The sequence below is a fragment of the Camarhynchus parvulus genome, chromosome 2 (assembly GCF_901933205.1).
Source record: "Camarhynchus parvulus chromosome 2, STF_HiC, whole genome shotgun sequence".
In the NCBI taxonomy this organism is placed as follows: Eukaryota; Metazoa; Chordata; class Aves; order Passeriformes; family Thraupidae; genus Camarhynchus; species Camarhynchus parvulus.
Genome location: NC_044572.1, coordinates 114,096,065 through 114,217,955, shown reverse-complemented (window position 1 = coordinate 114,217,955; position 121,891 = coordinate 114,096,065). Strand labels below are relative to the sequence as shown.

Sequence of the window (121,891 nt, the reverse complement as noted above, 5' to 3'; positions counted from 1 at the left end):
AAGGTAAAACATGTTCTTACCACCTTCTGTAGCCTTTTGAGACATCACCCCACCCTGAACTACCATCTCCAAGCCTGTTTCTCCCCCAGTCCTGTAAACTTGGCAGATCCACAGAGATATTTTTCTGTGCTCTGGGAAAATGGAGTAGGTAAAAATCTGTATTTTGCACAGACTGTGAGAATTAGCTAAGAGATGTTATGTAGTCCACAGAGGAGTTACTTCCCTAGACTCCCATTGATAGGTGAGTATAGAGGTACAGATACAGTCAAAAAGACCAGATAGATAGGCAGGCAGACAGATAAACAACCATTACCCTGTTAATTTTTTTTTCTGGTGTTTTCAAGCCCTTTTACATTGAAATAAAATATTATTTCGTGGGTATAGCAGCATGCTGGCAGTGCTGCAGGAGGTGCTGAGCACCTTGGAGAACAGGAGGTGCTTTGTGTCAGGTCTCACAGACACCATTTGCTTTCCTTTGCAAACCCATGTATTTTATTATTACCCAGCAGCACATTAAATCACATCTCAAATGTAGCTCTTACTTCACCAACAAGAGGACAAGTGAGAACAATGACTTGTAACATTTCAGAGTCTGTCACAGTTACTGCCTAATTAGAGAAACCCACTAGCAAATGTGCATCTGCATGGATCCTGTGACTGTCATCATTTCACATTCTATTAAGGACTTGCTGTGATAGACGCTTTACAAAGAAATTTTGTTCAGGCTAATACCAAGCTGGCAATCATATAATCGGCCTGAAAATAAAATGAAAGAGGGGGGAAAAAAGGAAAAAAAAAAAAAGAGAGAGGAAGAGGAAAAGGAAACCTACCTATTTGGAAAACAATCTGTGTGCAAAAATCCACAGTATACTGCAGAGAAGATCTTTACCCTCTGACAATTGTGTGTTTACAACGAGTCTGAGTATAATTGCTCTGATGGGCTGTCAAGGAAAAGATTAATTTGGCAAAGATTAGTATTGACTTGCTGTTTACTAAGGCTTTTAAACAGCTGTATCTGGCAACATTCCTATAAGTGCTTGTCATGTCTGAAAATCAGGCTCACACCCGGGTGCTTGCCAGCTGTTGCTAAACAATCTTACCACTTAGAGTATCTTTCTCCCGGCCAAACAGCAAGAGCAGAGTATTGCCAAATCAGTGTCTTTCATCCTGACACTTTTCAGGGGATCTGAGAGCTCAGCTATCAGTTGATGGCTGAACGGCTGAGCTGATAGCAGCTGCCAGGAGAAGCAGGGTAGTTGGAGAGGTGTTACACCATGCCTAGGGGAGGGGTGCTGCTCTGAGTCACCTCACCGACATGGAAAAGCACAGCTTGCGACCCGCGCGATGAGAAGGGGCTTTCAACCCCTTAACGTCTGGGATCCAAATTGGGTAAGAGGCAGAACTTCACAGCACGTGGTTCATCCCCTCAGGCTCTGATGGATAAAGCCAACAGGATAGGAGGGTATAGTAGCCACCATTAATCTGTATAAAATGAACCAACTTTTTCTTCTATGACTTTTTTACCCAGACTGCTGATAAATAAAAGTCCTAAAAGCCATGCACACAAAATACCCTGGGTCAGTGGAAACCTGTAAAAAGAAAAGATGTCAGCTGTTATTTTTGTTACATTACTTAAAATATTTCAGCTGGCATTGTAGGCTTTAGTAGCAAGCTCAGAAACAAGTAATACCAGTGGAAAGAAGGATAAACGGCTGCAGCTAAATGCCAATACAAATAGCCATGTGTTACAATTAAAGTTGATTTGGCCTTTCAAATAGAAGTCTGATTTTCTGGGATTAATCTCGACCTTTTCAAGTTGCATCAGGCTGAAATAAGTTGTCAGAACAGATGTGAATTTTGTTTGCAGAGAACAATTGTAATCCAGTAACCCTTGGAACATCAGCATTTTCCAGACTGCCGGCCAGCTGAGCAGTGAGGATGCGGACGGCAGACACTGAGCGCACACAGCAGGCAGAACCACAGAACTCAGAGCCATGTCCAGAGGCTGGATGTTTAGTTCAAACTCAAACCAAAATACTTTTCCTTTTAACTCTGCATTTGCCAAACATCAGGGTGTATACACAACTGCCTGGGGAAAAAAAAATAAAGTCAGATCAAGGATGGATATCTTTATTATCTTTATAAACTGTGTTCTTTAGCTAAATCAAACATACAAGTAGGTGATTCCATGCACCACTATTTCACAGAAGGTTGGGCACACATTTTGCAATGCAGAAGTCTCTGAAGGCTCCAAGAATCACACATTTCAGATGCTGCTCTAAACTGCTTTCTAAGAAGTTCTGCCTTACAATCTGCCCGGCTCCAATACCTTCAAAAAAATAGAAAGGAAGATGAAGAAAACCTCCACTGAACATTCAAGTTTCTCATACTTTGATACATGGAGTGAAAAATTTCCCAGCTTTATGCACAGCATATATGGTGACCTTGGTGCTCCCATAGTACCAAGTTTCAGTGGAAAGTAAAAAAAGCCCAAAACCTTTGCAATATGGGCTGGGGATGGGGGCACACAGGGTGCTAGCACGATACCTGTGGCAGCATCAGCCCCCTGCAGACACAAAGCCTGCAAGCTGCTTTTGTGATTCCAACTTTCTTCAGTGAAACACCTAGATCCATATTTGTGCCATCAGTACAGTCATATTTTTAAATACTGAAGATGCAGGAAAGATTTTTTTCCTGCTGTCTATGTAGCACTGCTTAGATAGCAACATGAAGATCCAAAGTTCATTCAAAAACATGTCACCACTTGAATAAATAAGGCTGACACCCTAATTAGCAGAGGAAGCCTTCATGTTTTGCTCAGAGTTCAAAATAATGAGCCTCTCCTCTCCTCTCCTCTCCTCTGGCATACAAGCACGTGCTACATGGTTTTGTTAAAGAAATGAAAATGAAAGGATGTAAGTGATGTGCCCAAGGACACAGAGTAATTTAGAGGAAAGGTAGCTGAGATCTGAGAGTTTTGAAAAACAGTCTTTTGCTTTAGTCGTAACTAAAGTTCAAAATCTGTGAAGTGATGCTCAGATCCACAGGGGCAGTTTTAACTTAAGTGAGATTTTACAAATAATAAATAGGGGAAACTTGCCAGGTTTTACTTGTCTTCAGCAGTTTTCCACTTTTAAGTCATATGTGGACAGCTGAGCATTATTTTCAAACTTAACTCCTCTAAATTAATTTTTAAAAAGTGAAATAAAAAGAGACAGACATCTGAGTAATCGCTGGTTCGAGGTTCTGGAATCTTTGATTAAAATATCAAAGCTTGTGAGACTGGAATTTTGACTATATCATTCATATCCCTGAAACTGGTTTATTTCTGTGTATTTTTTTTTCAGAATTTCTGCCTATTAATCAATGAAGCTTTTTACCTACCTTTCTACCTCAGACCTAACAGAGCCCAGTACACAAACGTATATCTGCCACCAAGTTGATTGGCCTCACCAGGAGAGAGCCATGCCAGCTGAATGGGGCTGTCCTGCATCTGAGCCCGCAGCAGAAGCTGCCCTCTGCCAGCAGGCTGGAAGCAGCCACAGTGTGTGAGCTCCTGGCAGGAATGTTGTGCCTCTGCAGTACATGGCTGATAGATTTTCAAGACTGAGTATTTGTAAACTCTCAAGGCAGAATCTTTTGAGGACAATTTGAACAGCTATTCTATCTTTTTGTTGTCACCTTCAGCCTAAGGAACATGACTCCAGAAGTGGGAACCTTTCCAGAAGTGACCCCAGTACAAGGAAAACATTGACATACTGGAGTGAATCCAGAGGAGGCCAGCATGATGGTCAGGAACTGGAAGACAGGGCTGAGGTGGAGGGCTGAGAATGCTGAATCTGGTTAGTCTCAAGGAGAGGAATTCCTTCTGCAGTCTCTATCTGCACAGTGGGTCTTTATAGAAAAGACAAAGACCAAATCTTTCTGGAGGCATACACGAAGGGCAAGAGACAACAGACACAAGCTGAAATAAGGGAAGTCCTGATTGCATATTATGGTAAAAATAACCTCTGGAGGAAGGTTGAAAACACTGAAACAGGAGCCCAAAGAGACTGTGGGATTTCCATACTTTAAAACATTCAAAAGTCAACAGGATAGCCCTGAAGAGCCCTTTCTAAGTTGTACCAGCTTTGCCTCTGGGCATAGGATAAATCAGAAAACCTGCAGATATCCCTTCCATTTCTAGTCTGTGATTCAGTTTCACACAAAATCCCCTACACATGGGACAGAAAGCCAGCAGAACATGGTTGTTTGGCCTCAGATTGTGGAATGGAGTGAGACTTGGTTGCTTCCAGTTACACATCTCATGCTACAGTAAATTGTGCTATTTTTAACTGGTTTTACATGTACAGAAAAAACAAAAGTGAATGTCATTTGTATCTGAGTTTCCTGTAGAGGTTTATTTAGAAAAACCTCCCAAGCAAACCATAAATTCTAGTCCACTAATCACTTTTCTGAAATGAATTTAGATTACATTATTGGGAGCACAACTTTCCAGCAAAGACCAGAAGGAGTGTATTGGTTTTGCCCAAGCTAAACTAACTGGTTAAAGCTTGGACTCTGAAGAGCAAGGCCTCAGATAAATGAAGAAAAATACTGTTTTCCTTTTTTATATTTTTTGAACATATAGCATTCAGAATAAATCTCTGTGGGCTTCAATATGTAACTTTACATTTTAATGTTTTCCTCCACCAGATGGTTTAGATAAAAACCTATTAGTTTCATTTGTGCAAATAGTTTCATACAAGAAATATCTATTTTTAACATTTTTGCCTCAAGGCTTAGATATAACTTTTGTTTTTTTAGAAGTGGAGACATTTTCACCAGTGTCTAATATTTTAATCCTCATCCTTACATAAGATTCATATCAGAAAGTGGTTGATGAGTCCTCTAAAAGAATTTATGTCCAAAAAAGTGCATTAAAATTACTTCACAATCTGATTTATGCATCTGTTCATACAACCTTTATGTATTTGCTATTTTCCCTGAGCTTAGTTATGATTATTTCAATCTCTGCAAAAGCAGTGTATAAGTTCTGTCAAACATAATGATGAAAACTCTTAATCTTCCTTTTTTTTTTGTCTTGGTGTCATTACTTTGGAGAATGCATTCAGTGTGTGAAAACCAGAGAGGTTTCACTACTGGAAACTCTAATTGCCATTTCACACAAAACCCTCTCCAGTTTCTGGGGATAGGAAATTCTCCCAGCATTGAAATTAATGTAGCTCTGCTTTACACATGCTGGGGGGCAGGTTAGGAGGGCATACCTGAGCAACTTTGTGTGAGGTCTTCCTATTTCATTCTAAGAAATCTTTTGGGACTGGATGAAACAGAACATGGGAAACATCAGAATCTCTTCACGGTCATCATGGTTGGTCCCCATGAGACATGCTGTGTTGTTTTCTCTCATTTCAGCAGGGCTCTCCAGGTGCTCAGGAGTGTCCAGCACCCAGCCCATTTGTCCTGCAGAGCAACAGAACCTGATGGAGGCACACTCAGGAATCTGGCCTCCTTTTGTAGCCTGAGACGGATCAGTCCCTCCATGGGCCATATTATGTAGGAAAAAAAATCCTCTCTCCTCTGCTTAATTCTCTAATACACATGGAGATCTTAAATACCTGTGTCTACACTGGGAAATAATTCTGCTGAGTAGAAGTTGATCAGCTGGTTGGAGAAATGTAGGAGACCAAAGCTCTGACAGCTCCTCTGCATGAAGTCCAGGCATTTCACATAAGACTAAATTTGCTGTCTCACCCTACACTGCACCTCATCACTTGTAACTCAGCAATCCACACTCCAGCAATTAGGTGGATGAACACACATTTAGACCCTGACAGGTATTTACCTGACAGGTATTTAGATATTTAACAAGCTAAATGCTTTAACTGTTAACACAGAGATTTAAAACAAACAAATAAACCTTCCATGTGTTTTTCTGGACTGGGCACTTCAGGTACTATGCTAGAAAAAATGTTGACAAGTAGCTGTGGGAAGATGATGGTAAGGGAGTCAAAAACAATTAAAGAAAAGGGGTAAAAGAAAGGAAATAAAATCCCCATCTGTCTTCAAGATGTGGATTGGTGAAGTATCACATTCTGTTGGACATTGAGAGAACCTGAGCATATGTAAATAGAAACCACTCAGAAGAACAAAACTCTCCATGCAATAAAGGGATTTCCAGCCATGAGTATATTGCTTGCAGGGTTTACACCACAGGGGCAATGCATTGACAGGCCATGACTTCATATACACATCACTGTATTATTACAGCTCTTTGGATGCTCAGGAGGTTGTAATTAGTGAGCACCAGGGTGTGTAAGCCCCCTGCATGGTGTTGCCAAGGTTAATCCATGTCAGTGCCTACAGGCAACAGTAGAAAATAAAACATTTCAATGAACAGCACCAGGAAAATCTAAGCCAGGCCAAGACAGCCACAAGCCCCTGCGATATGAAACAAAAGCAAATGAAAAAATCCATGGGTCAGAAATAGCTGCTGATCCAAGACTTATTTTATGGTGTGCCTCCTGAATCAAGATAAAAAGCTAGATAGGAAAATGGCAAATGGGGATGTTTTGGTGTTTATTTCCTCACTAAATAATCCAAACAGATATAAGCACATCTCTTATACTGAGGTCTGGATGAGACACCTCCACTCCACAGGGATTTTTACACCAGGAATAGGTTACTGTCCCATCTGATGCTCCTCAATAGACTGTGAGATGTGGATCCATTTGCCAAGGTTAAAAGTTAGTGAATTCCTTTTGTCATTTATGACCCTCAGCTTTCCACTTGACAGCAGGTAAAGGTTTCATGGTTTTATTTTCTTTTGGGTCAGTCTCTCCCTTCCTTGGCATCCCTGCTCCACCATAATGCCTTGGCCCTACTGCCTGCCCACCTGAAAGAGTTGGCAAAGTTGTGTGCCATGTAAGACTGAGGTGGTCTAAGAACCATCCCCATGGCTGGTATTTTATGGAATTGTATTCCAACTATACGGAAAATTTTCAGCACATTCTTTTGGGTGAGCAGAACTTCCCTTTCTCCCTGTTCTCTAAGGGAAATCTCATCACAGCAGCAAATAATCATTACAGTGAGTCTGTGATGATGAATGTTTATGCCAGGGAAAGAGATTCCAAAAGAATAATGTGTATCCAGTCAGAGAAAACAGACCTAAACCTGCACACCCTCAAAAGAGCCATGAGTTGAATTATAATGAACCATTTAGGAATGGGCTGCATATCCAGAAAGAGCCAGCTCATCTCTTTAAGCACCAGCTCATGGTACATATTTGAAAGAGAAAAACAATGTAACTCATCTTACGAACAATCTGTTGCAACTGGTTTGCCTGCATTGGTTACCTTCCAAATGGTTCCTCTTATCTTGTTTGGAAAAGAAATTGATCTTGAAATTTTCATGCCCTTTCCAAAATAAATCAGAAGGCGTCCTCCTGAGAGACTCATGCAAGTGAAGAAGCCTCAGAAGGTGTTCCTCAAGTAAGATCTCATTCTCTACCATCAAAATTAAAGGGACTTTTGCCATTGTTTTGAATGCAACTGAATAAAAAGGTAGAAAACCAATATAGCCTGCAGAAATATATGAGTGAAACAAAGAAGTAAATGGTGTTGAATGGATGCCTTAATTCCATGGGATGCTGGTTTCCAAAAAGGAAACAGATAAAATAGGTAAAGGCACAGAAGCAAGCACTCAAAATGAATGAAACTGTGTTTAAAGAGAGAGAAAAACTTCCCCATTGTCATCAAAATAGAGTCTTCCTTCCTTGTCCTCAGACAAGCCAGAGATTTAATTTGCCTCGCACAAAGGAAGAGCTCCCAAAGGAATAAGCATCCAATTTGCAACATGACATATGAATGCTTCACCTGCTTTGGGCACCTGCTTTCACCTGTTTTCACCTGCTTCTCTTTGCCATGCAGAGAACCTTCCTCTTTCCAGAGGACACTGCTGCAGCAAGATCTCCATGGGGATTTAAAAATTTACAGCCTGTGATGATTTTTGGATATGAGCAAGTTTGGTCTGAACAGTGATTAAAAAAACACAAGTAAAAAAAATCTGTATTACACTTCAGCACATCTTTGGGATTTAAAAGGTGTAGCAGCACTGCCAAATAACTTATTTCACCAGCTCAGTCTTGGACTCTGATATTTGTGTTTCTTAAGTTAAGTTTCTCCTTAATCCTCTCACTTAAGGGTCTTTCTTGAGTCATAGAATCTTTGAATAGCTTGTATTTTAAATGTCATCTAGTCCAACTCCTCTGCAGTGGGCAGGGACAAGTTTTCAGCCCATCCCAACCTAACTCCTTCTCAGGGCCCCATCAAGCCTGACCTTGAATGTTTCAGGGGTGTCCAACAAATTCATCATCCATCAAGCAGTCCACCCATCAAATCCACCCATCAAATCCACATATCTCCAATTTAGGAAGTAGGATGTTGTGGGGACTCTGTCAAAGGCCTTACAGAAGTCCAGGTAGATGACATCTGTAGGCCTTCCCTTGTCCACTGCTGTGGTCACTCCATTATAGAAGACCACTGGGCTGGTCAGGAGGGACATGTTCTCGGTGAAGTCCAGAAGTTTCTCTTCACTCCAGGCTTGATATGGTTATAAGCCCATTTCCCTACAGAAACCTCTTGGTTTTGTCATTGAGGATGGACAAAACTGCACCAACACAGCACTATCTGCACAATGACCATCACCCTAAGGAGCCTGTTCCCTTCCCACACACAGCCTATCTTTCCTGCTGTATATTCCAACAGGCTACAAAATCCTCTTCTTTTCATGCAAACTGGTCTGTGTGTTGTGGCACTGGGATAGAATGGAGCACTGGTGTCCCGGGCACCACGGAGAAAAGAGACTGCTAAAATTATTCTTTCTCACAAAGCTATGCTATGGTCCCTGCCTCTTCTGGAGTTATATGCAGACATAAGGGCAAAGGAGTTTTAGTTTCAATTTTGAGTTTGAAAGCTATCTCTCTGAGATGGTAAAAATAATTTTGTATATGCAATATCATTTTTTAATGTAGGTTGTGACAAACATAGCATGCAAACTGAAGGAAACTCCAGATGGAATAAAATAAAACAGCTAATGGGAGAACAAAATATACAATAGTAAGGGTATTTGATAGTTTCTCTCTACTAAGAGTTATTTCCAGTAGCACTATATTCAGCCATGTGAATTATTATCCTGAGTCATGCTTCATCTTATAATATGAAAAAGGCCATGTCTGAAAACTCTGGTCAACATAAATTATGCAGTTTATAAGTAATTTCAAATTTATGTTTTGTTTCATTTAGTGATTTGTGGCTGTAATGATACCTCAAACCCAAAACACTGAAGGGTCTGCTATATGCCAACCAGAAATGCATCAATTCTGCAAGCAGCAAATGGAGTGAGGTGGGGAGGATGCACAGCTAGATCTGGAGCTGACTGGGAGGTGTAGAGGTTTGTTACTAAGTGAGATTCCTGACATTATCATAGATGTTTGAATAAAAGCAGGACAGCTCCTATCTTTGGAGAAGGAGAAAGATATCTGCCTAGGTAGGCATGGATGGAATTCTCTGAGAAGATGATCACTTGTGAGCAGTGGCTGTCGCTCAGTTTGGGGGTAAACCCAGGCGTGTAGTTGTTGCTTCCAGTTGAGTACCACAGGACATACAATCCTGAGTGATACTGTCCAGATGGTGGGGTTCTTTTCAGCCTCTATACCTGGGTCAGGTGGCATTACTACAGGCCTTTTCTATCTCCAAGCCATGGAGTTTTAGCCCACAGCCTAAGAGCAGTCTTTTCCAATACTGAATGAGACAGAGAAGCAGCTGCACAGATTGTCCCACTGTCACAGAGCAACACATTACCATAATAGCAGCCAGATGGCCAGGCTTTGCCTTTATTATTGGAATTACCATTCATATCACAGGAGTGCTGAGATATCCCAGCCAAAATTGGCACTTGAGAGACACATGATAAAATGCATCCTTCACCTACAGAGGTTCCCATCTAAAACATCAGGACAGACAAAAAGGAATAAAGAAGCAGGTGCACAGAGAAGTTAATGGTTGACCAGGGATCTAAGCAGAGCAGCGGCAGACAGGAGAGCTGGCAGTGCTGTGCTGCTCTCCTGGCCACAATGACCACCCCACACCTGCAGGGGCTCACAGCTTCCCAGCCTGCTTGAGACCTGCACAGGGCCCAGTGCAAAAGCTCCCAATCACTTCCTAGGCATGTGCTGGGATTACTCCTGCTGTGCCATGGTAAATGCTAGTGTGGCAATATCAGAGGGCAAAGTGAAGTTTTAACATGTTAAAGACAGATTGTTCCTGGAAACCATCCTATCCTGGCCACCCCTGGATTGAAAATGATGACAAATAAGTTTTTCCAAATAAGTTTTTCAAATAAGTTTTCTCCTTGCTGTGTTACTGATACAAACTGATAGATTTTATCTTTGTCCACTCCCATTAGGAGAAAAATCTCTCAAGAGTGGTTGGTAAGAGTGCAGAGAAGATCCACCATCAGATAGTACATGTGCACTGGCTTTGTCTATTGTAAACCCACAAGGAATCACATGCATTTTTGTATTTAATTTTGCTGAGATCAGAAAAATCAGTTTAACAGAAGCAATAAAAACTTACTCAGAAAGGTAAAAAAGCACTGGGGTGAAAGATAACCATATGGGGGATTATTGAGGTAGGTCACATTTTTCTCTCAAGTTGAGTAAACACCATGTATTGATAAAATCTTGCAGCCACACTTCATTTGATATGAAAAAACATCTGTGGGAGGGAAGCATCTGTTCATTATCACTCATGGGTTTAATTGTAGGGCTCTTATCACTCAGTGGTGTTTTCATACTTACCACAGGCACTACTGTATGTCCAACTTCAACGAGAGAGAGCATTGCAGTGATGGGTGTCTTGTTTCAACATGGAAGATAGTTCCAAAAAACCCATTTTTCTCCTGAGAAAAGGGAAAGGAGCAAAATTTGGGCCATGGTGTCTCCTATAGCAGTTAAACTGATACCTTGGAGAATAACAGACTGTTTTGAAAGACCATTCAGCTCCAATGAGTTAGCTATTACTCTGTCTACATCACACTGGAACTAGTGTGATTCCTTTATCTCCAGAGTGGAAGACTTACCCTTTCCCCTAACTTTAAAATAAATGAATGGACCAAAACGATTTTCTTTTTTTTTTTGGAAAAAGCAACTTGGTGCTCAAAAAAAGGAATTCAGGGTGAGGCAAAAAGCAGTAGGAATATAGAAAAGAAATATGAAAGGGGAACAAATTGATACGAGGGGTGATGTAATTAGACAGATTTTGTCCACATTTTCTTGCAGTGATGGCCCTCAATGCTTGTCACCTCTCCTCTCATGCTCGGCTCCCAGACTCAGGTCTGTGCTTCCAGTTCTAGTTTTCACTCAAAGCCTCCAACATCAGAAAATGAAAAAAAAGGTCACCAAACTATTTTCAAATCACTTTTCCTACTTTCCCATGAAAAAAGAAATAATCATTGCAGGGCTGAAATAGTCCTCTCAGTGTGAGTTTAATTAATTGAAGCAAGATAGTCCCCAGGAATTGAGTCATAATGCCCATCAAAAACACTGTAGTAAGTAACCCCATAGCTATAGATGAGGGATTTTTTTCATTACTGTTTCAATCTCAACCCTTCAGAAATCCTTTCTGTATTTCAGCCATGACTCAGCTGATTTAGGTACTTTAATTCCTCCTTTCTTCCTTCTTGCTCTCCATATTGTTCTGTACTCTCTAGCAATAGGAACATGAAATTCACACTGTGAAAGACGAGAGGTAATCTCTGATAGCTACTTGAAAGCTCAAGTTCAAAATAATCTTGTGACACAAAGGGCTGCCTTTCCTTGTTCTGTAGATTTATACTCAATACTGGTCACATGCCAAGGAATTTACCAAGATGTTTATTTCCCCACAAATGGCCATCTCAGCATGCCAGTCTATTGAAGTACATTCAAGAGTAGCCACACACTGCAATTACATGATACATTATATTAAAAATTTAAAAAGAGCAAACATATTATGATGAAATCTGAGGATTTCTTCCCCCTAATGCTCTAAGCTAAAGTTCTCAAAACTGTTTGTTTATCCAAAATCTTGTTATCACAGACACTGAGATTTAGGTGGTTCAACCTCTCTTTTTATTTCCCTTTCTTTATTTTTTTCCTTTTTTTTTTTTAACTGGAAATCCCTAGATTTGGCTGGGGTCAAGGCAGTAAAACAGAGAGTTTTGAATGTTCAGCTCCTTCTGGCTTGCACCCCCTCTGGTGCTCTTGCTGTGCTCAGAGTCCTGTTGCTCCTGTCTGGTCCCAGGGGTGTTTTTTGTGCTGCCCTGCAGGAAGGCACTGCCTCTGGCTCCCCACATCCCTTTCAGCTCCTGACACAGACAGTGAGCTGGGCACAGCACACTCAGGCTGGTCTTGGAAAACTTTTCTCCTCTTTCCAGGATTGGTCCCACACCCAGCCTTGCTCTGTTGATCACTTTTTAAACTGCCCTGACTGAAATTACTGCAAGTCCTTTAGACTTTGAACCTGAGGAAGAAATTCTCTAAAATCTACTGAGCATCCATGGAACTCAACGCTGTCTTGTTGAGGTACTGCCTTTCTTTTTTCTCTGTCCTTTGAGTAAAGCAGTATTAAATGTCCTGCATATGTTGACACTGGCTCTACCATAGAGCCCCATGACTGCAACTGTGCTCCCTCCCGTCCCAGGCCTTGCTGCTGCCAAACAAAATTACTTGCTGCTGGAACTAGCAGAGTTAAGTATCCTTTAGGATAGAGCAAACCCTTCATTCAGCTGGTGGCCCTGACCCCAGTGGCACTTTTGAGCTCAAAATTAATCTAAGTTCCCCAAATTAGGATTTTCAGATCTTGTGCTCCTCAACTTCTTCACATTTCCTCTGTCTGTAAACTAGATCAGCACCACTCAGAAAGCTTTGTGACCATTCTGTGTCATTTCAGATCTTTATTAAATCCAAGCAATTTTAGCAATATTGTGCTAGCTTTCCACCATTCATATTCAAATATACTTATGTTTCCTATAGCTGTTGACCACAAAAAAGCAGTACAGCGTATCAAGATACCACTGGAAAAACAGCACACAGAAGAGTTCATATATGTCTTCTTCTATGAGAAATGTAATTTTCACTCCTTTTAAGTTTTTCCTATGCAGATTTTGTATTTTATGTCCTGGTTTGGGTTGTATTTTTTAAAATTAAAAAAAAAAGTAGAGTAATTTGATTTGAGAAAATTATTGATTCTTCGGACATGAACTCCTAAGATAAGGGGCATTTTTATGGTGCCCATACTTTCCTTACCTCATTAAAACACTGCCCTTGAAAAATAGAAAGCACCTTCTTCCAAGTTTTTTTATGTGTGGTCTGACATTTTCAGTCATAAACCCAGAATTTAAACTTAGAATGCATTTTTCAGAGTGCTTTTTCTACCTTCTACTTTTCCTTGAACAGTGACTAATGCGGTCCCTTGCTTACAGTTCTCAGTTCTCAAAGAAAGAGGGCAAAAATTATGCTTGGGAAACTTTTCCTGTGCTTCCCTTCAAAGGGTAAATTCCCATTATCACCAACTGCTGGTCAGCTAAATGATGGATGTCATGTATATCAGGGACCGTGCAGTCTGGTGGGCAGTGCCTTCACTCCCTCTGAAAACTTGTCTCCTGGCAGAGCAAAGACTTTCACTCCCCATTGCTAATGCTTTGGAGGATAAATCCACAGATCTACCACACAAATAAGTTTCTTTACTTCCTCCCAAAATGTACTGCAAGTGAAAAACCAGTCCCCGTCCTCAACAGCCACTTATAAACACTGGAAGCACAGGGAAGCCGTTTTCCTACTGACATTTGGAGCCCCTTTCAGCACTAGGAAAGCACAACAGGGGTTTAGCTATTTACACCACTGTTACCCAGTCAAGGTACCAATCCCCTCTCTCCCAATATATTAATAATTATATTCCTCTATATTAAAATAATTGTAAGAATTATCAAATCAAATTATAAAGGTAAACATGGAGATAATCAGAAAAGAGATTTAGGAGTTACAGTATAATTCCCCCAAAGCCCCCAGCCTAATTAGTGAAGAAGATAAACTGGTTGACAGATTGCACAGCCAGAAAAAACATAAAGCAAAGAAGGTTATAATATTTATTATTACTATATAAGACAGTGATTAGACCCCCAACGTATGTACAGATCTAATCACCATCCTCTGGAAAGGATAATAGCAGCCCTGCGAGTCTAGTTTGACAAATTAATCCAAGCCTGATCCAAATAAAGAGATTTGTAGTTTTCAATGAAAAATTAACTCCCTGGCTGTGCAGTGGGAACATCACCACATGCACTAATGGCTTTGTTACTGAGAGACAGTGCTGCACCATGTCTGTGCTCAAGGGTCTGTCACACAGCACATGGTTTGGTGCTGCAGCAAGGGTAAAGAATTAATGTAAAAATTGTGTGTTTGTGAGTCATTAGTCATCATAGAACATAAAACCTAATCTTAGGAGGTAGACAGTAGTCTAAAAAGTGTGGGCTGGCAAAGCTGGTCATTATCTATTCCATGGCCTTCTTGAAGGACATTTATATTGTCCTGAAAGGCTACAGTAAGGAAATTTCTCACACTGAGTATCCCACCCACAGTGTAGGAAAAAAATCACACAAAACAGATTTCAGTACATATTTGTACTATGATGTGGCAATTTGATTGCAACATGAGGAAGAAGGAACATGAGTAGCAGGTGAGATGTCATGTGGACACCTAAGTTTTGTCCATAAAAAGGAAGAGAGCATGGAGGTTGAAGAACTTAGAAAGCTTCAGAAAATTGTTGGAACAAAAAAGCAGAATTGGAGCAAAGAATTCACCCAGCTGAAAAACAGTGGGGAAAGGGAAGGCCTGGATTTTTTTTTCCATGTACTGATGTAGGTTTGTTGGTTTGTGTTCTACAGGAGCTCTAAGGATTTTACACACTTCCATATATTTGAGGAAATGTCATGGCCATTTATTTTAATGATGTGGTCATTCCCTTGCAGAGTATGAACAAATGTTGTCCAGATTATAAGCTTTACTTTATCCACCTGAACAGTACAAAAACTACATACTGATATATCAAGCAAGCGCAATTTCTGCTACAGTGCTTTTAATGAGACGAAGAGGAAGACTGAGACTACAAAGCTCAGCAGTTTGCAAAAGAAGGTTCCTACTTTTTATGTGTCTAGACTCCTGAAATGAAAGCCTACACTTGGAGTTAGCAGTAAGCACTCAGTGTGATCACAGGACGAGCTTTGTGTCTCAGAACAGCTCCCACAGCAGTCAGCAACCTGAGAGAGTTCAGGCAGTTACTGGGAGAAGCTGAGGACAGAGGTACATCTTCTCATCTTCTGCCCCATAGCAAATGGTTCTGTGCTGCCAGGAGACACTCACTGATTTCCCTGGGTTTTCTCCAAACATCCAAGAGGGACCAATTCCTCTTCTCAGGTGACAGCAGCAGCAACAACCTTCTGTCCAAAGAGCAGAAAACCTGAGTTCATTTCCTGCTGTTTCCAAAGAGGACACCAACCCCATTGTTGCACAATGTCCCAAACACAGGACTGAAAGATTTCCTTCAGTAGAGATGATGACTCTAAAGGAAAGTTCTAAGAAATATTTGTGGTAAGGTGTACAGGTACCTTTGGGATTAGACAGCATTTTAACAAGAACTGACTGCTGAGTTTTACTTGGAAATTAGGCTGGACTGTGAGTCTAACATAATTTTCTACCTACCTCTAATCTTACGTCCCAAATTGTGCAAAATTCAGTGTAATCTCCCTTTTTGATTTTCAGTCTGAATGCTTTTTATAGCTTTGGCCAAAGAGCAGAACTTTTCAAGAGATCCCTTTCCAACTTTCTGAGGTTAAAGCCTTTACTAAAGCAATGAGGTGTGTTTGCCATCCTTTGTGGCTGTATCTGAGTGATTTAGAGAAGCAACATTATGTTATTTTCTAGTGTCTTTTGAACAGCTGGGCTTTACAACAGTACAGACAAATAGTTGAGGAGAATTCAGGCTTTTGTAATACCATGAACTCAATATTCAGAGAACAGGAATTTTTTAAAAATCTCCTTTTATTCCAACAGCTAAGTGTTTCCCTGAAATTTGTATTTGATGGGACTAGATAACTAGCAGCAATTCTTAATCTGGATGCCCAAAGCACTATTCTGCATGTGCTGTACAAAGATCATATGTGGTGACAACTGGACCCAGACACTGAGAGAGGAAAACTCACATAAAACACTTTCTGGAACTAGTAAATGAAAAAAAAATACAATGGAAGTATAAAGATAAAAGTGAAAAGATTTAAAAGCAGGGGTTATTTTTTTCCCAGAAGTGGTTTGCCCACTGACTCAATCATGTCCCAAGATATGGTCAGGTTACGGAAAAATTATCAGGAAAAATGTTTTCGAGTCACTAAGTCTAGCAAGGGCACCTAAGACTCACTGGTGCACTCAGATAAATATGAAGTCTTTTTGTTGTATGTAAGGTTATTTTGCAGTTAGACTGTCTAAATAAGGTTGCCTCTGGTGCTACTGACCTAATGAACCTTAACTCACTATCCACAGTCCTGCTAAAGAGTTATACTAAAGAAAACCACACAGTCTCCTTTAACTAGACTGAAAGATTATGTAAGGAGAAGAGAGCACTATGATCACTTAACCTGTTTTCCTGCCTGTGTGGTACAAGCCTGTTTGATCTATGCTCCAATGCAGGCACAGTGTTCCTGAGTGCTGAGCCATCAGCAGATGGCACAGGAGATGACTCCAGTACTAATTGCTTATCCCATGCAAATATAACAGCTCCTGGCTCTGAGAGGCTCTCTGTGTGCAGGAGAAGGTACTGAAATGGCCGGTGTTCCTCTCCTGCCAAGCAGTGAACTAAATATGCTTGATTGGAAGAGTCTTAGGGTAGGATTTGACTCAGAGATCAGCATTCAGATATTGACCATTGGGCTTCACACAGCTGGTTCCTGCCTGTAATGAAAAACACTGTAAGAGCATGAGATCTCAGCTTAGATATTTCCAAATTACTTCATCATGGATTTTGGTAAACAATTAAAGTCTTCAACTACCATGGGGTGTTTGTGTCCTCAACTTCTCAAAGCTGGATATTTTCATGCATCTACATCCAAACCAAAGAACCCTCTATTCTAACCTATTTTCCTCCTGCAGTCAGCTGTACACTGTGACCAAAGGCATCCTCCTAGCTGCTCCTTGTTGAACTAAACAGACAGAGCTCTTGCATGCCCTCTCTCTCTCTCTAAGGTATGTTTACTTGTCCTTCTGTATCTGTCATGACTCTTCCCAGAATGCTCGCCAAATTGCAAACATTTTCCTCAGGCTGCAGAGAAAACATTAACACAGGGTTGCAGAAACAGTCAGATTCATGCCAAATGAAGAGGGAATATATTTTTCCAGCTCTTAAGATCACTCTGTTTACAGTCCAAGGATCACATCAGCACTGCAGCCCACTGCCATACAACAAGCACTTCTATTGAGCTGACCTATTTCTTCACTACTTGGTGATTTCATTTGCACAAAGAGGGCTAACTTGAGAGACATTATATGTGACTGTCTGAAAAATAAAATTTGTTTACAGTGAGCAGCTCACCCCTTTCTCTTCATCACTCACCTTTTCCCACAGTGTCCCTTACTTCTGCAAACCCAATAAGCAATGAGAGACGCAATAAAAGTTCCAGATCTCCCAGTGGGAAGAAGTAACTCTGCCCAGCGTGTTCCCCACATTTGCAAGGACTAGTTAGGAAATTTTCAGTTCAGTTATATATGCCATGTTACTTTCTATCATTTCAGCTTTCACCCCTAAGGTTGCTCTGAACTCTGTCAAAAACTTCTAAAAGTCAAGCACCACTATACTTATCACCCAGCTTCCCTGAAAAAACCTATCAGGCTGATCAAACCAGATCTGTTTTCCATGTGTGCATGTGAATTGATGTTAACTTCATTAGTACCATATTAACACTTTAAAGGAACTATAGCACAGAGTTGTATTAGCACTCAGGTTTACTTATTCTGTGCTTATTATTTGATCAGGAAGGGGTTGATAGGTCCATAATTGCCTAGACTGTTACCTCTTGCCTATTAAAATACAATGGGAACTGTTATAAAGGTCTAATGGAATTTTTTTAGTGCTTCAATGGTGACTAAATTTCAGCATTTGTGTTCATTGACTACCTTTGCCAGCTCTTTTAAACTCATGTGTACAGGATGACCAAACTGCTGATTTGAAACCACCTTCTTCCCCCTTCTTCCATAGCTGTTCTCAGACATATTCTTCAGTTAAAATTGGAGAGTACATATTAGACATTGATACATTCTACACAATATACAGTATACTGTACATACATATAAATAGAAATGTTTCTCTTTGTTTACAGTGCTATAGTACTATCATAACTTGACATTTTTGCATTAGAAAGTTTCAGAAGGAAACACTTCTTTAATTTTTGATCATTTCAGAAATCAATATTTATGAATAATATTTATTACTAGCAATATCTCCTTTTTCACAAAATATAGAGGCATAATTTTAATATTTTCTTTAATTAAGTTTAACTGATTTAGGCTTTTCTTTTTCAGTTGGAAAATATGGTTTCCAGACTACTGGATACAATATTCATAACCATTTGCAATTAATAATGCACATCAATTACTTACTACCAGCTCTTTTACAAATATTTGGAAATTACTTAGTTCTGTATGTCTGGCTTCCTCAAACTGTACATTTACACAGTTGCATAATATAATAAAGAGGAAATGTGCAATATAATAAAGTATTTGTATCAGTTTATTATTGATGGCCTAAAAATCCAAGAGAATTTGGAGAGTCATGAAGGCAAATACAAGTATCTTATGTTCAACATAATAAACAAAAGTGGAGCCAGTGCAGCTATGTGAGAGATGAATATCTTTGAAAGAATATAAATCTGAAAGCAGTTTTTGCATTCTGACTAGATATTTCTTAATCAAAATTAGCTTCAGGGACATAACTTCTGAATAAAGCTGAATGATTCTTCAGAACTGAAAATGATCTTCAGCAAAACTTACAACTCAGTACCAAGATTTTCTCTGGGAAGAGGTCACAGCCAATACATGATCACACTATTAACGTCAAAAATTTGCTCACTGTGGAGAAGGTATTAAGATTATCAACATTTGCAGTGATCAACCAAGGGAATATAGAAAAGCAAAAGGAAGTACTTATGAGTGAGACAATATTGACATTGTATGAACAACATGTTTAATAGCCCTTCTCATGTTGTTTATGTGATTTTGTTTAGTCCCATTTTAACCACATAACCTGCATTTTTAGCCTACATACCTCTTCTGCAATCTCCTTGACATCAGAAGAAGGTTACTTTTTTCTTTGTGCAATTCAAAGCACAGAAATGAAATTTATTTGAATTTTTATCTGGTTCAACATTTGCAGCTTGGGCCGATGTTTGTGGTTTTTTCTGTGATTTTGTGTACAGGGCAACAATTTTAATTTTTTTCTGATGAAAGGGAGAAAGCAGTAAAATTGGTTTTGACCATATTTTTCACATGTGCACAAAGCAAACCCCTTTTATATTAATATATGTGTGTATATATACAAATGCACATGTGGATATGGGTATGTGTATACACATATAAACACATTATTATATAATGTGTTTATTAACACATTCCTTATTCTTCTGTTACAACTCTACATGAAAACAAAGAAAAAAATAAGCAAATTCTTCCTCAAACAGAATCTTCAAGATCTACAGCTGACACCATGGATTCCACAACAATTTACAAACATTTTATCATATTAAAAAACAACAATAAACCATCATAAATGAAGTCTGTGAAAACATATTTTGTCTATTGCATTAATGTTTAGATTTTGCATCCATATGCCTCATAGACTATCAGCTTCTGAATGGGATCTCTCTTTCTAGAAGATAGGAGAACAGAGAAGAGAGAAGACATTTAAAACCCACCTAGGCATGGTCTTAGGCAGTCTGTTCTAATCAACACTACTTGAACATGGGAGTTTAGCCTTGACAGTCTTCAGAAGTGCCTTCTGAGAACCCTGCTTCACTGAAGGATGAGATGACAAGGAGTCTGCCTGCTGACATGTACAAATGCAGGAAAGAGGAGGCGAGGTGATGTAGTTATTATGAGTGTAGAGCAGGGATGGCATTCACAGGCTGCAGAAACAATGATCTCAGGACAGCATGCAGACTTCCCTGCTCTGCTTGGTGCAGGCCCCTGTACTGCTAGTTAAAGAAAAGAGACCCTATAGTGGGCTTTAAGGTAAGGGTCAGATTTCTGAAGTAAAAAAATATCATGATTTCAATGAACTGTGAGGATGAACCAGATTTGTGTGATGACAGCAGTTGTGTCATGGAGCCATGGCGGAGAAGGAAGGGCAACACTGTTATCTGCAATGGTGCAAGAGGAGGACTGTCCAGAACTTAGACAGTAAAATGAAGGAGTGAGTAAAAATGTCCTAACTATCAGCTTGTGATTATGATGGTCTGGGGTCTTGGGGTCTGTGGGGCCTGGTAGTTTCAGACTATGCAGGACCTCTCTATAGTGTCTTTTGCAGAACAAGCTTGTCATACACTCCTAAAGTCTGGACTCATCTCTTCAGTATTCACCTACACACTTCAACTTCGGGCTGACTGCAGGCCTGACATATTTTTGAACAGGAATGCTTGTATGATGATTTAAGGTAGCGGTTGTAACAGAGCTCATAAAGTTTGTTATTTTCTGTTATTGTCATCATCTCATTCACTAGGTTTTTATGTATTCTTTTATGGTTTTAACTTATAAAACAAGCACTGAAATGTAGTGTTATTAATATAAAACTATGATAAACACCCAGTCTTTCTGTATTACAAAATATGAGAAGATGTTATATGATGTAATTAATGGCAGTTAAATGAAGAATGAATTAAGGGAAATATTATTTCATGCAAAGCATGGGATTTACAGCCCCAAGAGACTTTTCGAGTGAAATAGTGAGCTGATTGGATTTTAAAAAGATCTAGATAATTATGTGACCATTAGAATTTATAATTATGCTAAGATAATTAAGTGTAATGAAACATCATGCTTCTTGATATAAACACATTACTTATATAAGTCAGAAAGCAATATGTTTTAGGAAATCAGCATTTCACAACTGACCAGGTGTATTTTGGTTTGTTGTGCAGACCTTTTATTTACACTTTTAGAATCAGACAATAAACACATGTGTAGGCAGGATGATAGATTGAATGGGGTAGCCATCTATTATACTGTAAAATATTATCTCCTCACCAGTTGAAGATAATGAAGTTTCACTGTGTATTTGTGAAACTCCTTATAAATGTTCAAAATTGACTATTCAGAATTGCTGCAGAAGAAATCCTATTTGGAGATATGTCAGTAACCTTACCTGCTATATCACCTCCTTGTTGCTTTTTCACAACCAGGAATTTCATTGATGGACGCTGTAGTCTCAGAAGCCAGATGCTTTTCAAAGGAAGTATCATTGATCTAATAGAGGTCAGGCTTTTGGCAGAAGACAAAAAGTTACTGCATGTATAGTTTTAACATTGGCAAGATTTTAAAGGGTTTTTTTTTCTTTATAAAAAAGTGCAAATCAGAGGTATGTCACTGCTGGTTTTGAGGTTGAAAATCTGTGTTATTTTATTGTCCAGTCTGGTTCTTTTTTATTCATTCATTTTAAATATGACACTTGCTACATTTTGCTGGTGAATATCTTTGCTTTTAAGTTGCATGCCTGATTTATATAACCCTGCACATTGCATAGATATTCAAAGTACACAAGGTAAATGTGGTTTGACTGAAATACCATCCTATTTTGGCTGTGTTTGGCGTTTGCTTTCACATCGTATCATCACAAAGAACAAATCTGATATACAGCCTTGATATTTCTTGCCCATTTTGTTCGTTAGGTGATGAGCAGTACTGTTTTGCTCAGGCTGAAGTACAAATCTATAGTGGCTTGTTGCTCTGAAAGAAGTTGTACTTAAAAAACTGATGAAAGGTTTAAAAATTAGCTGGTAGTCAACAGACATGTCATATACACCTGGTTCAAACAAGACTTTCTGTGGTGGCAAGTTATGCAATACTTCAGTATGTTGCTTTCCCTGGCTGTAATGTGATAACAGCACTTAACCACTCTGAAGCTGCAAAGATTTACAAAGTTCCTTGAGATCCACTTGTCAAGTGTTCAAAGTATAATGGTTAGACACTGAGAACTGTGAATACTTCTTGAATTTATTTTACAAAAACAAAAAACCAAAACAGCAACAACAAAAAACCAAACCAAACAAACAAAAAACCAAAGAAACCCCCTCCCATGGCACACCTAGTGCACTTCGGTCACTGACAGGCATTCAGCCTATGTGACCAGAATAAAATAAGCCCAAAGTAACACCTTCTGAAATGTGTATAATTAAAATATCTGCAGAGCTACTCCTGGATTCATCTGCATATTTGCTAAGGTAGGCATAGTCGAAGAGCTTTTCAAGTTAAATGACAATTTCAAAAACTAAGTGAATGGAAGAACCCTTTCGCACAAACAAGGTACACAAAACTTGGTAGTTGGAGTTTCTGCTTAGACTTTTTTGCCAAGCCGAGGCTGACACGGAACACATTGCTATGTATTGTGTATATGTATATATGTGTATATAAAGATATGGTCCTGTGCAGGGCCAGGAGCTGGACTAGATGGTCCTTGTGGGTACCTTTCAACTCAGCTTGTTCTGTGATTCTGTGATTCTGTGATTCTGTGATTCTGTGATTCTGTGTATGAGCAAAATGAGCTGTTCTAAGAGCTGAATGGAAAAATTACACTCCCATGCCAATGGACCACCGTAGCAGTTTATTGCTGTAACCAGAGCTGAGGTACCAGCAACTGGACAAAATTCCCTCCTCACCTGCAATAGCTATAGAAATACATGAATTCTGATTTCACCTCTATTGTGTCCTTCAGGAATTGCTCTTATCTAGTGAACAACCTGCATCTCTGATAGTCAAGCCTCATCCAAGCAATCCCTTACCCAGACTGCAGCCTGAGGAGAGGTTCACCTACATCTAATTGATGTCACACACATACTGATGGCATCAACTTTTGAGAATATTTCCATGTTTTTCTGCCTGCCTATCGACCTATCAATCTTACACAGTGCATAGCACTGTAATGTCTCTAACTTGTAATACATGAGCAAACATTCAACTCTAGTTTCTATGTACTCATGAAGAAAGAGGAATCTGAAGACATTTTAATAGGTCCAATGATTATTCCTGTCAAAGCAGCTGATGAGGCATAATTGATTGAGATGGACATCCCTTGTTTGTAAGGAAAAAAACCTGTTACTCTGCAGCTATGAAATAACATTTTCTAGTCCTCATAAAGCCCCTTGGAAGTTTCAGAAAAAGTAACATACTCCTGAAGTATCAACACACAGGATCTTTAAAGACTCATTTCTCGTTAAGCTGTCTCAGCTTCAGCCTGCCAACCGAGTCAGCCCAGCTTGGGTTATATTTCACTCACTTTTCCAAAATCCACTGCTGCTGAGTCCTGGATTATCCCTGTCTAAAAATTCAGTCTCCCTGTGTCTGAAGGTGAAATTTGGTTTAACAGCAGGAAGGTGTTAACACAACCGCACTGTGGAGATTAACGTTGCAGCAAATCCTCAAAAGAACCAGAAATATCCAAGACACTTGAGATATCTATTTTTGATGAAATCTTCAATAAAGTAATAAAAGAATAGCATTTTATAGTAGGTCAGTTATTAATTTTCTTGGAACACCAACAAGAGCTTGGCAGGAAGCAACATGTCTGCGATACAATTTTTTGCTTTTTATGTAATAAGTAGTTCTGTGTACCATTTAACTTTCTCTGTTCAAACTACATATTTATTGTTTCACCTGCTTTGAACTAGCAACTGTGATCTCATTAATGAAAGGTTAGAAACAGTGCTCAGTTTCATTGCAGTTGCTTTAGTATATACTCCTGCCATTGGTGAGATGTGTGTGTGAAGTCTTACTTTCCTTATGGTAGATCTGGAAATTTTTGAGAAGGAATCTGAAAATCTTTTAAAGAGCCAGTTACTCCATCATCACTCCAGTCATTTGAAATAATCCCAGTAATTTAAAACAAAATCACCTGAAGTATATACTAGATGTGATAGATATAATGCTGAGAAAAGCAGCTGAATGAAAAGACATGCTTTCTTAGGGGATTGCCATCTATGATGTCTGCTACACTAACCTTTGATCCATATGGTTAAATGAGAACAAAGTGAAGTGGACTTGCTCACCCAATGTTTCATGCACATATTTCACAGGTATCTAAACTTCATCAGTCTGTGATGAAGTTTACAGTCATTTGGTTTAAGAATTATCCCATCTGAGCTCAAATGTTTCTAATACTTCTGTTATTGTAAGAAATAAAAACAGCAAAGGAAAAGAAAAAAAAAACCTCTTCCCTAAAGCCTCTCACAGAAAGCAGTTTTTTAATGATAGCAGAGATATCATTACTGCTTTAGACACAACAACCAAACAAACTAAGATGTGTTTGGAACCACTGACTTAAAATCTGCAGTGTGTGCACTCGAGTATGTGTGCTAGTCATGCATGTGCATAATCATGTTAAAGCCGCGACCCCATGAGCCTAAGCTCAGGCTCAAATCACAGCTCTCTGAAATGACTTGGACAAAACAGGGAAAGTTTTTCCTGAGTAGCTTCTAGCTCTTCTACATCATATCCTCATATACTGTGTTGGGTAATGAAGAGAAATATGATTAAGGTATTTCAAGCCTGACATGAATATTTTTCCAGGGGAGAGAGTTTTGATAATGTAGCCTCGTGGACTGAATTTTGAATTTGCTTTGCTTCTGTAATTGGACTTCTAATGCCAGCAGAATCAAGGCCTGAGAAGCAAACTAAAAATACATTTCAAGGGAATGACACATCTGTGGTACACTAAAACCATTAGGCCTGTTTTGAACTACATCAAATCACCTGAAGACCATATGGCAAATGGAAATTATTTAAGTTAACATTTACTGCCTTATATACAGGATTAAGAAAGATTTTTTGTTGTTGTTGTTATTTTAGCTAAACCTATATATGTAAACTTGCTTGCTTTCATGCTTTTGTAATCGATAACTGAAGGCCAAATGCAATCTGCTAGGAATGCACAATCTGCTATGAATACTTAATCTGCAAAACAGTGAGCCATCTTGCAGTGGAGAAGCATGTCTGCATTTTTAAAAATCCAGTAAATAAAGGACCAGTCACCTAATCCTTAAACAGCATCACTGATTCTTCTCAAATTCACTGGGGGGACCAGGACTAAGAATCTTAAAAGTAGACGACTCAGGTGCCTAAATTTAGGAGCTAATATTTTTAAAAAATTGACCTATTTATCTATCCCTGAGAGGAAAAAGTGTATCAGGAAGTTTAATTTCCCTATGCACTTTTCTGTGTGCATTCCATGCTGCTGTTTGCAGGTTGCAGATGGAGAAAGTAGACAGAAGTACTAAGAAAGTTTTTGTGCAATGTGGCAGAAGATCTTAAATAAAATGTCAAACAGAATTTTGTCATTTTCTAAGCACATTTGCTCGTATACATGTAGCAAGTAGCCAAACTATTGCCCAAACCAGTCATCCAATAGATTTAGTGAGCCTTTGCTTTGATCCTTACACTGACAAAATGTGACTTTCACTCTGTATTGATGTCAACACCACTTCATCTAAATTGTCCCATGAGGATCAGGCCCATAGTCAGATTGATTCCAAATTCCTAAGAAAATCTGACCCTTTTTGTGAAAGTCCATCACAATGGAAACTAATTTAAGGGCCATTCTGAATACAGATTTCTTATTGCTGGGATGTTTTCTGTCTCTCCAGGCCCAGGATTTGTAATGTTTTTCCAGCTATGCTTGAAGTGAATTTTCTACAGTGGGTCTTGAGCTTTCTGTCTCAAGAATATTTACTCCCAATTAGTGAACATGAATATTTAGAAGTTGTAGTGCGCAGATCAGCGCTAAATACAGATTTAAGGCAATAAGAATTGTGTGAACATAGCTGAGTAATGACTACCTGGACTTAAATATGCTCCTACCTAATGTTTTCAAAAATAGCCATCTCTCAGTTAGTAGATGCTTTTCCTGGTTTATTTGTTTGGGGGTTCTTTCTGCCTTTCTAACTTATATAAGAAAGAAAGAACACTGGTCTCTTACAGATACTGCCTAGTTTATTATTCATATACTTACTTCATCCCAGTGAGAAAAAAAGGAACCTCTCTAGGTGGAAAAGTTTGCATTATGCATTCTGTCCAATAAAACATTGGGTTTTATTACTGTTGGGTTCTGGTTTGCTAGGCATAATACAGCATATCAATGAGATGTGCTTGTTAAATATTTAGGATTTTATTTTAAAAGGGATATTTTTTTTAAGAATTACTCTAATGAAAAGTGCATGCCAGATTTATACTTTGATATCATGGCTTATTTTTATGTCTTTACATTACATGGTTACCTAAACCATGTGTAGGATAAAGGCCTTTCCTATGTTTGTACCTTCTGTGTTCTATCAGGTGGCATTTTGGTTCACAGAGATGTTACTTGGCAACACCAACATCCATTATTTGTCCCTGATACTGCAGTGGTTGTGACTGTGGCTGAGCTGCCAAACAACACCTGTTCAGGGACCAGTCTCTAGCTCTGAAGTCAGGTGGCCTGCTCTGATCCTGTCTACACAAGGTATCTCCTGGCCTGATCTTGTGTACACCAGGTATCTCTTGTCCTTCAGGTCTCCTTCAGGCCAGTGTGGTACCTCTGAGGCAGTAACATATGATTATCATCCTATTTGTGAGTGCTCACACTGTTCACTGTAATACAGAAGGCACTGCAATTTACCAAAACAGTGCTTTTGCTGCATAAAAATAAAATAACACAATTTGGGTTTGATATGCTAATATGTTTGAAATTTAAAAGCTGCTAGCTGCTAGCACAGTTTGGAAAACTGTGGAGGGAGGAGGGTGAGGGTGGAGGGAGCCAAGTTGCGTCACTTGTGTTGACACTGCCCTTTTGGGGCAGTGTGGTCTTTAATGACTCCAAACCCCAAATCTGACTCTGTTCTTATGGCAGAGCATGCCAGTTGGCACAGGAAAAAATCATGCCAGCAGGCTACTGAGTAATCATGCAGATAACAGGCTGAGCAGAGTGTGAGTTTCTCCATGACTCCTGCTACGTAGCTGGGTAGGTGTGTGTCACACACTTCCCTGGCTTCCAGTGGTTCAAGAGTGCAGCATTCGGGTGTGTGCATTTATTTGGGTGAGGACATCCTCTGGTCAGCTTTCCAAATGAGGCCATTAATTTTGATTTTTTATTTTGATCTAATTACTTCTGATTTCCACTGGTGACTGAAAGTCAAAACTTCCATTTTGCCAAGTTTAACCCACGATAATTGGAAAGCCGCACCTATTTTCAGCTCTGAATTCTGGGGCTCTACTTGGTCTCATAAACATGGCCAATCATGTGATTAATGATCTGGGAAGTCAGTTCTCTTTCTCTGTATAACATTTGCTAGAATATACTTGAGTTTCCATCCCTGGAGTTATTTGAAAGACTTGTAGGTAGATAGGACACTCAAGGTAGGACTCAAGGACATGGTTTAGTGGTGGTGGGTTTGGCAGAAGTAAGCTTGGCAGAGTACATGATTGCACTCAGCAATCTGAAGAATCCATTCCAATCGAAATGATTCTATCATTCCAAAACCTTTAGAGAGGCTTTGTGCCTGTCTGCCCTCTGCCATGGGACCCCACAGCCTCCCAGGCATCTTGTAGGAGGAGCTGCGGGGCACAGGGGTTCTCAACAGGCACAGAAGCTGCAAAGGTTTCCTTTGGAGACAGGGTGGACATCATCAAGGTACTGCACCAGCAATGCACCCAACTATAATTGCAGTTCTTTGTTAAAGACTAAGTCTTTCCAAAATTTTACACGTTATTCAGGACTGGAATTGAGAGATTAAGAGGAGCATGAGCAGTTACCAATGAGGGGAAAGAAAATCTTTGCTCCTTTTACCACACTTAAGTGCTAAGGGAAGCCAAATAAATTAAGTCTGATTTCTTGAGCAGATCTTCATGCACACAGCTATTAATTTGGGTTGAAGGAATGTGATTCATTTGAACTCCACAGGCTTCTTTATTTTAATGACTTTTTAAAATTCTATTAATTTTTCTTTTGAATTCACAACATATTTCTGTTTCTTTCAGTGAACAATATTAGCATTTCCCAGTGCCCAAAAATAATATGTCTTAATCCCAGTGGATTTTAACCAAGGACTGCACAGACCTGTGGATAAAAACTCTGCTTTATATTTCAAAGTACAAAAGTCAAATTTAGTAGGTACTTGTATATTTATTTTTATATTTTAATGGGCCAGATTCTCATTTAGTGTAAATCAGAAGAGCTCTATTGATGTTAAGGCAACTATGTCAAGCTGCATTAGCTTAGTATCTGGCTTCCCAACATTTTTTTCTCTTTGTATTCAACTCAGCCTTCAGTATTCATGAACTAATAATTTGTCTGTAGTCCATAACTCAATGCCTTTTTTAAAATAATTATAATTTAAAATATAACTTGTGAAGTTTTGAAAATTAGTAGGCTCAGTGAAGGGAAGGTTCATCTTTTCATTTGCACATTGTCCAAACAGGATGGCCTATACCTAAAGAGTTAGTCAGGCTATAGATCTGTCAGATGCATGCATCTTAGTGTATCTATGTGTACATAATTATAAGATAAAACTGAATGCAGCAGAGCTGTGGGCCTGCCCTGTTAGGTAGCTAATGGCTGATCAGGGCTAAAAAGGATAAGCAGTGGAATGAGTGGACATGGGAAGTCTTCCTAGGAGCTTCCAGGAATGTTTCTGGTTGAGTCACAGTCATTTCTGCATTTTATCCCTTTTTATCCAGGTAGAAATGGTAAACAAATTGTTTGAATAAGGATCAGAAGGTTCCATGAAGACACAGAGAGGCAAGGCAGCAGTGCCCATGCCATTCAGGCAGCACACTCACCCCTCCACCAGGCAGAGCTACTCAGTTTCCTTGTTTCTGTCCTCCTGAAAGTCCCTCTAGCAGCTCTTCTATTGAATGCTACATTTTTGATTACAATTTTTACAGACTGATTAAGTTTGCAATGTTTTAAAAACCCTTTAGAAATTTATAGAAGTAGAACTAACTATATGCTGCACGAACAAAAGGTGATTTGAAAACAACATAAGGACAGGGCAGTTTCCAAGCTGCAGACTTACAGCTATAATCAAACCTTCACATGCAATTAAAATGATGATGATTTTTTACCAGGCCTATAAAAAATTTGGATTTGTGCTATGTGATTCCAGCAGATGTATATGAAGCACAAGAGACTAAGAAATGCAACAATGAAAAACTTACATGACAGTGTGTGATATTGAAAGGACATTTTCTTGAGCTTTTCCTCATTTCTCTTTGCTTCTCTGGCAGCAAACTTGCAAATTCAAATTTGAGATCTTATGATTTTATTTATCATGTAAAAATAGACATGCATCTAAAAACTACACTTTCATCTACTATTTTTGAGAATATTTTAATGCATATTTCTATACTTTTATATGAAGTTCAAATACTATTTGACTGATACTGCATAGGACTGGGTGACTTTTCACATGGCTTATATATTAGCTTAGCTCACATTTATCCAACTTTGTGAACAGATTCATTTGTTGTAGTTGGATTAAATTTAGTGCAGATAGCCATGAAAACAAGGTATTTTTTAAACCAAGATAGCCAAATTTGTCCTCATTTACCTCCTGTGGAAAGCCATTAACTTTCATGAGTAGAAAGGAGAGCTGAAATTGGTTTTGCATACTGTGGAAATCGCTTCAATGCTTTGCAACTCCTTTCCTTAAGCTTATCATGGTTAAGACCATATGAGATGACAAATGCAACCAAAATTTTGACAATGGATTTGTTGGCTAGAAAGCTGAAAATCTTCCATTTAATTGAACTCTTTGTAAGGTAAAAAAATTTCCAGAAAATACCATACTTATTTAGCTCAGTTGGTTAGAGCTGGGGGGTAATAACACAAAGGTTGTTGGTCCCCTTCACAGTTAGACTTGATCCCTGTGGGTCCCCATTCAACTCAGAATATTCTGAGATTTGTGATCTATTTCTCAGTAGTCGCAGAATAATTGAAGATAGGAGCTTATGAGTACATGAGAAAGTGAAGCTCATCATGGCCTTATCTCTTCGTCAGCTAAACCACAACACAGTGAAAAAAACCGTGCAGATAAATGCTTCACTGTTCCAGAAGTGGTGAAATCATGGATATTTTCCCTTTCAGGATGAGTACCACCCAAGTGTCCCATACTGCACATAGATGAAAATGTAATAGGTAATAAGAATGGAAACGCATAGCACAGATTTTGATTGTCTAGAACTCAATGATGGTGCTGATCGGGTTGGGTGTTTGAGGGTAAGAACCAGAGGGAAGGCCAGCAAGGCAGATATCCTCGTGGGACTCTGTTACAGACAAGCCAATCAGGTTGAAGAGGCAGAATAAATATTTCATAAGCAGCTGGGAGAAGTCTCACAGTTGCTAGGCCTTGTTCTCATAGGGAAATTCAACTTACCAGATATCTGCTGGAAATACAACACAGCAGAGATTAAACACTCCAGAGTGTCCTGGAGTGTGTGGAAGAAAAGTTCCTAGCAGAGTTGATGAGGGAGCCAACTAGAGAACGCACTCACTGGACCTATGGTTTGTGAACACAGAAGGACTGTTGGGTGATGTGATGGTTGGAGGCCATCTGGGGCACAGCTATCACAAAATTATTAAGTTTTCAGTTCTCAGAATAAAGAAAGTGGCCAGCAGAACTGCCACCTTGGACTTCCAGCAGGCAGACTTTGGCTGGTATAAGAGACTGGTTGAAGGGCAGTCCTGATGAAGAAGCTCAGGAAGGCTGGACATTCTTCAAGAAGGAAATCTTAAAGGCTCAGGAGCAAGCTGTCCCCACAGGACAAAAAGACAAGATGGTGGGGAAGAAGACCAGCCTTACTGGACAGAGAGCTTTGGCTGGAACTGAGGAAAAATTTAGACTTTATGATCTTTGGGAGAAGGGAAGGAAACTCAGGAGGACTACAAGGATGTTATGAGGTTCTGCAGGGAGAAAATTAGAAGGGCCAAAGTCCAGGTAGGACTGAAGTTAGATTTTGAAATGCAAGTAACTTTGTATTGAAAAAGAAGTTAAAAACATCCAGAGAAAAAGCATTATGAGGAGGAAATATGTTCCTTGAGCCAAAAAAAGCATTTCTGGTTGCTGATCTGTGAAGATTGTTAAAAAATGTGGTTTTGTTTCCTTTGTAGAAGAGGAAAATATGTTGAAAGAGCAAAACTTCCAACAATTAAATAAAAACGCTCTCTTGCTACTCTATTAAACACTGAAAAGTCCACCCAAAAGTATCCATCTAACTGAGGATTTCTCAGATTTCAGTACAAATAAATACAATACAGACAGTTTGCTGGACAGTCTGTGAGGGCATGCCTTTGTTAGGAGACACAGTGGTCCTGCAATCCCTTCTTCACACATGTATCACAGCAGAGGCATCCTGTTACATGACTGTGGCCATCCAAGCAAAGTTCTCTCTGCTTCACTTCCAATTCACACAATAAACCCAAGATTTAGCCCTGAAATATTTGCAATTTCACCAAAGACACTGAGATATGAAAAAGTCCAGAGTGTCCACATGTTCTGTCTCGTGTGGGTGGTCACCTGATGGCCACAGACATAGGTGTAAATGTCACTGTCCAAAGTTTGCAGATACTTCTGTCAGATTTTACATTGGAAGGCTTGGTTTGGTCTTTGGTGTATTACACTGAAAAACTGACTTTTTTTTTTTTCTTAGAAATGCTACATATTCCATTCCATCATGGTATTTGTAGTATGTCATGAACTTTAACAAGACAGACGGAACACAGTCAGCCAGATTTCACTGCTGCTTCTTGGGTTTATGTTTGTTTATCTTAATCTTCATTGTGTCTGAAATCTGTCCTCAACCAAACAAAGCACTTTGATCGGGCCAAGTCTTAAAAAAAGAAAACAAAACACTGGCACAGAAATATTCTTATGCTATTGGTGATTAATATGTATACAGTGTTAGTTTAGTGCCATCAAGTGACCAAAAATATGAAACAGCACTCCTATTTTTTCCAGTTTTTTTGTTTGTTTTGTTTTATTTTTAATCTAAAGAAAGCTAACATGTTATCCTTTTGATATAAACACAGGCAAATAGCTTCACAAGCAGTTTATCACCTACATTTAGGGCATTTCAAGAATGAAATTTTCAAGTGAAAATTCTAACGTTAGTTTCAAAATTTCCTCCACACATTGATACTTCGAGGTCTCCTCTGTTTTCACAGTTTATGAGGTTTGAAGCACTTCACTCACCTCTGGCTGAAATCTTTGCTGTGTAGAACTAAATAGGAGATCTCTCCAAGGAGAAAACTCATAACAGGTTTTTATTGTATGGTGGTATCCAAAGGCTTGGATAGAGGGTTTTTTAATGAAGGACATCATAAACTGTGTATCAATCTTTATTCTGTTTTCTGAAATGCAGTAGCTATCTCTGTCCGAAACAAAAATCTTAAATGGATTGAAATGGATGGACCAAGGAAAATGTTTAGGTTTTAATATGTCCACTTATTGTACAATCAAACTTTGCACAATCAAGTACAGGTAATGTATACTTCTAAGAAAATATTTCTGGGAATTATTTTTCCCAATTTTGTCTGTCTAAAATAAATGTAAATAAATTTCAAACACTCATCAATGTAGAAGATGAATACATAGTACATTTCTGATTTATTAGGATGGAAACAACCTTAGAAGCATCAATTTAAGGTGGAATGAGTTTGTTTTGTCTTGTCTCTATCACACTGATTTCCCAGCAGAAGACAGAGATGTGTATCAGCCCCAAGTTAAACTTAAGGCCTAGAACTGGAAGAAAAGAAATGCAAACACTTTACTAAACACACTAGAGAGTGAAGGGAGAAGTTGGCAGAGTTTCCACAGACAGGACAGTAAATAGAAATGTTTTAAAAGCCCCAGCTCATGCCTTGGTGTGCAATAAACAAGCTTCAAGGTTACTGGCCTGTCAGGGCTTGCTGTGGTTGAGAGCAGAGCAAAATATCTCTACAAATCATATTTTTTACCTGGTAGTCCCAATAGCAGAAATAGCACCACAGGTGATTTGTAAAAGTATTTTCTTGATAGTTTGTTGTGTCTCCTCCTTTACAAATTAATTCCTGTATCATCTGTAGACAGTTGGCACTTGTGGTTACAGCTTCTGGTGAAATATAAGCAAGAACAAACCTTTGTGGTGTTGCTGCTTCACAAGAGCTTGTGGTTTACAGTTAGAAAAACCCTGCAAAAATTGAAAGCTCTGCACATATCTCCTAGTTTTTAGAGTTCTTTCATGTGTTGCGTGGCAGTGTCCTAAGTGCAGGAGAGCTGTGTAATCAGTATTGATATATTTAGATGCTGACGCATATTTAAATGTGTGATAACTTCCTATGTATTCATTGTACTTCCTCATGGTTTGTTTCTTTCCTATGAAATTATAAAAATTTATAAGCTAAGTTATAACTAAACTAAAAGCTAAGTTATAACTAAACTAATTTATAAGTTAAGACTTTCTAAATATCTAGAGAAAAAGGTGGTGGAGAAAAAAGTTGTCCAATATCTGGAGACACACAACAGTGACAAGAGCACAAATAACAGCACAGACTGAAGAAACACGTGCTGTAAAGATATATGCATTTTCTGGCAAAAAATTGAAATATATTTTTTTTAATACAATTCCCTTATACATCACTCCTAAATGATAGACTTTCAAATTGTGGAAAGGTTTTGGTACTGTGATTGATTGAGAAACACTGGTCAGAGTAGAGGAAAACTTGAATGTCAATCAAATTCTGTCAGTAATTGACTAGTAGAATCTTACCCTGTCCATCATAACATTTCCTTTTAGTAATAGCATTTGCTTATGCTCTCATCACTTAATTTAGACTTCTGGAGTCTTGCTGGTTTCCTTGACTTTCTTATCATTCAGGTGCCATCACCAGTGACTAATGTAGCTCTACTGCTCTAATTGGTTTAATGTCATGGGCCACAATATCTTGTCACATATTATACAAATACAACCAAGAGATGATCCTTCTCCCAAAGAAATAACTTTTTTCTTACATAAAGAGTTAACAAATCCTTACAGTCAGATGACAGAAAATAACCACATTCAAAACCATCCAACACACAGGTACAACTGGCTAAAAGAATGCAGCCATGTGTAGGACATAGATATGGTGATTCATATAGTGAGGAAAACCATACTCCTGTCTTTTTTCTTCTGTTCCTCTCTTCCCAAACCACCAAGCTCATTGCTTAAGTTGTCAACCAGAGTGCTGTATCTTTTAATGCCTGATCATTATAGATGCTGAGCATACATGCTTCCTTTGAAGCATGCATTTCAGGTTCAAAATCTCAGAGGAAGAGTAAGTGCCTTTTGCTTTAGATTTCTAAAGATTCTTGGGTACTTGAAGTATGTCTTTGCAGCAGGTGAACTCTTTAATGTTTACCATCCAAGAGTGACAAGTCAAATACTCCTTCATTGTCTAAACCATCTTTCCAATATCCTTTTAAAAGAAGAGATAGGTAATTTGGACTTCATCCATTAATGGTCTTTTGCTTTAGGAGTTTCAAAAAAATGTAAGTATCAGAAGGCATACAGCATGAGGAGCTGTTCAATTTATTTTCTGCATATTGCTGAGTGATGCAGTCCTAAGTAGTTTCTCACACCCTATTCTGTTCCAATTCTTTGAACAGAAGGCTATTGAAGTCAAGCTATTATAATGAGGCAGCAATATCAAATACTGAATTTTTCTCTTTCATATCATACCAAGTAGGAATTCTAAATGTGATCCTGTAAAAACTACCATATGCTTATGAGTACTGAACAGAAGCTCTAGCTTAGTTTTGGAAATTTTTCAGAACACACAAAACCCCAGAATTTCACCTCTGCTCCTCTTAAAATGCAAAAGACTGCTTTTCCTCTCTCCTTTGAACCAATCAGCTGATAGCAGATAAGTTTCCACCACAATTAAAAGCACAACTTACAAAACAGCTATATGAGCAGTGTGCTTCATGTCCAGGGAACTTTCCCTCCACAATGCTGCCTGGGTCCAACCTGTCCAAGCATGTCTGGACACATGAGATCAACATGGTCACAGAGATTTTGAAATGCTGAAAATGTGCTAAAGTTGCTCCTGCATATGTGTGAATATGGCAATGGGTAAGTTTAATCTTCAGGGCAAATTTGGGGTTGCTGTTAACAAATAATGCAGACATGGCTCATTTCACTCAGCTGTAGTACCTTATGTGCCTAAATGTCTAATCTAAGACAGTCATCTGGACTCTCCCCAGAGTGAGCAGAGATCCTATAGGAAGCAATCCTTTCAAACCCTTAGGTGTGATGTCCAAGGTAAGAACAGTGAATCACTCATCTCTCTCCGTGATACACAGTAGAAGCATGGGAGACTACCTTCGACTAAAGGCTTAACTTGCATATTGGCTAAATTTAGATGAGAAAAATTCATCCTTAGAGCTTTTAGAACAATTATTTCCTGAAGTTCTGTTCTAAACAGCTGCTTTGAAAAGAAGGGTTGTTTGTATTCATTTGTCACTTATCCAGCTGCTATAAATATATATATATATATAACTCTATTGACTGGTGATGGAGGAGAAAGCATTTTCCACTCCAGAAAAAAATCTAGTCTTATATTCAGAAATATAGTCATAGGACTTCTCTATTATACATCATACAAAGCTTGCCAAGTTTTCTAGATGGGAAAGAAGAAGGAAAGGCCTTTATATATTTGTTGTATGTTCTCCAATATATGAAAAACAGTCTAATTTGTTTATGCAGGCCTTAGCTGTGCTGATCTTGTATATCCCCAGTTGATCACAAGTCTTAGCTTTTAGACAGGATTTATAATAACATAGGTTTGCTCTTTATCTTTTCAGGTTTAGGGAAAGTGGGATAAAGTCAACCAATACACAAGAATATATGTCAAAAAAATAATTCATTCTTATGCATGTCTGAAAATTAATCTAAATTATGCAGTTGTTTTACTGATTTAAAATGGAAGCATGAATATTATTCTTTAGTTCTTCTTTGCAGCAAGAATGCTGTTGGACATGGAGTTGAAGCAGCTACTACATAAATGTCCTAACACATCTGGGACTATTACCTATGCAAAAAGTATAGGCATTTAAAATATTCTTAGCTGAAACATTTTTAGAGTTTTAAAGGCCAACTACGTAAGCAAATTAAACAGTTTAGTTCTGCATTTCAATTCTTCTGCTTTATTTTCCTTCCCTTATATCCAAGAAAAACACTCTCTGCCAGAACACTGAACCCGTAGACAAAAAAAGCGAGACTTGTGGTTTTACCATTCACCAAGTAGGATTTAAACATCCCTTTGAGTTTTATACACATATACTCTTCGACATCTAGTCACATGCCCTTGCTCATGAGCAAAGGAATGAAACAATGCATTCATCAGCTAACTAATGTTCTGCCAACAACTTAACTGTGCCCATTCAAAGTGAGGGAAAACCCAATGACATTACAAGTCACTTTTTAAATTTACATTTAAGTGACATGTTGTAGTGGCAGATAAAATAGAAACTGCTGTTTAGTCTGTAAGGTTTTTTGAATAATTCTTTTGCAGAGAATATCTATCCTTAATATATGCTTCCTCCTTCCCTAAGACATTTCAGGTTTTCTCTCACCACCACTATCCATGTTTATTCTCATTACTATGATATAAATTACAGCTCCGTTGTCCTGTGGACTATATGTAACAAGTTTACTAAAAGGCCTTTCCTTAAAACACCACCTATACTGAAATATGACTCAAGGGCTCATCCATTTTTCAAATGAACATTTGTGGGACCACATTTAGCAGCTCTACAGCAGAGCAGAGTGACTCATGCATCTAATGACTTGAAGTATGTATGGGTGTTGGAGGGAAGCCAAGTCATCAGTTCCATAAAGTAGCTGGAACACTGAAGGGGTGTGGGAGTATTTTACTTGATGAACACATTCGGCTGTTTTTTCCATATCGTTCACATGTGTTCCAAATCTGTTTTAATAAAGTAAATATATTCTTTTCTGTTACAAATTTGTCTCTGATCTTTAAAATTTACATGCCTTTAAAGAGACTAAATTAGTATTACTTTCTTTCTCAGCAGTGCAGATATATAAGAGTGTACCAGATTATTTCTGTATTATCATGCTCTCTGCCTTATTTTATGAGTCCTCTTCAGGATGCTTCCAAAATGAAGTGCAGGGATCTGTATACGCAGTGTGTACCAAACCAGTGGATGAAAATCCAGCCCTCAAATTCTAGAGAGATTAACCTATGAAATTGAGCTTAGTAATGTTAGCAAAGGAGTACAGATACCTAAAGGAGATGTAATCCTTCAAGGAGTACTAAAACCAAACCAATTTATAATCAAGTACTCTATTTCAGAATGGATGTGGTTTAGAAGGATTTCACTAGAAACATTTATTTTACATAAAATTTTCAATTTAAATTGACATGTAAAATAATTGTACAAGTTTCTGTCATCCTTGCCTTTATAATTTGACTTATACAACATCTTTAAATGTTGACACTTTAAATCTGCCTCTAGGATTATTTTTTTTCTCTGTGGAAAATGGTGAATTACACATTTGTTTATTGATAAAAATTGGTTTAATTAAAATTGATTTTAAATCCAACACACATTGTGTACACATATAAATTGACTTACAACTTGCTCAAAAAATCTCAGCAGAACTTAGTACAAGAAAGATGATTACAAACTAGTTTAAATGTGTTCAGAATTGAGCTGGCAATTCCATCATGAGGGTAAACTTTACATGATTGTTTTTATCTAGTGAAGTTTCTGCGTGTACCTCCAGGATGTCACTCAGATCAGGGCAACAAGTAAACCAGGACACGTCTAATTGTTGTTGATTTTATTATCGTTGCTGTGGTAGAAGCAAGATGTACCAGATAAGGATCTGTTTATTATTCTAGGTTCTGAGTGCACACACAGAGAAAAGACTTCGCATGCCACAGAAAACTAGGGCCAGTGTTTCTTTTGCAGAAGTTATTCTGCCCTAAACTTCTCTTGAAAGCAAAACTATTCATTCATATCTTTCAAAAAATGCTTTATTCTGTCCTAAACTTCTCCTGAAAGCAAAACTGTTCATTCATATCTTTCAAAAAATGCTTTCTTTACAAAAGTGCAGACTTATATTAAATAGTTTAAATGTCATTGCAATGAGAGATAACAAGGCTGGTTTTTTTTCTCCCTGAAAAAAATGTGTTTCTGTTTTCTGACTAGTTCTACTAATAATAACCTAAAGTACTCTTTAATAGTTTTGCCTTTGGTTAATGTTTCATAGGTTGGCTACTGACATATCTTTCAGAATAAATATATTACTGGATGAATCCTTGAACTACACTCAGGAGTCTTTTATACTCCCAACAGGAACTTCACGACTGACTTCAACAGCTGAGGCTAAGCCTACTCTGAACATGTTTAAAAAAGCCCAATAGAATGGAATGGATTGACAAGAAACACTTGAAGACTGTATTTAATGAAGCTTTTTAGATACCTGACAGACAAAGCTTTAGTGGTTAAATACCATGGGAAATATCTGCCAGAAACCAAAAATGAAAAAAAAAAATTAAAACCAACTTGGAAATTTTGAAGTCAAATGCCAGGGATCCAGTGAGACTATGGAAAAAGTACAGGTTTAGTATTACCCCTGAGATATGGTAGCATATCATGAGTGATAGCTGTATATAAGAATGCTAGGGAAAATGGGCACAGTAAATTAGGGGATGATGATTCAATGTGTATTGAATTCAGGAAGAGACAAAAGATACCATTCCTGCTAAAAATTAAAAGGAAGAAGGAAAATTACATTATGATTCAGGTCTATTTTTCATAATAGACTACAGCTGTACTCAAAAGGAGGAAGTTGGTGTTTTTTTCTGATGTATTCTGAGCAACTAATGAAAGTATTCAAGAAGCTTGCCCATGAGATAACAATGGATTTCAATCACTTGAATATCAGTTTAAAGAACAATATGGCAGGACACAAAATGTTCATCAAGTTCTCGTAGTATTTTAGGGATGAACTTTTGCTTCACAGTACAGAGGAAGTTACAAGAGGCATTACCAACTGGAACTGCATGACAAGTAGAGAGGAGCTCATTTTGATTTTAAAGGCAGAAAGTAAACTGAGTGAAAGTGATCATGACACATTTGACCAAAACAGACTTCCCTGCTCTGCGAAAAAGAGGAAGAAAAAGCGTGTCAGCACTGCCAACTATGGATTGCATTGTTATGTAGAAATAGTTAAGCTAGCTTTAATCAAGCTAGTCTAGGTACTAAAAGCAGGCTCATCATAACAGCATGCCATTCTATATGAGTTAATTAACCTCCTTTCTGTACAGTCTAGGCCTGAGCTCAGTCATTTAAAGCTAACCTAGATTTTCTACAGAGAACAATAGAACTCATTTTTAATTAAACATACAATAGCAAGCTATCTTGATGTGAACAAAAGGAAGGAAAGGAAGCTTAAGTAGACTGTATTAACATCACATTAAAAGCTCTTCAAAGATTTGAAGAAAGAAGTCACAATACGGGGACATAACTGAAGGGTAACATAAAAGAATATGAATAAAAGAGTAAAATTACAAAGCCTACAGTACAAAATGAGTGACAGGTAAAAAGGAGTATAAAATGCAACAAAAAATGTTCTGAAAATACATTAGAAGTGCCCAGATACTTATTTAAATTTATCTTACCATAGAGCTTAAAGAAGGAATCAGCTAAAAACTATGTAAATTTTATGTAATCAAGTTAATAGGGCCTAAAGAAATTTACTTAACAATATACAAAAAACAATCTCTGAATTGATAAAAGACTATAAAAGAGACAAGAAAATGATCAAATTCATCTATCTAAGGAAAGCTGGTCTAAAGCAATCCAGATTTATTTTGATGTCAAGGGATAATCTAGAATAAAGTTCATGATTAAGAAGTTACCATAAGGTTGTCAGGAACAGTTGCTCTCACATTGCTCTAATGCCCTTTTTTACAGTCAATTTCACTGATTCAGTAGAAAAAGAGAAACAGTAACTATCACAGGTCTTGAGTTTAGTATCATTTAGACACTGTCCCATGACAGTTTCATTACACCAAAAAGCAAAAGAAACATAATTTTCATGAAAGCACCAAGCAATCAGCATGCTGCTTACAAAAATCAAACTTGGAGAGAACCTGCAATGAGAACTCATAAGGACCTGTTGTCATTTCAGTTCTATTTAGCATTTTCATTTGTGATTTGCAAGATGAAACAGAATATAGATATATTAAAAAAACCTCATTCTCACCACTGTGAGAGCTAGAAGACTATCAAATTTCAAAACTATTTTCTTAACAAGGATAAATGTCTAAATTTAGCAGGATTAAATCCTCACAGCAAAATATTACACCTGAGAAGAATTTACATATGTAGGAAAAAACGTGGAGAACTAGATGGTATTATGTTAGAATCATTTCTGAGCAGAAATTTCCGTCACAATAAGACAAGCAAGTTCTTACTGGGATGTACTTATGAATGTTCTTCTCATGTGTAACACATGGGGCATAATTACTGCACTCTAGTTGGTGTTGATGCCTTATATCTTAAGATAAAGGCAAAAGTCATACTGGAATGTGACTTTTTGGCAGAATAAAGCTGGAATAATAAATCATTTATGAGTGTAGTCTATAAGAAAAGTGAAAAAATGTTTAGTCTATGAAAAGATGATATACATATCCTCATGTATAAACAATTATATGAAAAAGTATATATTTATATAAAAATATTTATTAAAACATATGTGAGGCACATAAATACCTTCCACCTTCAAGTACTGCATTCAGCTCTGGGGTCCTCAACACAGGAAGGATATCAGCCTCTGGAACTAGTCCAAAGGAGGCCACCAAGATTATTGTAGGAATGGAGCACCTCTGCTCTGAAGAAAGGCTGAGAGAACTGGGATTCTTCAGCCTGGAAAAGAGAAGGCTTCAGGGTGACCTAATTGTGTCCTTCTAGTACCTGAATGAAGTCTACAAGAAAGACAGAGACTGTTTACAAGAGTATGTAGTGACAAGGACAAGGGGTAATGGCGTCAAACTGAAAGAGAAAACGTTTAGATTAGATGTGAAGAAGAGATTCTTTACTGTGAGGGTGGTGAGGCATTGGAACAGGTTTCCCAGAGAAGTGGTGGATACCTCATCCCTGGAAGTATTCATGGCCAGATTGGATGGGGCCCTGAGCCATCTGGTCTAGCGGAAGGTGTCCATGCCCATGGCAGGGGGAGGTGGAACTAGATGATTTTTAAGGTCCCGTTCAACCCAAGCCCCTCCATGATTCTGTGATTCCACAATTTCCACTGGAAATATGACAAGGAATGCATCAAAGAAAAATCAGGTTGGCTATTGCACAAATGTATATCCACAGATGCTGTTAGAAGTTTGTACAGGCTACACGCAAATGTTGCAGATTTTCTTCAAACAGATGCTTTTACTAATTGATAAGAGAAATAGTTCATGCAGATGACAAAAGTGGTTTTCAAACTGTGATCTGTTGCCTCCTTAGATTCTGTGAAGTACTCCTGAAGAGAACCCTGAAAGACAATTAGCCAAAGTAAACCTGCCTTCTGTAAATACAACAATTCTCATATTTATGCCCACAAATTGAAAATATTTGAGTAACACTGATCAACATATACCTGAATCTATCTGAGTGCAGAGAGTACATCAGACAATCTCTTGAGGTCTAGAAGCCAGTAATTCTTTTAATTCCTATGTGAAAAATTATATCCTCTCCACGAATCCATTTTTTCTAACTTATGCAAAAAGCAAGATTTTTCTACTGCACAAGATATCGTGTCTGAAAATGCATAATAAATTGTTCAGATACAGTGGCAGGTTTATCAGCTGAAGGGGTTTTACATGAACTAAGAGATTTTACTTAACTCTTTGTGAAAAATGCATATTTTATGATTGGCTGTTCGCAAATATTGAAATTAACATTATATGTGTTATGTTAGAAAGTAATGCTGTATTAATTCTCTTTAGCAATGTGTTAAATATAGTTTTAGGTTATAAGAAATGTTAAAATAGAAACTATGCTATGCACAATACATTTTTTTAAGAAAGGACTTGCAGGGAGATAGCCACAGGACACCTAATTCTTTCAGAGAAAAAGAATTTATTGCCCTCTTATCAGAAGAAACAACTTCCCGCCTCGAAGGCGCTGTTAGGATTCAGAGGAAGAAGTTGACGATGACCAGACAGAATCCAGTACTTGAATGGAATTTATGCATCATGTATGAGGTGTATGAATATGCAACAGGCTATTGTTTTTAAGGGTTAATCCTTTGTCAATGGATTTTTTTTTCGGGCTTGTGCTGCCCAGAAAAAGGTATCCGGACGTCAGTAACTCTTTCTTTCTATTGTCTTATATTGTCCTAATTCAAATTGTCCAAATTATTATTACACTGTTTTTATAACCATTTTATTACTATTAAATTTTTAAATTTTTTAAAAACAAGTGATCGGCGTTTTTCACACTCCTCTTTCCATAGAGGTCTTTCTAGGCAATGATAGGACTTGAACAAACGGCATGAAGCTGAGTCAGGGGAGGTTTAGGTTGAGTATGAGGAAAAGGTTTTTCAGCCAGGGGGTGGTTGGGCACTGGAACAGGCTCCCCAAGGAAGCGGTCACAGCCCCAAGCCTGACAGAATTCCAGAGGCGTTCGGACAATGCTTTCAGTGCATGGTGTGACTCCTGGGGATGCCCCGTGCAGGGCAGGGAGTTGGATCCCTTCCAGCTCCGCACATTCTGCGATTCCAGGCTTCGAACACACCTCCGGCCTGGACAGCTTCTGTCACACGCATTACGGGCACAATGATCTCACTGCAGTGGCACTACATTCAAAACTTTTATTTTAGTCCACGTAAGGAAGCTGTTTCACAATGTAATACAGCGTGCGCTTCCCTCCGTGTGCGCCGCGGAGGCCCCGAAGGCCCCCAGAGACACCGCAGCCCGGGCGAGGGCGCAGAGCCCTCGGCGCCGACTGACTGCGCTACCCCGGCCTTTTCCCTGTGCCGCCTTCCCCCGCCTCTCCGGCGGCACAATCGGGGCGGGCCGGGCTCCCCAGCCCGGCTGCGGCCGCGGCCGGCCCGCTCTCCCCGCCTCCCTGAGGCGCGGCCTGGCCCGGCCCGGCCTGCTGTGGCGGCGGCACCGGCGGCTCGGCTCCATGGCGTTCATCCGCAGGCGGCGGCTGGAGCGGGAGCTGTACTCCAAGGAGAGGTGAGCGGCACTGCCCCACCGGCCCCGGCCGCCCCCGCTCGGTCCCGGCCCCTCGGAGGGCCCGGCGGAGCTGCGGGCGGCGGGGCCTCCGGAGAGGCCGCGGCGCCGGGAGGAGAGCCCGGGCGCTGTGCTCCCCTCGCTCTTGTCACTGTTGAGGTCAGGTGGCTGATGGGTCCCCTGAGTTAAGGCTGAAAAGGATGTAGAACGGACCTGGAGAAACAGGAATGCTGCTTGCCTTGCATAAATTGCATGAAAAATAGTGTCTTGTAAATTTTTGATTATTAGTTTGTTCTCAGTTGTGCTTGTGGTATGGAGCCGTGCTTCGCTGTAGTTTGTTGTGATATTTTTTCCTTGTTTTTTCCTGAACACTATAGTCAGTGTACTGTCAGCCCTTGAATTACAGACTCTGTGTTGTCTCTTTAAAGCGTTAAATTCAATTTGCGCGCTCCTGTTTGCTGACTGTAATCTTTGTTTCGTTTCTGAACGTACAACAAAGGCTTATCACACATGCTTGAGTGTATCCTGAATTTACTCTCTTATTTTTAGGTAGTGTCCCACTTCCTTTTGCCTGGCTTAGCCGTTTCTGTCTTGTCAAAAAGTTTCAAAGTCTTTTGCAAGCCTTACATTTCCACATAGGACATCTCTGTGAGAGCAGTGGGTCGCCATGGGTCGCACGGCAGAAGGACACCACCTTCTCTGGGGGGATCAGGGATCCCCAGGTGTCTCCTGCTGCAGGAACCAGGGAAACAGCAGGCTGGTCCCGTGTGAGCTCTGTGCAAATTCCTGCTGCAGGGCTCTGCTGGTTACGCAGCACTGTTTATTGTTGATGAGAAAACCACATGATGGAGAGCTGGACTCACTCTGTCCATATAAATTCTGATTCATAGCTGTACAGCCCATGAAGCTACCACATCCTCTGAAGTGTTTTTTTTTTTGTTGTTTTTTTTTTTTTTTTTTTTTTAAGTACAGATGTGTTCTGGATCACGTTTTGTCTTCTTGTATATCTTGTTGCTTTGAGGGGGCTGCTGTGGTTTCAGATGTGTGTAAAGGACTGCAGGCAGAAAGGACAAACTTCCAGTATGGAAGGAAAAGATAAACATTTTTAATTGTAAAGAAACCATCTTAATTGTAGGAAAAGTAAGTAAAATGACTGTGTTAGCTGTTTCATGGATTTAATGTAAATAGCTTTTTTTTTTTTTTTTTGGAAAGCTAAAAAAAAGGCCAAAAATCAGACTTGTCCCGAAGAACCTAAAGAGGGTCTAAATCTCTTCTAAAAAGCCCTGGGAACAAACTCATCATATCAATGTCAGTATTACTGATCTACAGTTGTTGATGAGAACTTTTTTCTTTGCTCCTGCTTGAAAGCATATCAGGATCTTATTATTTGAGCTTGTAATTTGAGCACTTTATGAAAGGTCAGTCTTATTCTCATTTGCACTGGCAGCTTTTCCTGTATGTGCAAACTCACTTCTCTGTTTCTTCCCCTTACCTAACAACTGATATTAGTATAAAATCTAAGTAAATTTATATATTTTGTACCCTATATCAGGTCCCTCCCTCTCCCTCATTTCCTCTGATTTTCTCAATTAGGAACTCTTAAAAGCATTTAAGTGATTTAAAATATTTTGAGCTTAGAATTCTCAGATCAGAAACACTGTCTTTGTGTTCCATGTTGTCCTTATAGTTCTATCTTGCTTCTATCATCAAGCAAAAAAAACAGCCTGCTATGACTTAATTGAAGGGACAGGTTCTGAGAATTTTTTTACCTAGGTGCTGGGTAGCTGTTAGAGACACCAACTTCTGCTTGGAAGCTTTACTTGATCTTTGTATCTTTGGGGAAGATATTTCCTAGTGAAATGAACAGGACTTCTTAAAGTTTTGTGGCAACTACATTTAATGTGTGTTTTGGTTTGGGGTTTGTTGGGGTTTTTTTTGGTTTTTTGTTACTTGTACGTTGCTTTCTACAAAACTTTAAGCTGTAAAAGTTCCAGTAAAGAGTAGTGTGAAACTTGGTAAGTAAGAAGTTAATCTTCCTATGCAGTTGTTTTGGAGGGAAGGAAAATCAGATTAGTTTTAAGTGATCTGAAAAAAAATATTCCGTCTTAACTAATTAGTCCACTTTAATATTAGTTACATAAACCTTCTTTTCTGACTATATGCCATTTTCTAGAAGAAAACAAGAAAATGCTGGAATGTCCTGTGTCCAGGACAGTTTATTTAAGTCCCAAAATCCTTCATGAACAGCAATCCTTTTTTTCAAGCAATTTTAGTTACTAAACATCAAATTAGATGATGTGGTGTTTGGCTCAGGTCGTTGCTTCTTTATAAATTGATTTCTCACTTCTGCTGGCAGTATGCCCAAGTGCAGACAAGTGTAAATGCTTGGTATGGGGTCTCTCTATACAGTGCTGATGGTTTGTCTTGCACCGTGCTTGGCTTCCTATGTGAGGGGTTCATCTCTCTGCTGGAAACATCACTCACATGAAGCAACCTACTGGCAGCATGTAGGTGCTGCAGATGGATCTTTGGTGTGATGGTTGCTTGGGCATTGGATTTTTATATATATATTTTTTTTTTTTAGTCAGTAGCCTTATCTTACTCTCTTGAGGCAAAATATGCGTAATGAAGGCTTTTATCCAAAGATCAGCAAATGAGTCCTACAGCTGGCCTGCAGATAATTTGTTCTTGTTGGGAGGAGGTTTAATTTTAGAGTTGGTTTTGCATAGCTGTGTGCTGCTGCTAGATTGGGCTGCCCTGCTTTTTCATCCCTGACAATTTCCTTCTGTTATCAGGACTTACTTCTAGTTTCAAGTTAAGTGATTGTGCAAGGTGTGTTGGATCAGCCACTTGAAACCCTTGAGTCCAAGTAGATTTCCAGCATGTGCTTTTCTGATGAAAGGACAAAAATAGTAAGGGTTCAATCACAGGTTATGAATTTAAAGCAGGATCAATGGGTACCTTTCCTGGGTGGTATAAACAGGATTTTGCCAAGGCACTGGTCCCTGCATGGTCATTCCTGTGTCCAGTTTGAATAAGTCCAGTGCTTCAGTTGGTAGGTGACATTGGTATATAAAATAAACTGTGGACTTGTTTTGTTTTCTTTTTTATTCCCCCAGATGTTGTCAAATGTCTGAGTCTTTTGCTGACTGAAGTATAGAGGGACATGGGCATCAAGCAGAGGAACAGTAAAATTCTCAAGTAGACTAAGCCTGATGCAGCACACTTTTGTTTGGAGGATATTTTGTAGCATCTTGGCAGGAGTTACAAAGCCCAGGTTGTAGTTTGTAAAGGGTGATTGGCTTCTTGGCTGCATACTCAGAACAATGCTAGGAATGTTTGGGTGCCTTTGGGTTCCCAAACCTTGTGTATTGGGAATGACATCATACAAGCTGAAGCCTTGCAAGTGTTTTCTTGCTACTTAGTGCCGAGTTTTCTTCTGCATCTTGGGTGTGTTCTTGACTCATATTCCTCAGACCTTTTCTGAGTGGCAATTATATGCCAGCTCTTTGAAAAAGGAAGTGTGTTCTGTTTTTCTTAGTAAGATGGTTACCTTTTTCTTTTTTTTTACCTGGAGCTGCTTCTCAAAGGAATACTGATTCCCTTCATAAGAAAATACCTTCCCACTGACTGGCATGATTTTTTCAGTTAATATAATCTTTCTGGGCTTATGCAAAGACAGGAATTTGAAATAGGTCTTCAAGCTAAATTATGTTGGCATGCTTTAATTTGCCTCTCCCCTTAAGTATACGTGCTTACCTTTTAAGCCCAAACAGCTCCTTATAGACTGTTAAAAGATTAACTTTTTACTCTACCAGATTCTGTGTACTTTTAACACTGTGTGGGGATTGAAGGTGTTCCAGCACAAAAGCTCTTAAAGCCTTCATTAAAGTTATCTGGGGGGATGTAGAGAAAGATAATTTGTTCTTGTTGGGAGAAGGTTTAATTTTACAGTGTCTACACTGTACTGATCATCCCTTGCTGTAGCTCCCACCCCCTCAACATACACCCTTGGACAGACAGGCACAACTATGGCTGAAAATCTTTTTCCATTTTGGATCTGGGAGACTCCTTGTGTTGTTTAAGATGGTGGTGTTGGTTTTTCCAGCTGTGTGAGTTGTTATAATAAAAGATATTCCCTTATCTAGCATGTTCTTCTTTCTTCCCTCTCCAAGATGCTGCTGCTGTTGATTTTTGGATGCAGAACTTACACTGTTACACCTCAGGTTTAATGCAAGTGCCTTTCTACCCACTCTAAAACTCAAGGCTTTGCCATAGTGTAGTGGTGGCTACCGATTTATTTTACACTGGAAAGTGAAACTGCCTCTTGCCTAGCATCTCTTGATAGCAAGAAGATAGGCTGTGTGGGTTTGCTGCATTCCAAAGGGTAAAGTCTTCTTCACCACTTTGTTCTTGTGCCTGACCCATTCTCATGGTACTGTTTAGGGTGTTTCATGTACCCTTCCATGTATAAAACTATTCTGGGAAAACTCCACAGCTCTGAATAGAAGCTTGCATTATGGCCTGTCTGTTAATGTGGTAACCTTTTAAGTCAAAATTGGCTGGTCTCCACAATTGGAAGTAGTTTTTAAAGCATTACAAGTGTGTGGGACCAGCAAAGCTACTGAAGCTGCCTTTTTTTTTCCTTCAATTTCCATTTTTTAAATATTACACATAGTAAGAAAATACAGTCATCTTGGAAGTTCTCTGAAAGTTTGTTTGCTGTTGGTGAGACATTGAGGATAAAGGCTGTACTGTTAAGAGGCTGTAGCATAAGGCATTGAACATCTTGCAGACTCTCAACCCTTACAGATACTTCCGTGGGATTTGAACTTTTTTGAAAATCTTGTCTAATTTGTCTCTGTGTCATTTTCAGAACGTGTTGGCTTTTTTTTTTTTTTTGATAGCGTAGTATGTTGAGTTCATTGTAGAAGAAAACAATTGGTCAATAATCCCTGAAGACATGCCTGTGGCTTACTAACTTAATCGGTGTGTTGCAAACCATTGAATAGCATAGTGGCCACAACATTTGTGGGCATAAACCTGTCTTTATTAGGGCGTAAGCATAAAAACTTCCTGTAATAAACTTTAAGGTGTGAGTTTTATTGCTGGATTTCAAAGGATTTTGTGTCAACAGATATTTGAGTTGCTTTCCAAGCTGTAGCATTGCCTTTCTCTAAGTAGATTTTTAATAAAAACTCATTAATGATTTATACTTGGGAAGTTTCAATTAACAATTGGGTTATTAATTTTGAAAATGGATCAAAATTACCACTTGCTGGTAATAAGAAAAATGTCTCAAACTTGATCCTTTTCTGTTTGTGATATTTGTTTATTACTGTATTACAGGAATACAAAGTTTTAGAGCAAAGGTGTTTAGTAGAAACTGAAGGTATCTTCTACAAATATGTAAGAACCAGAACTGGGCTTTGGTTGTTAATTGGTTTATTAGGTTGGGTTTTTTTACATGCTGGTTCTTGTGGGCAATTTAAAAGTAGAAAAAAAATCAAAACCTTTTTTCATTTTAGATACCAAAGCATTTTTGTACCTTACTCAGTTAAAATTTTTGATTTGCCTGACTAACTGCTTAGATTGAGGGGTTTTTAGGTCTTGGGATCAGATTGAAGGCAAGGAAGGGTAGACTGAGGACAGACTTACTTATTGTTACTTGTGTTGGCATTGATTTTTTTGATCCAGGTTGCTATTCCAGGTCAGTGTGATAAAGTCATAGGCTTACAGTGTGTGCTGTTAATTACACAGCACTGGGAACAGTACAGCTGCTCAGTGGCTGAAAACCAAAATATAATTTTCAACTCTTACAGGTTTAACCAGTTTCTTATACAGGGTACCTCATGCATTCTCTGCCTACTGTTACTTGCTGATTTTTTTTTGTCTTCCTGTCATGTGCAGGATTAAGTTACTATTTTAAATGTATGCATACAAATTCTTGTTGTAGGACCACACAGCAGTTGATAGTATACAAATTTGGTCTGCCAGTCATCTTGATATCACAAGTGTCTTTGGAATACTTCCTTTAGCCCTTTGGAAGGCAGTCAGCCCAAAGCCCAGCTGCTTAGTTGCACGTTGAAGATCCCCATTGCTGTAATTTTATAGCTATTATGATTGAGCTCCTATTTTTTTCAGGCCTTCACAGCACTGTTTGCCTACTTATGCAACATGCTAGAGACTGATCTGTGCCCTTGCTATCTGTAGATGCTTGTTAAACCTCCTGGCAAGCCTGAAGCATCATTATGTGCAGTGATGGTTCTTCAGAGGGACCCTGTTGATACAGTAACTATCAGTGCCTCTGTTTATTTATGTGAAAGATACTACTTCTGTGAAGATAAAAACCTGACTGTACTCTAGTAACATGTGATGAAACTTGACTTTTCTTTGACAACTCTATGGATCATTAACATAGGCAAATTAAATTTAAATACTGGAGCAGTAAAGACTTAAGATGAGTTGAGAAATTCCAGAAGGTTATTCCAGAGATCACGCATCATAATCTTCAGAGTTCATTATTAGCAGTAACTTGAACTGGTCTAGATTTGTTAGCCAGTAGTGAGTCTGAATTTTCAAGTCTGAAAATTTTGCTTACACTTACGGTATTGTATTAATTTTAAAAGGGGCAGTTTTGTGGAGATTTGATCTGGGCTCTGTCTGCCTGCAGAAGTGACTTGTTGCAGCCTGAAAATATAGGAAAATGCAGTTGGAGTAAGTGGACTTGCAAGTAGAGTAGCAGCAAGCATAGAGATGTTAGGAAGAGGCTTCAGAACTACATGGAAGGCTCTGTGGAGAGTGGGAGGGGAAGATAAATATGCAAAATGCACTTAGCCTATATGATGAACAGTATTTGAGGAAAAATGCTTTAACAGCTTCCAGCACAGCAATACAATCCATTTTCCAGACAGCAAAGCTGAGGTCAGTAAGCAGGAGATCATTGCACAGGGGGTCACTGGTCTCCAGCAAGAAGCACTACAGCAATGCTGTCTCTGTAAGCCTGGAGAATGAGTACTCATGTGGAAGAGATACAGAGAGAATAGCAGAAGGAAAACCTGGATGCTGCTAGCAAACATGGTATTTAAAAAGGAGTAAACCTACAGTTTCCCCACAGTACCTATTTAGCCTATATAAAGAGTTCATCTTGAGGTTTTGTGTATATCTTTACTTTTTTTTTTTTTCTCATGACACCATCTGATTGAGCAGCAGTAAGTGTTATGCTGGGGAAGGAATACCTCAAATTCTTGCCTGCAGCTTCTGGTTTTGGGAAGTGAATTGATTTATAAAGTGACAAGTATACAAAGACACAATAGTTTCATAGAGGTGGTTATAATGAAAAATTTCAAAGAGAACTCTCTTGTTTTATGTATTTTGGCTTATGTTGAGCATATTATAGTTACTGTGAATAACAGCCAATATTTTGACATAAAAACATAGCTTGTCTTGAACACATGAGGGATGCCTGCATTTCCTAAAAGCTTAAAAATCTAGTAAATACCAGTGCTATCAACAGGTGAATTTGGAAAGAATATGAAAATATGAGGAGTTTGTTAAAAGAATAGGTGGAGATAAAAGAAAGAGCCCAAGCATGAATAACTTCAGAAATTAATTCTATTGAACAGGCATTATAGTTTTCTTGGAAAAAAAAAGAAATTGTGTGATCATAAATGCCATTTCTCTGAAGCTCATGTTCTCTATGTCAATAGTGGCTGTTTCCTGATGAAAGAGAATAGATTTTTTCCAACCAACCTGGGTGCTTTGTTCTTGACTTTTGTATTTTTATTACTTAAATAATAATAATAATAATAATAATAATAATAATAATAATAATAATAATAATAATAATAATAATAAGTATAAGTATAAGTATAAGTATAAGTATAAGTATAAGTATAATATATGTAGTGCGCTTATACATACTAGAGAGAAGAGCATTTTACTGGTGAATTGCTCTTTATACATCCTAATATAGCTTTATTAAAAAGCTTTAAAAATGTGATAGAACTTGCAAGATCTGAACTTGCAAAATCGGAAATTCTGAGTTTGTCCTGGATGATTTCAACGGGATGGAAAATGGGATATTATAGGATATGAAACATAGTAGCTTCCCCACAGTTACTGAGTATAATTTCATATGGCGCAGAATAACCCATGCTGAGTTGGGGTCAGCTGCCCTGGCTGTGGCCCCTCCCAAATCCTTGTGCACCTCCAGCCTCCTCACTGGAAGGGTGGGGTGATGCAGAAAAGGCCTTGATTCTGTTTAAACACACTCAGTGCTTAAATCTTTGATTTGTGTTTTCAGCACAAATCCAAAACAAAGCCCCGCAGTAGATACTGCAAAGAAAATGAAGCCAAGACCAGCCAAATGGGATCATAAAAAACCTGTTTTCAAGAAAGGAAAGTTAAGATAAGGCCATTTTAAAAAAAGCAGCAGAGCAGTAAGACTAAGTATCTTGGAAACACAATTTTGAGTATCTAGAGCCACTGTTACTTGTAGTTACAGTAAAACCTGTATTGTTATGATCTGTTTAAGATAACAACCACAACACAATCTTTAAGTGCACAAGATATATTTTTCAAGAATGTTATTTTTTCCATTATGAAATATACTTTTTTAATGAACAGGCTGTTCAATTCACTCAGTTCATTTTGTGAACTCCTGACATATTTACTGCTGTTTGAATACTGCTCTGGGGACACTTGGTGTTTATTAGTGTTTTCACAGGCATTTCTAGTGAAGCGCATCATGAACGAAGCACAAAAAGCTCAAAATGTGGGTGTAAATAAATACTAAGTACTTGTGCAGATCAGATCAGCACTGCACACAAACAAGTTGTACTTCCAACTGAGGTTGTTTTTGCTTCTCCTGCTGTGCCAGTATCCACTGGCATTCTCTACAGCTGAAACACTCAGTGACCGTATGTTCACCCTGTTAGAAAGTTGTTGAGTTTTGATCACTTGCAGCGGTTTTACTTAAGTTGGTAGAGAAAGCATTTCCATGTTCCCCCTACTGTGGCCTACTTGCATTTACTCGGTACCAGCACTGGCATTACTATGATCCTGCAATTAAATACTTTCGAAGACTTCAGTTTCCTGTTTTTGTTCTTTTGTTGTTAATCACATTAGTCCTCAAAAAGGCTTCCTGGGGGCTTAACAGAGGTGTGGAGGAAGTACAAAATGTGGTTGGTGAGGAAGGTAATGCTTCCTCAGAGGTCATCCATTGAGTGATTCACTCATGTTGTAAAATCTGTGCCAGTGTTTTCACTTAACATTTTAGATCAGTTTAATTTGGCTTTGCTTCAAAACAATCTAATTCCATCAATTCTAGGTGATTAGTTCCTGCCCTTCCTTTTTATGTCATTGCATATTTTACCTGGCATACATTGATCAGGGCTAAAGCAGAAAGCCTGGTTATATAGAATAGTTTCCATCTAAGACATCAGAATCAACTATCTAACCTTATGTGTGTTGGAAGAGAATTTGTTGATCTTCTTCACATTTACACAAATTTCCATATAGGTTGTTATTTTAAAAAGTTGAATTAATTCATTATTGGGGTGTGGGGTGCAGCAAAAAGATCAGAGAAAACTTTCCAAACACCCAAAATGTTTTATTAAGAGTACTAACTGTTATGGTATTTTCTCTTAGAATAAAAGATTTTTATTTTTAATTTGTAGGTTTTCACTGCTTCTTCTGAACCTGGAAGAATATTACTTTGAACAGCACACAGCTAATCATATTATAAATAAAGATGGCAAAGATGAAAGGTACAAAACTCTTACATACGTTCACTTTTTGGAGTCATTCTAGGCTCATGTATCTTGAACATATGCACAACTTTTTTTTGTTTTTGTTGTTCCTTTTAGAAAATTCAGAGGCTCCCTAAAAATCTGTTCAAAGTCAATTATTTTTGAACCAGATGACAGTATCCAGCCTATTATCAAGGTAAGCAGTGCAAACTTCAATTTCTTGGTAACTAAAGATTCTCTTTTAAAAGCTTTTAAGAAAGACCATGTATGTTTATAACTTGCTGCAGATACCATTGCGGGATTGCAGTAGCATAAAAGCCCCAGAAGATAATGAAGCAAGTAACCCTTTCACAAGGTAGGTAAATCTGGAATACTGGAATATGTATTTAACTTCCTTTAAAGACCAGATTCCCATCATTTCAAATATCTTCATTACATTTTAGGAATACACCTGGAGGGATTTCTGTAGTATCTAGCCAGGTAAGACATGCATATAATAGATTCTTGATGTATAAATGGGTGAGGTTACATAAATGACCAAGCTTATGTTCCTTAATGGTATTCTTCCTCAAAGCTGTAATCCAAGAGTGGGAAGTTAACTGAAAACAAAACTAGTTAGTGTCAAAAACTTAGCATTAATGTGAAACTGTTGATACTGGAAATTGCAAACTGTTAATGACTCTGTTAAGTCATTAATTCAATAAACTGAATGTTTTTGCCCTGTGCATTTTATAATGGAACTTAGGGAAACCTTAGAATTGAATGAAAGGAGAATAGACTATAATAAAACTTGTTATTGATCATCTTTAGTTGGCTTTTGTTGCACTGGTTTCATCTACTTTCTGCAGCATTTTGGGGTAATGGTAAAGCCATCTCAGTCCCTGCGGTTCAGCTTTGTGAAAAGTCTGGACTGTGCTGTGTGTCCACCAAGTAGTTTTCAGAAGGTGTCCTGAAATACTGTCTTAAAGTTTCAGTTAAGGGTTGTGGTTGTGGATGTATTCATTCTTAGAGTTAATCAAGGGGATGCACTTTAAATTTTGGTAAATTGCAGTTGATAGGTGTTCCAAAGCTGTAAAAGTTAAAAGAAAAAAAAATTAAAAAAAAAAAAGTTCATGTGTTCCTTTCAGGATAGAACAGAGTTGAGGCAGGAAATAAAATTTTAAATAATCTTGTTTATTTCTAAAATCTGTCTTCACCAGCATCCAAAATTGATAGCCTTGCTAAGTTATGTGCTGTTGCAGTCAAAAACAAACTCAGGCTTTTAATATTGTCTACGCCAGAGAAGTTTGTGGTTTGTATTGTAGTTACCAGTATATTTAATTTCATTTTGAAACTGCTTCTGTGAAAAATACTGTGTAATCTCTTTCTTGAGTCGGCAGGTTTTCTGTGTACTGAGTGATTTTTAAAAACGTATTTCTAACTCCTCCAGGCAAAGCTTCTGCTGTACATCATTACTCTATGTTGTGAAGAACAAGGGATTATAAGAAGCATCTTGTAGGAAAGAGGAATTAAGTTTTAAGATGGCAAGTGTGGTTAGCAACCCCCACTCATCCATTTGTAGCTTGCCAGTCATCTTCCTATCTCTGAGGAAACGTTCTGAAATACTTGGATGGCATCATAAATGCTGGTATTTTGTATAAAAGGCATATGGACTTCCAAGTGTCAAGTAGTCACTAGTTGTAATTATGACAGATCATGATGTAATTAAAAATATGGGGTTTTTAAGTAGAATTTTGGCCTTGCAGGAAACCACACATAGGGAATACTTGGAACATCTTCAACATCTTTGCCTTTTAGAATCAGAGAAAGCTGTTAGTGCATAGCTGGATAAGCAGCTTTTCCTTATGTAACAGACAACTTAGAACTAATGGCTTCAAAATATAGTAAATGGGAATAATAATTTGATATTATTTTAGTCTTTTTTCTTGAAATACGAGATTAATACAGCATGCGTAGCTTTGCTCAGCTTACAAGTAAAGAAAACCAAACCTTTCTGTCTACTTATGTAATGTAGAGTACTCAGTATAGTTATCCTGCAGAAGAACAATGAATGTGAAGCAGATTTCTCATTCTGATTCTCCCATGTCTTGATTCAGGTCTGTACATGATGATGTCAGATAAAAGGCACTAATTACCATTGTTTTTTAATGTAGCACTTAGAGAGGCACAGTGAGCTTATGGGCTTCCAAGCCTGCCACTTGCTTTGTTCTAGCTGGATGTTTCTTGGAGCGGTCATGGGGTAAAGGTTGGCTCTGCTGTCAGCTGGTGGGAATGGGGAAGACTGTATGTAGCAGCCAGAAGGATTCTGAATTAATCTGGGAGTGTAGAACCACAGGTATGCTACCTATGGGAAGAAAACTGAGGCGCTGGGAAGGGACCTGTGATCATCCAAGTTTCTTGGGTAAGGAGTAGAACACAGTAGGTTATGCAGTTGTCACCCCAGGACAGCAGTCCAGTGTATTTTGTTTAGTTCAGAACCAGTCCTGAGCTTAGGCCTGAGATTTAGCAGATTTGAGCCTTCTCTACAGACAGCAAAACCATAACTTATTTCTGGCTTGCTGCCTTTTAGATGGTGAATAGTAAGGCACAGTGTACAAATTAGTGTGTTACCAGGCAGGTCTTTTTATAGGAATTGTGAGAATGTTCTGAAGAAGGAGGGTAGTTTTATGTGGGTTTTGGAGAGGAAAGACGTTCTCAGAGATGAGGCTAGCACCAGAGAAATAAAACTGTTCGAAAGCATGGTATTGGATGAGGGACGAAAACTGGCATTCGTTGTGGTTGGAGCTGGAAGTGAAATGTTTAGCAGCAGAAGAAAGGCATTCATTTGAGAAAGTTTGCACAGGGTGTGTTGAGTGTTGCCAGTCTGGAGTAATTCCTGTTTGGGCAGAACCTTGAGCCACTAAAAGAGGGGAAGGATCTGCCCCTCTGAATGTAGCTCCTTGAAGATCATATGATTAGGATAAAAGCCCACTAATCAACTGTATGAGTAAGCCTCTGAACAAAATTGGACTCTAGCCCTCCTTGCAGTTAGCTGATGTAAAAGCTCATTGTTTTTCTGAAGTTTATCTGGGGTAGTTAAAGCAGGATATTACAACTCAGTGTTTTGCTTGCTTAAACAGTGTTCTTAGCTTTGTATTTACCAGTACTTCTGATTAGTTATATTATTTTTTAAGATGTGAATCTGTAATGTCTGTTATTCTTTCAGGTTTTTCTCATTAAAGAAAGAAATGTTATTGCACCCTATAAAACAGTAAGAGTAAGTATATATTTTTTCACTGCTCTTAGCAAACCGGAGTTTTGTAAGGATTTATGTTTATTTCTGAAAGAGTAAGATAATTATCATTTGAGAAATATGACAGTGAAGCTTTTAAAAAAAGTATTTTTAAAAAAATATTGAAAAAGCATGTCTGAATTCTTCTGTGATGGCTTTCTGATACTTCTTGGAGGACATGCTGCAGACTTGACACTTGCTGTTTATCTTGATGTGCAGCTCTATGGGCTCAACAGTCAGAGCTATCAGCTGACTGCATCCTGGCTAAGTGGCTTCTCCTCAGTTCTGCTCAGACTGAGATTGCTGAGATTCTGCTCAGATGAGAGATTGTTAATTGGTATTTCCCAGCTGAGTGTTTCTCAGTTCAAAGAAATGGTGGATAAGGCTGCTCACAGCAGAAATTGGAGCTTGCTCCTGACTGCTTTCTGCTGATGGGATTGGTCTGCTCCGATTCTGAGCATGGAGGATTCAAGGCATACAAGTAAGGGTTCTTTGCTTAATTGTGAGATTAGTTAAGACACAAATGCAAAACTTTTATTTTTCACAGTTAATTCACTTTTTGCCCAAGTGAATTAGAAAAAGATAGAATTATATTTCTCAATGTTTTTGTTTAAGTAGGAAACTTCAAGAATGATGGAGTCTATAAATCCGTATTACTGTAGTGGACAGCAAAGAGACAAGAGAGGATCTCTGTTCTCTCAACAAGTACTTTGGGTTGGTTTTGTGATTAGATCTGCCTCTGAAATAGGACTTAAAAGGTTTTTTTCTGTGGTTTTTTTATTCTGATAATTCTTCATGTGTTGAACCTATTTTGTCTTCTAGTCCTTCTATGAGCTGTTTTGCAGACATGTGCAAGATTTATTAAGTATCAGACAAATACCTTATCTCATTGCCAACACAGTGGAAAAGGAAAGAATCAGAAGGGTTGTTTGGAAAGCTCTTCATTTCATTTTCTTCTAAGTTATGATTCATCCACAGCTAAAACATTTCTGACAGTTAACCATTACAATTTACTTTGCTGAAGTGCAGCTTTTTCTCTGCATTTTAAAACAAGAAATTTAATTCACCTTCAATCTTTTCTGATTTTTTTTCTGTTGCTGCTAGATATCTTCTACTTGAATTGTTGCCAGTTCCATATGTCACTGAGTGCTGGAATTGAGTAATACTTTTTATCTTCCATGTCTTTCTTTGATTGTTTCAGATCAATTACAAAATACTGAGCTCTTGTCTTTGAATATGGCTGGAGAGCTAGAGAGACAACTGCTCACATAAACTGTCACATTGTTGGCTGTAAGCAATACTTGTAGACCATTCACTAGGATTTCTGAGAGCTGTGTTTTTTTCCTGTTGAAGAAAAACAATGGTCTGGGTGAAATGTTGCAGTGCTTTTATCTAAATTGCTACTGAATTTAATATCTCCCTGTAATGCAGTTCCATTTGCTTTTTGAAGCATGCTTTCCTCTTGCATTGCTGTCAGTTCAGCTCAGATCACATACATTACACTGAAGATCATCTAGATTTTCATGTCTTCCTTCCTTCAGTTTAAAATTAATCCAGTTGTATCTACTGACCGATGTCTTGCTTTAGTCTTACTGATCACTTTGTTGCTTTTTTTAAAGTCTGGCCTGAGAAATCACAAAACGCTACAGAAACATGTTGATATACTGCATTCAGGGGTCATGAAAGTATTCAACAGCCTTTGCTAAATATGAGTTGTGAGTAAAGCTAGTGCCAGTCGATCCATACACATACTTTTAATATACTTAAGTAAAAGCAGGACTGTCTCCTATAAAATTACTCTTAAGAAAGCTGGGAAAACTTCGTAGGAGAAAAATTAGTATGCCACATAAGCTGGTTGATATGTTAGTGAGGCTTTTGTGAATGACTAGTCAAAATAGACTGTGACTGGATTTGGGATCTTTTCAGCTCAAAAGTACTTATGTAGATGAGGGTGACTAACTTTTTTAGCCTAGTCTTCAAAGATTTGATGGGCTGGTGTCTTTCATCTATAAGAAATACAGTAGCTGTTTAAAATGTAACATGTCATTTGCTAGTTCTATATGTGCACATGTTTAAAATAGATGTTAAAATAGGCAGAACAGGTACGACTTTTCATTTATTGATGTTTGCACTGCATTAACTTATTCACTTCAGAGCTGTTGTGCTGTATTGTATTAAACAACACTGCACAGAGAGTTTTCCCCAGGGAAGATATATTTCTAAAGAAAAAAGATCAACATCTGCTTTTGCAATCTTTGACATATAGCACAATCTTTAATAGCATTGTTTTGCTGGGTTTTAGAGTTTTATTATTTAGGGGTCTTTAGTTTTGTTTACTTTAATTTTATTTTTTTTCCACTGAGTTCTATTTGAAATTAATTCGTAGTAAATGTACTTTTAATTTTAGGGTAGAACAGAACACTTATTCCAACTGGATGTTGTTTGGAAAGTAGGGGATGTTGTGCAAACTCTACATCAGGTATGTGGCTGTTTGATATCCTTGCATAGTTCATCACAGCATCTTTTGATTTTTAATGTAGAGTTTTATTTGTACTCAAGGTGAAAACCTTGGATTATCTATTTTTAAAATGTGGACTTGAACACAGCAGCTAGTTCTGACAGCTGTTGTAAGTGACCCATATTAGCTCTCTGTATGCAGGGTAGTGCTAAGCAAAGTAGTAACATGGCAGTAGAAGTGAATAAATATTTCCTACTTTAGAAAGAAATCGTAATAGATCTTTTAGTATGCCATCACCAAGAGTGCTAAAGCCCCTCCTGTTTTGTTGACTTCTGAGCTGTGTGGGACATCTCTGTGCAATTTCACTTAAAGCTCATTGTTTAGCTTTACAGGGCTTCTTGTTTAGATAAGATGGGAGATCAAGCTGCCATGGTGAGTATCTGATTATTTCTAATATCCGTGCTTAATAATGAAATTGTGATATCGCTGTTTAATAATTAACTTCTCATTGCATTTGAATCAGATACCATATTAACTTTTCTTTCCTTCCACATTAGATAACTGCTATATTACAATCACGCTTGGCTAGAACTTCATTTGATAAATTCAGGTACTTTTCTAATCACTTTCTACTGGGAAATCGTTTTCATCTTGTTGGTTGATTAGTCTACTGCACTGATAGTTAGATGGCTGGTTGAGTTAGTGTAAGTTCTCAAATTCAGACAGTTCTCTTCTTAGTATTTTGAAGCACCTGGAATGTAGAGTGGGAAATTCTGTGTTGAGAAGATGAATGTGTTACTTTGTATCCAAAATGTTTCCTTTCTCTGTGAATTTGTTGCAATTGGGCATCAGTATATGCCAAATAAAACTATAGTTCTAGAGAAGTCAACTGCCTTACTGCCCTGAGACTGGAGCAGAATGTAGCAGTGTTCCTTTCTGGAGTGCCTCTCAAAGTGGTGGTCCCAAAAAAGAACTTTATTCCTGTGTAAAATAGGCTTAGTGAAGTCCCCATTCTGATGTCCCAAAGCTATAAGCTAACTAAAACCTTTCTAACTAATTTAAGGGTACCTCTACCAAAGTAAGAACTGGAGGTAAACTTACTCCTTTTCTTCACTTGTAGATTTCAAAGCATTTCTGAAACGCTGCATATGGAATGTAAAGCAGAAATGGTGACGCCACTGGTGACTAATCCAGGGCATGTGTGCGTTAGTGATGCTAACTTGTACTTCCAGCCTCTTAATGGATATCCTGTAAGTGCCTCATAGATGGTCTTGCTTACAATGTGAGCACGCTGCCCTGCTAGTGGACAGTTTTAATTCTCTGTACTTTTTCTCTGAAATGCACATAGAGCACATCTCCAAGGCGACTCTTTTCAGTTCTTTTTAGAAGGTCATTAGTTTTCCTTTGATCTCTGCTGCATTCAGCGTATCTCTCTGAGGCTTCATTCTGTGCTAACTTGCTTAAAGTTTACCTCCTACTGAAAAAGCACAAAATGTCCTTTGCTCATTCTCTATTAATATTTGAAGATCACTATTTGTTACATTTCATTTAAGATAAATTTCTCAACCTTAGTCTGATACCGTTCCAATTTAGTGAGAGCTTTATATACAAGTAGTTTACTTTGGGAGCTCTTAGCTAGGTTTTCTATTAAACTGACCATTTCTTTCTCTGGAGGAAAACTGAGTGTGTGTTGCAGATGGATTATTGCTTCAGAACTTTGTCACAGAAACAGAAGTGATCGTCTCAGCAGGCCACTGACTTTGCTATGATTCTGTGAAATACCTTTAGTATGGACATGGCAGTAGCACAATCACCAGAAAACTTTAATTCTCAGATTTTTTTTTTTTCCAATTTGCTTGTCAGCATGTGAGATTACATCAGCAGCCCTGGTGCTGCTCCAGCTGAGTTTGACTGGTCCTGCAGGCTGGTGGAGTGCAGTCTGGCCAGGGATGAGGTACCAAGATAGACCCATCCTCTAATCCTAATGCTGAACTGCCAGTTCCCTCCTCAGGGCTGAGGACTGGAGCATTCCTCTTGTGCTCTCATCTGATGGTACCCTGTGGGGAAAGAAGGGAATCTGCCTGATTTGAGTGCCTTAAGGACAAGGAAAAGACAAGCAGAAGATTCAGTGGAGTCTGGGGACTCAGACACAGGGAAAATAAAGGGAAAGCTCTGAGTGCTCTGAAAGGAACATTGAATTAGAGAGATCATGTCTGACAAGAGGAAGGAATGTTTGAAACTAGTACAGAGAATGGAAAAGGGAATTTTGACATGGAGGAATTTGGGGAACAGACTTTATAGCAGGGCCTTTTGCCATAGGCCAAGGTTAATAGTGGCGCAGGTTGTCCAGAGAGGTGGTAGATGCCCCATCCCTGGAAATATTCAAGGTTAGGTAGGACCACACTCAGAGTAACTTGGTCTAGTTAAAGATGTCCCTGCTCACTGCAGTGGAGTTGGACTAGATAGCCTTTAAAGGTCCCTTCCTACCTGAATTATTCTGTGATTCGGAGGTGCTGGAAGTAAGTCCAAGCAAGGAAAGGGAGTTTCAGGGGGATAGCGGTGCCATTCTGGTTCCACCCGCCAGGTGGCACCGTTGGCACGGTTTGTCCGGCAGCCCAGTGGGTTCCCTTTGATAGAGTTCGTCGTGTTCTGCTTCTCTGGTGCATGAGCACTGCTGCTGGTGACAGACCAGGGGTAATGCACTGCTGCTTACTTATTCCTAAACTGCTCTGCTGCTCAGGCAAAAACCAACAGCAAAGACAAGCTTCCTCTTTCTAACATAACTGCTTAGCATCACTATTCCACTGCTACAATAACATGGATGGGTATTATTTTCATATTGCTAATATCTGTAGTCAAGAAAAACTTCAAATTTTCTGAGGAGGGTTAGATAGAAGAACATAAACCTACTAGAATGTCTCCATTTTTTCTTCCCCCTCCCACAGAAACCAGTAGTACAAATAACACTGCAAAATGTGTGTCGCATCTATAAAAGAAGACATGGGCTGATGCCACTGGTAAGCTCAAGTATTTATTTTATTTCATTGTCTTGCTGTATATATGGTTTCTTAAAGAGACCAGCTGTAACAGTCTGCATCATTAGGTAAAAGCCATGTGTTCTTAAACTCTGTATTAAATAGTGAACAGTACTCAATGATGCTTTCTGGTTTTTTAAGTGTTTCCTTTTCCTGTGCTGTCAAAAAAGATGAAAACAGAGTAAATTCTGACAAGGATGAAAAACTTCTTTCATAAGCAGTCAGCATAGGAGAAGGGAGTACCATTAGGGAGCAATTAATTCCATTTATCTCAAGCACCTATCATGGGACAGAATGAATTTCTCTCTCTTGGTGTATTTTCTCTGGATTGATTCATGGAGGAAGTTTTGTCACTGCTTCATATTGAGACTAATGTGGAGTGATGATTCCTGCTGTACATGACTGAGGAATGTCAAGAGCTCTGCAGTGAAACCTCAATTGTGTGCTTTCAGTGTTAGCACTGAAATTTCAATCTTGTAGAATTTTTTGTCTCAAAACAAATTTAAACCAAATAACTTTTTTTTGCCTAATTGAATGGAGTAATGCAAAGAATTAAATGTCTATTACCTAGGCTTCATCAATCCAGACAGAGACAACCTATTGGCTCACTCTAAACTGAATACTCTTGTGACTGGAAATAGAAAATTTAGTATGTTAGATTTTGTGGGCAAAGCTGCTACCTAGTATAGAGTCATAAGACTTATTAGTAACTGGAACATTCTGTTAAAAACCACAAGTACTACAGCTTGTTAATAAGTGCACTCATTTGTTCCCCCCTCCCTTTAACATTTCAGGGACTTGAAGTATTTTGCACAGAAAACGATCTATGTTCTGACATCTACTTGAAATTCTACAACTGTCAGGATCGAGATGAGGTCTATCGCCTTATTGCAAAATATATAGGTTTGGAGTATTTATTTATTTATGTAGTGTGTAGTACCTTGGGAAGGGAAATTTGTCTGGATTTTGCTCTGTTGGTGTGTGGGAAGAATGAGAAAAATAAACAGATATATAGTCTGTAACAATTTTTAATAGAAATGAGTGAAGATCAGAATGAATGTTGTGAAATGGCACCAGTTTGGTTGTGTTTGAAGAGCTGAGTGTGAAAGCTGAGGAGGCATTATTGAGGCAAAACTAATTGTTTTTAATTTGCAACTTGATATACACTGTCATTTAACAGCCCCCTTTCCCCCTTTCAAAAAAAAAACAAAACAAAAATCAAACAAATGAAACAAACAAACCCATAAAACACTATCTTCAAAGTAAGGGATGAATAAGATCCACTCAGTTAAATTGTGTTTTGCTGAAAAAATGTAGACTAGCTTGTGTGTGGATCCCCCAAGGAGTCAATTAAGACCCTATTGAGAAACTTCCTGTAATAGGTGGATTTCTAGTGTACACAAAAGTACCTAGAATTTTCTCAGTCTTAGGAGTGGTTGATGAAAATTACAGTTCTGAAACAGTTGAATTCTCATTTCTATTAAATCTTGTATACATTAATTCCTAGAAAGTGATGGTTGTTTTTTTGCAGACTGTAAACAGAAACTTCCTAAAAAGCGTGTGTCCTGGAAAAAAAAGGGAGAAAAAGACTGAGTTTTTCTGTAATTTGAAACATTTAAATACATATTTACTGCCAATATTGAAAATGTTTATGTAAATTTTGTGCTATTTTATTGTTGTACCAGTACTCTGCTTCTGTTTCAATGAATTCACCTAAATATCAGTTGAAATTTCCCTCCTGCTTCATAAAGAAAAATGGAAAGGCCTCAAAGGAATGATAACTTTGTTTTAGAACTGTTTTAGTATTTTATATTTTTATTTGAAAAGGAGATAGATTCTGATATAATTTTCTCTGTTGTTAAAATACCTGCATGCTGTTCCCCTGCTTCAGACTTTTTCTGGATAATATTCTAAGGTGCAATTTCAAGGTGTAGATGAAAATGCTGATGATGTTGGAACTTAGAAATAAAAAATGGTGAGCCCTTTCCCTAAAAGTGTTTGTAGCACCTCGGTATCTCTCTGGCAGCAGAAGAGCCCCTCTTTGAATGTGCTAACACTTTTTACTTGTAGAATTTAAAGTCCTAAAGTGAAGGAAAGATTGGACTATGTCTTTCCAGTGAAGGAAAGATGGGAAAATGTCTTTCCATCCTATGCCGAAATAGAGGCTAAAATAAAGGCTTGCCATAATCTAATCCAAGTTTCTTTCTTTCCATCATGCCATGGTTGCAGTCCTTCAGTTCTATTTCAGGCACGTGCCCAGGTGCTGTATACAGAATCAATGGAAGAAAGTTTAAAAGTAAATAAATAACTCAGTTTTCTAGCTGCATACCTTGACATTGCTAATAAGCTGATAAGCAGGGTAGTGCAGTTTGAGTGTACTGAGCTCCTGCCAATCCTTCAAAGAGAACTCCAGGTGCATAATTCTTAGTTTTTTGAGTTTGGGCCAGTTTTCTTTTCCTTTACTCTGTTTCAGTGGATGTGAAATTAAATCCTGTTCATGTACATACATGACTTCTTTCCACAAGTTACTGATAGTGGACGTCCTTGGTTACAGTAGGAAAATATATTTAATTTTTTTCTTGACTCAAGCAGAACTGCTTCTAGAAATTTGAAATCCTAAAGGTTACCAGATTGCTGAGAGATGTTCATGGTCTGCAAATATTTTTCCATTCCTATGTAAATATTCATCCATTCTTACTGTGTTTGGCTTCAGCACTCCTTCTTTATGATTTTTTTTTGGCCAAATGCAATTGAGACTCATGTGCAGAGATATTAAAAAATGTGTGAAGTATGGTAGCTATGGCAACATGAAGTTGGCAGTTAATTCTGACTTTTTCTATTAAGAAACTGTGCCCTTAATTATTTTACAGTATCTTGCATAATGTTAATCACAATATAACTTGGGGACTAAACTCCGAACCTCCCAACTCTTAATGTTTTATTTTATTTTATTTCAGAAAATCATATTGCAGAGCACACAGCTGAAAGTTATGTGTTGCAGTGGCAGCGAGGACATATATCAAATTACCAGTATCTTCTCCATCTCAACAATCTGGCTGATAGAAGCTGCAACGATCTCTCCCAGTATCCTGTGTTTCCTTGGATCATAGCAGACTACTCTAGTTCAGTGTTAGGTATGTGTTTATGAAAAAGCACATTAGTGCCTCATGACCAACCTGAAATGGGGGGGGGGCGGAGGTGGCTTTTACACTGCATAAACGTCATGTTACATCAAAGTGAACCTGGCATTAGTGGTCTTGGGTGTTTTCCTGTGGCCTTACCCCTCCCCTTTAGCTTAGGGGACAAAATACCTCACCTTTTTCTGTTAAGTATTGCACTCCTCAGATGCAGAGTATGTAGCAAACATCTGCTTGGTTGCTTTGCAGATCAGCAGTACTGAGCATTCAAAGATGCTGTGATTCTTATAAATGGAAAAGAAGCAGTAAAATTACTTTTTTTTTTAACAAGTTAGATGCACTGAAATGTGTAGAATCCAGGTGTTCTTTTATGATTCTTAGCATTGCAGATTGAATGCAAGAGGCTGACAAGGCTTGTGTCTGAATAGGCTCCTTGATTAAGGGTCTTAGTGCACTTTGTGTTGGGATTTTGTCCTTTTGAGGATTGTGTCCCTCTGCAAGGAGTAGGGGAATCTTGTGGTACTCATCAGCACCTGCTCAAACACTTCAATCCGATTGTATGGTGGGACTTAACTGTAGCCTGACAGAGTGGTTAATGAGTAGGAAGAAGATTATACCAGCTGCTTTTGTGCCTTTGGTAGCAGTACCTTGATTAGATGATGCTACTTGTAATAACTGCCCCATAGATTAGCTATTAGTTCTTAAGCAAGAGGTTTGAGACTATACGTACTTGGAAGGAAGATGAGTAGCTATTTACAGTAAGACTTCATGGGATTGTAGTTAGTAGGGAGGGAAAAAATTACTGGAGGGGTTCTGTGTTGGCTTTTGTTTGCTTTGTTGCTGCTTGGATAGGTAGGGAGGTTTTCTGGTTTATTTTTAAATATTGATTGGAGTACATTAAAGTCTAGTAGAATGCTTGGAGTCTATAACCAGGCATTTGATTTGTTTGTTTTTTTTAAGATCTGACAAAGCCTGAAACATTTCGTGACCTTAGTAAACCAGTTGGTGCCCTGAATAAGGAAAGGCTGGATAGACTTGTGGTATGTATATCTTGGTATTTATATGCTGAACATTTTGTGCCTTGTACATATTGGCAATAAAAGGAGCTTTGTCCAGCAAGCTTTGGGAATTATGTCTTAGGAATTATTCTATCAAAAGTTAGCTATAAACTTTATCAGAAGCAAACATACCTATAACCATTATGCATTTATTTTCCAGTTTAATTTCATCAGAACTGGTTTTGTCAGTACTAATTTAAAATTATTTGAATCAATTTCCTCTCTCTTACTACCTTTTCATACATATATACTTTTGAAAGTTTTGCCTTACTTTTAAAATAATATCCTGAAATACAGTTAATATATATATGGTGACACTGAGATGCTATAAACAGACATGAATTTATGAAACTTCAAAACCCATGGATTTAAGTGTGTAATGTAAAACACGTGTTTGAAAGAAATAAGAAAAAGTAGTAGAAATCTTAAGTATTTCCATTTAAGAAAAATACTGAATTTGAGGGAGAGTACTTTAAAGGGAGGAAATTTGGATCTGGAGGTCAGAGCACTAACTTGAAAATTCTATATACTTATAATAGTGCACCAAGTTTTTCTGTTTCTCAGTGTAAGCAGGCTTTCCTTTCATAAGCTGTCAAACACATACTTAGAGACTTAGAAGGTCCTCAGTTACTTGGGTTTTAATTATGTGTTTAAAGTTGTTGTCTTCTATGGAAAGTTAATTATTCCAAAATAATATACAGAACATTGGAAAAAATATTGCCAGAATAACTCCATTATATTAATAAAAAAGATGGAAATATTCAAAATCATATAGCTTCCTAAGATTGTGGAAGGCAAGAGAATATGAGCAATATTGTGTTTACAGTAACAGTAAATAAAGTCTTCTGAGATCTGACTTTCCTCAAACTGTTATTGGCTTCATGCTTACTGCAGTAAAAGTCATTCTGTTTGTATTATGATACATTTTAGAGTAATGCATAGGAGCTTCAGACAGGAAGGAATCTCCCAGGTTGATGGAAGTCACTATGTTCTTCCATACTCTCATGAACCTTTATGTGAAAGACAAAAAGGAAGCACTTCTTTGTTTGCACTTCTTTGATTGTGAGTCACTGCAGTTATGTGCTAAAGTGAGAGAGGAAAAAACCACTGAAACCCTGATAGTTCTGGATGATCAGTTATGACAACCATTTTGCCATATTGATTTACTGCTCTGATTAAAGCTGCATAGATATGAGAAATTAAGAGTTTATCATTAGAAGAAAAATTGAGGGTGGATGGTCCTAATCTGTGCCTTTATAAAGAAATAGTGTGTATGTGTTCAGAATTGAGGCAAAGCAGCAGTGCTGATTTGAAACAGACGTTTCTTTCTTCTTCCTATGCTGCAGAAACGTTACCAGGAAATGCCAGAGCCCAAGTTCATGTATGGAAGCCATTATTCTTCGCCGGGTTATGTTTTGTTTTATCTCGTTAGAGTTGGTAAGACACCTTTTATATGCTCTCTGAGCAGACACTTACCTCCAAAGCAGACAAGGTTTGGAGCAAGCTGATGCTGTTTTTCCTTCTCCTTAGCTCCAGAATACATGCTCTGTCTGCAGAATGGAAAGTTTGATCATGCTGACAGAATGTTCAACAGGTTTGTTTACACTTTGTCTATAACTAGGCTGGTTTTGTTTTCAAATATGCATCAATGGGGAGTGCAAAGCCTTAAATTTTTTTTTTAGCAAATGTGTGATTGATCTGTCTTATCTAGCATTGCAGAAACCTGGAAAAACTGTTTGGATGGTGCAACAGATTTCAAAGAGGTAAATAAATGGCTGGAAAGTTATTCAAATCTTCTCATCTGTGCTTAGCTTTCTCATCTACTGTTGATTTGAGAATGTTTGGTTGGAGTGTGTTAGGTTGGTTTTTGTTGTTGTTTCTGCTTTTCAGTTGTGTGGGTTTGGTTTTTGAGTTTTTCGTTTTTTTTGTAAGGCTGGTGACTGCATTTTATGAATCCTTTATTAACTGTATATTAATCCCATATCAACTCCATGTTTGCTCATCTGTGCCTGATTTCTGGCTTTTAGTTTAACAGAAGTATCAATGTAAATGTTAATGGAAATACATGGGAATTACCAGAGTGTGGATTAAGGCTGAAAAGACAGTTTTATGTATTGTCTGCTGGAATATTGTAAGGACTGGTTGTATTGCAACGCTTCATCCAGAGAGTTAAACTGTAGAAGTACTGTCTTGGGTTTTTGAGCCCTGAGAAACCCTTACTTGTAGAATGTGTTGAGAAGAATAAACTGTCACATAGTAAATACTATTAAACTCCTTTATCAAAGAAACATTATTTAATACAGTGATGCTTTTAAAAAAATTGTCTTGAGTTAATGGTTAAATATGGTGGTATTTAAATAATTGATTTAACCTCTGAAACTTGTCATTTTAGTTTTATTCTAGATTTTAGTCTTGACTCTTACTTGATGTCTTAAAAATGAGAAAGTAGCTATGCAATGAGAGTTCTGAAGATACTCGTAGATGTTATGGATTCATGTGTCACACATTACTTGTTAAAAATGTGTGCCACTCTGAATTTAGCAGTTTGGCTCAGAGAACTGTCTTGTAGGGAAAACCTGGAAAGCCTGCCCAACTTTAGGGCTTGACATATGAACTTTGATAACTTTCTTTCCACTGAATTATATGTTTACGTGATGAAAGCTAAACTATATCAAAACTTGGTTGTTTTTTTTTTTTTGTTGTTTGTGTGTTTTTTAAAATTCCAGTTGATTCCAGAATTTTATGAAAATGATTCCAGTTTTCTAGTAAATAGTTTGAAGTTGGACTTGGGAAAAAGGCAAGGTGGAAAAATGGTTGAAGATGTAGAGCTTCCACCTTGGGCATCAGGTAATAATAGTCAAACTTCTTGTATTATTAATTAATTAATGATTGCTGGAATCATTGTTCTTCCTCAAAAATGTCCATTCCGATTTCTTCAAAATGAACTCTTTTCTTTAAAGCACTGACATAATTAATAGGTGCTTTTAATTTTTATTAAAAAATTGACATTTGGTGTGGGGTGTTTTGTTGGCTTTTTAAGAATGAAGAGGAAGAGAGATGCTTACCAATAATGAAAGGGATATTTTCTCCTTTAATTAACCTTTATTTTGTCAGGTCCTGATGACTTTCTCCAGAAGTGCCAAGAGGCTTTAGAAAGTCCATATGTATCAGAACATCTTCATGAATGGATTGACATCATATTTGGCTACAAGCAGAAAGGAAGTGAAGCAGTTGCAGCTCACAATGGTAAATACACATTTATAGAACTAGCAAAAAAAAGGGGATGCCTTGATTAGGATGGGAAATCACAACATATCTGTAATGCTTGTTTTGTTTTGAATGTTCATGACTGTGCTTTGAATGCTTGATCCTTATTGGAAATAGTGACTTATCTGGCAGTATTGCCTTCATGGTGATTTGCATCTTTGAAGATGTGCTTCAGAGGGTGGACAAGATGATTCTATAGCATTGCTGAGAATTGCTTGCACATCATAGTGTGGCAATATAGTATGGAATTAGTTTTTCCCAATTAAAAATGGAAGCCTGCAGGGTCTCCAGATAAATAGGTATTTAGCCTTCCTCCACTGTAATTTCAGTGAGAGAATTTCAATACAATTTCCCCCTCCTCCTGAGAGAATTGGCAAGGGAAAGAATGGGCTAATAGGCTGCAGATCTTTGGAGGAAGAATGAAGGAAAAAGTGTGTGTTGGTTTGTCCTTGTATACATACACATAACTGCATGTGAGACATTTCACTGTTTGCAGCCTTGCTCTGAACATGTATCTAGCCACTATGGGCCCTTACAAAGGGGGGTGTTGTTATGTTACTGCTGTGTAAATGTGTTTATTTACACCTAATAGTATTACCAATGATTAACTTATTCATCAGTCTGGTATTTTAGCTGTGTATGTTGCTATCCAATAAGGAAGTGCCCTCTTCAAAAAAAAAAAAAAAAGTAGCAGATCCAATTTTTAGGGTGTTTATTCCAAAAACCCTGATCCTTTTGACAGACTTCTAGTAACAGAAAATGTTGAGATAGTTTGCACTTAAAGATGTAATAAGTTCAGAAAGAAAACCTTCCTACAACAGTGGTGAGGGTAGGAATTAGCAACATTTTGATACTTGGCACTAATTCCAGGGAAAGATAGTTTCTAATTTCTAATTCCAGGGAAAGATAGTTGAGATAGCAAGGATTGTTTTGCTGGGGTTTCTTTGATTCTGGGTTTTTTTGCTGTTTGGTTGGGGGCAGGTTGGGTTGTTTTCCTGCTGTTCATTTCTTTCCAGTATACTTTCTCTACATGTCCTTAACATATGATTGGCTGTATTTTAGAACTGTAGGGTTTGGCATCCAGTTATACTGTGAGGATAAGTGTCAATTACAATGTACCACAGACTTTAAATACAGTAAATCAGCATATAAATTATATCTATATTTTTACGTCTCAAAAGAGACCACTAATGAGAGCACTTTTTATGCATAATGTGCTGCTTCTGATGCAGTATGGATTTTTATTAGCATAATGAATTGCAGACATTTAAGTAGATAAGAGAGTCAGAAGGGATCTGTGTATGAATGAACTTCGGTCAAAGTAAATATTCTTAAGCAGAGGCCTCAAAGTCATTTGCGTCATGGCAATTCACCTGGACAGGTGAATACACAGATCTTTCTGATCATTCTTTATTACTTTCTGTTCCCTGTCTGAAAATTAACCAAAGATCCAGTTATGCAACTGTGCTTGTTTTCTTATTTATCTGTTTATATATTTATTTACTGGGGGTAGATGTTTAATGAAGCTTAAGTAACTGATCCTTCCTCTATGAAAGTACTGATTTCTTCTGAAACTTTCTGAAAATCTCTTGGAAGTCCTAAATTTTTTCAGGTAAAAAAACAGGATTAAAATGTAAGACCTCAAACTCTAATGCCTGCTGAAATAGCTTATTTGTGAGTAAAAATGCAGCTCTGTTTGTAGGAAGACAAACAAAATGAGCCTTGTATATCTATATTGTACAAATAAACTTTTTTTTTCCAGTGTTTCACCCATTAACTTATGAAGGAGGAGTGGATTTAAACAGGTAATTAACAAGAATCTGAATGTTTTTGTTAAAGCAGTTAGCTACGTTTCTCAGTATCTCTCCAGGTTCTCTGACAGCTGTAAAAGGGCTGTGTACATGAATAGTGTTGCTCTTCCATTTTATACTCCCAAATTTGCAGAGAACCAGCACCATATTCTCAGTTTTAGCTTGCATTGAAAGACTGTTCCTTAAGCATTTCTTCAGTCTGGCTTTTCTGGAAGTGCTTCATTTTTTCAGTCATTGCGAATATTGTTATTTTACATAAACAAAGTTATGAAGCTTTATGATTGTAAATCTTCAGTAAATCAGTTCTGTAAGAATATGTGGTGGCCTGTAGTGCTATAGTAACTCCACACACAGTTCCATGCTTTTGGGGAAGGGGAGGGAAAAATGTACTTGCCTCCATGGCTTAATTATATATCTTGCTTTGTAAAGTATTATGGACCCCAATGAAAAAGTAGCTCTGCTGACACAAATCCTGGAGTTTGGACAGACGCCAAAACAGTTGTTTACAACCCCTCATCCTCAAAGGAAAATTCAGAAATTGAAAAGCTTGTCTCGAACATCTAGTCACAGCACTTCCATAGCTGAGTCTCCAGGTAAATGTTTAATAAATAAACTAACAATATGAAGGATTTGTAATTTTGAGTAGTTTCTTTCTCCCACAGGATCTCATTATACAACTCTGTTGGCTACTTTCCCTGTAAGCCGACTCAAGATAAATCCATGAACCAAATCTTAAAGAAAAACAAAACCAGACCAGTTTCAAATTTCAATATACAGGTGTTGCCCTGTATTTTGCCTTCTGTTCAAGTAGTCTCCTCTGGGACTGTTGCACCTCTGCTTCTGAAGCTGTGGGAGGGTGATCATCCCTGGCCTTTCCTGCCACTTTAAATTCAAGCTGATGTGACGACAGTTTCATTGACCATATCTGCAGGCATTCTAAATGATGCAAAGATTTGTTTGGGTTTTTAACAGGAATGTCTTTGGGGGGTAATTAATTAATTAATTAGCTTGATCAAAGTAAACCTTTAGAATTTAAATTAAGCATCTGAATTTTTTCTCCTTTTCCATGACTTCAATGCAAATCTGAAAGGAAATTTTTTTCCCCCTATACCACTACATACTGTAGAGACAGAGTTAATTGAATAACTTTCTTCTAGAAAAGGATTGTAATGCCCTCACAGGCTTCTGTTCAGGGCAGAACTTAAACCACTTCTCTGAAACTAAGATGCTATGGTCTTCATAATGTATATAGTGATTTAACTATAAAGATTCACTTTCTTTCCCTTTTTTCTCATTTGATTGTCTTCAATTCACTTACCATTTTGATGGCCTTCACTTTGAAGCAGAGGAGTGACAATGAGTGCTACTTAGCATGGCAACCTGTAGCATCCAATGGCAAAAGGGACTTTGAGAATTGTATGTGATAGTAATGGTCATGTATTAAATAGATTTGCTGCCTAAGTTATTATTTCACTCATCAACATTTTCTCTTGAGTTTGACCATTTTATAATTGACATCTAATTATCTCAATGTTGTTGCATTTTTAATCCCTTAACTTTTGCAACAGTGAAATGAACTTGTGACACTCTTAACATAATGCAATAGAATAATAAAAGCATATACTTCATTGTAGCAGTAAATGGCTTCTCTAGTTCTTTTCCATCTGGAAAGCCCTTGACGTTTCAAAGGACATCAAAAGAGTTTTAGGTTTCCATTTTCTGTTTGTTTGTTTTCCATTTCCTTTGTATTAGTCTAACAATCTTATTCCTGAAGCTCTGCATGATTTTTGTAATTTCATATTTATGTCAGCTACCTAGGTATTTGAAATATGTCTTTTTGTTTTCTATTTGTGATGGAACTTTATTGTGGCATTTTATTGCAGTTTCTCCAAATGAAGAATCATTTGAAGATTTGACAGAAGAAAGTATAACACTTGCCTGGAACAATATTGCCAAACTAAAATTAGATACAAAGTGTAAAATTCACAAAGAGTAGGTACTATTCTTTCCAGTCAAAATTCTTCCACTGAATTGGGAGGGGATGGGGGCTGAATCTGTGTGTCAATCTGAATGATGGGTTGGGTTTAAGGTAAATACTTTTCTTTTGGAGATGACTTAGTGATTTGATTATGCAAGACGAACTTGAGTATAGGATGGGTTATGAATCCAGAGAAGGTATTTGTCAGCTTGAATTTTGCTGTTGTTTTTCCCTAGCTCTGGATCTGTATAAGTTCATTATCATTTTAGTACCTGAAGCAGATATTGATTACTCTTCTCTAAAACTGATCACAGCAGCCATATAAAAACTCCAATTTATTTTGTTTTTTAACGCCAGGAGGACACAACTTCATCCCATCAGACGTGAAAGGTTAAACACTTAAGTTGTTCCACTGTACACCTCAAGCTGCTGCTGCATGAGCAGTTTGCCAATTCTCCAGCTATAGGTTTTTAGTTTGTCCAGGTACCAAACTACTGTTCTGGTGGATTCCTAGGGATTCAAGGGTCAGGAGGGGCACTTTTCAGGTGAACCTTGAAAATACCTAATAATGAACAATGTCAGCTATGTGTTAAAGAACAGGTTTTCCTTTGCCCCCATCTCTTGTCCTAGTGACTGGGCTGGTTAGGAGGATTTTTTACTACCTTGAGTCCAGCTACTTTCTTGATGACTGTAATCAAATCTAGGAAAACATTATCATGTCCCTAAAACAAGGTAATATTTGTAGTGAGAAATCTGTTACCAGATTGTTAGCATTAAAAAAATCTTGATCCTGAAAAGATACTCAAATTTCAGCTTCAGATTATTTTTATTACTTTTTTTTTCTGAAGCCTGCTGAGAAATAATGAGACACAGAGCTGTGTAACAAAACTTTGGCTGTGCAGTATGCTCTGTGCCTTCCTAATTCCCTGACATAAGCTTTGACTAAATTTCTTCCTATAGTGACTTTGCCCGTGTCAAATTAAAAGAGAAAAAAATGTGCAAGTTCCAATTCCCGACACTTGAGGGTTTCAGTATCTACTTGTAGGCAGCTTCCTGATTATTTGTAGCTAATCCAGAATTGGAAAAACTAAATGTGAAACCATTTATCTTCTCACACGGGCAAGTCCCTTCTGATGAAGATGGAGTTCTTACAGAACACTATAGGGATCCTGTCCTGGTGTTTCACATATTATGTCAAGGTATATTTTTGTCTCTAGGCTGATAACACACCACTGTAGTGTTTTTAATCTCCTTGAATGTCTTAGCTCTTACAGAGCTCAAATAACAGATTTCAGCTGTAGTCTATTTACAGTATGGTGGTTCAGTTTCAAAATCTATGAAGTCACCCACAAGCTTACTTGTGTTAAACAGGGCAATTACTGGAATAGCAGTCACTTGCAATGGGTCTTCTGTTTTCACTACATCCCAGGGTAAGTATTGCACAGGTATTTACCACAACCTGCAGGGTAAATGCAGGTTAATGTTGTTTTTTAACAAAATGGCATGAAACTGAAATATATATCTGATGTAATCAAATAGCTTAACTATATGAATTTGCTTAGTTTTAGATGATTTTGACTCAAGCATTTCAATATTATCTAGGCTTGGAAGATAAGTTCAGTGATAATAATAATGGATAATAATGGAAGTTTGTCCATTTAGATACCAGAGTTCTCTTAGAGTTTGATGAGCATGGGGTAGTCCATCTATAACTGGCACAAAACAGGGTAGTTCCAGGCCCAAGTCACAAGCCTTATAAAGTTTCTCAGAGACTATGAGAAACCTGTGTCTGCTTTTCATACTAAGATATTCAAGCAGGAGCAAAATTATTAGCTTCTAAAATATAAAAAAGTCTTTTTATTTTCTGTTTTGTCCCTTATCCCCAGATTCAACTTTGAAGATGTTTTCCAGAGACTCAAAAACCATCCAGAGAAGTGTGTCCTTTTCAAACATGGTAGGCTGCTGTCAAAATAAGAATGAGATGATTCGGAATCTTCTGAAAGCTGCTCAGTGAGAAGGCTCTTAGCATCCATGAATGCATCTTTTCTTTCCTCTGCCTACTCAGTTGTATTGTGTGAATAATTCAGCAGAGTGAATTGAGACTCTCTCAGGCCACCAGAGAGACAGAGCACATTCTGCAGATATGGGGAAGAAGCATTAAATGGTTACACTGGCTCTATTCTGAGTTGCCCTGCTATCCAGGGAAGAGCTTGTGGTAAACAGTCTGGCATGAGCAGGGATATCTTCCTAAGCAACCTTGAACTGCCACTGGGACCAGAATTTCAAAGCTTAAATTCCATCACATGCTCACACCAGCATTGCTTTACTGCACCCAGGTGTTTGAAGCCTGTGAGTCAGCCAGCAGAGGAAAACCAAGCACAGGGAGTGGAATCTCTGCTGGGTGAAAATGAGCCATTCTTCTTCCATGAGCAATGATCTCAGCAACTTGTGAACAACACTTTTCCCCTGCTCCTAAAAGGAGCTTGATTTTCTGTGCTTGAGCACTGTGGCCAGACCTGGGTTATAAATATACACTCCCAGTTGCCATATTCAGGTTTTATTGGTGCAAGACACGAAGATATATCAGTTTTCTCTCTACCACCATCTCTAGGGGGAGCAAGAATGGCATATGTGTTGTCCAGACAGAAGCCATAGCATGCTCTGACTGGTCCCCAAGTAAGTTGCAGGATCAAGACCCTATGGTCTGCCATGGGACACATTAGCAGGTGAATCTAGATACATCAATTCCTAATCTTCAGCAAAGGGAAACTTGGGAGCATCACTTCTTGGCACTGTGAAAAGGGAGCTCTTTGACTCCTAAGCCAAAAGTCTGTTTTTCATGAGGAGACTTATACTCTTACTCTTCTCTCCTGTAGTTTTAGTGCTGATCTAAACACTTCAAGCAATGCTAAAAGGAGTAATATTTACAGTCTAGCAGCTTACTGTTTTTCAAACAGACCTAAAACATGACCAGTAATGACAGCAGGTAGAAGCACTGGGCTGATTGTTGCTTTTTCCTTGCTGTTCCTAGTGACAGTAATGTAACTGAGCAGGTATCTGTAAATAATGTTTCTTGTTGAGAGTAGTAGGAATCAGACAGTTGTATTTCTTCTTTGAAAGACCAATAAGTACCTGTGATGGAGAACAAACATCAAAAGAATCTGCATTTTTAGTTTCTGTTAGCTATTTGTGTCTAGAATTTAGAGCAGCTTACAAGATGAAGAGCTGACCCACTTACTTCTGAGTGAGGAATTACATACCATGTGCTTGAAATACCAGTTTCTTTGGAAAGATTTATCAGTTCTGCATGTGTTTCTGAATGTTTCTGCTACCTTTATTTAATAGAGATTAAGTATTCTTGATGTTCAGTGTCCAATCTCTAAGGTTTTTCTTGATCAGTGTTCATATAATATCTGCATGTTATTTTTATAGAAAATTAAAATGCTTCTTGTTCTCCAAAAGCATGTTAATGTACTTGAACTGGATTTGGGGTAAGAAATTGAGTATTTTTTTTCTTTCTTGCAGGCTTTGTCATCTTGTCTAATCTTACCAGGAGATACCACTGTCATAAGTTCTTCATGGGACAATCATATGTGTGTATTTACTTCCTGTTGACTTTATTGAATTTCATGGAGTGCCTTGGTTGCTATGTTTATGGTTTTAGATAATGATACAGAAAATCATCACATTTTTAAAACACAGTGTCTGTATTTCTATTTTTTCCCCACTAGATTTCTGTTAGAAACTACAGAAACAAAGTTACTTTATTTAAAAGAAAAACCCCTAAGTTTTACAAAATGTAATGCTTCTATAACCTTTCTCTGTTAGATATTTTTATTCAATTGCATTTGGAAGACAGCAAGATGTCCTGTTGGGCCATGATGATGCAGTCAGCAAGATCTGTTGGCGTGATGGGCGCTTATTTTCTGCATCTTGGGATTCCACTGTGAAGGTTTGTAGGTGGGATTGTTACCGTTGCATGACTATTTATAGCCAGCACTTTGTAATATTCAGCCAGCCAAATGCTTTGGTGTGAATGTACCTGTTGTACTAGGGTAATAACCTGGCTAGCATCACAGTAAGTTTATTTCCAGAGCTTATTCTTCATTTAGCTTTAGGTCAACTGTTTCAAAGCTAAAGTTTTTTACAGGAAATTTCATTCATTACAACTTACTGTAAAAAAATGAGGATTCTGAAGACAAACTGTATTTGCTGGAGAGACCAGAATGTTTTGTGACTTTGGCAATTCTGTTTCTTGGGTGGAATAGATTTCTAAAATTTTAATAATTTTGTAGTTTACATTCTTCAGCTAAGAGAAGCAGAAATTTGCTAATCTAAAGAGCATGCCTACAGTTAGGTAGAAAGATAATTTGGAAGCTAGAGACAGGAAAAACTTTCCCAAAGCCTACTGTGTATGATTTCTTTGGTAAGTACACATTTAGTGCAGTGATATATCCACTCTTAGGTAGGCTCTGTAGGGTATCTGGAGTCAGCAGAGCTGTGTTCACCATGTGGCTGTGCTGAAGGTAAAGGATTTCAGGTGCCATTGCTGTATTCTGCACACAGGCAAGGCCCAGAGTGAACACAAGCAGCCCCCCTTGTAATGTGAGAGTTCAGCACTGAAGGAACTCATCTGGTGTTATATTACTACTTCCTTGAACAAACACAACTATCTGTGTTGTAGGTGTGGCACTGTGTTCCTGGAGAGACCTTGAGCAATAAAAAACACCACTTTGAACTGCTTGCACATTTAGAACATGATGTCAGTGTAAGTATGTTGATGTAGTGTCTGAGAACAAGAAAATTAATTGATGGTTTAAATCATGATCTAGTGGTAAAGCACAAAGATTGGGATAGGGGCTGAGGGGTGTACTTTGGGAAATGTGTGTAGGGGCTTTTTGTTTTGGGGTTTTCACTATTTGATGGTTCTGCACCAGTGTTCTGGGCTTCCTGGGTTGAAAGGTCCATTTCTTGGGACTGAAGCGCCAGTGTAAACAGAGGTTTCTTAATTTGTTTTGCTTAGCTTGAATGCACAGAATTCCTATGGGGGGCAGGAAGAATTGGGTGGTTTTGTTTGCCTCTTTGCTTTAGAAAACAGATTAATCTTTTTTCAAGTGTTTTGATCATTACAGCTTCCTCTTAATGTAAGGCAAGCAAATGAAAAAGAAATCCTGAATTGTTTACCATGCTATCATGGTAAATATCTTAGTGAATTTCTCTGTAAATATACAAACACATTGTGTGCGATGCATCATAAATGTGTAACTGCATACTTTTGTTTATAGCCTCTAACATCACTCTAGGAAAATATTTAGAATGACTGTGTTCTTAAACCTTCCTAAGAGTTAGTTTTTTAATAGGTCACAACGTTGGCAAATACTGAAATGGTTCTGATAACATTTAAGAACTGTACCCAAGAGAACTGGAAACGGCTGATGGGTAGGAAGTTTTTTAAAAGTTAAAAAATTTACCCTTAAGGGTAGAGAATAGCAGTTAGATGGAGAGTATCGGTACTAAAAGCAATCTGAAATGTCACTTAGCGTTTTTGATTCTGCAAAGAAAAGCTTTTTAAAAGGTCTTCAAAGTGACCTATTTTTTCTTCTCGTAGTTAGGATTTTTCATACTTGTACCTAATTAAGGATGTTGAGAATTAAACTTAAAGCTTTTCATAAATAAAATATCCTCTTAGGGATAATGGGCTTGTTTTGTGTATATTTAAAACCTGTCTCAAGATGGCTCACATGAAAGAAGAGGAGTCGTCATGGGATGTTTAACTTCCTAGGTAAATACAATGGACATTAATGCTGCAAATACCATCCTGGCATCTGGAACCAAAGAGGGTACCATTAGTGTTTGGGATGTTACTACAGCAACAGTGTTGCACCAGTTGCCACATCATTCTGGGACTATATTTCATGCTGCTTTTAGTCCTGGTACGTTGGATTTCAGTTTTTAATATGCACTGTTGGGTGTTTCAGAGGGAATCTTATTCTTATTACCATGTAATATATCTTTCATATTGGAATTACTGCTTTAAGGGGGATGGTGAGATTGTCACACATCTCCTCTGTAAAGAATTTAATTGTACACAAGGCCATGCTAGGCTGTAGACCAGCGATCTAGACTCTAAACCAATCTTGTTTATCTTTGCTTGCTTAGAGACTTAATTTCCAGTAAATTATTTATAGATAAGTAGGTCAGGTAATGTCACATCCAACACGCTGATCGCAGAGTGCTTTGGCAACTAGAACTGAATGTCTGAACATGCTTTTTCTTGTTGTTTCTTTTTTTGCTTCCTTCTTTTGTACAGATAGCAGACATCTACTGAGCACCGGGGAGGACTGTTGTTTTAAAGTAATAGATGTACAAACTGGAATGCTTGTATCTTCTGTGACCACTGAAGAGCCACAGAGGTAATGCTCAGAACGTGCAGGTTATGGGGCTGGGTGGAGATGGTTGGTGACAGCAGAGTGGGAAGGGCCGTAATACTGGGAAATTTGTTTTATTGAATCACTTTTTAGAGTGAAAAGACTGTCATTCTAGCATGTTGTGTGCATTATGATCAAGCTTTCCAAACTGGGGCAAACTCAAACAGCTCTCCAAGTAAACAACTTTTCAACAACAACTGTCATGTCCCTTAGAGATGGTGACAGCTGTAGCTAACCAGCTCTTCCAGCAGCTGCGCTATTGCAATGTCTAACAAGTTGAGTTTTCTTATTTGAATCATCTCTGTCACTAATACTGATTTTTTGGGTTTGTTGTGAATGTTTTGTTTTAATGTTTTCTTTTTATTTTGATAGTCTTAAAAAAAGATTGGCTTTTAAAATCAAAGACCAATCACCTTTTTCCACCAACTGAAAAGTATACAGTTATTTATGGTTTATCAGATAAACAGATGGAATACTTACTCAGTTACTGGAGTGAAAATATAGCAGCTATACATGGAATACATTTCTTTTTTTTTTTGTGGGTATACATAATTACATATGCATGTTCACATACATATTTTCACTAGTTATTTACCTGAAAGTCATCTTTTTTAAGTGATGGTGTCAGGAATATGAAGTGGCAGAAGTGAAAGTGGTGGCTCATGAGAGCACTGGGATATCACACAGCATAGCTGACTGGGCCCTCTTCTGTTATGGGATTATGTTTCATACTCTGCCAGGGGAAGGCCTGGATGGGTCTAGGGCAGTCACAGAACCAAGTCTGGGTCATGATTCCTGAAAATAATTTGGAAATAATCTTTCCAGAAAGACCGTGTTAAAAAGTAGTTTCCTTTGGTTTATCTTATTTCCAGTTCTTTTTTGACCTAGTTTGGAAATGTCTGGTTGTCATCATGTAAAAGCTTGACATGAACTAATTTCAGATTTACTTGCAGGTGCTTCAAATGGGATGGAAATACCATCTTATCAGGATCTCAGTCTGGTGAATTACTGGTTTGGGACCTTCTGGGAGGAAAAGTTACTGAAAGAATCAAAGGACATACAGGTATGCCTGAACTATTCCCATTCTCAAACTGAATGTGAGATTCCTATTTTCCAGCTCTTTTAGTACTGAAAAGTTTGAGAGTAATCTGCGCAGCCAGCTGGCTGTTCCTGATGTCAGCTTTACCTGAAACACCAGAATTAGAAGTAGGTCCATGTAAACCTCCTAGGAAATCAAGTAAGAATGGAAGAATATTGCTTTGTAGAAGACTGGCCAAAGGGAAATGACTTTCAATTTTTCTAATTACCACAATATTGCAAAAGTCAACATTTTTCTACCTCTTGGTCCTCAAATATAGTATAGACTGTACTGTATTCTTTGCCACAGTCTGTCCAGGCTGAGTCTAACAACGTTAGGTAAAGTTCTCTAGTAAACTTGTTTTGGATGGGGATTCATAGGCAGATTAAATGTATCTATATCGTCTCAGTATATCAAAAACCAGGATGTGTGGGGAAATACTACCTAAGTTTTACTAAGTCAAGTTTTTAAGGCTATTTAACTAAGAACAGTTGTTTCAAACTTCCCTGCTGTAAGTTTTACACTGGAACTTGACCTGTGGAGAGATCACTCTGTAGTTGGGGATTTTTCAGAAGTGGGCTTCTGAGGCATATGCTACAAGACGTGAATACACTTGACATGAAAATTCCAAATGTCAGTGAAAAAGCTCATTCTCCATGAATGCTTTCCATAGTTGCCATCTGCATTCTACATAGCAATGATGTCCCTCTAGTACCAAAAGTCAGCTGAGGCAATGGAGCATGAGATCCTTACTGTGAATAAGAGCAGCTACCTAGGACCCTACTAAAATTCCTCTTAGCATATATGGTGTCAGTGTAATCCAATGCTCAGACTATGCTACTCTCTCAAAGAAAGATCTGTTCTGTCATCTCGAGTACCACACTTACTTGCAATTGGATTTACTTGTTTGTGATTTTGTTTCCCAGGTGCTGTAATGTCCATGTGGATGAATGAACAGTGCAACAGTGTTATTACAGGAGGGGAAGATAAACAAATCATGTTCTGGAAACTGCAATACTAAGTGCCTTTCCCTCCAGTCATTTAAATGAACTCTAATTTTAAACCAAACCTTTTAAAGGAACTTAACTCTGTGCAATGATGGCTGCTGAAGTTCAACCAGATAGGAAGCTTTGTTCAAACACAACTTTCTATGTTATGTTGACTTCACTGAGAGCTCTTAACTTCCATAGAGTATGCATTTGTTTTTCATGGATTATCATATTGAAATTGCTTGTGTAAAATGATATGAAATAAAAGACTTATTTTTCTGTAATTAAAGAGCTCATAACTTGCAGTCATTGTTGGATTTACATGGAATGTATCATAGCTTGCTGTTTGAACTGCTTTGAAAGAAGAAGCATTTGCATTCTTAATTTAAGCCTTTTAGGGTGTGTGGAGCTTAATGCTGTCTGTCATGTGCAGTCAACATTTCTTCTTAGTGGAGATGCATGTGATTATAAATCCTGTTTTGAACACCACAGCAGCTGCTGTTCTGAGCAGTCCCCAGTCTGGGCTCCTGACAGTCCTTAGCTGTGGCTATTTGCAAAAGCATACAGCACAGTAAGAACAAATTCTCTCTTGCTTTTTCTTACTCAAAACCCGCACTAATGTATTGGTCTGAAAAGAAGACAAGCATAAAATTGATCTCCTAACAGACCAGATACACATACATGTATCGGGATAAATATTCCCCTAATCCTGTGCCTGAAGTTGGAGCATAAAACACTATCACTTCTTCTTTTCCTCATTTTTATTACTTATCCTTTTCTCTTAGTAATCTTCAGCATTTTCATGTTTTGTTTAGTGTTCCCAACCTTCTTTAACTCAAATCTCCTTTGGGATGGAATTTCAGTATGGCTTTTAAACAGAGCTACAGTTCCTGGGTTTATCCAAGCCCTCAGCTGTCTTAACCTAGGAACAAAGCAGTGTTGCACAAGGATTACTTTCTCTGTAGGACTTGAGGGTATCTTTTCCTGGGAGGAGCTGTTCTGAAGTGAAAGACTTGAAATATTTAAATTGTTTAAATGAAGTATTTAATGGTTTATTTACAGCAATAAGCATTTACATTTGTAATGCTGCCTGAGTATGACTGAGGATCTATTTATTTCTCTGCTGGTCTTCCCTACTGCTAGTGTTGAGGTGTCCTGGCACTGTGTCTAGGGCAAGTGTTCTACTGAACTGTGTTCAGTCAGATACCCTGCCTTGGATTTGACACCCAATGCCTATTCCAAGACACAGCTGTTTGTTGGTATTGTAAAACAATCAGCTTGTGGTTAGGTGATGTTCTCTCATTCCCCCAGTCTTCTATTCTATTATGCTGGAGTGTGAGCTTATTTTTCAGTAAGGTAAGGCTATTAAACCAAAGGTATTTATTTCAGCTGCATTACTCTCTTGGCTTAGCAGATAACTATTTTTATGTAATCAATAAGTGTGTGTGGTGAAGCCACACGTGGTGAAAGTCTAAGCCATACCATGCACGCCTGCTGTACCAGTCTTAATCTTGCAGGGGAATGTTCGGTGTCTGCCCTGTTTCTTCACCTTTAAATTTCTTTATTTCCCAAACATATCTGTGTGTATGCAAACATGATAGAATGTGATTTTTGTGCACTTGCCTGGAAATGGCTTGGGTGAATTCTGGATTGTCACTAGGGGGCCTCCTGCTGAGCTAAACCAGATGAAAATAACTCAGAACTGAGGAAGCAGAAGCTTCAGGGTCAAACTCCCTAAGAGAATATACCCTTTTGGTTATATATGGATGCATGGTATGCATAGCTCCTGAGTGCAGCTGAGGTTACCTTGTGCTGTAAAGCATGCACACAAAACAGAGCCCTCACCCTGCTCCATTGCCTAAAAGCAACCATAGCTTTTTAAAGGGGAAAAATCAAGTTAATCCTGTTGACTGGATACTTCCTTCCAGTTTCTCTGAATTTAAGTATATGCATTTAATCATAAGTTACTCTTGAGTGCTAGCTAATTTCTGCCTTAAAGCAGGAGCTTTTTGATTATTCTTTTAATTCTGGTTGCTATCTGCTATAGCTGGAAGTTCTTGTACTGACAGTCTACCACTGTTTTTTTCAATGGATTGCTCCAGTAGTTCCAGCAATCTGGCTGATAACAAAAAAATAAGTATTGTCATCTTACATTCCCCCAACATATTGTTGTCTTGGTTTACTCTTTTTTTTTTTTCAGTTTTAGTTTTAGCATGATTTGTTTAGTAGGGAGTCACAAGATTTAAGTAACCAAGTGCCACTTGTTAAGCTGTAAACAGAGTTTTAAAGCCCAATTCTATAACGAGCCCTTGCTGACTCATCTGCTCCTAAGTAAAAACTGGTTAGAAGCAGAGATCAGTGTCTGGGCTCCAGGGATTTCACAGCTAAGCAAAGGAGCTTGGCAAAGCCCTCAGAGATAACTGCAGGCACAGGGCTAGGCCCATGAGGCTGAATTATACCAATGCTACATGAAGCCACTAATTACTGCCAGTGTAGGCTTGCCACAGTGGTTCCAGAGACACATCATTTAGTAACCAAACAGTCCCATTAAATTGGCTTGCAGGATGAATTTGATCACCTCTCCAGCCTGAAGTGCTGTAATGGTTTTCTCTGGGTTACCATAACAGAGAAATTCATTTGAGAAACAGCAAGATACATACCAAGACACTTCTTCACTGCTGAACTTCAGTCCTTCCTGGAAGAGCAGGTCTCCCAACCCAGGAAAAGCTACAATTAGCTACACATGCTAATGAGGAAGTGGTAGACGAGACTTTGTTTATTGCAGACTGCCAAGCTCTGAAGTGTTCGCTTTTCTTTTTGGTTTGATCTCTTAGAATTTTTTGCATGTGTCCCTTAAATGGACAAGCAAAAAAATTATTAAGATGCCACCACCACCCCCAGACCAATTCTTGATCCAAATAAGTTCTCAAGGAATACCTAAAGTGATTCCCCAAGTATATCTTTACAAAATAATACCTCTACTGAACTCAAGTTCTTTGCTTTGACTTCATGCTGCTGCCAACTATGAGGGAAACTGAAGTTCTGTAATCCTAGATTTCATAGCTGTAACCTGGAACAGAGCAGAGGGGGAAAAATAGTAAAAAAGCAATCACTAAACTTCAAGTCTCAGTTGAACATGCCCCTGACCTGTTGTGGCAGGCAATGATCAGCTGCTCACTCACCCTGTGCCACACCAAGAGGGGCAAGAGACTCAAAAGTACAAAAGCTACAAGAATTTATGGATTGCAATGGAAGGGAGAACTAAGCAAAGGGAAAATACAAAAAAGAAGTGATGCAAAGGTAATCATACCCCTATTCCCACAGAAGACTGATGCCCAGACCAACAACTGCCTTGGAAAATTCTGCCGTAATTACTGCTGAGCATAATGTCAAATGGTGTTGAATTTTCCTTTGGTCAGTTTGGATCTGCTGTGCTCCCTCCCTCAGTGGCCTCAGCTGTGTTCCCTCTCTCCCTCTGGGAACAGGGGACAGAGTGAGGAGCAGGAGAAGTCTTGACACTGTGCACATACAACTCAGGAAACACTCTGCTATCTTACCAGCCCTGCTTTGGTCACAGGCCTCTAACATAGCCCCACACCTGCTCCTACAAGAAAATTAAATTCAAGTCCTACTTCATCACCTTCATTAACCCAGCCAGACCCAGCACACCCAGCAAGCTGTAGGCCATTTTACAGTGAAACTGCAACTCCACAATTAGATCTTGTAGAACAGCTGGCTGCTATTCCATATATTAAGCTTAAGGTGGAAAGAGAGTTAGAATCATAAGAGGGCTTGGGCTGGAAGGGATTTAAAGATCACCTAGTGCCCAACTCCCAGCCATGGGCAGGGACACCTTCCACTTGACCAGGCTGCTGGGGTCCCATCCAGCCTGGCCTTAAACACTTTGAGGGATGGGGCATCCACGGCTTCTCTGGGCAGCCTGTTCCAGTGCCTCACCACCCTCACAGTGAAGAATTTTTTCCATTCAACACATCTTACTTAAAGTAGTCCAGAGCTACCCCTTCTAAAACATTTCAATGTTAAAAGGAGTAAGATTTTTAAAAATATTTTACACTGCATTTCCTATCTTAGTTGTTGGCTGAAACTGACCTCAATAAAATAAGTCTGTTTTACCTTAAGCAGGTACACACACAGGATCTAAAGTTTTGGTCATTTATTTGGTTATGTCTAAATCCTTAAAAGAACATGGTTAAGGCGAGAGAGAAGCATAATCATTACAATTAATATAACAAGTAATAAAAAGATTTGAGTATCTGTACACTACTTTAATTAACGCTTACTGATGCCTTGAGCTATATTCAGCTAGGTGGCATTTTTGTGTAAACAGTATTTACTACAACAAAAAATTAACTAGTACTAGCCTTACTTCTAATATGCTATTTCAAATCTACTCTTGCAAACAAAAAGCAGTAAAAATACTCATTTGTCTTAGACATACAAAGCACAGCATTGTCCTGGGTAACAACATGTAGCTTTGCAAGTGATACCTGGTTCCTTTAGTTGCAATGGCTTATAGTAGTAGTAAGCTAAATAAAAGACCTACAAAGAGAAGTCATAACACAATTGGAATTTCACATTGTCAAGCATGTAAGGCTGCAAGTTTTACAGTGTGTGAATACACGTGATATGTTGAACGGTGACATTCCCAGCCATTATAGATGCAAATGCTTGATGCAGCATATCTTCTCAGCCTCCAGAAAGGCTCATGTGCAGAAGAAAGATCACTGAGTATAATAGCCCAAGTTTAGTGGAATCATCATTATATATATGTACACACACATCCATGGTGCAAGCTTAGACTTCAGGAACAGAGTGATCCATCAGGCTCTTCATGATGCTAGTTGCCATCCTAAGGAAAAGGAAAAGGCATTCAGGTTTGTAAGACAACTACAGAAGACCACTCAAGCCTCAGCTCACAGTAGCTTTGTCACTACTAGTCCTTCAGTACAAACCCGAAGCTGGACTTTCACTCCACTATTTTTGACAAGCTGCTACAGACAGCTGCAAGAAATTGCACCCTGAGATTAAAGAGAAGCCCACAATACTCAATGCTTCTATTAGCACCTGAGCTGTGTGGTTGGTATCTTTCAGGGAATGGACATGTGTGCAAGCAGAGTACAACCTCAAGGGAAGGAGAGCAGAGGGAAAGGTGGCTGTTAGACTGAAAACTGCTTTGTAGAAAGAGGATACCAAGCCAAGGGTGTATCCTTTTCTTTTACCTGAAAAAAAGACTCAATTACACCTGAAGCATTACTAATGTCTACCAGTTTCAAAAATACTTATGCAGGACAGATTTAGTTGTAGAAAGCCATTGTTTCCAAAGGATTAGGAAGAAACCCAAAACTATCCTGCCCAGAATCTTTTTTATGCCACAGGAATTACTTGCAGTACAAACAATATTTTAGTTAAAAGGTAACAAATACTTGTAGTATTCAGTTCTTAGAAATTCAGGCTTGGTCAAAAGAGGTTTGGAAAAGGCTTCTTCTAGAGAGGAAAAGGCAAAGGATCATCACAAACACAGAATAGGTTAAAAACAGTACCAACACACACCAATTTGACCAAAACATCAGATTAAACAAATTTTCAGGCATCCCCACCCCTCCTCCAGTCTTCAAGTAAAGTTTGTAACTAGGTCTTATCATGAGTACACTATCTAGTCACTGTCCACGGGATTATAAATAACACCATAGCTGCTTTGTATTACCTACCTCTTTATTATATAGTCATAAATACTGGAAGGCATCACAGTGATGGTCACTACATTTCCAGCTGTTGCCAAGATGTCTGCAACCTGTGAGTCCTGTCAGAAACAAGAAGTCATATGAGCAACACAACTCAAGCTGACTAAGAAAGCAGCGGTTCATGAGCTTTTTCTAGACACATTTCACGTGGCTTTGAGACCCTCCCCAACTCCTTCTCTGGAGCACTCAACCTTCAGGACAAACCACTGAAACTGTAATGCCACTTCACAGATGTTTGGTTATGAGTATCTTGCATGAACTGACTCAAGAAGGTACACAGATGTCATACACAATTCCTGCTAAAATTTGTTTCAGGTTGGAAGGAGGAAGCTTCCCTTCGTTTTGCCAGCAAGGCTGGACTACAGATAAAAACAGAGGGACAGCCTTGCCAGGTAGAGGCAGAGGGGATGAGAATGAGCTGCCCCGACAACCAACACAAAACTGCATAGAGGCCTAAAACATCTATGTCTCTCCAGTCAAGTTAACATCATGACTGAAGTTTTTATTTTATGAACACTAAACAATATATTACCTTTTCTGTCTCTCCAAAACACACTACACAAACATAAAAAGTTCACAGCTATCCACACCCCACACATAGTAGTTATTTTACCTTCAACCCAATTACATTCTGGCCATTAATTTCACAGATGTTATGCTCTGTCAGAAGTCCATTTCTTGCAGCAGAACTGTCTTTCACTATTGAGGTTATTTTTCCATTCTTGAATATGAAACCAACATGTCCTGTGCTGTCCTTATGCATGGTAATAATTCGTTCAAAAGGTCTAAAAAGACATTTAAAATAAAAATCTCCAGTCTACTAAACCACAGGAAAAACCACATTCTATTTTAGCATCTTTAGCTTATAAAACGTAATTGTACTCTAAGGGATTCATATTTTCTATAATGAAAAGTTGTTGGGTTTAACTTCATTTTGTTAATATTGTTGTATTAGAATATACTTGTTTATAAACCTTACATGTTTTCCCTGTTCTACAGATATTTCACCATCTGGATTAATAATAATACAAAAATCCCATACAACATCCACCCACCCACCACCCCAACCAAACAAACTTCCTCTAAAAATAAAGTTCTCTACAAACATTACAAGGTCGATAAAACAGTGCAGACAGTTTTAACAACTGTAGGTAGACTACAGGATTCTGAGAGCACAAGGCTTCCCCAACACCATTTCAACTGCTTTGGGGACAATAAACCTTTAAACTGTGTCTTAAAAAGGCAGAGGAAGAGGGTGCCATGTTGGCCACAGAAGTGGTAGACAGAGCAGGGAATCTACTGCCACAGTATTTTAATGCAGTGTTTGAAGTAACTGCCCCAATCAAAGCAGCTGCCCTCCACTGAGTCAGGCTTGGTTCTTAAGCAGGAAAGAACATGGAAAAAGCTTTGAGGCATACACTTAGTCACATGAAGAATCATCTGTCTTCTTGCAGCCTACAAGCCTTATGTTGAATCTGACCTGTTGTTACTACATACAGTTAGCTACAAGATCATTATTTAAAAAACATATTGGGTCATCAAGCATGCTTTTAGTAAAATTGGCATTAATTTCTATGTAAGCAACAGAGTTCACAAGAAAAGCTATCATGCTACATAAAATGCAAATGTATTAATACAGCAAACATTTTGTTACTTTTATTGTTGACTTTCACTTAAACTAAATTTAAAAAATGTATCAGAAAAAAAGCACAGAACTCTTCAGAGTTTAAATTTAACTTGTGCCATCTCTCACTCACTAGTTTATCTTGGAAAAATGTTACGCCTCATCATGCTCAGGAAGTTTACAAGTTAGGAATCATTTTGATTGCTCCCCACAAAAGGGAACATTTCGGAAGATTTTTACTACTGAAGCACATGGACAAGCAAATTTTGTGAAACCTGTTCAAGCAAGGGGAGACCCAAACCCCTCAGAATTACTGAGTGATGGATAATGGCAAATCCATATCTGCAGCTGGCCTTACCTGTCCCGAATGATCACTGAAATCCTTTCTGCAGAAGCCTGCTTCAGAACTTTGTGTGCTTTATCAGAACTCCATCCTGCACAGTTTTCACCATTGATCTGCAGAACTTGGTCCCCAAACCGCAGACCAGCAAGGGATGCTGGAGAGTTTGCCTGAACTAACTGGACAAATATACCCTACAAAAGAGGGGAAAAAAAGGGAAGGGAGGAGAAGGGGAAGTTCTTGCTTAAAAATGAAGACCAGCCACAGAACACACAGACCCTGAAGTTTCCCATTCTACACAATATCAGCTAAACAGACAAGACAGAAGGACCTGCTAATTATCTCCTCTTAAGGGTCACTTTTGAAATTTCAGTCTGTTTCTAGATGAATTTAAAAGTCTGACAGATACTTAATGCAAGAACAAAGTTCAAAAACAAGCAAATCTATCTAGATCTCTAAATATTAAAAATTAAAAAAAATATGAGCATAACAATAAAGTCTTAAGCAAAGGGGTAAATACTTGTCTGTTTTAACAGGTGTTACAAAACTATTTCTAGTGAAACTACCCCTAAAAACAAAGTAAAGCATATCAAAGCAAATTATAAATAATACCCTGGAAGAGAGGGGTGTTAAAAAAAAACACCACCCCATGTAACTCTAAGAAAACCCCATTTTCTGCATTAGAAGAACTACAGAAAAGTATTTTAACCCTATATGCTACCTGCAGTACAAATTTTTTAAAACATTCAGATTAAATGGCTTAAATGGTTTAAGCACCTTTTACAAAAAAGGAGATACTTCTAAACTGTGGGCAGTTAGTACATACTGCTGAACATTACGTACTGCCCAGTATTTGCACAAAGGTAAAGACAAGCAGTCCTGAACTGATAAAAAGTATCACAGCAACTATGCAAGGACAAGTTCACACTCTAAAGTGAAACAAAAAATATTTTATGTATTTTTCAGATCTTATAAAACACAAGGCATTAAACTGCAGCTGTAAATTCAGCTTCTAGTCCAGAGAGCTGGATATCTAATTACAAGTCTAATGAAGGACTTTAATATTCTGGTAACAGATAACAAACCCTTTTACAGAAGACTATTTTGTGACCACATCCTAACTTCACTGCTAATACAGTCCAGCAGTAAAATCTCTAGAGGCAAAAGCAACTTCTACACTTACGTTATCAACAGACTTAAGGCGAAGTCCAATTCTGCCATCTTGATCTTTACACAGAATTGCTTCACGGATGCCTTGCTTAATTTCTGCTCTGCGAATTCCAATATCATTTCCAGTCACTGGAGCTACCATGTAATTAGTAGAAGGTCGTGTTACCAGTTGCTGATTAAAACAAAACAGCCAGACAACTTAGTTTCAACTTTTAAGAATAGCTATATGTCAGTTTGTATGAAGTGATATTTAAGAAAACGAACAAACAAAATAAGCCACACCACCAAGTATCCCCCACCCCCTCCCAACACTGGAAATGGAGTGCTCAGTTTCAGAACAGACTAAAATAGGCACTGCAACTTAAATAATTCACCTCTCAGTCAAGTATGGTACTTAAGGCAAATAATAATCTGCTATCTAGAATGCTAGATACACATTTAGTCTTTACACTTTTGTTTTCTAGAATATGCATGACTGGTACCTACACCCTGTGGCTGAGCAGCTGCTGCCACTGCTAAGTTTCTCTGCACCTCTTCCTCATTGAGGCTCAGGCCCATATACTGAGAAAGTTCTGGATACAATCTGGGGTACAAGCCTACAGGAGAAAAACAAAACAAAAATCAATACAACAGTTGGTTTAAAAGAAGGAACAGTTAACTGCTTTCACATGCACAATTCAACAAATCTTGTACTTTTGTAATTATTTAACTGGAAAATTATGGCAGAAGACCCACTTGAATCAGAATTGTTATTCTGACCTGGTTCAGAAGAGTAACCAGACAAGCAGCACTTCTGAGAGAAAGAACTTGGAGGAGAACTTTCAGTTTCAGTTACTCTATTCACCCTTTACAACACAAACAACAAGAGACACACGGTGACGTTCCAAAACCAACACTGCGCTGCATTGCATAAGGACACGCCCTTCAACTCCAGAACTTCTGAGCAATTAGTGGAGAACTGCTCCCTTCCCCACCCCCAAACCAGGTGTGCTGAAGAACACACACAGAGACCTTCTACCAAGTTCAAAAACAGCAAGAGGCATTCACGCCAAGGATATTCCAGATCTGAGGCATGGCAAGGTTCCTGCAGAAGCCTCCTGGTTCTAAGGTTCACACTACAGTCTGCTTTGAGTCTTCAAGAGAAAGCAGCTGTCATTTTGTCACAGCTTCAAACTGGAGGGGCTTTATACATGCTTCTCAACAAGACAAAGCACACACAGCCTTTAAAACATCCCTCTATACCCAAGCAGAGGGAGGCACAAGGAGTGGGAGGAAAGGAAGCTGAACTTGTCAGACCTTGAGCTGAACAACTCTGGAAATAAACTTGATATGGCTCTTGACATTCCACAGATCATTAACTGGTGCCATCTAACAAGTGCCAGTTATGAGAACTCTTAACTGACATTCTCACTAAATGAGTGGGGACAGAAAAAGCTGCTTGGAGAGAGAGGCAGTGGAAAGAAGGGCTTCAGAAGCAACCAGACTCCCCAGTACACAAGACTTAGGTTTCTAGTGTTCATTTATGGGTAAAAATGAATAAAAACAGCTATTTTAAGAATCCATGTCTGACCAGCAACAGAAAGTAACTTTTCTGGGAAGGAGCAAAGGTCAATGCAAGGTGAATGCCAGTATAAACAAGAGATTTTTTTGCTCTTTAATATGCTGCTTTGCATGAGAGCAGTCTGATCATATTTCTGGACTAATCCAGAAGCTTATAGCTTCATCAATATTGATTAAAAAGCTTTTGATGAATCAATTTTCTTTTTTTGCTTGCTTTTTCAAGCAAGTCCCTAGGATTATACACAACACAGCACAAGATTTCTGCAGCTACCTAATTCTTCTGTTTTGTTCTTTACTATACCAGATGCATTCTTTGCTGGCTGAATTAAATTCTCATTTAAAACAGAGTGCTCCAAATAATGGAACACATACCTGAACACAAAACTCTTGATGTTGTACAGTGTCCTGTTTCTGTCAGAACAGAAGCATTTCCAGTGGGTCTAGCACATCCTATAGGTGATGCAAGGCCTTCTTTAATTTGGGATATATTGAATGATTAATCATTCTTCAGTCACAGAATTCCAGACGACTTCACACACAAACTGATGTCAAAATTATGTTTTGGCTCCTGCTTGCTAAACACATGCAGGACAATTCAAACTATGGACAGCAGAGCTGCCAAGACTGCTGAAGCAAACTCAAATCTGGTCTGCTGAGGTTAGGCCAGGTAAGTACCTAATCCAGATAGGATCTATAGAGGCAACTCTGGTGAGCTATGCAAACATCTGCCTTAAAGTCATCTTAGACACAGAAGCATCCAGAGGAGAATTGGAGACGAAGTTCCATCCACCAACCTTTAATATCTGATCAAGCAGCATTCCTGACCACTGTTCCAGCACTGCTGCTGGTCTTGCTTGTTACAAGGCTTTAGGCCTTTTAGACTTAAATTTACTAAAGCAGAGCTCTAACCTCAAACACACCTGTGCACCTTTGTGGATGTACACGTGCCTGGGAGACAAGAAGGAGGAAGTAAAAGTACAAATCATTCAGCTTTAGATCAGATGGATTTCCCACCACACATCTGATTCCAAAATCTGCTGCAAGCTTTATGTTAGTTGCACAACAAGATTAAGTGCCATCTTCCTGGGCACTTGTTGACAGAGATTTGTCTTTGTCTCAAAGCAAACCCAGTGTAGAGGAAAGACTCTGACTCGCACTGTCCTCTAAAACTTACAAATACATATGTGATAAATAAGGACAGCTAAGTGTCTGAGGTAAGACCTAATAGAGCCCAAAGGCACCAACATCAAATCAGTTATGGCAGGTTCACTTGGAAAAGGTTGCAAAAAGAGAAAGGTGACTGCTTGCCACAACTTCCTTTTATAAGCAAACACTGTTTTTTGACTCCTATAGCACCTTACCAAGGTGGGTGTTAGTATTTCCAAAATGGAAATGTAAACAGGGTAACATTTATTTCCCTTTGTAAATAGGGTAACATATTTATAGCTATTTTTGACTGTACTGTTAACTTAAGGATTTCATAACTACTTTCCACAACATTATCCAGAGGATACTATGCAGTACATGAGCTTACCTCCATCACAAGGAATTGGAGCAGAAGCTTCAGACAAGATTGCTGGATTAGCTGGATTTGAAGAAAAGGCAGTCTGAGCCTAAAAGCAAAGAAACTTACATATGTTATCTTGCATAAGAAAAAATAAATCTTAATTATGCAGGCAGGAGACTCAGTATTTTCTTTTTTCTTGTACATGCTAATTACTATTCATCTTGAAGTAATGAAGTCAAACTTTTTATATGAAATAAATAGCTTCAATACAACATGCTGTAACAGTATCAGAACTACTGTAGCAGATCAATTCATATCTTCCTGTGACAAAGCTACAATGATAATGCAAAAAAGGTTTCCTGTCAACCTGATTTATTTACATCATCAAGCAAGTTAAAACGCCTTAAAGGAAACATTACCTTTGTCCAAAAAAGCTTACAAATAAGTTTTAAGGTGTGACCTTTAGCAGAGTGTTTTGCAATTACTTTTTTCAGCTAGAGAGCTGAAAAAAAGTAATTTTACTTCTTCACACCATTTACAGACATTATTAGTGAGATCCATAGTTCTTTTCAGGTGTCAAGTTCCACACAATCCAGTGCTACTAGTATGTCTTCTGAAAGAATCAGACCTTCCAAGATGATTTTTCGACAGCCACTACAGTGAACACATTAAGCTTTATTTCTGTATTGCTGACTGGCTTACTTTATTAAGTTCTCTTATATTTGTGAGTCAGTTTCCTTCCTTCTCAGTACCTCAGCTCTGTTTTTTGGCCTTATGTGTTCATGACCAGTGAAAAATACAGCCTTAGAGAGGCCTCTTAAGCATGATGGAAATAGCTATTCCAGTAACTTTCCTGAGGTTGAATGTCAAAGGTGGGGGAGCAGGGGGAGGAAGTACTCAATGCATACTGAAACGTTATGCTGAACGGGACACATAAATTTTCTAACACAACATGACAGTCAAATTGCTTCATGATGTTAAGGAAATGCTTAAAAATAGAGAACTTCTCAGTCCTGTTCACTCCAGGAAGTTGTCTTTAAAAAAGGTTTCACAGCAAGAATGAGTCATTATTTAGCAATATCACGTGCATTTAGAAGCACAGGCTCCAACTCAAATGAGGGACAAAAAGAGCAGGTTAGAATAATATTTAATGTAACAAGTCTGTTTGTTTTAGCCAGCAGTCATTTGAATCTTAGTCACTCACTGCAGATACAGACATCTTTCAGCACTCTGCCCCCTCTTCTCCTAAGAATGCCCGCAGACTTATTTAAAGAGACAGCATTTTTATAATGCATTCTCTGGGAGAAGGAAATAATTTAGCCTTTGATACCAGCAGGTTAAGGAAGGTGATTCTGCCTCTCTACTCAGCCCTTGTGAGACCCAACCTGGAGTGCTGTGTCCAGCTCTGGGATCCCCAGCACAGGAAAGACGTGAACCTTCTGGAGCAGGCCCCAAAGAAATGATCACAGAAGCAATCAGAAGATGGAACACTTCTCCTATGAGAAAAGGCTGCCAGATCTGAGGCTGTTGAGCCTGGAGAAGAGAAGCGTACAGCAGCCTTCCAATACTAAAGGGGGCTTATAAGAAAGATGGTGACAAAGCTTTTAGCAGGGTCTGTTGCAACAGGACAAGGGATACAGGTTTTAAACTAACAGAGGGTTAGATTTAGACCAGATATGAGAAACAAGTTTTTCAAAATGAGGGTGGTGAAGCACTGAAGAGGTTGTCCAGAGAGGCGCTAGATGCCCCATCCTTGAAGACATTTAAGGTTAGGTTGGGACATTTAAGGCTCTGAACAAAGTGATGGAATTGAATATGTCCCTGCTTGTTGCAGAGGACTTTTACCCAAACTATTCAGTGATTCTATGAAAACTATCAGTGAAAATGGAATGGCTTACTGATTACATTTATGACAATTTTCAACTGTAATATATAAACTCTAGCAGTTGAGTTGGTCAATAAAAGGCCAAAGGAGCACGTTCTTGGCTCCAGGCTACTCAATTTTTCGTTCAGCATTACCAGACTGTAGATAAAGGACTGCAGTTACATAAGAAGAATGGAGTGGGAGGACACAATCAGGAGCAATTCCAACATAGCACCCACAACTGCAAAAGCCCCACCCCACACACACAAACACAGATGAGAGAGGGCACTGCATTTTGGGATAGCACAGGAGAGTTAAGAAGCTGTTCTAGTAGTTTGCTTGATGGCTTCCCCAATGAAAACAGCAAGGACAGAAGTATCAACCACCTTAAAACACACTGTAACTTGCTGTTGTTTAAACCAGGAAGGAATGCAGGTTAAGTTCAGGAAAAGGTAAAATGTCGAAGAAAGTAAGGAAACTCCTTGTGAAATACATCCACATCAAAGTACTCATAGACTTGTTAATCCATTCAAGTGTTTTTCATTATTTTGTTTCACAGATATTTTTTAGTCCTCATCATGTCTAATAATAAAACTATCATTATTCTTACAAATGAAGGGTTTTGCACAAAGGTGATAATCTTGGATGTACTGTAAGAACTGGTCACTACCATGAAATAGCCAGAGGACAAGTCTGATTCCAGATGGCATTAAGACAGCCAGTGCTGCCTTTTTTGGGCTTTTTTTGGTTTTTTTTTTTCTTACTCCAATGACCACAAAAACTTTCTGTCACAGATTTGGACACTGGGAATGAGATGCAGCAGATTTATTAGTTTAGTCATCAAGTCAGAGCTGAAGTATGTGAAGACACTGACTATATTTGTCTACTTAAGACCATGTATCTATACTTCAAAAAACCCAAACATATTAAAGACAAATGAACACAAATGAATAGATAAAGCAAAATAAATATATCCAGGTGGTAAAATAAGCATTAATCATATTAGATCAAGCTACAAAGTAAACAGGCTGTCTTTTCCCTTTCAGAGTGAGATGGTAAAACAAGTTCTCAACTACAGTAAGTCTCCTCTTTCCTGGATTAAATATCAGATAAGTTACTGTCACCAAAACATCTTTTTTAAAGTCCACCATACCTGAATAACTTTGTCCACCTTCAGATCTTCTAGGGAAGGATAGAGAGACATTTTGATGAAGTCCTACTGGGCAAAGGGCAGACTAGAAAAAAAATCAAATGGGAAAGCAAACAAACAACAGGATTAGCTTTCAGATATTTACTGAGTTTAACTCCTTATTTTTTTTTCTTTTAAATAAATTAACCAGACTAAGTGCTAAACAAGTGTTCTGTGACCTGCCAGTCAGCAGTAAAGATATCTGGCACTACAGATGAATTCCATTAAGACTACCCATTTAATCTGTTATCAACAGCAGCCTTTGGCTAATAGGCTTTATTTAATATACTTAGCACTGTCAAAGTTTAGGTCTCAATGAAGAGAAAACCTACACAGAGCAAAACATTTCACAGGAAGCAAAGAAAGACTTTAGGAGGCCAAGATACAATTACAATGAGGGTTAGGAGGAAGAACCTAATCACCCTCCTCCCAACAGGGACAGTATTTTGCATTTAACTGTGAAAGCTTCCGCTCTGTTGTCTAAAATATTTAAACACTTTCAACACTTCTAATATTCCACTGACCTGCTTTTGGCTGGGATAGAGCTAATGTTCTTCCTAGGGCTGTGTTTTGGATTTAGGATGAGAATATTAATAACACACTAGTTGTTTCAGTTGTTGCTAAAAAGTGTTTATACTAAGTCTAGGGCTTTTTAGTTTCTCATGCCCTGCCAGTGAGAAGGCTGGAGAGGCACCAAGAGCCGGGAGGGGACACAGCCAGGACAGCTGAATCAAACTGGCCAAAAGGATACCAAAAGGATACATACTGAGCATGTGGCATCATGCTCAGTATATAAACTGGGGGAAAACCTGGCCAAAGGCACAGGCATTGGTCAGCAAGTGGTGAGCAGTGGCAGTGTGCATCACTCATTTTATATATTCCAACTATTTAATGTTTTTTTTTCTGTTTCTGTCACATTAAACTATCTAATTACATCAACCCATGACTTCTCACTTGACTCTTCTGATTCTCTCCCCTTATCCTGCTGGGGCAGGGGGAATCAGCAAGCAATTTTGTGGTGCTCAGTTTTAGGCTGGAGCTAAATCATGAGATCCAGCAAGAAGCCTCTAGACAGACCTTGGCTTCCATTTGCAACACATTAATTGCAGCAGGAGACCTGTAAAAACTAGGAAGATTCAGTCAGTGGTGAGTTTCAAAACACAGAAATTCCAGGCTGGCTGTCATGTGATGTTCAGAGAGCCCCTGTGACAACTTATCAGGAAGAAATAAAAAAAAAAAAAAAAAAAAAAAAAAAAACCCCCAAACCCTAAGCAAAACCAAAAAAAAAAAAAAATAAACCACTTCACATGGTACGCTAAGGCACCATGCTGACATCCAGCTCTCCTAGAACCAGTCACCTGAGGCTTCAGGAAATCCCATTTTTCCACAGCTCTTTAATTCACACTCTCACTGAGATCAGCTGAACTTTTGAAACCCACAATAAAACATTCCACATCAGTATATGGGAACATTTTAGTGAGAGGGATGGAGAGGGACATAACCAGAAGACAACAAAATGTGATACAGTTTTGCAAGTCACAGAAGGTACTGAAAACATAGTTAATACCGACGTTTTAATAAAGGTTTTTGGTTTGAGGGTTCATTTCCTCATTCAAAGAAAAGAGGTTCCTATTAAAGTAGCAATTTAGCAAAAATTTCAGACTAAAAGTGACCATTGCATAAATCCTTGAGCGATTGCTTCTTTAAGTGCAGACACAAAGTCCATTTCTAAATGAACACCACACACACAGATGCCTAATGTGATACTGCAGTAACACAATAGACATCTCTTCATATTACACTAAATTCATCAACAGCTTTTATGTTTGCTCAGCAGTGCCCAACAGCTCCAGTATCATGTCAAACTGCAATTAAAACTTTAAAAAGCATGCTCTAAATGTGACAGAGATCTAAACTGTAAACATGTGGTCTGTCATATTACAATAATTAATTGCCACTGACTTTTTTGATTAATTGTTGCAACTCTACCAAACATAGTTAAAGCCTGGAAACTATAACACATGCATTTAAGGTCAGTTTGAAATTCTGTTTTAATCCAGTATCAACCTGAAACAATGAAATGCTTTTGCTTATCCAAAATGGGTAATAGCAAACGTTAGCCAAAGCCCTTGGTCAGGAAAGTGGTTCCTGGATGCTCCATCCTGCTGCTCACACCAGTCAAGGCACACACAGCATCAGACTCGGCATCGCCTTCTGTGCTACAGCAGCCCTGGTAGATTCAGATGCTAGTCCAAGCACTGGCACATGTTCAGAGTCAGCACACCCCTGGCAGCAGGAGAGGGCAGGCCAAGGACAGCGTGTTCCCAAAGGAGTCACCCCATGGCAGGGTGAGGAGAGGCACAACAGCAGCACTTTGCAGGTGATGATCTTGGCATCCACAGAGCTGCAGAGCACAGCACAGGCAGTGCCAGGTCCCCTGTCCCAGTGACCAACTTCCACGGAACACCGTGGCCAGCTTTATTTCTCCTCCTCAGACCAGTCTCTGCACACAGTTACTTGGTTACCAGGACACCCCAAGTTTATAAAGAGGAGCCCAGGGCTTTCTGTAGAAAAGCACTAGCAAAGCTAAACAAATACTAGTGTTCAGATTACGTAAAACAACACTCCAGAAATTTATCCTGCCCCTTGACAACCCCCTCAGCCTTCCCTCCCCAGCCAAGGGTTAACAAACCCAAGTGCTTGTCACCAAAGATCTGCTGGGCTGGCTCCTTGGCCATAAACTCATCTGTTCCTGGTTTTGGTTTTCCAACTAAATAGCCAGAGGAGCAGTCACCACTGTAACTGCATTCACTGAGCTCATAACTTTGCATATGGTAACACAAATACCCCATGTTAGATAATGTGAGAGCCACAAGAATATTGTATTTAGTTTAAAAAAGGATTGTTAAGTAACAATTGCTACTGTCAGGGACCAGCAGTAATTGCAGGAAGAACTTGTCCACGACTTCTGTGCAATGTTATTCACAGTATAAACATGAATTTCAGCCGGTGCTGTAACAGCTTTAGGCACTAGGGAGTGGATACCACAAAACGTGAGTCATTACAACCTCCTCTCCTCTCTTAAAAATCTACACCAACATCAGAATCACTTTCCCCAATCATTTCCATACTGTGAGGAGACCAAGTGTTTAGGGACGTAGAAATGAAAACAAAAGGAAACGCATGGGGGAGGAGCTGTAACTCAGCTGGCAACCCGCTGGCAGTAAAGACCTCGCCCCCCTCTTCAGTACACTTGGCTGGAAAGTCTGACTGCCCCTGCCAGCACGGCCCACTAAGGAGATCCTGTTTGCCAAAGGGAAGTACCGGGCCACCGATGGGAGAAGCATGAAAGGCGTCACTCGTGACACCCTGAGCCTGCCAGCAGGAAGTCTCCAAGGTGGGAGTGTTCCCGAACTGCTTTCGGTGGCGAGGCTGGGAGGAGAAGGGCTTCTCGACGCATTCTTCAGGTCGGAAAGCGTGAACAAAACACAGCAGGATGGTCCTGCTAAACCCCAATCTGGCCAGCCTGTAGTGACTGCTGTCTTTGAAAGCACCAGCAGCCAAAACTGTGGGAGGGGGAAAAAAACAAAACAAAAAATGCCCCCTCATATGTCTTCCTCCTGTAGCCCGTGGAAAAAGTACAGCAGGACACAATGTTGGCACCTACAGTGGAACACTGGTTCCCACTTCCAGAAATTAGAAGCTTATGAGCCCCGAAATTCGTCTTTAAAGCAGATCGAGGACAACACTTCCCGAAGGTCAGCCTGAGACATCACGGACCGAGGAACGGTTTCGTAAGACGCGTTGTCTGCTAATAACTCAGTATTTCCCTTCTGATACACATCTAATTAGCCTGGGAGCAATTGCCCTCGTTATGCGCTCAGCTCCGAAACCTGCTGCCTCCATTTCAGACCTGAAGCAGGGCTCGCCTGCCTGAAAAGGCCCGTCGTATCACCCCTGAAAAGGCCCGTCGTATCACTCCACTGCTGCAGCACCTTTCAGCCTGTCATAAGAGAACTCAATTCAAATGCCCGAGCCTGCCCCGTGCAGTGGCCGCGGAGCCCCAAGGAGCGGCCAGAAGGCGCTCCCAAACCCCAGGGTCGGGCACAGACAGTCACACAGGGCCTTTATCCAGGCGCTGCTTTCCCTGTCCGCGGGCGGAGGAGCCCCCCGGGCCGGCAGCGCCCCGAGCCCGGCTAAAGGCTCCCCCCGGCCGGCTGCGAGGAGCGGCGGCCCCGCAGGAACACGACACGGCTCCGCGGCTGGAGCGGGCACCCACACCGCCCCCGCAAGCGGCACAGCGGGGCCGCCCCGGCGCCGGCCGCCCCCTCCCCACTCCGCCATGCCCGGCCCACAGCCCCCTGCCCGCCTGCCCGTCCCGGGGAGCGCACAAAGGGCCGCGGGGAGGGACCCTCCCCCTCCGCCGGCCCCTCTCTTACCTCCGGCCCAGGGGGTTGTTGGCTGCCGTCCGTCGGGGCCCGCAGTACGGAGAGGGGCGGCGGGAGTGGCTCCCCTGGATCCCGGCAGCGCCGCTAGGAACGGAGCGGGGCGGGGGCGGCGGCGGCGGAACTGGCCCGGCCCCGCGCATGCTCCGGCGGCGGCGGGGAAGGGGCCGGGGCCGGGGCCGGCGCCGTGCCTGGGTTGGGCTGCTGGCGGCTGTGGGGCGGAGGGGGGCGAACGGGGTGGCGGTGGCCTCGCTCCCCTCTGGCCGCTTGTTTCACGCCGAGTCTTGGAATCATCAAGGTTGGAAGAGATCTTCAACATCATCGAGTCCATCCGTCTACCTGGCATTACCGCTGTAACCACTAAACCACATCACCCGGCGCCAGACCCAGACTCCTCTTAACATCTCCAGGGATGGTGACTCCATCACCTCCCTGGACAACCTAGTTCAGTGCCTCACCACTCTTACAGTGAAACAATTTTTATAATACCTGAGTCTTCCCTGTTTCAGTTTAAGGCCATTTGCCCTGGTCCCCTCATTGCAGTCACGGCAGAGTCCGGCCCCCACCTCAGCATAACCTGCAGTCAGGGAACTGTAGAGAGCAATGAGCTCCCCTCTGAACCTCCCCCTGAGATTTGTTTTTGTAGGGCCTTAGACTCATTCGTGTGCCTTTATTGGTTGATAGCTGCCGTCTTCATGGAGAAAAAGTACGATTTTCTACTAATTTTCCTACTTTTTAAATTTTTTCTGCTATTATAAAGCACACTCTACTAACGGCCTCGTGTGTGCCTTGCTTTGTATGTCTGCCGTGGATGGCAAGCTGTGACACATCAGAGCCGGAGTGACCACATCCCCTGTTCCACGCTCCAGCACCTGTCCCACAGTCCTGCCCTCAGCCTTCTCCTACAGACAGGCGTCAGAAGCAGAGGTTTTATCCTGGAGAGGCTCCCCTGAAGAAACCATGATGTAAAGTGTACCAGTGACAGAGAAACCCCAGAACAAGGTCGTAAAGAGACTTTCATAAGTCAATTACCATAATTATGGTCTTTGCCTTATTTAGAGTATGGGCTTCCCTAGCATCAATTTTCGGTCTCCCCTTCCTCATTACAATTCTTTGCCTGTTGTCAAATATTGTTCATCGTACAGATAATTAAATGTGCTGTGAGCACCCTAGCGCTTCTCTTCATCTAAGAGGAGCATTCAGTAGAGGAGTTGAGCAGTCCTCCAGCACCCAGGAAGGAGATCTGCTCCCACCTACAGTATCTTTCTCCTGCCCTCAGCCCGTTCCAGCAGTTGCCGAGCTCTTCTGAGAGAAAGCTGAACTCATTGCCCCAGGAGAAATCAAATCCACCAAAAAATATGGATGCTTTTCTGCTGGTTGGTGAGCCATACTAGCAATGGCTCTCTCAAGAGCAAGCATGAGCCACAGCAAGGGAGTGTGTGGCTGGACACAGGAGAAAGGAGGAAGCAGAAGGAGAAATGGGAATGAGAGGGAAGGTTGTTTCGCTTCACTCTGGCACTAACAGGCTGTTTCATCATTTGAGCTGTCTGCACAATCATAACCTCAGTTAAGCTAAACAGAAATTTTGTTGTAATATATATTTTTCTGTTGTTGTTGCAGTGTATTTTCCAGTTCTTGATTCTCTCCAGTTGCCAGCATCTTTGGTGAGCACCAAGGGTCTGCAGTAGCAGCCACAGCAGTGCTGAATGCAGAGGAACAGCAAGTCTCTGGCTGCTCAGGAGGCTTCTGTTTCTATACCCAACAATCAGCCAGACCTGGAACCTTCCTGCATGCCACTACCTGAACCATTGGCTGCTGAGTCATGCAACTATGGGTCATTAAATATATGTGAAGTGAAATCTTGGGTTTAGGGTATAAGTTCACAAAAATCCTGTATTACGTGTTTTCTGGGCCAGGAGGAAGGGAGGGAATCTAGTTATAGTTTAATAATGACATATGATTACTGCTTTAGAAGTGCTAAATTTTCTACGTAGCCAAAGGAGATTTTAACATAAGTGCAGTGAAAGTTTTAAAACTATGCTCAGACAAAGTGTGCCACTCTTCATCCTGAAATGAGCTCAGTGCAGTGAAGCCCTGGACCCACCCTGTAGAATGAAGAGCACTGTAATGTTCGTGGAGCATGGAAATTGCAGGTGTGTGATTGAGAGTTTTCCAGTGCAATTCTGCTGGGTGCCAGTGCTGACAGCTGAAGGATGATGTTTTCTTTTGGTTTGATGTTGAATGCTCCTCTAATTGCGAAGACCTTTCTTCTCTCCAGAAAGCTAGGCTGTTGTTTGCTGTTTTCTGCATTACTATATCTCTACTATCTGCTGGTCTAGTCTCGTTTGTTTCCCAAGGAAACCAAATTTTGGAAGGAGGTAGCATGTGTCTCAGTCATTCTGTGACATGAACTGAGCACCTGGGACAAAGGAGATATTTCTGTGTCCTGGAGTTTGGAGGGAGGCAGAAGAAGGGCCAGGCCATATCTTTCTAAGAATTCCACTGAGACTGGGGAGCTCTAAGGAGCCAGAGGTAAATTGCTCAAGATTAGTTCCTAAGGTATGTGCATCTATTGTTTGAAAGAAGTAGAACAAATAGCCAAGTTATTAGAGTTTGCTTGTTTAAGTTAGAATACCCATGGGCAAGTGTGATAATTTTCCATCATCAGTGTACTGTTTGTGGGTTTTTTGCTGGCCTAGTGCCAACTTTCAAAGAATAATAGAAACCACCCACTGATCGGTATCAGTCTCAGCTGTTGAAAAAATCTCAACAAAATAATACATAATTATTACTGAAAAATTCACATTTCTCCTTTGAAGCTGAAAACAGGTTGTGCTTTTGTTTGTAAGGAAGCTCTCCACCCACTCCACAATTAGTGGTTGCTCAAAACATGTACCAATTGTGCAAGACAGCGCCCTGTCAGCACTGAAAACAGCATAATTGTATTAAGGTGGTTCCATACCGGGGGTAGTTATGAGGGAGTTAACGGGTCCTGCTCTAAGCCAGCTGAAAGGAGTGTCCAAACATGTTGTTTGTATTTCTAGAACAAACTTACCACAAAGTGGCTTAATTAACTGTGAGGCTGCATTGCACTGAGCTGTATCTCTAGACTTTATGTAACAGAATTTTTGTACTTTCTATGTGGAAATAAGATTTTTCAGCATAAACCCCTGTTATGCAGAAGAGATTACATTACAGGAGCTTTGCCCCAGTAATGTACTTAGCATTAGATACTGTTAGGTCACTTTTTTCCTCATTCCCTGTTCATATTTTTTGATCTTGCCTTTTAAAGGCATTATAACATATTACTTTCATATTACTTTTAAGAGCATAACACCCATGGGGTGGATGGCACTCAGTGAGTTATTTTCCACTGTTCAGTTGGCAGTTTCATGCCTGATTTCTTGTCTACTATTCAAACTCCGCTCTAAAGATGGAAATACTAATGTTGTCCCCATCCTTACTAAGTAATGCTCCAAGTGCTGTGCAAACAGTTGCTCATTTATCTTCCATCATAATTGCTGGGGTACATACAAGGCATTCGGGCAATCAAGTTGAAAATACTCATAATGCATTATTCTGAGATCTTAGTTCTACAAACTCATGTCTCATGTTTGTGGTAATACAGGAGATATTTTGTCAAATCCCCACCTTCCTGATTTCACTCACGACTGTGTGTGCCCAACATTTCTGCAGATTAGACCTAGAGCCTCTGTGGGGCAGATAGAAAATGAGCAAAACACAAGAACTGCTTTGTGGAGAGTCTGGAGAGAGGAGTTATTTGTCACTGCCGGACAGCAGCGTCCAACTCCACTGCCTGACAGTCTAGGTTGTGAGCAATATGTTCCTCTGTCCTCCTCATTCATTAGACACCTTGTAGCCTTTGCAACAGATGAAGAAGAGGTCCTGCAGACAACAAGCTCCTTCATGATCCTGAGCCGGTCCTAGGAGACAGGAGACAGGAAAGAGAGCCAAGGAAGGGGTGGATTTGAACTCTATGCAGGCAAGTGGGAGGAGTGACTGTGCTCTTCCTGTGCCTTATCCAGAAGTGGGATTTTGCTGGAAAGGACTTAAATAACCTGAACAGTTTTTTCCTACCTCTGATATACACAGTTCAGGGTTTAAAAATCTATATTCTTTGTTTTCATGCTGTAAAGACTACGTAGACATAGCGGAAATAAGGTGTATATTTCACAGTAGCTGTAATATTTTGTGTTTAACTGTTTTTCCAGGGATTCAATGTCTTTTCCTTTCTCCTGGGATCTCTGAATTAACATTTTATACCTTCATGTTAGATACAGTCTAGTTCAGGCCAAGGCTGCCGTCTAATATAAGTGGTGTTCTATAGTCTAGATGAAGGGTGAAGCAAGGCAAAAGGGCAGATCCCTCTGCCCTCATAGAATCATAGAATCACAGAAGAGTTTGGGTAGGAAGAGACCTTAAAGATCATATAATTCCAAACTCCTGCCATAGATACAAATACCTTCCACTAGACCAGGTTTCTGGTCCAACCATCCAACCTATCCTGGGCACAAGTGCTTGTGGCAAGTACAGCATGAGGAATCATGAGGTCTGATGCCTCAGTGGAAGCCTGGCTCTTTGCCTTAAAATGCCTCCAAGGATAAATTTGAGCAGACATTTGCCTCTGGGGTGGGGTTGTGGGACAGAGGGGGACAGTCCTTTTGCTCTGCTCTGGCTGTTGGGGCTGTAACCTCTGGAAGAGGCAAACAAGAGCAGAGGCCAAGAGCAGCTGCTCCAGCAAGGCTCACTAGTGGCACCTGTTGGAGAATTTTTCTGGTACCTTCAAGGTACTTAAACACACTCTTGTGCTTAAATATGAAGGAAGTTGATGAACAATGCATTGGGCAGAGTCCCCATCACAATATGTGCTTCTACGGGGATCAGCAAAGATGCATCACAAACAGATGCCTTATGTACACAGCACCAAATCCAAGATTATGTGCATGGGGCACCTCAGCCTGTGGATCCACCCTTCACCCAGCTCTGCTGTTCAGAGTTTGCCCCTGAGCTTGGCTTCCTGAGCACTCTCATTCCAGGATGGCTACAAGACAAAGCTGAGACTGTTTCTTCTCCCATTACCAAGGGAAACTTCACTCCCTTGGAAGGAGTCTGTTCTGGCTCTGGCATTCCTGCTTCCAGCCAGTTTAACCCCTGCTTGGCCTCCATGCCAGATCATTCCTCAGTCACAAATTACCACTGCTGAACAGTTATAATTAGAATTTTGCTTTTATGTCTGTCACCACCGGAAGTCTTTGGACCAAGCCAAAAATTTTGGGGGAGACTGTCATGGGAGCTTGAATTGCTGTGAGCAATCAGGAGATGGCTCATCCAAAGGCATGCGTTGGTGTTGGCACAGTGCCCTTACTTTTCTAGGGAGTTGTCTCCATGCTGACTCAGCAAGTCAAATGCTTCCCTTAGCTCAGGAGTGGTTTTTGGCAGTCTGCCACTGCATTTCTGACCACAGCAAACCTGTTTAACTTATGAGACCAGTCTTGAGCTATATAACTACTGGAGCACCAATGTTTGTCTATTTGTTAAAAAAGCAATAATTGTCCCCGTTTGTAAACTGACCAGCTGTTTAAATGCTTCTATCTTTTACCTTGTGTTTTGTCTTTTTTTTCCTGTTCTCTGCAACATCTACCTCTCATCCCTCTTCCATCAGCTTCTTTCTTCCTGTTACCCCATTCTTTTTGTCTTTTTCTCTTTCAAGTTTTGTCTTTCTACCTGTAGTTTGCCTTTTCAACTGCAAAGCAAAGCTGTAAGAGGTAGATTTAAGTAAAAAATAATATAGAAACATATAGAAATAAACAGGCCACATGCAATATTACAGCAGCTCTGGTAGTGAAAATTAGTATTAATTTTCCAAATTAGTAATCTGTATTCAGTTGCAATTCAGTTTTCCTAGGCCAGAAGGCTGATTCACATGTAAAACTGGTGGGCTGTGCTTTGGACAGTTTATTTAGACCCATATTCATATCTTTTTAATCTAATCTGGACAGTCGAACAGCCTGACACTCTGAAGTTGGTTTCATATTATGTCTGTGACACCACCATGCCCTATTTTTCCTTTCTTTTGCACAATGAAGACTTTATTCACTGCCACAGTTGCTTTCTCAAAAAAAAAAAAAAAACAAAGAAAATGAGGAAAACTTTGGCTCATAGAAATATGATCATGAAGAGGAATGTATCACAGAAAAGAATTGAAATGATGACTGGCAGATTTCTTCTGTAATATAAAAAGGCACTCGCTATAGCTATAGAAAAAAGAAATCTTTAAGTAAATCTAGTAGCAGAAGAATGTGTACTTTCCCTTGGAAGAGTAAGACGTGGCCCAGTTGCATAACTGTGTGCCCCACACTTCTACTTCTTTGCATTTTTCACAGTCCAGTGAAGCTCAGATCTCTGTTAAAAACCATATTTATATACAACCATTCTTGGCCAAATTTTCCATACCTATGTAATAGGCTTGCATAAATCCACCAGGGATGCTCTCAGAGGATGATTCCTGTGTTCATGTGTAGATGCAAAAGAAAAGTAAAAATAATCTGAAACCAAAGAAAAACTGTTCAAGGAAAGCTCTGCTGATGACCCCCACCATTTTCAGGCTGTGGATCCTTTCCAGCTGATCTGTTAATCCAGCTTCTCCATTTTCCCCAAACTTCTGGAGACTTCTAAAATCCCAAAGTGGGCTAATAGCTGCTGAAATCACCATCAAGGGGAAGTTGCTGCTGGTTTCCAACAGTTATCAGCCTCTGTCTCCCTTAGACCTGTAGTGGCCGTAGCTGAAATATAAAGTCCCCACTGTGACTACAGGTGCCAAGCTGGCTCCCGGGCAGAATGCCATGTTGCCAGTAAGGTGGTGGGCCTTCTGATTTCCTTTCACACTGGAGCAATGGATGTTGTCCTTGCACAGGTGGTCACTTCAGGAAGAAAAGGAGCATGAAGCCAACCCCACAGCAACCTGATGTGAGGTTTGCCAAAGTGACCAAAATCCAGACTGCAAGATCAGAGCAATACCAGTACTTGCATAGAGAAGATGGAAACAACAGAGAGGTTATTAAGATGCCACCCTTCTTACATAATAGGTGCAGGTGTCACTGAGTCTCTGTGGCTTCTAAATGCAGATGTAGAGTGAATTGTGTGTGATGAAGGACAGGACATGAAGTAAGTGCTACACTTAATGGATGCCAAACTCAGGCAGTGAATCATATAATCATAGAATGGTTTGGATTGAAAGTGAACCTTGAAGAACATGTAGTTCCAACTCTCTGCCATGGGCAGGAACACCTTCCACTGGGTGGCTCAGAGTCCCATCCACCCTGGTCTTGAACACTTCCAGGGATGGGAAGTCCACAATGTCTCTGGGCAACCTGTTCCAGTGCCTCATCATCTTCACAGTAAAGATTTTCTTCCTCAAAACTAATCTAAATCTACCTTCTTTTGTTTTAAAACCCGTACCACTTGTCTGATCACTCTATTTTTGTGCAAAAAGTCCCTTTCCATACTTCTTGTAAGCCCCCCTTACATACTGGAGGGCTGATAGTTAAAGAGCAGCTAGGAAGCTACAGGGCCCTGCACATCTTTAAAAAGGGGGCAAGGGAGGGAGGGAGGGAGGGAGGAAGGAAGGAAGGAAGGAAGGAAGGAAGGAAGGAAGGAAGGAAGGAAGGAAGGAAGGAAGGAAGGAAGGAAGGAAGGAAGGAAGGAAGGAAGGAAGGAAGGAAGGAGGAGGAAGAAGGAAAAAAAGAGCATCAGCAGAAGAAAAGCAAAGGTAAGCAAAGTGAGGCAGAAGGTGCCATTGCATTCCCTGCTCCATCTGCTGGAGCAGCCCAGAACAGCTTGTAGTGTTCACCCAGACAATTGGATTGCTGCAATCTTCTCCTGGCTTGCTACCTAACTACCTTTCTTCAAATAATTATTTTGTAGCAGTGAGCTGCATAATTTTTGTAATCACATCTGAGATTTGATTTCTCCCTGTTAAGTGTTTTGAGCACCTGCAATTTCACATTTAGATGTAACAGGATAATGTAGAAGCTTCTGTTTTGTTATGAAATGATACAATACAACTCAACTCCAGAGTTCAAAAAAAGAAAAAAATTGCTTTAAGAAGATGCAGTTTGCTGCGCTGGATGAGTGGCAATAACTCCTCGTGGTTTATTTTACAGCCATTTCCTTTTCCTGCTTGGGTTCCCGTATGAGTTCTCTTTTGTCTCCACTTTCATAATTGCTCTCTTTACAGCTTCTCCTCAGCAATACTTAGAAAAAGGTAACTTTCATAAATCTTAATATTCTCAATTGTTACTGTAATCATATGTTTAATAGTTCCCTTTCCTTTTTTTTTCTATTAAAATTCAAGTGAAGGATGGTGTTTCTGATTGAGATTTAGTTTCTAATGCTTGATATTAAAGGGAAGATAATGGCATTGTAAATCCCAGGTCTGATAGGAAGATTACCGAACTTTAAACTGACATTCCTAGAAAACAAAGAAAATCCCAGAGAGAAAATAAACTGATATGGTGCAAGTAAATCAAGTTGTTTATCTGATATATAAGCACATTCAGAAGATACTCTGAGAAAAATATGGAAATATTAATTTGGTCTTTAGAGGAAATATCTGTCCTTGCTATTATTTAAATGCTCAGGGCAATTGTTCTGAAACAGGATGAGAATAAACCCAGTTCCCAAGCCTGTCTAGTTTTATAGCCCATCAGTGTGGGTTATCCTAATGTAAATACCAGGTATTGTCTGTGCAGAGTGCTTTGTCATGAAAAAAATCACAGGGTCAAATATATCACATTGATATCAGATTACAAAGGAGTTGTACCTCTACAGTTGACATACAATCAGCAGGAAGAAAAAAAAGATGGTGGTGATGATGATTTTTTAAAAATTTTATTTTTAATGTTTTTTTTAAGGAAACAGGAACATGCTATTATACCGGAGCCAGATGACTCACAAATTCTGCAGAAGGCAGAGTATAATGTAGGCAAAGTCTGCCCTCTTAACAACCATGACAGTTGCTAAAATAGAGCTGTGGAGTGATACTGTAATAGCATGAATTTATTTTAGGTTGTGTAGATCATTAAATAATTAAACTATGGCATTATTCTTTACAGGGTCTTTAGTATAATTTCACTCATATTCTTTTAGATAGTCTATTATAATTTAGGTATACAAGACTTCCACCTATTCCATTGACCCAGGAAAACTAGGGAAAAGGTGAATCCAGCTAGGGATCTGTTGGAACTATATCTGGAATTACAGTCTCTCTGGGGAAGATACTGCATTTCTGGCGTGATCACTTGGTAACAGCAGCTGGTTTATGAGGGCAGGCTGGGCAATGTTGTGCCATGGTGTGCCATGGTGTGTCAGGTCTGTTGTTGTGAGGGACACGGCAGCCAGTGTTCTCTTCCCTGTGCCCAGAGCATTGCTGATGCCTTTCAGCTTGCAGACATATGATGGCTCTGTGAAATCAACACTTATGCTGCACAAGGACCTTCAATTTCTGGACTGTCTCCACAGTACAGGATCCTGTGTGCTGACAGCCATCATTCCTCTCTAAAAATAGATATTTCTTGTGGCTGGTGAGGAGTAAAGTCTTATTTCTTGTTCTATGTAACATTTTCAGTGATCCCAAAAGAGCCAGGTTTTCAGCTTGGCCCTCAGAAACCTCAATGATCTTACCCAGCATATCTCCATATCTTCATTAAAGTGATATGTGATGTAAATGCAAAGAAAAATACATAGGCACAAGAAAGAAATACCATTTTTGGTGTATAGAAACAAGAAACAAATAATGACTCATAAACTTCAGTGGCTGCTGTAAAACTCAAGTGCCACACAAGGAGGTTTACCAGTAGGTGGTGATATATAATTATTTATTAGCTATTTTCTGGCTGCAAAGTTTCTGAGCTACAAGCAGCTTCACTGTGCAACCTCTTTTTTAAGCTTTCCTTTTGTATTGCTCCACCTTTCTGAGATCTCTTTTACAAGTCTCACAGCTGCAGATGTGTTTCATAGCTGCAATTGCATCTTCTGGCTGTAGCATGTCAGTCTGCTTGTGTTCCATGAACTGCAGGGCTGCCTTCCCACTGCTGGGCGAAATGCTTGGTTTGTGTAGTTTCAGGGATTTTTGTGTGTTGATGGAAGAAAATAAACCAGTTCTCACAACACGTGCATGAAAAAAAAAAAAAGCCAATCCTTTCTTTGTAGAGTGTATCTCTTATTTACTTCCCATGAATAAACAAGTTATAGAGTTGGCTGTGTGGAAATCTGTGTGGAAATCTACTATTTATTGCCAAATGTAATCAGCAGCCTCTCCTAAGTCCAGCACTGCATATCAGTGCTCCAAGGTTATGAAGCCATTAGTAACCCTGGAAAAACATTATTCCCCTCAGCTTGGTCTATCTATTATTTTCTATTAATTTAAATACCATGTATGGATGGTGACTAATGAAAGCCATGTAGCTACAGCATATGAGATGAAGTTCAGGTTTAGATAGTGAGCAGTTTTTGAGCAACAGGAGGAAACAAGCCTAAAGGCTTCTCTTAGGCTTCAGGAATCACCACAGAAGTGAGTTGTTTTATGGAAAGGGTATTGGCTCCATGGAGCCCACAGCTCAACTTCACTGGCTGGAGCAACAGTGATAGATAAGAGCGCTCCTGGCAGCCTCTGCCCACAGCCAGTGGGTGTATCTGGGTGAAAAGTGTCTTGGTGCCCTTTGGGGGAAAGTGGTGCAATCTAACCATGCAGCAGTCTCACCACAGTTCCTGGCCCTGAAGACACAAGCAGACCTTGTGCAGATACAGCTGCCCTTGGAGCCCATGTGGGCAGCCAGGCTGGGCTGCTAAATGCGCGGTACTGGGTGAAATGTCAGTGTGCTCTCTTGCCTGCATCCACGTGCTCTTGAGCTGCTCTTTCTGAACTGGTTCTAGCTCAGTGTTCATTAGAGCTTGACCAAAAGGTCCTATTACAGTTCTTAAAAGGTTTTGCATTTTCTAACTATTATTTGATACATTGCTGAGTTCTTGATGAACATCCATGCTTAAACCTGCTGTGACAAAGGCTTATACATTCAAACATATGCAGTGCTTTATTCCTGATGCTGTCACTGGCCTGAGTTGAGTCTTGAGCCCAAGTGGTGACAGTTTTTCACATTAATATTCTTCTTACCATTTACACAAGGAGTTTTCTTCACCGAGCCAGGTCAGTATATTTTTTCTGACTGCACCCATAACTCTTGTGGGTCATCCCCTTGGGCTGGGGCAAGACAGCCAAGCTCATACACAGCACACAAAGGGTTACAGAAAATGTACTCTCTGTCAATCAGTAGAACCATATGGTGCCTTTAATCCCTGCTGTACAGACTGGTGGCAACTGCCTGAACTTTGTCTGTGGGAAATAGTGTATTTGTCTGAAGAACACCAAAATACCACACCCAGAACATCAGGGCACTCCACTGGTGCTGCTGAAAAATCAGGAAAGCCTAATGCCCACTAATATAAATGGAAGGAGATTCACACTTATCATCTGCTAAATTTGGTGGAGTATCTGTGGCAGACAAGACTCCTGCTTGCCTTTATCACAAGGACATAAGCCACAGCCTGCAGCCTGTTGTAATACAGGCTGGCTTTGGGACTGTAGATTGGCCTACTTAAGACTTTCCTGAGAGAAAAAGCAATTATTTCAGGTAAGTTGCCAAGCAGCTCCTGTGCTCTACCTACACCTGGTTATACTTTTAGAGCTGTTATATATGTACAAAACAGAAAGTGAAAGAAGGTGGGCAGCTTTAGAGAAGTTACTGATGCTGTTTGCTGGCAGCAGGACGCCATTTATAAATGATGTTATCATCACTTTGCAGCACAACAACCCAAAGCACAGAGGGAAGAGGCAACTGATGGCAGCTCTACCTAGTGCAATACAAGATATGATGAGGGGACACAGGCAACTGTTGTGGGTTAAATGTTATTCCTGGGTGTTGGACACAAAACTGACAGTAACTTCTGACTTTTTCAGTGTTGTTTCAACCACACATCCAAAAAGAATCAGACACCAATATAATAAAGTTATTATTATTTTTTAGGATGAAGAAGTCACAGGATGGAATCAAAGATGACGCCCAGAACTGATTTTTTCAATAATGCAAACAGACGAGAAGTGGGAAAGCAAGGTTTTTATAAACAATTATATAATATCAAGCTAAATTCAGCTGATGAAAAAGAACTTTTTGTGGGAAAATAAATTAAAACCTGTGCTTAAATGAAAATGGGATAGAGGAGCTGACATGCAAAAGAAGTGATTTTTAGATTAAGTGAGGGCAAACCTTGATGCTGCAAACAAGGTTAATTTCTTCAGTATAGTAATTTAAAAATTGACTCAAATGTAATGACATGTGCACAGTTACCCCATGCCTCACTGCCTGCCCTGGTTTGAAGCCAGAACAATATTTCCACCTGCCAGATTTGAGTGTCAATGCCTTCAGTGTAGTGTTCAATTGCAACAGCAAGATGTCCAAATCTTTACTGTTTTATCACAAAGCTGTAGGGACACCAACAAAAACTGGTACAAAAGTGAGTCTGAAAAACCCTTCGGTTTCTCTCCTAGAAACATATTAGGCCTTGGATGACTAATGGAACATCACTATGCCTGAGCTGCCTCATTGATGGCTTGATGCCAGGTCTAGGAGCAAGCCAAATTTTGAATTCTCATAAGTCAACAACAGAAAGGAGAAAATATTTAGTGGGAAAATAAAAGGTGGTCCAAGAACAATGAAAAAAAAAACAACTCGAAACCAGTGCGGTTGTCTAGATCTACTTTCCTTTTCTTCTTTGATTCACACTATGAGTCTGTGAAAGACCATTTTTACCCCTTCTTCCAGACAAATGTTGTTAGAGGAAGTAAGTCCACCTCCGCAGCCATGCCTTTGCCCAGCTGCTGAACTCCGCCGCTCCCTCTTGCAGTGGCACTCCAGAGCCAGGGCAGCCCACAAGGAGAAGGGAGGGGGAACAGGCTGGCAGCTGAAGGGCAGCACGGGCTGCAGCCACCAGCTAGCACAGTCTGAATCTCCTGGACACCGGTCAGTAGCCATTTCATATATTGCTAAACTTGAACTATAAACTGCAATTGGTAAATCTGCAGGATTCATCAAAATACACCTGGCTAACCTTCAAATTATCAACTATTACAGCTCTTTGGTTACTTTGGAACTGCTTCTGCTACGTGACATTAGCTCAAGGCCAGATCTGCAACTGTCTGCATCAATCTGGCGAAGCTTTCTGCAGAAAGGTGACAGAGCAGAGAGGGAACAAGCTCTCTCCAGAAATGGTTAATCAATAGCTTGCTGGGTTGACTCAGTGCCATTAGATACAGTAGTGTATCCACTGTATATAAATTGTGACGTGTCTTCTCTTTCATTCTCAGCCACCTCTCCTGCCATCCTGGTAGTTACCCATTTTCCACTTGGAAGCTTTTGGGCATCGCCAGAAATGTTCCTAGCATCCTGGATCTGGGGAATGGCAATAATACTTTGTTGTGTGTCTTGGTTTCTTCTAGGGAGGAGGAGAAGGTAAGGACTCTTTCTGTAAAAGCATTTCAGTGTGCGTGGCCTTTATTTATGTCAGATATCCTGTGTGCATCACTAAGAGAACTGTAGTCAGACATATGCAGGACAGCACAGACAATGCTATAGTTTGGTCTTTTGAGAGATTTATGCTCCAATCAAATTTTTGTGTATGAACTCTGCAATAATAGTGTATTGATGCCTAGGGGTAGCTGTAGATATACATTTATGCATCAGTAAGGTAATTAAAATATGAATATGTATGTCCTGATTTCCTAGATTTCTGGGCTGTAATTTCACCCATATTGTAATCACAGAGAATACCTACTTATATGTAATTATTGTTTAATATCTACTTACAAAGATTTTTATATTATATCTAGTAACAACATTTAATACAGGTAATATTTATGTATGAGGTATATTCCTTAAAAGCATTTATCCTACTGACACATTTATATAAGGAGCGAGTAATTTGCTTAACTCTTTTATTTTTTAATTTCCACAGTCATTTTCTAGTTTAATTTTTAAAAGTTTAATTTAAAAAAAAGGTGAAAATAATTAACTTAATTCACTGCAAAAGCTGAAGTATTATATGAAAGTTATTTCAGCAGTCATAATGTCCTTATGCAGGAAAGCTGTTTCTACTTAAAAAAGAAAATAATTTAAACACAGGCTTCACTTTAAGTATCTTAGCTTAATTTACAGCATGTGCTTGATGACACATTGTCTGAAACACTAGCTCTTATGCTTACTGAGGATCACAGCAAAATTCCCATATTTTTAGAAAGATCTGGTCTATTAATGGGATATGCCAATAATAACAACATTTCTATGCTAAAAAGTTTCTTTGCTTGGTATTCAAATTAAATTGTGGATAAAATTGTCCAAAAATGTATGAGATAATATCAGCGTGATGGATTATTTATTAATTTGACAATGTCATAACTGTGTTTTAGCTAATGGCAATAATTTTGCATGTGGACATGTGAAAAATATACATCTGATCCCAGGAAAAGAAATATTACATAATCCAACTGGTTTATTATGTGTATTATTATGTCTATTAATAGTTAAAGTTGTTCTTTCTTACAAAGCTTAGCTCTTAAAGGGGAGAAAAATTACTTGTAAATAAACTACTTATTTGGGATTTTTTTCTTTTTTTTTTTTCACATTACACATAGCCTAACATCAGTATTTTACATACCTGATAGTTCTGGAGAAGACATCTTTATACATAATTTTAAATGGAGCCTTTGTTTGTGTTTTGCAGGCGACAAGGTGAGCCACCACTTGAAAATGGGTTCCTTCCATACCTGGGCTGTGCCTTGAAGTTTGGTGCCAACCCCCTTGCATTCCTCAAAGAAAAGCAGAAGAAGCACGGCCACATCTTCACTTGCCATGTAGCAGGGAAATACATTCATTTCCTCACTGACCCTTTTTCATACCATGCATTGATGCGCCAGGGAAAACACTTGGACTGGAAAAAGTTCCATTTTGCTACTTCTGCCAAGGTATTCCTGGTTTTAATATCTAACATGAAAAGTATCTGCTGGCATACCCAGTTAATCCCTGTAAACATAACTATGCCTTTGGATAGTTGTGGATTGGTTTCACATTTCTGCACTTTAACTGGTTTAAAATATTGAGGTCTTTTCTTTCCTCTTCCTAAATGGAAAAGAAATTTGCAGTGATTTGGATTGTTCTAAGACTATACATTATTCTAAGACTGTACATTATTTTGTTACATTGTTATCCTTCCCTCTAGTAAGCTATGAAGTTATGCTTTGGCTTTTGTTTCTGTTAGACTTTATCATCCAGGTAATGACAGGCCTTACTTATCATGCATACAATTTATTTTGTGACAGGCTTTTGGGCATGGTAGCATTGACCCAGCGGAGGGAAACACCACTGAAAATTTTCATCAGACTTTCATTAGAACCCTTCAAGGCAATGCCCTAGATGCCCTCATTGAAGCAATGATGGAAAACCTCCAGTATGTCATGCTGCAGTCAAGAGCACCTAAGCTTCAGTCTAATACCTGGGTGACAGAAGGACTTTATACCTTCTGTTGTCAAGTGATGTTTGAGTCTGGCTTTTTAACACTTTTTGGTAAAGAATTTAATTCAAATAATGACAAAAACCTATCATCAAAGCAGGAAACTGAGAGAGCTCATATCCTAAATGCCCTTGAAAACTTCAAGGAATTCGATAAGATTTTCCCAGCCCTCGTGGCAGGGCTACCTATCCACCTGTTCAAGAGTGCCCACAGTGCACGTGAGAAGCTGGGAGAGGCACTCCTGCACAAGAACCTCCTGAAAAGGGACAACCTCTCTGAGCTTGTCACCCTGCGCATGTTCCTGAACGACACCCTGTCAACCTTCGATGACATGGAGAAAGCCAAGACTCACGTGGCAGTGCTCTGGGCCTCTCAAGCAAACACCATTCCTGCCACATTTTGGACCTTGTTCTATCTTCTTAAGTAAGTCCCAATGCTTCTTGCTCCCAAACAAGCAAAATATTTGTCTTTCAGAAACCAATACATTAGTACAGGCCAATCCACTCCTTGATACCTCATCAGTGATAAAAAACTTACTGTTTGCAACAGAAGTGCTGTGCTGTTCAGGACTTCCACAGAAAAGCCCTTCACCCATCTGAGAACAAGTGGTGGTAGCACAGAGCAATTCTTTAGAAGCTATTTTTTTTGTTAAGAAACAGCACTCCAGGGCAATGCTACACTTTGTCAAGAAAGCTTTGGAGTAAATCTGTATGATATGACATTAAAAGTGCTAGTTGCACTCAAAACATTAATTGTATTAAAGGCTACATATATAACTAGACATTTTTAGACCATCTCACTAGAGCAGGCAAAATGAGGTTTAACTTCATTATTGTTTTCACAGATATTTAATAGAAAATAATTTATGTGTTGATAGATCCCACTGAAGCTCTACTGTAGATTGCACCTGCTGAGCTTGCTACTTGTGAGACAAGTGCACGGCTCAGATAATGCTATCAAATGTCCATTTTAGAGTAGGCCTTTCTGGATTATCTGCTTCAGCATAACTAATTCTGAACTATTTGTCTAAATTCCTAGCACTTTTAGTTATCATATCTACTTCCAATGCTAATTTTTGAGGTTATTTAGTACTTTTTTGCTCCAAGAATGCATTTGCTTTAGATTTTCTGGACTTGGAGTCTTTTAACACCCTGATTGTGCCTTCATCAAGACACAATTGCACCCTCTTTTATTTTGTCTACATATTTCACCAAAGCTCATATATTCCATGTCTGAAAGAAAGGCTAGACGATGAAGGGTACTATGTGGGCTCTTAGTATTAGGAAGATTCTTTTCAGCTAGACACAATATTGTCACATCAGCCAGAATAAATGGTGTTATAAAACTGATCTATATATCTGTTCCTAAACTTTCTACCTGCAGTGGGGCTATTTCCTAATCTACAACTGGCTGTTTTTTTCTTACTTTTGGCATTGCTTTTTAGTGCCGGTACTGTTTGTTACCTGAATTACACACATCAGTTCTGTCCCACTTGTCATTGCAGACAAAATCAAATACTTGGGATTCCTTTATTTTTCTTTTTTTTTCCTTTGAAGTTATCATACCTTTGCCAAGACATGAAAAAATGTAACTGCAGCATTTTGCTGCAACATTTTTATTTTAGAAGGTTGTACTTGTTGGTCAACAAAATAAATTTTGGTCAGAAAGAAAGTTAATAGCAAAACCACTTCTTAAAGAATTTTTAAATTTATGTTATACCTTTGCTCTTTTGATCTTAGGAGTCCAGAAGCAACGAAAGCAGCTACCAAAGAAGTGCAAAGTGTTTTGGAAAGTGCAGAAGAGAGTATCAGCTTAGATGGCAAACATATTTCCTTGAACCGGAAACAGCTGGATAATATGCCAATACTAGGTATGACTATTTTATGCAGGATTTTTTAATGCAGAAATCACACTACAATTTCCATTGTCTTCTGTTTATTACCATATAAATGCTTGCTATAGAATTCCTATGGAATTAGCAAAGAAACAGTAGAAGAGGAAACTATATATTCCTTAGCAGTAGCCAACACAACCAGGCTTCCCAATGTCCCAGGTGATGAGACTATCAACATTCACATGAACAAGGTTTTTTCATGGGTAATGGCATGTCTCAATAACCCTACACTGCTACATAACATAGACACACAGATAATTCTGAAGAATATTTTGTTTGATTATGTCTTTAAATCAAATAAAAAGGTGTTGCCAAAACTTAAATCCCTATTCTTATCATGTGAAGCAATGTTTTCTAATACCATTACTTCTATTTCCTCTCAATATTTTTCAAATTATAATTTTTCAGAACTTACAGAGAGTTTTTATAATGCTGCTTTTTAACTACTGCTACTTAAAAAAAAAGTCAGCTAATATTGAAACAAAAACTTCACATATTACTTTTTTTCTGAGTATGGGTTTCTATACAGGACCTCTTAAAGCTTCAGAAAATTCTGCTCACTGCACTGTTTCTTTTTCTTGTTATGTTTTCAGTTTTCACTAGTTTGGTCTTTATATCAGAGTGAAAATATATCTCACTTTTGAACATTCTGTTTCATCCATTCTAAGCATTCTTTGTGGGGAAAGCAGATTAGGCTCTCTGTGGTATCTGCAGAAGGGATAGAAATGCTATAAAGAAATTAGAAGGATGCTTTCTTAGCCATTTAGAAAGTTAATATTAAAACATTTCTTCTAATTAAACTCAGGGTTTGATAATGGCTCTGAAATAGCTCAATATCCATGACCTGCCCCCAGTATGTGAATACACTGTTTCCATGGCAATCATTCCTTGTCCTCTCCCAACAGACAGCATCATCAAGGAGGCGATGAGGCTCTCCAGTGCATCCATGACTTTCCGAGTGGCCAAGGAGGATTTCACTTTGCACTTGGAGAACGACTTTTACAACATTCGCAAAGATGATGTTGTAGCTCTTTATCCTCAGCTGCTGCATTTCGATCCAGAAATCTATGCTGATCCCTTGGTAAGCATTTTTTGCAAACTGCATTAAACTTGGTGCTCTGGCAGAAGTTAACAGGCCTTTGGATAAAGCACTCATTGAGGTGCCCCATGACTGGTTCTCTGTTGTACCCCAGACAGTCTCTTCTTACACCTGAAGATGTGATAACAGGAAACAAAAAAATAAATAAAGGCAGTGAAAACACTATCTTCAAAACATGTTTTAGTGTAATCAAAAGCTGTACTACCAGCCCCAGACAGCCTTCTACTTACTGCCTTCCTCAGTGAGGGAAAATCACCATGATGAAGGTCTTCGAAGAAGGATAAGGAAAATAGTTTCCCAAAGGCACAGAATTAGAATTCTTCCAGTTCTCCTTCTGCTGCATGAACAAGAATGCAGGTTACAATCCTCATTTTTAGAGGTCAGGAAAGAAAAGGGGAGTTACGAGCAAAGAACCTGGGATCCTGTCCCACACAACAGAACTTCTCAGAGGCTACTCTTTCTAAAACAGCACCATGGGGGCCGGTGGTACTGTACGATGCTTATTGCTGGAGACATCCCTTTCCCAGCCTGCATTTTGTCTCTTAGCAGCTTTATCTGGCTTTTGGAGGTATCCAAATACCAAGGAACCCTTTTGTGTGTTTAATTGCAGACATTCAAATACGATCGCTTTCTGAACGAGAAGGGAGAGGAGAAGACCGACTTCTACCGGAACGGCCGGAAGCTGAAGCATTACTACATGCCTTTTGGGACAGGCATAGCAAAGTGCCCGGGCAGGCTGTTTGCTGTCCATGAGATTAAACAGTTTTTGGCCCTGATTTTTTCGTATTTTGAGATAGAGCTTGTGGACAGTAATGTGAAGTGTCCCTCTCTAGATCAATCCCGTGCAGGACTTGGTATTTTGCAGCCCTCCAATGACATTGATTTCAGGTACAGGCTGAAATGCTTATGAGTACATGTTTTATATTATGCATATACACTATGTGCTAGTAGTACATAAATACACTGTATATACTAACAGTACTAAATACACTGTATAACATATGCTTTATATACATTTTATGTATATATGCAAATGAAATGCTTCAAATCTTGGGGGGAAATCTATGTGAAGATGCTAATTCACCATTCTAATGAAAAATGCGCACCAGTGTGGTACCAGCATGCAGTGGGTTTTATGCTCTCTTTTGATGCAAATGTCTCCCTTTTTACCAACCATTTTGAAAGGCAAGTTAAGATTTTCCATTGCATGTGTCCAGCAGCCAGGTTTTTTTTCTGTCAGCAAATACTTTCCCACAGGTAGAATTTCATGAGCTAATTCATAATAATTTCAAAATTGTACTACAGTTAAAATATAATCTTTTCTATAATTGAAATGTTGGATAGGGGGCTGGGCCTCCTCACAGGTGAATAAAGTTTTTGTTGTATAAAGGTAGATTCACAGTGGGGAGGGGAGAGTTTCCTGGGGAATTACATTTATGGTTTTATGAAAAACTGGAAGAAGACTTGAAAAAAACCTACAGAAATATTCACGTTCAAGTGAAACCTCAAAACTTGTATTGTATTCTTTGTAAGATACTTATTTTTAGAAAGTGCTAACTGTGTTAAAATAAATTATATTGGCTGAACCAAATGCCGCTCTAGACTGTTTGTTGTTTTAACATCTTAACATTGGGGTTTATGCACTCATCCAAAGCCACACAAACCAGTTTTAAACTAGCCAGCTCAAATGCCAATATGGAGATAAATAAATAAATATCTACCATATACTCACCAGTGGTTCTGGCTACATTTAGCCTATTGCCTAAACTCCATATTTCCATAAGCCTCTTTAGGTCTTCCTAGTCTAATTCCATTAAAGTTACCATGGGTAGTAGTATGCCCACACATTTTATTTTCAGTGGTGGCATGTCCATAAGAACAATAGTTTCAGGGTTAATATAATTTAGTTCTCTCTAACATCCCTGTCCTTTTCTGCTGCAA

The 121,891-nt window shown here is 39.0% G+C and overlaps 3 protein-coding genes across 4 annotated transcripts; 2 read left to right on the top strand and 1 right to left on the bottom strand.

The window, feature by feature from the left end:
* Positions 1 to 43,324: 43,324 nt before the first annotated feature.
* NSMAF (neutral sphingomyelinase activation associated factor) lies at positions 43,325 to 82,469 on the top strand. 2 transcript variants are annotated; one of them, XM_030966815.1, is made up of 31 exons: positions 43,325 to 43,601; positions 53,279 to 53,368; positions 53,468 to 53,546; positions 53,638 to 53,705; positions 53,794 to 53,830; positions 56,556 to 56,606; positions 59,029 to 59,100; positions 59,464 to 59,511; positions 59,637 to 59,689; positions 60,200 to 60,329; positions 62,025 to 62,096; positions 62,909 to 63,017; positions 65,072 to 65,248; positions 66,212 to 66,291; positions 67,656 to 67,746; positions 67,840 to 67,903; positions 68,021 to 68,072; positions 69,036 to 69,156; positions 69,424 to 69,555; positions 71,339 to 71,381; positions 71,817 to 71,980; positions 73,271 to 73,379; positions 74,737 to 74,795; positions 75,252 to 75,319; positions 76,891 to 76,958; positions 77,194 to 77,317; positions 78,050 to 78,133; positions 79,148 to 79,298; positions 79,676 to 79,778; positions 80,747 to 80,856; positions 81,798 to 82,469. In XM_030966815.1, the coding sequence occupies exons 1-31, from the start codon at positions 43,549 to 43,551 to the stop codon at positions 81,890 to 81,892; spliced, it is 2,757 nt and encodes a 918-aa protein (XP_030822675.1). In that variant the 5' UTR covers positions 43,325 to 43,548; the 3' UTR covers positions 81,893 to 82,469. The 2 variants fall into 2 exon arrangements, with proteins under 2 accessions (XP_030822675.1, XP_030822680.1); XM_030966820.1 differs by lacking the exons at positions 43,325 to 43,601; positions 53,279 to 53,368; positions 53,468 to 53,546; positions 53,638 to 53,705 and having other exon boundaries at positions 53,802 to 53,830; positions 59,472 to 59,511.
* A 3,550-nt stretch (positions 82,470 to 86,019) lies between these two features.
* Positions 86,020 to 101,468, bottom strand: SDCBP (syndecan binding protein). The gene is made up of 9 exons (XM_030966834.1): positions 101,316 to 101,468; positions 96,841 to 96,922; positions 93,851 to 93,929; positions 91,243 to 91,352; positions 90,770 to 90,928; positions 89,605 to 89,780; positions 88,236 to 88,407; positions 87,590 to 87,681; positions 86,020 to 86,730 (listed from the first exon to the last, which is right to left on the bottom strand). Exons 2-9 carry the CDS (start codon positions 96,889 to 96,891, stop codon positions 86,676 to 86,678), a joined length of 894 nt encoding a protein of 297 aa, XP_030822694.1. The 5' UTR covers positions 96,892 to 96,922; positions 101,316 to 101,468; the 3' UTR covers positions 86,020 to 86,675.
* Positions 101,469 to 114,757: 13,289 nt separating this feature from the next.
* Positions 114,758 to 120,893, top strand: LOC115900875 (cytochrome P450 7A1). Its single transcript, XM_030943041.1, has 6 exons — positions 114,758 to 114,904; positions 116,172 to 116,412; positions 116,767 to 117,380; positions 118,697 to 118,827; positions 119,757 to 119,932; positions 120,561 to 120,893. Exons 1-6 carry the CDS (start codon positions 114,825 to 114,827, stop codon positions 120,858 to 120,860), a joined length of 1,542 nt encoding a protein of 513 aa, XP_030798901.1. The 5' UTR covers positions 114,758 to 114,824; the 3' UTR covers positions 120,861 to 120,893.
* The last annotated feature ends 998 nt before the right edge of the window (positions 120,894 to 121,891 follow it).

Excerpts from the sequence above, each read along its gene's own strand:
- NSMAF (XM_030966815.1), top strand. The coding sequence starts at position 43,549 with ATGGCGTTCATCCGCAGGCGGCGGCTGGAGCGGGAGCTGTACTCCAAG. Across the intron at positions 53,369-53,467 it reads AAAGATGGCAAAGATGAAAG|AAAATTCAGAGGCTCCCTAA; the intron begins GTACAAAACTCT and ends TGTTCCTTTTAG. Across the intron at positions 74,796-75,251 it reads TGTTTTCACTACATCCCAGG|ATTCAACTTTGAAGATGTTT; the intron begins GTAAGTATTGCA and ends CCTTATCCCCAG.
- SDCBP (XM_030966834.1), bottom strand. The coding sequence starts at position 96,891 with ATGTCTCTCTATCCTTCCCTAGAAGATCTGAAGGTGGACAAAGTTATT. Across the intron at positions 89,781-90,769 it reads GCCTTAAGTCTGTTGATAAC|GGTATATTTGTCCAGTTAGT; the intron begins GTAAGTGTAGAA and ends CCTCTTTTGTAG. Across the intron at positions 88,408-89,604 it reads TCAGTGATCATTCGGGACAG|ACCTTTTGAACGAATTATTA; the intron begins GTAAGGCCAGCT and ends ATGTCTTTTTAG.
- LOC115900875 (XM_030943041.1), top strand. The coding sequence starts at position 114,825 with ATGTTCCTAGCATCCTGGATCTGGGGAATGGCAATAATACTTTGTTGT. Across the intron at positions 116,413-116,766 it reads ATTTTGCTACTTCTGCCAAG|GCTTTTGGGCATGGTAGCAT; the intron begins GTATTCCTGGTT and ends ATTTTGTGACAG. Across the intron at positions 119,933-120,560 it reads AAATCTATGCTGATCCCTTG|ACATTCAAATACGATCGCTT; the intron begins GTAAGCATTTTT and ends GTTTAATTGCAG.